Source organism: Carica papaya, chromosome 1 (assembly GCF_054855325.1).
Source record: "Carica papaya isolate Zhongbai chromosome 1, ASM5485532v1, whole genome shotgun sequence".
Taxonomy (NCBI): Eukaryota; Viridiplantae; Streptophyta; class Magnoliopsida; order Brassicales; family Caricaceae; genus Carica; species Carica papaya.
Window position 1 is genome coordinate 5,538,201 of NC_142309.1, and position 110,674 is coordinate 5,648,874.

Genomic DNA, 110,674 nt, shown 5'->3' on the forward strand with positions numbered 1-110,674 from the left:
TATATAAATATTACTTAATGCATATTTATAAAACTAAAACAACTCTGTGGTGGGTTCAAAGGCGTTACATAGCCATCTTGGATTCAATCCAAATGCACTGTGTTTTCCTTTCTGGGCTGCCCAGTATCAATGGGTTATTGAATTTTCACATTAGCCCATTAATTATGAACACCCATTTTTTCATGTAGGATAAATTTTTATCACTTTATAATAAAATTTGTATTGCTTGGTAGTTAAAAGAATTTAGAAATTATAAACGAATTACATGATAGCCTTGATTATCAAGCACAAAAATAAATTGCATATTGAAAAAGAAATTGATATATTCCAAAAAGGAAACTTATATAATACATGCATTTACAAGATATATAATCATTTGAGTATCATGATAATTAACACAGAAACTAGAAACAAAATTACCCAACATGCATACAATATGAGAATACATATCATTACCATCACAATCATCATCTCTAGCATGCATAGTAATGGTTTGGTGTATATATGTTGAAGAGGAGTTAGAAGGAAGGAACAATACCATATCCAGTATCAGCAGCAGTCAAGGGTGTAGAGAAGATTTGGTCAACTTCAAGATCAACATGATCTGTTCTTTTAGCAAACCTACCTTTGATTCTTGGCCTTGTCTCTGCATAAGCTTTTCTTGAAGCATACCTTATTGTCTTCTCAAACTTCCTTGTCTTCTTCTTCTCTCTGTATCTCAACACTCTTGCTTCCCTGTCCAATGGACTCAGTTGAGTTGCTACTGGGATCTGATTTGGGTTCCCACAGAATAGGTCTATTGTCCCTTTTGGAGGCCTCGTGTGTGAAACCGATATCTCGCTTATTCCTGATTCCGGCACTACTCCGACTTCCATTGACGACATTGATACCTAATTTATTCAATATATGAGTATGGAAAAACACATTAGTTCACATTATACACATAACTTACATATCTATATATCTATAATTATCTAAACCTGAGAATATATTTCTTTTTTTTCTAATTCAAAAAAGAACACCACTGCGCCTTTTCTTTTTTTTTTTTTCTCTAATCCCTCTGTTAACTCTTCTTTGTTTTAAGTTGTGAAATCAGTTTATACAGATTTTCACAGAGTATGTGATATTCTATGGCTTACTGAATGGGACATAGTTATATTGGAGCAAGAGTTCCTACATAAGTGCATATATGTGTATATGTATATGTATAAAAAATAGATAACAACCCACACATATTTATAATATACATAGTCTAAAAGTAGTACAAATATGTGAGGAAATTAGGAATCAACTAAATCTAAGCAAATTCCATTAGTGTCAAAACTTGAACTGGAATACTCACAAATCCCAATATATATATATACACACACACACACAGATATACAGGAGCAAAAATCCAAGACCCATTTCAAGAGTTCCATGTCAGTAGTTTTTCTTTCTTTAATTTAAGAGTATTCAAATATTGAACCACTGCACCTGTAGTGATTAGAAAAGCTTACACTGTGATTAATTGAACCACTGTACGTGTAGTGAGCTTTTGAGGGTTCATAGTCCAACCCTAACTGAAAATTATGGTGGTGAAACTGGTGATGACCTTCTGCACATTGAACAGGCACTACACTGTCACCTCCATAGCTACTACTCTTCTCCATTACTGCAACACCAAACTGCTGTTGTGGATGGAACTGATTCTGATCACCTCCGCAATTATACTCCACCAAATCCAAATACTCATCCACCTGATCCCCACCAAACAACAACCCATTACTCTGGTTATTATTACTGTTCTTCCCTGGATTCAGCAGTAGCCAAGAAGCTGCCTCCTCTTCTTCTTCTTCCCCAATTCCCTCCTCGGTTACAAATCCATCATCCGTCGTACCCATCTCATCGCCTGGCTCACTGGCTGGACCTCCGTAGAGGCAGCCGGAGATGGGAAGAATTGGAACCCGCTGGTGGCGCCGAGCAAGTGGGTTGGCGGAGTGGATGTCGGCGTCGCAGCTCGCACAGAGAGATGCTGCGTCCGCTTTGCATAAAAACGCTGCGGGCGCTCGCTCGCAGGACTCGCACACCCAGACGCGCTCATGGCGGGAAGCCACACGGTTGGCGGCGTGAACTCGAGCGTCGCAGTTTGCGCAAAGGTACGCTGAGTCAGCCCTGCAGTAAACCGTGCAAGCAGCTGAACGACACGTGTCGCACATGCGGGCCCAGTTGTTTTCTCCTCCTCCTCCTCGGCCGCCGCTGCCACCGTCGCTAATCTCCTCCTTCAACATTGTGAGTCTGAAAATGGGTAATGAGTGAGTAGGGGAGGAAGTGGGAGTGAAAGGAGGGAGGAAAGAAATACAAGGTGGGGATGAGAGAATCTAGAGGCTGACACGTGGCTATAAATTAGTGGTGGTAAAAGGGTATTGCATTATCTAGTGGTTGGCTGAGTTTTTCTCGTGGGTCCCAGTTTCGGGGGAAAGTGAGTGGGGCCCAGATTTTGCTTCCTTGGCTCTTGAAGAGGTCAAGAGTTTCATAGTTGCAAGTGCACCGTAGTCTGTCAAGTAGACAACCTGTGTACTCGCTCGTCGGTTAAGACGCGTGTCGTTTCATAATCTTTAGTGGCCCATGGAAAATGGCCGGTTACACGTGTCAGTGAAGATAAGGGGCAAGTTGTTTGATCGTTGAAGACGTGGCACTGCGCTGTTATTTTCACACTACCGTCTTCTCGTTGGGAGAAAAAAACTGCCAGTTTCCGAAAGAATTAAAAGAAAAAAGGATCATAAAGCTGTGTGGGATTTGAAATGTTCGTTTAAATTTCAAATAAATTTTTTTAAAAGATAATTATTTTATATTAGAATTTTTATCTTATCCTAATTAAGTAGAGACAAATTTATATCTATGGTTAATTGGTCATTAGCTAACTTATTTTAACCTATTATATTGTTTTACTCTTCAAATAATCTCAATTTTATTTTTCTAACTAACTATTTATATTTTACTCGTAATATTATTTCTACTATTCAAAAAATATTCTTTACTTACATATATCAATTATTAATTTTTTTACTAGTAAATAATTATGACCATATACTAAAAAGGTCCTTAAATATTTATAAAAATACATCATATTCTCTAGTAACCCTATTGATGCTAACTTGTGCATGTCTTATCTGTCAAGGTGGTGTTGACGTGGAACCAAACAGTCATTTTTAAAAAGCTGACTCAGACAACAATGCGTTAATTATTCGATTATCCAATAGGATTCTGCCACGTAAGTAGTTAAAAGATTAGAACGCACCTCCGCCACAAGTTGCCGACTCAAATAAGGCCGAAGCCAACACTGATCTGATCCTCCCCCTCTCCCCCAACGTGACCTTAAGGCCACTTCATCTCCAGTTGTGGGTGTCCTTTAATCTGCCCCAGCCATCAGTACATATACACACGCACCATCGCAAATGCAAGAGAACCCATATTAAGTTGAGGGATTTTTTTGAATGAATTTATAATTTTAATTCGGATTTTGTAGTATAAAATAATTTTCAATAATTCTGTGGTAATTAGTTAATAATTATTAGTGTTTTTTGGTCATTATTAAAATAATTTTTGTATTAAGTTAATACGATCGTACGGTAGAATTACAAAATTTTTATGGCTTCATATCTCTAATTTACTCTTGGATTAATACAACCAAAATATTTTTAAAAAATATAAATTTATCTCTTGGTAGTATAAATGGGCTTGAAATCAAAGACGATGATGGGCTCCATTTTTTGTCTTTAAAATAAATTTGGGCTTTATTAATGAATTTGGTCTGAGTCAAAATGGATTTTTGGATGAATTATTAATGAATTTGATTTTAAGATGTTTGGAAATTTAAATGAATGAATGAATGAATTATAAAAAGAAATTAAAGTTTTTAATTCAATTTTTGTACTTTATGTATTTATGTGTATTTTTATTTTATGAAAAATATGTATGGATTGTATATTTGTGAAATAATTAAAGTATTAAAAAATAAATTTTTATGGGTTTTATTTAATGAAAATATGCGCGTATGTATTTATGTGTTAAGTGAACTATACACTATAAATACTTACTTATAATACATTTTAATGATATAAGGAACGTAACAGCGACAATAATAATATTATTTATTAATCTTACTAATCATGCACAAATCACAATATTTATTTCAAGCATAAAATTCAATTTATTGGCTCATATTTATTCTTCAATGAAAAATTATCATATGGTAAATTTGAAGAACCTAACATCTTTTAAAATTTTGTTCTTCGTTATAATTCGGTATCGATATTTTTTATTTGTTTCACACTTGAGATTGATTTTTATTTTCTAATAAAAGAAAATTTTAAAATAATTAGAATAAGTTTAAACATTATAAAAAGTAGCTCAAACTAATAATTTTAAATAATTAATAAGATGGATAAATTAATAATAATTTTTAGGTCTGTTTTTTATTTATATTAATTTTTTAAATTTAATTAATTAATTAAAGTTATTCTTTGGAACAGTTTTTTAAAATATTTAATCATGATAAGACTATTTTAAACTTTGAATGTTAAAAAAAATAAAAAATTGAATATTTAAAATAAATAAAAATAAATAAATCATAACAAAATAATATTAAAGACTAAGTTGCAGTAAGTGAAAAATTTTACAAACTAATTTAATAATTTACCTAAGAATTTTGAATAACTAATAAATTTTAGTATTTGAGTAAGAGCTCATTTATAATGTTGGCATAAATTATTTTGCATATAAAAGGTTATGTGACAGCCCAAACTCTCGTTCAGAGTCCTGACCGTATGCACACTATATCATGATAAAAGAATTTATAGTAATATTTTACGCAACAATTTTAAAATAATAAAAAGTACATCTCGTATATGTTTAACTCAAAATATGCAGTGTTCATGAGACATATCTAAACTCTAAAATAAAAACTCACTAAAAATAAAATGATTAATATTAAGTACTGTTCGAATCGAAATAAATCTCTTAGCAAATCTTTCACTGTTTATGAGCAGAGTTCTAAGTATTCTGATATGAAAGAAATGAATAATAAATAGAGTGAGTTTAATATACTTAGTAAGCGTGTAGTACCAACAAATAGTAGAGTAATATGTCAAAGTTGGTAGAAAACGTAAAACTACCGACGGAGATGGTTCAAAATACTTTCTCTTTAATTTAGAAAACATGTGATATCTATACCCTACTTCATTAACCAAATCGTATAAATCAGTTTATTTAGTAAACATTCAAAATTCATTATTTCAGTATCATAGCTTATGACATAAACAATTCAATAAATAACATCATTCAGTATTTAATATCACAATTTAGACAGTAAGCAGTTTAATAGATACTAATTTAGCATTTTAGTATCATAAATGTTACACACGACTTCCTATTCATTTTTATCGGCTTGTATCCTATAAAATATTTTCACCACGCGATGCCATTTTCGTTTGTATCAATGAAAGCAGCAAAGATCCCATCTACCACATGAATACGTCAATATTCAATTCACAGTTTGCAGTTTGTAGTACACAGTATACAGTTCACAATTTTTATCGATTCGCCACGTTTGGCTAAAGTCATATCTACAAGTAGGGTTCACCACAGTGACATGCCAAAAAGCTACACACACACATACCCATCGGTGATATCGGTTGAATGAGCTTTTCAAATCTTTTAATGTCTATCTATTTATTTCAACTTACAGATAAATTTCTTAATTTTTATTATTTAATATATTCTATACCTATAACACACATACTGTAACTATTCATCCACTTAAACTCTTCTAAATATCCCTAATATACTCTCAATTACATAGAAACCTGTACATATATGAATTCAATTACCAAAATATAACAAAATGATTTATCAGTAATTTTAATAATAAACATAAATAGGAACACAACATTCAACAGTAAAATCTCGTCGGAATCCTGCGCCTAATTATCAATTATTAAATGCCATAGTTTTAATATCTTAGAAAGATTAAACTACATTTGAAAGCGCTTACACACTTACCTAGTTTTCATTCGTGGATCTACTTCGCAGAAAAGTTCCCGAATGCTAAATACAATCGTGCATAACCACCCAAAAGACATGTCGTTGCACGCTGCCACACAATGTCACTGGAACAAACACGCGTCGCCATCAGAAATTGTCACGCGCTACTGCTGAATCACCACATGTCGCCATGAACTAACTAAAATCGCACCAAAAAATGGTGCGGATGCACAAAATCACGATTTGGCTGTGGTACTCTGATCTCCTTCCCCGACATTACTCTGTTGCGTACAACTTCATTCGTTCCTCCTCATTTTCCTTATTCTCCTTCCTCCTATTCTCTCTCGGCCGCCGACTAATAATAGTCGCGACCTTTCTCTCTCTATTTTTTTTCTCTCTCGATTCCTGCACTGATCACCTTCCCTCCCTTCGTTTTTATAGGAAGGCACGGGAGGAGCCTTGCACGACTCTTCTTCTTCGTCGTGCAAGTCTCCTATCCTCTTTTTCTGGCCGATGGCAGAGGTGTAGACTCTTCTGCCTCTTCACTTTCCCTGACCAGAGGCAAACACACCTCTAGTTTATCTTTTTCCCTCTCCTCTTACCTAAAACGATGTTGTTTTGGGTCTATTATAATCCCTCTTCCTTAGAAAAATTTGGTCCTCAAAATTTATTTTATTAATATAAAATATCCTTATATGAAGTTAATTTAAATTATAAAACATTAAATAGATGGGGATACTTGTCTCGAAATTCTGTTTCTATCTCCCAAGTGGCTTCCTCTTGAGTATGGTTCCATCACAAAACCTTGACTAGGGGAATCACTTTATTCTGAAGCACCTTTTCCTTTTGGTCCAAGACAGTGACATAAACTTCTTTATATGATAGATCCTTCTGAATTAAAAGAGGCCTGTAAGGTATCACATGAGATGGATTAGGATTGAACTTTCATAGCATTGATACATGGAATACGCTGTGAACTCGAGATGCTAGTCGATAGGCGGTTGCTCTAATTCTCGCTAAAACTTCAAATGAGCCAATAAATCAAAGGCTTAACTTTTCTTTCTTTCCGAATCTACTGATGCCTTTGAGAGACGTGATCTTCATAAAAACATGATCACCTACCTCGAATTCAAGGTCCCTTCTTCGGTTATCCGCATAACTTTTCTATCTACACTAGGTGACCTGAATGTTCTTCATGATCTTATCAATCTTTACAGTAATTTCGTCTATTAACTCTAGGCCAGTTAACTTCATTCCACAACTTCTTATCAGCAGATTGGTGATCTACAGGGTCGGTCATACAACACTTCATAGGGGGTCATACCAATGCTTGCTTAGTAGCTGTTGTTATAAGCAAATTTTATTAATGACAATGGTCATCCCAAGATCCGTCAAAATCTAAAACACATGCTCATAACATATCCATCAATGTGCGAATGGTTCTCTCTGATTGCCCATATGACTGAAAATGAAAAGTAATGCTAAAGGATAACTGGGTGCTTATGGCTTGCTGAAAGCTTGTCCAAAATCTAGAGGTAAATCTAGGATCTTTATCAGATATAATTGAAACTAGAACCTCATGTAGTCTTATGATCTCGTGGATATAAGCTCTAACTAACTTATCTAAAGAGTCTGTCATCTTCACTGCCAAAAAAGGGGGAGGACTTGATTAATCTATCCACGATCACCCAGAAAGCATCATGGCCCACTCAGGTCCTAAGCAATTTAATTATGAAGTCTATGATGTTGTGTTTCCATTTTCACTCGGGAATCAGCAAAGGTTGGAGGATCCATTAGGACGCTGTTGTTCTGCTTTTACCTGCTAACAAGTAAGGCATTTAGAAACATACTTAGCAATGTCTCTTTTCATACTCTTTCACCAAAATCAAGGTCTCAAATTTCAATACATTTTAGTACTACCCGGATGCGTGCCGAATTTGGAGCAGTGAGCCTCAGTCAAATACTTTTTTTTAATTCATCGTTATTGGGGACACATACTCTGTCATTAAATCTGAGTAATCCATCATTCAACACTTTGAACCTTGGCTTCAAACCTTGCCCTGTGTCTCTCCTAATGGTCGATAATGTAGAGTCAGTCAACTGAGCATCTCTAACTTATTGTAGTATTGTAGGTTGAACATTTAAGCTAGCCAAACAAACACTTTTAGCCTGATCATGAAATTGAATTTTCTGCACAACCTCTAAAAACTTCCACGAAGAAACCATCATGCAAGCTAGTGTACCTACATTCTTTTTGTTAAGTGCATTTGTTACTATATTATCCTTGTTTGGATGGTACAAGATCTTACAATCGTAATCTTTTAATAGTTTTATCCATCGCCTCTAGTGCACGTTAAGATCCTTCTGAGTGAAAATACATTTTAAACATTTATGGTCAGTATAGATTTTAAATATTTTACCATACAAATAATGACACCAAAGTTTCAGAGCCTAAACAATTGTAGCGAGCTTTAAGTCATGAGTTAGGTAATTCTGTTCATATGTCTTTAGTTGTGTAGACCCATAGACTATGACCCGCCTATGCTGCATCAAAATCAATCTCAATCCCTGAAAAGAAGCATCACTGTATACTGTATACCCACCAGTTTCATTCGGTGAAGCTAGCACAAAAGTTGTAGTCAATTGTCGCTTGAACTCTGTGAAACTTCTCTTACATGTTTTATCCCATTCGAACTTGACATCTTTCTTTGTAAGTTGAGTAACAGGAGCTGCAATCTTAGAGAATCCCTTTATAAACCTGCGGTAATACTCAACTAATCCCAAAAGTCCTCTGATATCCTTGACCGTAGTAGGCCGTTCCCAAGTTTACATAGTCTCAATGTTGTGGAGATCTACTAATACACCATCTTTTGATATTACATGTCCTAGAAACGTAACATGATCGAGCTAAAAACCACGCTTACTTAACTTCGCATACAACTTTTTTTCTCTAAGTACCTGCAAAACTTGAAGCAGATGCGAAACATGTTCCTCCTTACTCTTATAGTATACTAAGATATCATCAATGAAGACTATGACATATTAATCCAAAAATAATCTGAAGAGCCTATTCATCATGTCCATGAAGATTGCAAGTGCATTAGTCAATCGAAATAATATGACTAGAAATTCATAATATTCATACTTAGTCCGGAAAGCTTTCTTCAGAATATCTTCAGCTTTTATCTTTATCTAATAATACATCGAACGTAGGTCAATCTTAAAAAAGACTTGTACACCCTATAACTGGTCAAAGAGATCATCAACTCTGGAGAGAAGGTACTTATTCTTGATTGTAACTTTATTTAGCTCTTTGTAATCTATGCACAATCTCAGTGTCCCGTCATTTTTCTTTACAAATGTGGCTGGAGCACCTCAATAGAACACACTATACCGGATGAAATCCTTATCCAAAAAATTCTTGAGCCTACTTCCCCAACTCCTTCATTGCGATTCGGCTCATCCTATATGGGGCTAATGAAATTGGTTGAGTACCTGATTGAAGATCGATGGCGAATTCCACTTCTCAATTTACAAACAGTCTTGGTAGGTCATCAGGGAAGATATCTAGGAATTCCCTCACTATTAGAATTTTTTGGATATTAGCCCCCTTACTTATCTTACCTATACATATTAAGATTTTTGTATCACATCACATAAATTAAAATCAAGATATTACTTTCCGTATACACAAAGAATTAAGAAGGAAAAAAGAAAAGTTATTAGCATAAAAATGGTACTTGATTAGGAATATTGAATACAAGCTTCTTATGGTAGTAATCAATAGTAACATGATAGACTACGAACTAATCCATCCTTAGTATCACGTCAAAATCCCTGATAATAGTAAATCTACCTCAATTTTGTTATCTGTAACTTCTGTAATACATGACTTATAAACTATACTGGTCGTCATATTACCATTTATAGGGGTGGACACTACTAGAGAAAAATCAATAGACACATGAACAACACTTAAATATGGTGCAAATGCATGTAAAATAAAAGAATGTGTAGCTTTAATATCAATTAAAGTATGTGTTATGTGCTTGTAAAAAAGGTACGTGCCCTGAATCACGTCGGGAGCAATTTTTGCATCTTTAGCTTTAATGGCATAAACTTGGTCTAGGGCTGCTGGTCTAACTTGCAATTAAGGCTGGGTGCAATCACGGATATGATGATCAGTACTTCTACATCTGAAGCAGGCACTGTTGACTCGGTAACACGGGACATTCCCATGATTCTTATCATAATGAACACAACTCTAACTTTATCTAGCCAAAAAAGTTTACAGCGGGGCAGGGTGAACTACCTTAGGTCTCTTATTCTGATGGCCCTGACTTGTGAGTGGCTTTTTATAGGGGATCAGAAGCCTGAAATTACTTGTTATCGGTGCAGAGGTCCCAATAGTACTCTCAATGAATTGCGTCTTGACTAGAACTTGTTGATAAGTACGAAGCTCAAGTACTACATTGGGATTCCTAATAGCTGGACGGAGACCCAACTGAAATCTTTGGGTCATCTTCCCTTCATCATATGTAATCTCGGGAGAGTAGTGACTAAACTCTGTGAACCTTCTAGCATAATAAGTGATTGAGAGGCTTCCCTAGGTAAGTTGGGCAAACTCTATCTCTTTTTAATGACGAATGTGGTCGGGGAAGTACTTAGTATTAAACGCCTCCAAGAAGTGTTTCCATATGATGGGTGTGGGTAGAATAGTTTGCTTAACTTCTCACTAGTGCTCTATTTCTCCCTTAAGTATAAAGGTGGTGGGGATAACCTTCTGTTCATCAGTCACCCCTAGAACTTTGAAAGAATTTTCAATTTTTTTTAGACAATTTTCAGCCTCATAAAAAGTCGATGCTCCTGTAAATAGGCTTGGATTCAGTCGCTTGTACCTCTTAATATAAGCTGGATCCATTGCTAGTAGGGAGCCTATTGAGGTGGAGGAGGAGGTGAAGGATCTGGTAGGTCCCCAATGCAAGAACAGAGGGAGGATCCGAAAGGTCCCTTCTTTCTTCTCTAGCTTGTTGACTAGTAACGAACCTCTCCATCATGTTGTAAAAATGATCAACATCTTATCGTAATGATTCTATATGAGAAGATCTGTTCGTAGGGGTTCTTCTTTGTCTCATTTTTGTTTGCCTATATCACCAAATAAAAGTTTTAAAATTTACCTTTTTGAAATTATATGCTCAACTATAATCATATCCTTAAGTCTCATGAACAATGGACGGTTTCGAGAAACATGGGCTCTGATACTTATTGTGGCAACCCAAACTCCCATCTAGAGTCCTGACTGTATGCACATCATATCATGATAAAAGAATTTATAGTAATATTTTGTATAGTAAGTTTAAAATAATAAAAAGTACATCCCTTACATGCTTTGTTCAGAATATCCTGTATTCGTGAGACATGTCTAAACTATAAAATAAAAATTTCACTAAAAATGAAATGATTAATATTAAGTACTCTTCGAATCGAAATAAAAATTGAATGATCTCCTAATAAGTCTTTTACTGTTCATGAGCGAGGTTCTGAGTATCCTGATATGAAAGAGATGAATAATAAATAGGGTGAGCTTAATATGCTTAGTAAGCGTGTATATACCAACAAATAATAGGGTAATATGTCAAAGTTGGTAGGAAATATAAAACTGCCGACGGGGATGGTTCAAAACACTTTCTCTTTAATTTAGAAACACGTGATATTTATACCCTAATTCATTAACCAAACCATACAAATCAGTTTACTCAATAAACATTCAGAATTTATTATTTCAGTATCATAGCTTATAACATAAACAATTTAATAAATAATATCATTTAGTATTCAGTATCATAATTTAGACAGTAAGCAGTTTAGTAGATATTAATTTAGTATTTCAGTATCATAAACGTTACACACGACTTTCTATTAATTCCTATCAGTTTATATTCTATAGCATAGTTTCACCGCGCGATGTCATTTTCACCGATATCAACGAGAGTAATAAGAATCTCCTCTACCATGTGAATACATCACAATTCAGTTCACGGTTTACAGTTTGAAGAACATAGTATATAATTTACAGTTCTTATCGTTTTACCACGTTTAGCTAAAGCTATATCCACGAATAAGGTTCACTACAATCATACACTAAAAGACTACACAAGTTCACCCCTCAATAATATCGCTTAAATAGGTTTTTTAAATATTTTAATGTCTATATATTTATTTCAACTCACTAATAAATTTTTTAATTTTTATTATTTAATATATTCTATACCTATAACACATATAGTAACCAATACATATACGAATTTAATTATCAAAACATAGCAAAATAATTTATCAACAATTTCAGTAATAAACATAAATAGGAACACAACAATCAACAATAAAATTCCGTTGAAATTCTGCACTTAACTATTAATTATTAAATGTCATTGTTTTAATATTTTAGAAAGACTAAACTACATTTGTAAGCATTTATGTACTTACCTGGTTTTTGTTCGCGGATCTACTTCGCAGAAGAATTCCTGAATGCCAAATACAATTGTGTGTAACCACCGAAAAGACGCGCTGTTGCACGCCTCCACACGATGTCACCGGAACACACACGTGTTGCCATCGAAAACCCTCACGAGCCACCGTTAGACCACTGTGTGCTGCCACGAACCGACCGAAACACGTCGCAAAACGCACTGCATGCTATGATCTGATGTAGATCAAGTGAAATTGCACCGGAAAATGGTGCGGATGCGCAAAATCACGCTTTGGCCACGACACTCCGATCTCCTTCCTCGGCATTACTCCCCCGCACGCAGCTCCGTCCTTTCCTCCTCCTTTTCCCTCTTCTCCTTCCTCATCTCCTCTCTCAGCTGTCGACTGACGGTAGTTGCAGCCTTTCTCTCTATTTCCCTTTCTCTCTCTCTCTCTCTCTCTCTCTCTCTCTCTCTCTCTCTCTCTCTCTCTCTCTCTCTCTCTCTCTCTCTCTCTCTCTCTCTTTTCCTACACCGATCGCCTTCCCTCCCTTTGTTTTTTATAGGGAGGGGCGGAAGGAGCCCTGCACGACTCTTTTCCCTCATCGTGCAGGTCTCATCTCCTCTTTTTTCGGTGGCTCTTCACCTTCCCCAACTAGAAGTAAACATGCATCTGGATTTTTTTCCCCCTTCTCTTCTTACCTAAAACGGCACCGTTTTGGAGGGTTTCCCAAAATGACATTGTTTTGGATCTTTTACAGGTTATGCTAATATAATATTATATTATCTATTCATTAATTGTTTAATAAAAATTTCATTCTCTCCCATCTAACTTAAATTCTTTTAAAGCATTAATTTTATATCCATGTATTACACAAATAATTTCTCCAATATTAGAGTTAATAATAAGTTTCAAGCAATAAGTATTCACCGTCATAACACTTAATTCAGTAATATCTAAACTTAGTTTATTACCATATTAATAGAGTTAAATTGACCAAATAAGATTTTGTCTCAACAATTTATAACATTTCAACATGAAAAAAATAAATTTATGAGAGTCAAATTCTTTTAATTGAAATTATTATAATTGATAAATAACTCACATAATATTTTTTATTCAAACACACACACACACACATATATATATATATATATATAAATCTGTGTATGCCTCTCAATTAAGTAGTTTCCTAATAAAGAAAGATTTGTTGGATAGATATATAATATTCCTTATAAGGAAGTAAACCATTTGAATTTTGACTAATAGCACATTAAGTTATATATTAAAAATATAATAAATTTATTATTTATCTATGCATAAGTTTGGAAATTTATTATAATAAATGAAAATCATTAAAACATTTTTGTAAGGAAAAATATATGAAGAAAAGGAAGAAAATAAAACGGTCAAAGGTTAGAAAATATTGTGAATAACCTGGTGGTTTTTTTTTTTATATATAAAAAGCCTTTCCCCACCACTGTTCCCAAGTTCAGGCATAATTGTGAAAATTTACGGTGATTAAAAGAAAAATATTAAGGTATAGAAGAAAGTAGCTTTCTCTTCCAAACGGGTCCACACTTAGTCTCACCAGGAACTTGCCGCCACCATCCCCCGATCGCCATTGAAGTTGTAATCTTCTGTACTTTCTCTTTTCACTCGTATAGATATAACTAATATGTTGGTTCTCACTCCGGTTTATAGCTTAGTAATCGTTTGGTTGGATGGGTGAAAAGTGTTTGGGTTTGTCTTGAATTGGGTCTTTACAGTCTCTGAGTAGCTTATTGTGAGAAATGGCATATGTTTTATTATTTGTAATTTGTTTAGGTGTATTTTGTTTTCTCTGGATTCTGCTGATAAATGCTCTGTTTGGTTGCTAGGAATGTGTGGGAAAAGAAATGGTTGTTGAGGATTTAATTTTAATTTGAACCTTTTTGGCGTGCAACAATTTGTCGTCAACATAAGAGAGGCGAAAGCCACATGGGTTTTGTACAGAATTCTCAATGACGGTATTTTTTGATTGGATGGGTTCTGTACAGAATTCTCAATGATGGTATATTTTGATTTTAATTGGGGTTGTTTTTTTATATTTTCATTTTCTGTTGATCGTGAAGTTAAAAGTACATTTGTACCAGAAATTTATCTACTGTATATGTTTGGTTGGTTTGGGTTTTTTTTTTTCCCCTCAAACCAGCGTGAGAAAGAATATATGTTACAATTAGTGTTAAAATACTAAGACTTGCTTTGGGAAAAAATATTCACTCCTTTTTCTTAGTGCTTGTTCTCTATTTTTACTTTTGAATGATATAGTTTATCTGCAAGCAACCAGTTATTTTGTTTTTTGTTTGAATTTATGATAACTGTTTGGGAATTGTGTTTAATGCTTTTCTGGCATTCTATTCACTCTGGCTTTTCACTTTTGATGTCTTTGTCAAAAGATCTGATGCTTACTGATTTACGAGTGGATGATGATATGTTTGCATAAAATGTTGCAGGAGGAGTTTGGTAATGGTTCTGCAATGATGTAGTTTATCTATGTTAGAACACATGTTTATAGAGCAAGCCTGCTGAATTATCACCCTTGAACTGCGCTGGACACTATAGGTCAGTTGCAGAATTATATAAAGCACAGTAGTTTTTGTTTAGCTTCTTGTCGGAAGTACAGTAGCTGTCATTGGTTCTAAGGAATGTTGGCTTGGCTGATTGCTCTGGCATTTGATCTGTAAGGTGCAATGTGTGATAAGCGAAGTTGATAAGGGGGATCTAGAATATTGATGAGTCGTATATTTGGATATGGATTCTAGAGTGCAGATGCTCAAAAGTAGCGTCTTTCATAATATGTTAATATTGCATTGATAAAATTCAATAAGATTTACCTTATCATAGTTGTTACTTGCTGCAAATTCATCTGGCATATAGTAGAACTTTCTGGGGTGAATGCTGAGTCATTTTTCTGCACACATATAAGTATCTACTTTGCATAATTTTTTTTCTGTGCATATATAGATATATGCATGTTATGTGATAATTTATTTGAAAAAAGTGGAAATTGACAGGGGCTTGGCAGGAAATACTTTTCACTGAATGAACAGGTGTGGGGGCTTGAATTTGGGTAAGTTGGCAGCAAGTTGTGAGTTATGTGTTCATATCAAGACTGAAATTATTACCTAACTTAGTCTAGAAAGACCCATTGATTGTTTGATATATCCTGAATCATTTCGAAGTGCTTCGATGGTGGGGTCTTGCATTTGGGTGAATAGGCAGAAATTCTGTGAGTTATGTGTTCCGATTAAAACTGAATTGGTTACCTAACGTAGTGTTGAAATACCTATTGGTTCTTTGAGGCATCTTGAATCATTTGGAAGTATTTTGATTTTCTCATGAGGGAAAATTTTGATTGGATCTCATGGAAGTTCCTCTCTAACTGACGCACATATTTACGTGCAAACACAAATAGTCTTGCCCTACCAGAAGAAAGTTCTATTGATGTTTTTAAAAATACTGTTAATCTAACATCTTTATTTTTTATTTCCCTCGACATGTATCCATGGAAGGTTTACTTCCATATAATTGTGTTATAAACAGAATAGGCTGTTGCTATCCTACATTTCCAGGCAATCATTCTTTTTCTGAAAGCTGATGCTTTACCATGTTGAATGAATAACATCTAAAAATTAGGCTGTTGCTATCCTACATTTCCAGGCAATCATTCTTTTTCTGAAAGCTGATGCTTTACCATGTTGAATGAATAACATCTAAAAAATATATCGCAGCAGAAGAATTTATGAACAAGAAGATGAGGAAGCTGGAAAAGTCTAATGGAAATGACATTGAAGACCAAACAAATTTGGACAGGATAAGTAATATGCCCACGGATGTACTGAACACGATTCTCGTGCATCTGCCGCTTAGAGATGCTGCAAGGACTAGTGTCTTATCTAGTAAGTGGAGATATAAGTGGACTAGCATTTCAGAATTTGTTCTTGATGATAAATGCTTCTCGAGTTCTCCTCATTGTGATGACAGATGGGAAGAGATTATGAAAATCATTCGTCATGTTCAGTCAAATCATAATGGCTCTATAAAGAAGTTCAAGCTTGCTGCTTACTGCTACCCAGAACATTCTCAGTTGGGTGAATGGATAGAGTTTGTGGCAGAGAAAGGTATCGAGGAGTTAAGTCTTCAGGACTTCATTTTTATTAAGCGTTTCAAACTGCCATCACAGGTCTTCTCTTGTCCACAACTAAGTTGCTTGGACCTTTATGGCTGCATTTTCAAGCTTCCTTCAAGATTCGAGGGATTTGCTTGTCTCAAAAGCCTTCAGTTGAACCAGGTTTCAATCACAAGTGAAACACTAGAAAGTTTAGTTCATAGTTGTTCTGTTCTTGAGAAACTGACGCTGCTGGACATCGACCATATAGCTTCTCTTAGAATCCACAATCAAACCTTGAAGTACTTGAAAATAGATTCTGAATTTGCAGATATCAGTCTTGAAAATAGCCCGCTTTTAGATAGTGTTGATATTCGCATGGTCCCTTTTCATGAGAGGATCATGGCCCGATACTTGGAGCAGGGTAGAGCTTGTAATTTGCTGAGGATTTTGGGTGGTTTGGATAGTGTTAGGAGGCTAATTCTGTCCAGTTTCTTTATCGAGGTAATTTGTGCTATATTCCAGTTTTAATCTTTGTTATTTCATCTGACAGCTACTTACATGATTTTTTTTATGCACTTATTTCCAGTTTCTAGCTAATGGAAACATAACAGAAAGGCGCACTCTTGCTTTTAACCATCTCTCATATCTTGAACTAAAGGAAGTGAGATTTTGTTGTTTCAAAGAAGTCTTTGTTACCGTCTCTATGCTTAGAAGCTCCCCAAATTTAGAGGAACTTTATCTCTCTGTAAGTCAACTGCTTTTCTTCTTATATATTTTACATATAACAATTTGATAGCTGTGGAGATTGTTTATTCTTTTCATTTTGTTTTGTTGACCACTTTAGGTTTCAGGCTCCTATGATCTTTCCAAACCTGTGTTAGATTATCTAAAATCACAGTATCTGTTTGAGTTCTCCTTCAACCGACTCAAAGAAGTGAGGATCAGAGGCATCTATGGCACGAGGACTGAATGGGAGTTTATAAAGCTTATCCTTGCTCGTTCACCGGTGCTTGAGACCTTGGTCATTGTGAAATTTGAAGGTGATCGGATACCTGAGTCACTGTTGTTCCAAACTGAAAGGGCTTCAGAAGATGTGAAGATTGTTACTTTAGCTCTGTAGACCATGTTTGTATAAGCAAACTCTGGATTTCATTCTTTGGCTCATACAATCCAAACATATAATCAGCTTAGGTTATCTGTGGTTTGGGTTTTTGTTATTATGACTATCTTTTATGCTTTAGCTATGATGTAAATTTAGAATAAGATTTAGGGTACATTAGTGATGACAGTAGTGAAAAGTAAATTTTCTCCTGGATTATACATAGGATCATTCTGGCATTTGATGATCTTCCATTTACGTGGTTCTTTTTTTTTTATATAATGACTCTTCCTATTGAAATTCTTTCAGAGAATCTAGAAATAGGCGACACAAGTCATCACTTGCTGCTGAAAACGATTGGCTAACATATCATTTCATAATAGACAAATCTTATTTTCAGGATCTATGTCATTGATTACACAATTTATCTTCTTCCACCTCTGGCTCTGTTGTTGCCCCAGAGGACAAAATGTCCAAAGGAAGTAATTGGTAGGTTACAAGTTTATTATGATAATAAAATAACTTCACTGACAATAATGCTTGGAATAAATAAGATATTTTTATGAATTATATTTACATACCCTTAATAGTTAGTTGAACTAAAAGTTGATTAACAAATAAATGTCAAGATATTCTCATAAATCAGACAGAAACATCTCAATAAACTGATTAAGAAGGGATTCCAATATAAATTCTTTTCACTCAGCATGAATAACTAATACACCCACTCTTCCTTCTAAAAAATTATCAATTTCCCAAAGCACAATCTGTACAATTGCAAAACAAAAAACAAAAGAAGAAACCATTGAAGCCAGCCCTTTGGAGCCCTGATATAGACCACTATTATACAACATAAAGATTTCAATTCTGGAATAAGCTTCAACTATAAAACTGTGTTCTTTTAAATAATCTAAACTCTCTCTTTGAAAATTAAAAAAAAAAAAATTAAAAATTAAAAAGGGTTTTCACCTTGGACCAGATAATTCCATCGCTTGAGCTAGTAGTGAAGAGTCATCGGTGAGATCAGAATATCTATCTGAAGAAGAGAATTCATGGGGCTTGCCCTTTGTTGTTTCAACCCTCTGAGAGGCTTCCCATCTTTCTGCTAGCCCATCACCTTCGAGCATTCGAACAACTTCCGACATTTTCGGTCTGTGACCTGGAAGATATTGGGTGCATAGCAAAGCTACTTGAACCATCTCCTCTAGTTCAATCCTGTCATAGTTGTTTTTCAAGTCCTTGTCTACAAGCACTTCAAGTTTCTTCTCCTGATGAATCTTCTTTACCTGAAATCAAGAATCAGTATCAGATATGTGAACTTCAACATTTAAATATTGTCCTAACAAAGTGAAATCTGATATAAACTGGTACTCACCCAGTCAAGCATGGCACCTTTCTGATTAGCTGCCTTCCCAAACTCTAGGGCTCTTTGGCCTGTGATTAGTTCAAGGAGGAGGATACCAAATCCGAAGACATCTGTTTTCTCTGATGACTGGCCTGTAGAAAGATATTCCGGGGCTATATGCCCTACGGTTCCCCTGACTGCTGTTGTGACATGTGAGTCCTGGTGATCCAAAAGCTTCGCCAATCCAAAATCTCCAACCACTGCCTCACAATAATCATCAAGCAGTATGTTTGCAGCTTTAACATCTCTGTGAATTATCTTTGGATCACACTGCTCGTGGAGGTATAGTAGTCCTCTTGCAGCTCCCAAGGCAATCTTCTTCCTGGTGCCCCAGTCCAAGACTGGTTTTCCTGTCAAACAAAAATTTCAGGCCTAGTTGAGGAAGCTGTTGTCATTCCAAAATGGCAATTCAGTTGATAGTATGTGTTATGGATTATACCTTTGAGACGCGAAGCAACACTGCCATTTGACATGTAGGGGTAAACTAGAAGCTTTTCTGTGGGTGTGATGCAGAATCCGTACAACCTGAGTAGGTTACGATGTACTGCTAGGCTGATCATCTCAACTTCTGTCTGAAATTGAATCTCTCCTCCAACAGCATTCCCATCTTTGAGCCTCTTCACAGCTACAACACTCCCATCTGTGAGAATTCCTTTGTAGACATTCCCAAAACCACCCTTTCCGAGTATGTTCTTGCTGCTGAAGTTGTTTGTTGCAATTTGAAGTTCCCTGAATTGGAACCTCCTCAAATTGCCAAGGGAAACCTCCTCATGGTGTCGGTCTGAAAAATTTTCAAGAAGACATCACCAATTACTTGTTGCTTGACTACTATTCTAACAAGTGTCACAATTGTCTTACAGTTAAAAGTCTTGTGACAAACCTTTGACATCGAAGAAAATCTGCTCATTTCGTCTTTGCCTCCACCAAAGAAGTAATCCAAATACAAGAATGAGGAGGGAGACAGACCCAACACTTGATCCAAAAGCAACAGCCACTTTATGACTTCTAGGTGTTCCCGGATATAATAAACTGGCTTTAAGAACAAACAGAATATACATCAGAACACTTGATCATTAATGGTTCCAAATTGAAGTTTCAGAAAACAAAAACAGAATTTAGAAATCCATACTTTCTGTGCTATTCAGGTTCATAGACATTGGCATGAGTGTTGTTCCGTTGCAGTCTGGTTCAGACCCAGTTGGACAAATTAAAGGGTTCCCAACAATGCTGCAGAAAAAGAAAGCGGAAGCAAAGTTCAAAACCCTAATACATATTGGTGAGGGAGATATAGCCATAAATCAAGAAAGACTTACGTGAATGTCTTAGCAGCAAATCTGGGTACTGGGCCACTGAGGTTATTGTATGACAAATCGCTGAAATTAACAAAAAAAGGAAAACATATATTATCATAACCAAGACTGGGAATTTTAACAGAGGCAAACAGAAGAACAAGAATAACTTAGAGGCACTTACAGAAAGGCAAGCTGGGTCATGTTAGCTAAGGATAGAGGAAATGTTCCAGACAGACTGTTATTGTTCAGCCGCCTAAATTCGATATCAGAGAAGTAAATGTCAAATTCAGACCTCATAAGATTCATATTAGATAAGATGGAATCATAAAATCTTCTTCTTACAAGTATTGGAGGCTTCTCAATTGTCCTAAAGAAGAAGGAATTTTCCCAGAGAAAAAGTTATCAGAAAGATCAAGTGTGTGAAGCTTGACTAGCTTTCCTAGCTCTTCAGGTATTGGTCCAGATACGTTGTTGTTCTGTAATAATCTGCATAATATTACACAAAATTGAAAAACTCTTGACAGAAAATCAAACATTCTCTGCGCCAAAGCACCATATCTCTTCTGCAGATACTTACACTACTTGAAGATTTGTTAAGTTGCCTATGCTGGGAGATAGAGTACCAGACAAATTCTGGCTAGGAGTGCCCCTGCAACGTATAGCCAGCCATTTTCACAACTATGACAAGAATATGATAAGTGCTGATTTTTTTTATTGGAGAACTTTGTTTAGAACAAAATGCAGAGGTATTATTAAGAGCTTACAGGCCAATGACAAAGCCTTCTGGCGAACAAGTAACCATAGTCCAGCTACATGGATCAACAGCATCTTTATCCCAGTTCTCAAGAACTCCATGAGGGTCATGAAGAGAAGCTTTTATATCCATTAAAGCTTGCACTGAAAACAGAAAATACCCATTAAGAAAAATGTTCACTTGTGTTTCTAAAAGCAGACAGAGAGGAAGAGCAATGAAATTCTGAAACTCAAATTACCTTCATAGTTCACTCCTTTATCAGAAAGCAATCCATCCGCAAAGCCCAGAAACCACAAGAAAGCCAGAAAATAAACAGAAGCTTCATTTCTTCCGCTTCCCATTGAATTGAAAATTGAAACTAACAAGAAGAAATAGTAGCAACCCAGTTGCCAGAACTAAGTTTATTTCATCAGCAGCACAAAAAACCTGGTTTGAAAATTAGGTTTTGTATTGTTTTTCAGGCAATTTTCAGATCAAGTAGCAGTTGTTGCTTTGCACATACTAGAAATCCATTCACTAAAATCTTGTGTCAGGACCATTGGAATAGAAAAAAAAAAAGAAAAAGAAAAAAGATATAAAACAACAGTTTCATTGGTAGTGTAAAGTGGAGTAGCATGCCTGTCACTGCATCAGGAAAAAGAATATATAACACCCATCACCCTAAAAAGAACAAAACAACCAAAATCTAGTTTATATTCAAATTGAAGGGAGAGAATGGGAATTTCCTCTTTACCCCCATTGTTAGTAATGCTTTTTTCCCTTTTCTAAGAAAGGCATATACATAAAAATACATACATATACATATATATATATGTATATTGTCTTTTTCATAGTACTGTAACAGTTTAGAGCTAAAAAGGGGGACAAAAATTGATTTGCTGTTAAGATTAAATCTCTTGTTATTTAGCTATAAAGGTATTTTCTTACGAGATAAAATCTTCTTCCAAATAATCTAATCTGCATACTCTCACATCGACTTTGTGCATTCAAAATTTTACTTTTTTTTTGCAACAGACTAGTAACTTTACAAAAAAAGATTTCCATAATTTGGTCTTAGGAATCAAATTTTTTACGTTACTTATAAATTAATTCTTAGTTGATACGGAGCTAAAACACATTTGGTTTATTATAGAATTAAGTGAACTAAAGAAAAATACACGTAGAGAGAGAAATGTGTCTTATTCCCTATAGATGGATATAGCCAATGTCTTTATACCCAAGTATATACATCCATGAAAATGTAAATCTCAAGAAGCACCTTTATTGGTTTATGCATTACTTAAATTTGCACAAACACAAGATGGGCAGAGAGAGAGAGCATATATGTCTTTTAATTATTAAAAGTGATTATATATATGCTTTAGTTTTTATATAAGTAAAAAAGAAAAAGGCTTTTACCCTTTTTTTTTTTTTTTTTCTTTTGGGTAGAAGGGAAATGCTTTACTTGGATCAATGGGGGAGGGAATCCAACATTCCCTGAGTTTGGCTATTCAGTAAAACACCCAAAAACCCTAATTAAATTTAATGGGTAATTAGGATTAGGGTTAATAAAATTGGGAATGTGAGAATCTCGAGGAGGAAATTGAGGGGGTGGGGGACTCGAGATTGATGATGGATTTGGTCACCCACCAAATTTGTTCATGATCATGACCCACCCCCTTGAGTATCTTTGTTCTTTCCTATTTATATAATATTGAATTTCCTAATTTTATATTTCATATTTCTTGCTGCCAATTTGATTATCTTCTCTTTTGAGCTGTAAAATCCAAGTACATACACCATTTTTCTTGTATTAAGAATAACTTTTCCTAATCAACCATATCTAGTTAAAATAATTAAAGATTTGTACATAATTAAAAAAAAATATGTTCTAAAATTAATTTTATCAAAAATTTATTATTTTTTTAATAAAAATTACATTTATAGTTAAAAAAATAAAAGAGAGAAAAAAAAAATGTAGTTTCTGGAGATTCCATAAACCACTACAATCACCAGCATTGTTTTTCTTTGTCAGCAGGCTGCAGGCAGTCCTTCCCACAAAAAAATAAAAATAAAATTATTAAAAAAAAAAAAAAGCTATAAGCTTTTCAAAAAGCAAAAGCTGCATGTCCTTCATCTTTTCTTTTTCTTTTTCTTGTTCTTTTAAATCATGAAGAGTAAATAATGTGAATTTCACATGCAACAATTATATGTAAATACATATATACATACATATATATATATATATATTCTTACCCAAAGGATATATTGAATTTCAATGAGTTCCTTTTTTTTTTTTTTTCTTTTTAATCCCAGATACAATTTAATTTATGAAAAGAAAATTCAAGTAAAATAAAATTATGCATCTTTTACAAAATATTTGTGTTTCTTGATGTAATATGCATTAAAATTCATATTATGTGAGAAATATTTATTAATTATAATATAATTTTTTAATTAAAAATATACAAGAACAAACAATCTGATTGAAATTCATAATTTATTACACAGAGAAGAAAATTATTATGAAGCATATTTTTAAAATTTTAAATTAGTACGATGAGTTAGTAAGAAATCAAATAATAATTAAGGGATAAGTGTAATTTTTTTTTTTTGGTAATATGATAAGAAGTAAATTAACTTGCATTTTTAAAGCATTCAACTAATTGTTGAAATATATGTAATTAATTAATAATAAAAATAAAATAATTCAACAAAAAATATAAATTTTAGATAAATCATGTTTCAAAATAAAGTTTTATGATATTATCTTCTCAAAATTTATTTTTCTTCATTCTGAAAAATACATTTTCATTATATTAGTTAAAAAAAATGTATAATATATCTTCCTTAAACAATTTAAGAGTTACTGACTATTCAATTCAAATTTGTTGATCCCAGAAGCATTATTTTGTTGGTATAACTTTATCTAAAAGCAATTCAGAAAAGAAAAAAAAAAAAAGGGTAAAAGGGATTTGATGAAATTAGCTTAATCATACATAGATATACATATACATACACATATATATATATATGTATATGAAGGAAATTATGTGGGGGGGGGGGGGGGGGGTCCAATCAGAAAACAAAAGGGTAAAAGTGGTTCGATGAAATTAGCCTAATCATACATAGATATACATATATCTTTATATGTATATGAATTATGTGGGGGGGACGGACCCCCAAGACTCGAAGTAAGCTTATGGACACTCATGCTATGAAAAATTGACCTAACACAGAGAAAAGAACAGACGGTATTTAATGCTACAAAATGACAAAAATATCCATCCATTAATCTCCCTAATTTCCCTTGGAAACAGCTAGCCATAAATAATTAGTCTTCTTATGCCAAAATTACCCAAGGTTTTAACCTTTCGATTGTCTTTTTTCTTCACTCCTGTCTTCGTAAACCAACAATGACAGAGTGACGAGGCTCTTCAGATTTCAACTCTTAACAGGCCTATTACGGGCATGACATTGAAACCCACTCGTCTCGAATTGGAGGCTGATAAATTTACCCACCCACGTCGCTGGAAAAATAGTAGTTCTTACCCATGGTTAATTACTTATTTTAGTTTGTACCGTAAGGGCATTATATGAGGCAGCCGTCGTGTGTCAACAAACTGCAGATTTAATGTTCCTTTGGACGAGTTAATTTCGTGATCATGGTTCGAACTTATGGGTCTATAGGACATACGTATCATTCTTCGGTTTACCAAAAAATCTCTTTTTTCGTTTTTTTTTTTTTAATTTCATACATCTAAAAATATATAACGAGACATTTAGCCATTAGATATTAAAGATTATATGGCTCTCTTCTTTTTTTTTTTTTTAATAATAAGAAGATCTTTAAAATCATAAAATGAATGCTAAATTTTTAATACAAAAAAAATCATTTCGTTATCTATAGTTGCGCAAATCGTATCTCACTATTATTAGCTATCAAAACTCATTTACTACCAATATTTATATGCTCGTACCATACATATCAATTTGGTTATCTCGATTGAAACTTTGTAATAGATTTTTATTGGGTGCGATGTAAATTTAACATTACATCTTATTTAAAAATGGATATTTGCCCGACATCATCTCCATTTTAAATTGGAGAAGAAAAAAAATTTATATCCACTCTTATCATTGAATGTTTGTAGTACACGAAATTATCTCTTTTAATATTAAAAATATTCTGTTATCTCTAAATATTATGTTAGATTTTGTTTGATATTAATATAAATTTTAAAAGTATAAAAGTTATAGTTGAAAAATAATTTATATATATTGTGTGAAAAGTGATTTGTATGTATCGATTTCATAGTTATAGTTGTTGGATGTGAGTGTTAATAAGTTTTAGAGTTAGAGACTAAGGATAGTAGTAGTTCTCTTTATTTAAAAAATATTCCAAATGATGTCTTTACATGTATTTATAGATGTCTTAAGGAGAATCTGTAAATTTTTTCTTTTTCTATAGTTTTACACAACCTTATATTTTCTCTCTTTCTTCCATACAATTTTACAAGTTTCTAGAATCTTTTATCATCTTATAGAATTCTCTTTTAATATCTTCTAAAATTTTCTAGAGAGTTTTTAATTTTTCTACAATCCTCTATAATATTCAAGTAAAATTAAAAAAAAAAAATGTATCATTGATTTAACGTATTAATTTTCTCTTAAGGGTTAGTTATTAAGCTCTTAGTCATTTCGAGATGTTTAAACATCCACTTGACTCTAAAGTATTAGATATTCTGTCATCTCTTGGGTAATAACATCTTTAAGGTACAAAGTACTTTATCATTTTCTTAGAGTGTTAGGCACCATTATGATGAGATCATGATCCTTACCTATAAATTATCGTGGTAATTTTTTTTTAGTACTGGAACACTTAAAATAACTTGAATCAATAATTAATGATGACGTCAAGATTATTTCATGGAAAAGAACGTGGATGCTTTAGTTATTAAGGCTCTTGAGGGAGTGACTTAAGCATAACAGAGCTTTAGAGTGGTATGAAAAATAAAATACTCATGTTTATCTAAATATTCCATGACTTTAAATAAAAGCTAAGATATTCATGGAAATATCTATCATAGCACGAGGATTATGATAATCATGAGCACAATAATGCTGTCAATGGAATAAAATACATAAATTTCATACAAATTAGTATTATGTTTAGATAAATTTGACGATTTATCATATTATTCGAGACAACATATTTATATTAAGAAATAATATTTAGATATAAGAATTATAACATATATGCATACACCTATCATCAATTTGTTATAAAATAAGATGACAAATGTAAATAAAAAGAACCAATATGCCTTTTACTTGGCTAAATATTAAAAAGTACGTATAAATTGAAATGGAACTCCTTTCAAATTTCAAACAAAATTTTGATTAACCATATCTCAAAAGGGTTTTACGTTCTTATAATGTTGTATTCGATGATATTATCGCATGCTGAGATGGATACATCAATTTTGCAAAAAAATATTTCATTTATGAATTACATTGATCAAATTGTAATCAGACTGCAGGGATTTAAGGAAGCAAATCAATGTTAGAGAGCACGAGACACATGATGGGCATATATAATTGTAGTTAATATTGATAATTATATGTATAGAGGTGGGATTTGGAACCCAAAGAAAATTGAAACATTGTAGTTGGGAGTGGACCATGAGAGAAGTAACAAAATGATGATGCATGTGTTATGATGTTGCTTCAATGGAGGGAAATTCAAGTACAAACCCACATGAATTCAGCTTCCATTTTGTCCTATTAACATTCATATGCATGCATCACTCAACTTCTCTCATGCCATATAGCCCATAATCATTTTCCCCCAGTAATTTATTTATATTATAAATATATATTTGGAAGTTTAAATGTAACTTAATGTTGTAGTGAATAAACTTATTTTTTTTTTTGGTGTGTTATACATATATATATTAAGTTAAATAATAAAAAGCTCTTTAATAAAATGAAGTATATTTGTGTCATATCACATTAATAAGTAGCAATGATATTAATGATGTTGCATGATAAGATGCTAAGGCCACCAATCCAAAGGTTATTTCACTTTCTAGGATATAAATTATTTGTTTGAATTGATTAATAGTTGTACATGTGTTTATATATATATATATATATAATGTAATTATAAATATTATTTATACATACTAATTATTTATTAATTGAATAGTTGGCAGTTCTCTTTTTTTATTATTTTTTTAAAAAAATTATGAGCTTTATTCGAATTATGTATTTTTATTTACTTTTATTAAAATGTTTTGTTATAATTAGTATAGATTATTATATAACCTAAATATCTTTTCACTTGAAAGGAAAAGTGTTTGTTGTACATCACCTTCAATTTAATTGTAGATACATATGATGTGGTGTTAACAATGTTTATAATGGAATTAGGGCATGATTGAAAAAGGGTCAGTGGGCATCACTTATCCAGCAGTCATGAGTACTAGAGCGGCTATATATATATATATATATATATATATATATGTATACATATATGCATGTGGCCCTCATCAATTAAAGTTATAAGCTTTATGCAAATGAGGATTATTATAACATACACACCACAACCTCAAAAAAGAAACACTGAATAAAGAGGAAGAGGAAATTAAGGAATATTTGTAAAAGGAATTAAAAGAAAGTTAATTGTGAAAGAGTCTTGAGGTTTTAATGTTGTCTCACCATATTGACTGGCTAATAAATTCCTTAGAATTCTAAACTCTATATGTGTGTGTGTGTGTGTGTGTTTATAATCATGAAAACAATACTAATTTTAGTTTAAGATCATAAATATGAATTTAAAGTATTATGACTATATTTAAGTAGACAAAGAAACTTTAGTGACCCATTAATAAATAAAAGTAATTGCTTTGATTAATGAAAATAAAGATAAGGAAAACAAAAAGGATATGTAGTAGGTGTATGTATGTGTGTGTGTGTGTGTATATATATATATATATATGGATATGGAAAATGAAAGTAAAATGGAGAGACAGAGATTGGGATTATTGGGTATTTTTTTTCAAAGGACATTTTCTTCTCTATTTGGTCCCTCTCCCACCTTTTGATCTCATGCTAACCTAACTCTCAAAAACAATCTTATCTCCTTTATTTTTCTTCTTTCTTTCTTTCTTTCTTTTTCTAAAGCATGTGGAAAATTTGTCCCCCAATATCATAAAGCCTATAATTATTTATTAGTTTATGCATCTACACACACACACACTCATACAAATATATATGTATATATATATATATATATCTAAATCCATGTGTGTGATTGTGTGTGTTAGTTAATTCAGAATAATGGTAATTCTAATTATATGATAGCTATATATAAACTAACCAATATATATAAAATCATGACAAATTTTAAGTAATATATGTGTATATTATAATCAACATTCCTAGCTAATTTTTAATAAATGTAAAAATTTTAATAAATTCCATAATCATAATTCAAACAAAATAATCAATTTTATACATAATAATTTAGCTTCAAATTCTCTAGAAAAAATCATCATCAAATTTTGTCTTCCAATGAAATTTACATAATGGTCATATATAGAACAAATATGTATATATATATATATGTGTAACTAAAGAATAATATAAGGTGAATTCTCCAAATTAGGGGGATGAATGTTTTGGATTTTGTCACATGAAGTAAAAAAGCAATAATAAGGTAATAATTGCTTCATCTGTTTGAAATTATTGAGAAGATGATTCTTCTGATCTTATCTTACACATGGAAATTGACACCCAAATATTCCAAGTCTCAGCTCCCTTGGCTACCTACTACTACAATTTAATCTGACAGCAATGGTTCAAATGAAATTAGATAGATATCAATACATATATATATATATATATATAGGAGATATTAGAGATGTGTATATATATATATATATATATATTACAAAGATATATCTGTATATGCACATAAATGCAAGTTTGGTATTTGGTGAATGGTGGTCCCATATATGTACAGAAAACTTGTGACGAGCTGCGGAAGTAATAGCTACTAATCATAACAAAATGATGGCCTTTCTTGTCGCATTTCTCGTAAGAACCTCTCTTGTCCACCCTTGTTTCCTTCTCTGTAAAAACTGCCAGCAGGAACATACACATACATACATACATACATACATACATATAAACCATATGTACACATTTAGATAAACATGTATTCAACATTCCAAATCAGAAAATTTAAGCCTTTGATTGAGCTGTCACCCTCATCGCGTTTTGCTCATTCACGAGTCCTAATCTTGGAAAACAAACTTATATATATATATATATATATATATATAATTATATCAATTTATTCACAGTGAGAAAAAGCTGGTGCCCAGCAATGGAGGGTTCTGCAGATCAGTTGGTTAACATGGAGGGATGAGTTACTAAGAACAAGGACAAGAGTACAAGAGAAATGATGAATAATTTTTGAAAACAAAGTTAGAATATGTCAGCCTCAACCAACCAAATCGAAGGGGACAACTCTCACACACCCACTTCAACTAGAATCTCACTAATGAGGTTCATGATCATAATCATTCCTTAATCAAAAAGTTTGAGTCGCATGCATAAACGATAATGTTAATGTTACGTATGTTTATGCCTAATGGAACTCTCATAAGCTAAATATATACATTTTTTAATATAAATTCATACAATGAAAGGAAAATTCAATTTCTTTTTTTATTAATTTGCAATTTGTTATTCTAATATATATTTCAAATATATGGGTGGGTATATATAAACATTCATATTCATACAACTCTTAAAATTTCAAATATATGAATTATAATTAAGTATAATTCATTAACCATAATTAAATATAATATATGAACTATTTAAAAATACTCAAAAGACACATATTAATTATTATATTAATAACTTATATTTAACTTAATTCTCTAGTAACACAAAAAGAATAGACACCTTGAAATTTGCAATTATTATTTTCAACACTCCCCTTTTCCTTTTCGTTCCCAGATTAGCACGTAATCTTTAAGAAAATTTCAAACTTGAATAGTTTGGTAAAAAAATTCATAACTTGATTTTGAGTTTTCAGTTATTTGAGCTGAACTTTCTTTTTAATAATGTAATCCCTAATGAAATAATACACTGTATCTACTAGCTTGCTTTAGTCATAAAATACTTAGATTCTTGACTAATGTTTGTATTTCATTCAATAACTTACTAAGTCATATAACATGACAAATAAAAGAAATTGTCGCCACATATTCAAATTTACAAGTTGATAATGTCATAATAACTTACTTCTTAAAACTCTATTTAATTGCACAATTACATATAAAAAAAATATATAATTAATTTTATTTTTTCTATCTCAACACCTCTAGCAAAATTATTATTGCAAAATTCTACAAGGTTGAAATCATTAGATAAAGAGTAAAATAATTCAAAATCAACAGTACCTTTAAGATAAAATAGGGTTCTTTTAGTAATATTCGTGTGAGAAATGATAGGGAATTTTATAAAACAACTTATTAAGATATCAATATCTCTACGTGTGATTCGTTGAAACATAAACTTTTCTTTTCCCTATACCTTTCGTTCTAGAAAAATAAGTTAAATAAATTAAATAAATATCTTCATTATTCATCTTTGGGATTAATAAAGTAAATTAGATAGTTATATGAGTGAAAGAAAATTGCTTATAAATTGGCAGTAAAAATAAAAAATTGAGTCTTATTTTCTGCGTACAAGAGTTAAGCGGAAGTAAACATAAGTTGAAGAGGCACTTTACCCCAAGATTGGTTGATTAGTCATCCTGGCTTGTACTTAACCGCAAAAAAAATATTAAATCTTATAAAAGTTAAGTATCTTAAATTTTCCACAAGACTTTTAAAGAAAGTATATTCTACGTTTTTTTTTCTATTATCAAAATTTGACAACTTGATTTCATATTCCACTAATATAATGGTAAGTTAGGTTTCAAAGTTCACTAAAGCAAATACTATAAGTCATTTACTATCAACTTATAATACACTCATAAAATGACGAATTTTATGTCCACACTAAGGTTTAAAATTATGATTTTTAAATAAAATACAATAATTTTAATCACGAAATTATTGTATTGTTAATTGTAAGAGGTAATTTAGACTTTTAAGTCACCAATAATATCTTTTTAGAATTTATGAATTTTAAGTTAGAAATGATGAGTTTTTTAAATATTGCTAGTATAATTTTTAAGGTGCTTAATTTATAAATGTCAAATTCTCTGCTACTTAGAAAATTATAAAAAACTTTAAAATGCTATTTGAAAATTACAAACTTATATGTGTATATATATATATATATATATATATATATATAAACATACATATATGTACACACACACCAATTTACAAGGTGAACCAAACACTTGCCATGGTAACCAACCAATTATTAATCACATGAAAGATTGATTGATATCATCTTCAAAATACTCAAACCTACTACTAGTCAAAAGAACATTTAATTGAGATTTGAAGGAGGTCCACCTCTGAGAGCCAAAGATCGTTCTGTTTCTTCTTTCCCAAATGTTAGGTTTTGGTGCAAAACTCAGTCGTTTCAGACTGGCCCGCAGTCATAAACAAGAACTGTATCATGTATTTTCAAAGTTGGATGATGACTTGATACTCCACCTTACTAAATAAACGTAACATGTTTAATTTATGAAATTGAATAAGTTTATCAAGCTACACAAAAAGATAAACTACATAATAGTATATATAATTTGAATAATTGTGTCTACTTGAGTATTTTATATTTATTTATTTATTTATACAAAAAGTTTAATTATTTTAGTTTTAAATGCAAAATTACTCACACATATACCTAAAACTCTTATTCGGCCTAATAATAAGGTTTGAATTAAAATATTTAAATTTGTTGATATTTATTTTCATGATACATGACATCTTAATATATACTTATGCATCTTTTCATGTGTGTGATAAATAAGTATTTAGTTATGAATTCTTAAGAGTAATAATTAATAAGAAAGTGCATGTATTGTGGTGGGTCTTAGTACCTCATAGAGGTTGGAACAACTTGTTTTATGGTTGAACATTAATGCTTGCTTTTGATATTGGACATATATATAGGACACACATGTGTATATATATATATATATATATATAATCAGCATTGAAATCAAGCAAGATCCTAATGAGTATGTAATAATTATTGTTCACTAATTTTTTTCAGTTTAGGTTTCAATTTCAAGTACACACGAGTTTTGTCTTCACAAGATAAAAATAAAAATGAAAAATAAAAACAAGATGATACATATCTGAATCTGGACACCCATTAATTATTTGACTGACCCACATCAATGTTTTATCCCATTTACATATTTTTCCCATTTTAACCATGTGGGTCTCTTCATCATTAGCAAGTTAATCATGATGCACCCTGATGGGATCCAACGGCTGATGATCAAATTAAAGTTAACTAACAAATAAATCTCTTTAAAATCCATCATGGGTGTTGTCTTTGTAAGTGTAAAAGCAATAACTATAGTAACGGGTATTGTCAATGCTGTTTCAAGCATCCTGTTGGTAATCTTTTGTGGATTGCATTATTGTTCTTAGTATACTATTTACAATGTTTGTGATGGTTTATGAGGCCTTTAAAGTTTAAATGAAGCTAGCTAGCTATCATTTTTAGAAGTTAAAGATGGGTCGTCAATATCAGAGACATATATACATGTATATGTATATGTGCATTAATCAAGAAAAGAAGCACTGAAAGAGAAAATTAAGGAGTGGACCAGAAGGAAGGAGTTGAAGGATCTTAGTCTATGCACATGGCCTTTGAAGAGATGTCTCTCTTTAAATTCAGTGAAGGTTGTTCGCATGGAATAAATTGCAAGACAACAAATTAAGATAATCAACTCAAGCTTTCAAATTTGACATTCTTGTATGCAACGACCCATTTCAATTTTAAGAAAATTGCCACAACACATCTATCATAATCTTTGGTTAACAAGAATCTTGTTGTCTTAAGGTTCAAAAATCATATTACAACAACAGTAGTTGAGCTCTATTCTATCTAAATTTTCCAAGATCTCAATTGAGGAAAACTAGATATAAATGTTAATGGGTTATCAGTATTAGTTGATTTTATTTGGGAAATAAATTTCTGATCAAGTGGGTAGAATGAAGACATGGAAAGTCATGATCAGGAAAGTGAAAGTAAGATACAAATGTTGAGAAATAGAAGAAGACAAGTCATGAGACAATTTAACATATGGATAGCTGCAAAGCCTGTTTTGGGGGGGAACACTGTGGAGCCGTGTTTCCTCTTTTAATTCTGGAATTGCAATGAATGGTGATATGTAAAAAAGTAAAAGGGGCATTTCCATCAGCTCAAGCCGAACCACTTTAGACCAAATTATTTGGTTCATGACATCCTCTTTCATCTTCTTAATTACTGTAAATAACATCTACTTTTCTTTTTTTTTCCTTTTTCCCTTTATTTTTCATTTCTTTGTTGTGCGCTTGTCCTCCATATGTCTTTTTGTTTCTCTTAATTTAGTATTTTATGTATGAAAAAGTTATTAGATGCTTTAAGAGCACTGAGTTTTAATTTAGTATTTGACATACGAAAGTTTATTAGATGCTTAAAGATAATGAGTTTTTATAAACGTTTACAATGCATAATCTAAACTTGGAACACTTAAGTTCATCCACTACTAGATTAAAGCTTGATTAGTTGTTAATATCATGAATTAAACCTTTTCTTTAATTCTGGTTTTGAACCTGAATGACCAAATGAAGGCCCCAAAAGGATGACATGATAATCCTCTTATCATTTAAAGGAACCAAAACGATGTTCAACATCATTTTTGGGGATTTAGTTTGCGATATCATTTAGCATGAAACCACGCAGACTTTAGACAGTGAGGATAATAACACTAAAATTTCAAAGAAGATGATCAACAACACAACAGGGGGAAAAAAAAAAAAAAAAGTACTTTAAAAAAAAACAAGAAAAAAAAGGGTGGAGCAGAATGTTACCATGATAATACCCTCGTTCAAGACTAACTGCAGAATTGAACTGAATGGTAGAATCAAATTGAACCCAAAAAAAAAAGGCTAAAAGATCACAAATCACAAACAATAGCAATGCTATGTTGGATGCATTTCAAGTTAGTGGACAGGTCCCAAGCTTAACACAAGTCATATGGCCAGTAGATACTGACATACCCTCTCATACATGTGGATTATAACAACATTCACTCTCAGAGTAGGCTCCAACAAAACAACAGAGTGAATGTTTATATTTATAAGGATATGGTTATACATACCATGATTACTGCAACTTTCGCAACATTGGATTCTCGTCTGTATCTGCAAATGCTCCTGCTTAGCACTAAACTTTATGGGATTGACAAAGTTGGGCTCAAATAGACCCTTGGCTCAAAGGGTAAACCATAAATGACATATAACAGACTCAAACCCATTCCCTTTGCTGGTACATCTCCCCACTTCAGGATTCAATTCCTTCTTTTACCAAACGAGATAATAGTGTGGTTTTTTTTGTATTTATTAGGATTCTGATGCTTAAAGCAGTATCGTTCAAACTCTGAAAGAACAAAGCTCTTAAATCTCATCTCATATCAAGTCCCAGCCAAAAATTTTTACCAGCATACACCACCCAGTATTGGGTTTACCAAACATAGCAACTTGGGCAAGTCCCAAAAGATTTAGAGGCAGACAAGGGGAAGGATCACTTTTGGATTTTACAGCCAAGCAGTTCAGCAGACTGCTGAATCGGTGTGAAATTTTATATTATCACAGCCCATACTCATGGAAGAGATATTTATGAACAGTCAAAACTAAATGATCTAATAAATGAAAATGCCGTAGATTTTCAATTTAAATTAGGACATATATCTAATTTCTGTAATTGAATTGAAAAACATAAACTCAAAAACAGAAAAAGTAAAATTAGATATGTGGTTATAAAAATTTGAGCAGTCTGCATATAGAATTCAGACCCAATTTTTTGTCCGAATTAGTTTAATGAAAGACAGAAATTAACGAAGAACTTATTAGACCTTGAAAATCCTATATTTACAAGAGAATGTGCGAAAACATTCACCGGACAATTTACAAGAAGGGATTTCAGAGAAATCCCCAGATCAAGATTCTCAGAGGTAAACTCTTACAATTTATCCAACATTAGGTTTGAGCTACCAATTACAACTAGGAACTCTTTGTACTAGATAGTGACCAAAATTCCTCCAGTGCCCACTCCACTTTGAACCTCAACTTCTAGAGAAGATGGCAACGAGATCAGTAGACTTGCAGCTGAACCGTCACTGACTTTAATAATCAAGGCCAGATGTTCTTTGTTATTTTTTTGAGAGAATGATGGCCAGAAATCTAATACATGTGTTTCATGAAATGCTTAAGCTTTTAGCTATTATAAAGAAGATAATAGACAATTAAATTAATAGATAAAGCAAGCAAATATAAACAAAATGAAGATGAAACAAAACAGTAGAGATCATACCATAATATCAAATAACTAGAAGTCAAAAGTGCACAATTTTGCAAGAAAAAATTTTACCAACCAAGCTTCTTCAATCAACAAGCATGAGACCCAACTACTACAGTTAATATCCTTCAGAGGCATAAGCAAAATCCTTTTCCAGTTCCTCCACCCCACTACTACAGTCAATATCCTACAGACACAAATAAAATCCCATTCCATTCCCTCCACTCTAAAAAAATGAAGACTCCCCAAGATTGTAACTATTGCACTTTGTTGATGCTACTCAAAATGTAGTGATCCACATATGAATGAACCGCTGTAATGCAATAACTGGATGATAAAAATATAAAAACATCAGATGCATATTAAAAGAAAAAGTAAAAGGCAGAGTACCTTCAAATTTTATTTGCAAATGGACAAAGTTCAACTTAATTGGCAATAAATTGAAATGAGAAGCATAAAAAATTCTCAAGCCAAAATGTTTTAACAAAGTACATGAAACTGATCAACTATAATATATATCCACTCTGACCTAGACAGAGACTGCAGTTGCAGGGGTAGCTTCCCCACATTTCATCGAATAAAAGAGATCCAAAACATCTGCATGATTGCGGATATAACCTGGGCATTTAGACAATAAATCATGCGCTTCATTATGCCTTGATTTCTTAAGAAAAGCTTCAATTACACGGAGAACCACAGAAGTGGACGGAAACTTCTTTGACGTCATTCCTTTCAGAAACATGACAGCTTCATCACTATTTCCAGACCTTGATAAATAGTCTATGAATGGATCTATAAATGGCGGAAAGCCATGATCTTTCATCAAATGAAAAAGATTCAGAGCATTATTAAATCCACCTTTCTTGGACAACTTCTTTGACAATAACTTCCTTATCAATATTTTGTATGTACTGTGCCAGGGTTTTAACTGATTATTGGTGACATAATCATGCAGAAGCTTGTATGCATCTATTGCTCTGTTCCTATTGCAATAAGCTATTACCAACTTTTCAAAAGCATGGGCAGCATAAGAGGCGCCTCCTTTCCCAACCATCTTCTGGAAACTATCTGAAGCTTTTTCAAGATCTCCAGCTAAACAATGCCCTTCAACAAAAGACGCCCACACCTTGTCATCTATGTCATTCTCAGTTGCTTCCATATATTGCTCAAATTCTTGTGCTTCATCTTTCTTTCCAGCATAACTGAGCCCAAATGCAACCTTGCTTTGCACATTACTACCAGCTGCAAACCCACCTTCCTCCATTGCCTTCAAAATCTGATTACTTTCACCAACCCTACCAACACTTCTTAAAGACTTTAGAACTGCTTTCAGCATGGACTCAGTCAACAGATTACCATTTCCAGTAAAGGCTTTCACGACCCTTGAAAAGAGACTCATATCTAACTGCTTACTGACCACAATTTTTCTCAGTAAAAATGTACAAGAATGCATTGATGGCCTATCACTACTAGCCATTGCAAACTCATATAATTCCACAGCTTCCTTAATCATTTTCCTGTAACAGAACCTTCCGGTGACCTTAACATAAGTCTCCAATTCTATTTCATAACCACCATTTCTTATTTCATGAACAATTTTCCAAAAGCTGTCAAGACAATCTTCTCTCCCCAAAATCCTTGCCATCACATTATAAGTCTGCTCATTGTGCTTAAAGAAACTACTCTCCTCAATCCATCTAAAAAGTTGAAAAGATTTTTCTGGTTCCATTGCAAGATTTTCCAAAACCATCCTCACCAAATCACTTGAAAACGTAATATTCAAATCCCCTAACTTCCGTTCAACATCTTCGCTCCATTCCTCATTTTTCACAATCTTACACAGCCTAGAACAAACCTTCTCCACCGAACTACCGATGGAACCTGATGCAAACACACCTCTTAACCTCTCTAAATCACTCTTCAAACCATCTTTCTCAAATTTCTCTGAGACTTTGTCACGTACATGCCCTGACACACCGTACCCCTTCTTCTTCATGGCATCAACTAAAGACCAGAACTCCTCAACAAAACCATTGACACCCAAAATACCCAGCATCAAATTGTAAGATTTGGAGCTCAGCCTTTCACCGTCGCTCTCCAAAACCCAATCAAAAAATCTGCAAGCAACATCAGGATTCGATTCAAGCCCTTTCAACACTTTCAATCCCAGTTCGTGGGTAATCACAATGCTGTTGGACTCTATTTCTTTCCTAATTTCATTTTTATCACTCAATCTACTGAAAATGCCAGTTACTCGCACATGATCCGAGTCCTCCTCAATTTCCGGTTCAGACGAGAAATTTCGAATCATGTGTTTGTCATATTTTCCTAGGTTTAGAAGGTTAGTAGGATTTGTTGGACAGGTATTGAAAATGGTGTGTTGTTGCTGTTGTGAAAAGTGCAGAGAGTGCGTGTAGAGAAAAGATGAAAGAGAGCGAAGATAGTTGGAATCTACCTGAGATGACCGAGATGGGTGATAGCGAAGGTAGTTTCTGAAGAGAAGCAATCGCCATTGAGGTCGCATTTTGATTAACCTGTCTCCGTAGCTTAGGGTTTTAGAAAGGGGAGATATAAACCTTGTCTACTGAAACCAGAGTGTTTAGGGTTGGAAGAGACCTTCACCTTCACCAACACACGTGACGATTTAGAATTTTCCCTTCAATTTTAGTTTTATATTTTTCATTATTAAGACGTGATTTACGAATTATTTAATTAATAAAATTTTAATTTTTGAACAAAAAAAAATTAATGACGACATTAATAAAATACAACGTATGTCATTTGTTATTATTTGTATTATTTAGTATGTGCCATTTTTAATTTCAATAAAATTGTTTTAATAATTTTAAGCAAGATTTTGTAGTTAATAAAATTTGCAACATGTGTTTTTCTTATTATAATAAAATTTTAATTAAATAGTTTCAAGTACTTCAAAATTTTAATCAAATAATTTTTAAATCAACAGTTATAATATTAATCTTTAATAGTATATTTAATTTCAATAATTTTTTTAATTAGATAAATATCAATATAATTTTTAATTAAACATCTATTATTTTAATAATATTTTTAACTTGTTATCGCGACAAGAATTAATATTTCTCTATTAAATTTTGACATGAGTAATTCCTCAAGCATATGTAATGCATGCTTTGTTATTAATTTTGTAATTACTTAAAATTAGATGAACTTATCGATTAAAATGTTAAAAAGAAAAAATAATTAATGAAAAAAGAATAAATATATTGTAACGAAGTAATTTATTAAATAATTTAATAAATGTAATTCTGCTATATGCAAATATTTTATTGTTATTATTCTTTTTGCCCTTTTTAAATATTTTTTTTTTGTGTTTCTATATACTTTCTTTATGTAGACTCAACATTATTTAGATTTTAAAATATATATATATATATAGAGAGAGAGAAAAAAAAATTGGATATTAAGTGAATTATTTTTTAGGAGTGACATCCCCACTAGTCCACCAATTAACATGACCCATCTTGGGTCCATTGCAAGATTACACAGTGTATGTATATATATATATATGTATATGTATATGTATATGTATATGTGAAAAGCAAATGAAGAATTGCACGGAGGAAGAGAAGTAATTAAAAAGATAATTTTATTAGTGAAAGAAATTGTTGAAGAGAGAGAGAGAGAGAGAGAGAGAACTACTTCATTATAAGAGAGCCGTCTTCTCTAGTTCAAACCAGAAATTACATTTAAAAAACAAATAAATTATTTAATTGTGAGATGCTCATCAAACTAATTAATAAACTCCAAGAAAAAGGAAATTAATTTAATTTTTGTTCATCCCAGTTGCATCCTTTACAGCATCACAAGCTCCCTGTGCTTTGGCCTTCATCTGCTGACCAGCCTGCACCACAACCACCCAAAATATATATATATATATATATATATATTAACCCTTTAATTAATAATTAAAACCACCAATTACCCATTAATTAATTTATTTTGTTCATTGATTTTAAGTAATTAATTTAGAAAAAAAAAAAATGGGTACCCCTTGAACAGATTCCTTGGCAGACTGAGCAGCATTTCCAGCCCTCTCCATCACGTTGCTTGCCTTTTCCTGTGTAAATAAACACTCATTTAATTGAAATCGTGCTTTTTCCACTAATACTATTTTCAGTATATATATATGTAATGTATAGATATGAATGTAGAGGAGGAGAGACCTGGGTTCTGCCCTTGGCTTCTCCAGCCTGAAAGCTCATCTTCTGGGAGGAGTTATCTGCCATTGTGTTTTGAAATTAGAGAAAAGATTTGAACGAGTAGTTTTTCTTTGGATTGATGATTTTGAGTCTCTACGTCGCAGTAATTTATAGATACTGGTTGCTTCTCAGTTGTTTGCCACCTGGATTATTTTCAGCCTTTTGACCAGCTCAAACCGATCTTCCTGGTTTTCTGCCTTCAAATTCTTAAAATAAGACACTCAATATTTTTATTACACTGATTTTATTTATTTATCTATAATTTCAATTTACGTTCACTAATATTGTAATTAAGCTAAACCTAACCTAAATACTTAAGCAAGCTTTTAACTTTTTTTTTTTTTTCTTTTTTTTTTTTCAAAATACAATCTTGGTTTTAGAGAATTTCCATTTGGTAATATAATTATTACCAAATGGAAACATAAAAAAATTTCTTGAATACAATATAATTATTTAATTATATTTTTTCCCATATTTTTAACTTGTATTCCCAATATGAATGGTTGTTTTTACCAAACAAAATAATTTCTAATGACAACAAATTTTAAAATCATAGCAATTATATAAGCATAAGGATTGAAACTGTAGTTTATACAATGATTTACCAATATTCCATAATATGCAGCAACTTTCTATAATAATCTGGCTAATATCATATTAATTATTTTAAAATTAAGAAACCACTGTGTCTCTCAATCACCATAACATCGGTACCACTCTCCAGACCATCAACTTCATAGTTAATGCTGCACTCCCAATATACTTGTCCTTGTTTTAAAAGAGAAGGAAGAATTGGGTTGACGCATAAATTCCAAACTATTCAAAGAATTCTACCTCTCAGCCCCAAATAAATGAACAACTAATCACAGAAATATGAGAATTCATAGACTTTCTGCTCCAAACTGGAAAAGAATGAAGGACCAAGTTGATTTCACATCAAATATAAAGCTCAGTACTTTTTCTGTCACAATAGACACATTTCAAAACACTTTTTTTGGAAAGAGATACGGAGATACACCACTTAAGGCAAAGCGTGTGAGAAGCTCGGCACTTAAACATATATGTATTTTGCACAGGCTATTATCATATTAATCCAAGTACCAAATACTTGTAGTTTACAGTAATGTCATTAATGAGTCCAGGGAACAAAAAAGAGGGCGGCGCGTTTAGCTGATAATATAAAGAAAAAAGAGCAGTTGCAAAGACAATAAAGATTAACTATGTGGAGATCATGGTTTTATCATCTCAAAATTTCGATCTTTGGGTCACTAGATTAATTGGTAGGAATCATTTGAATCAAAAGAATCATCTTCATGTATACAAAACCCAATCTGATAGAATACAGTTCAAGCTTGAGAAAGAACAGCAATAAAAAGAAAAAAAACATAGCTGAGCTTTGCTCTGAGAATTACAATCAATGATTTTTAAACTAAAAAACCTGCAGAAATTGAGTAACCATGACTATAGACAATCCCTGAAAAACTTGTCTTAGTTAACCTGACTGATAACATAGAAGAAATTGTGCTAATCTAGAGGCCAAAATTGCACATCTGCACAAACTCCATATCATTGTCCAAGTATTTAGTCCAAAGACTCTTATATTGGTTCATAGCAATGTCCAGCCAAGGTTTCATGTTTCCATTGTAATGAATAACTGCCGCATTCCCTATCTCATCCATGCTAACACTTGGATTGTACCCAAGTCCAAGTACATGCCACGATTTGTCCAATGACTTGGTCGTTGAATAAAAGGTGATCAAACCAGGGGGAAGAGTACCCAATTTCCACAGAGTTAGATCTTCATTCTGTTTAGAATATCCAAAGAAAAGCTAATCAGTTTACATCGATGCTCAATTTACTTAACCTCACCCAGCAAAACTACATGTCAGCAAAACTACATGTCATTCTAGTTAGCACTTCGGACGCAAGTTTTGAGGTTTGCCCAAGTAAAAGGTACATTGGCAAATTGGCCGTATTCTCAAAGGTGGATTCCTCACGTCTGTGCATTTAGTTTAGTTACTACCTTTCCATATTCCCTAATTGTGCAACTGAAAATTAGAGACACGATATAAGATAAAAGTAAGTACATGAGAAAAATGCTAACAATCGTTCACATAAATAAATCCCCTTTGTTTGCAGTTAAACAAAAAGTTGTCAAGTTACAGAGAAAAGACTCTGGTTCTGTGATTTTTTTCTAATCAACTCATCCCAACAACCTCAATTTTTAAACCACTGTCTTGGTAAAGCTAACATGTCTCACTTAGTTTGCGTTTTGGAAGTAAATTTATCGAGGGTTCAAGCAAAAACTAAATGACCCAGAGTTCAGAACATTTGTAAATTTACTTTAGCTACCATTTCAAGATGCTATTTGTATAATATTTCCCTAGTTGTGCAACTAAAATCAGAGAACACCAGAACATAAAAACACATAAAAAATACTCAAACAATCATCAGACAAGAACAAACAAGTGCCAAGTCAAGGCAGAGAAACACATACCAGATTCTGCCAGTAGTGATACTGATCTGTGCATTTCTCACGCCTCCAAGCATCAAGATCGAATATATTCATCCCAAATGCCCAAGCACAAGCCTTGGGGTTAAATCTTTCTCTTATAAGAGGATGTGAGAAGTTTAAATACTGTGAGTATCTATGAAAGGAACCAAAGCATGTCTCTACAGCTCCATTCACCTTCCCATCCAAATCAACCTTCCACAATCCAGTCAAGTCCTTTTGCACCACAACATCATCATCCAAGAACAGTATCTTATGCAACTTTGGGTGCATCTCCGGCAAGTAGAACCGGAGGTGATTCAACATGGACACATACTTTGGGTCCTTAAACTTGATGTTACTGTTATGGGCATCTTTAGTGTCATTCTCGGCAAAAAATCTCTGCAAATTTGCAGACTCCAGCTGCCTCAGTACGGGAACGTACGATGAGTTCAAGAATCCGAAATCCTCCACGGCCTTCACCTCCACGTGGGCACCTCCTTCAACGGGACGCATCTTGAACCAGACTTTCATGGCCGCCAGGTTCATCCTATCGGTCACAACGTGAAACACATGCTTCCATTTCTCATCTGCATTATTCACCACCGACCTCACCACCACAGACACCGCGATCACGTTGTCGGAAAATATTGCGTAATGGTACAGACTCGGGTCTTCAAACTCGGGTCGGGGCGGGTCGTCCATATAGTTTTCGGGATGCGAAATCCGCTCCTCGACGAGCCTCATGGCCAAGCAATGCAGGCTCTTGGGGATCGATTTGGCGGAGATCAAGCTGGCCACGGCACCATTCTTCTTGGCCTTTACCAAGAGCTCGTTAACGGAGAAGATAGTGTCCTTGAGCTTCTGTATCTTGAGCTGGTTGTCGTAGCTCTCCTTTGTCTCGGCAATCATGGCCCTGGCAATCTTCACCTTGTCCTTCACTTCCTTCTCGAGATGTCTGAGGACTTCCTCGTCGATGACGCCATCGGTGTCGAACATGAACCCTGGCTTGGATCGCAAATCGGTGAAATTTCGCGCCAAATCGTCGAACAACCTGAGCTGCTTACCCGCCTCGAGCTTCAGCTTCCTGGCGTAGGAGGCATAGGCGTTGACGAGCGCGACATGGTCGTTGGCTTGTTTGTGTATCAAATCCAGACGGGTTTTCAACGGATCGGATTTCAGTGCCATAAAAGTCCGGTGCACGTAAGCATCTCCCGTAATTGGAATTTTCTGTTCCAACAACAAAAACCCACCAAAAGATTACTATTTACATCCAAAATTCCTGCAAAAAGGAAAAAAAGAGGTGTAGGAGACGGGATGAAGGGATCCGTACCGTGTCATGGTGGGAGGAGAGAAGGACGGAGACGGTGGCGAGAAAGAGGAGAGAAAAGACGGCGGAGACGAAGACGCGGTAGGAGAAGAAGCTCCGGAGACCGACGCCAGCTGCCGATCCGGCCCCGCCACCTCGGCTTCCTCGGACGGCCACCGCCATTGGATTTGAAAACCCACTCCGATTCGGCTCTCGATTCTGATAGATTGATTAATAAGTGTTTATTATGATAGATTGATTGACGGAGTCAGTGCGAACCAAGTGAAGAAAAGAAGCAAGAGTGAAGAAGGGGAAAGAGTTGAAAGCAATGAGAGTGGAAGATGAGATCTGAGAATCCTTCAGTGGCCGAAAAAGGAAAAATCAACGAAAATTATATATCGCGTCGGTGTTAATTGAATAAATTTATCATTTAATGTGAATGGGTTTTCTTCCTTTTTATATATAAATAATGTAAATATAGATATACTATATACTGTAAATCTGTATTACTTATTGGTTTTGTTAGGTTGAGATGTGAAATGATGAGGGAAGACGAAGAAGAAGAAGGATGCGAATGAAAGCAATGGATCGGGTCGGACAGGAATGTCGATTTTTTTTTTTTTCATAATCATTTTCTTTTTCTTTTTCTTTTTCTTTTTCTTAAATCGCACTGAGGGGATTTTGCTGGGTCAGCATCTAGAGTTGACTACAAAATTGGGAATTTGTTTTTTCTTTTTTATCCACGTAAATGTATTAATAAATAAATAAATATTAATTAGACATATTTCATATTTTAAAAAACAAAAACAAAAATATTTGCCGATAACAAACATTTGTGTATTGAAATAATTTCTATATTTTGCTAAGTTTATAAATAATTATTTTATCACAAAATATTTATACATACTTAATACAAATTTATGCGACTTACAATCTTACAACTTATATTAGCACTCGAGATAATTTTGTTCCTTATCATATAATTATATAATTGAATGAATATTAATTTTATATCATTATATAAATTAAATAATTTGTTTGTATTTTTAAATAATATAATAAAAACGTTTATTTTAAATTTTAAAATATAATATGAAAATGTTTAATATTTGATGTTGTTTGAGTTATATGTATGTCTTTTAAACTATACATATCAAATTTTATATTATAAGTGTCATTAAAGTTTAATTTTTTATTTTTCACTAAATAATAAATAAAATATTTACTTATAAACTTTTTTAATTATATCATTTACATACGACAAAATAATTTTTTTTATTAAACGTTAAGAATCTTTTATGTAATGCAAAAAAGATAAATATGTATTGCTAATAACAATTTTAGATAGATTACTTATATCTTAAGAGAAGAATTTCAATAATTTTTTCATTGTTTCATCATCATTAGGTTCATTAGCTTGACTATCTACAATATTCAATATTCATTATGATAAATTTTGTAGATATACTAAAATTATACGATAAAATATTGTATGCACTCCTTTATTTTTTTTCATTACTTTTAAAATCTTACATTAATTTTATAATATGATGAGTTAATATTAAAAATATACATATATTTTTTGTAGCACCCGGAAAAGAGGAGGAAAAAAAAAAAAAACAACGTCAGCAGCCACGTCAGCAGTCCCGGCCAACCGGGGCCTGCCACGTGGCAAGACCACGTCACTCCGAAAGGTAGCCACGCTGGCGATCCGCGTGGGTGAAATCCGACGGCCCAGATCAATCGCGCGATCGGACGGCCCAGATTCAATCAAAAACGAACGGCCCAGATTAAAACAAAATCGACGGCTGAGATCAAAAGGCAAGGGGTTATAAATAGAACCCCCACACCAGACCACAAACCCTAGCCGCCTGCCGCTCGCCGGAGAAGACGAACCAGAGGTCGACTGCCGCCACCCGCCGCCGCACCGGGGAAATTTCCGACCGCCGATCGAGGTAAATTTCATACCCCCGACTCGTTTTTCCACGCTGATTCCTCCTATGGCCAAATCGAAGCTAAAATCCCGGCCAAACGGCCGGAATACGAGGCCGAAGACCAGCGGCGCCGCCGCGCCCCCTCTCGGTTTTTGCATCCGACAAGGCCCTTCCCGGCCTCCGTTCGATGCAATTTTTATATCATCGTGATCACCATTCTTTTCTCTACAGGTTGACCGGAGCCGAATCACCAAAACACGAACTTCGCCGGAGAGCCGCCGCACCCGAGAGCGCCGCCGCCGGTCAGCTCCGTTTTTCTGTGATTTTTTGGCCCCCCGAGGGCCCTAGGGTTGTTTTCTCACAAGGACCGATGCGAGTGTGGCCGTCGCCGGAGCACGGCGGAGCCGCCGTGCCGGAGTTGCGATTTGGGCCGAAAGAGGCCCTGGGCCTAATTTGGGTTTTTTTGGAACACGTGCAGGTACTGTTAGTGTGTTTCAGTTCCCCGGGAAAAATTCAGGGAAAATTAGGGACGGCCTGCAGGCGCACTGTGAATCATATTCGGATCCCGAAAACAAGTAAGGACCCCTCACCCTATTTCCTATCACGGTATTAAAGTTCAAAATGATAAAACGGTATTTCTTGAATTAACGAATGTGTGAAATTGCTTAAGGCGGCTAATGGAGCCCGAGTCTAGTGTGATTGGTGATTTACTGTTATTTGGCCTGTTTACAGCTTTAAATGCAAAATGAGGTTTGATGTGTTCATTTTACAGATTTGTGTGCATATACTACGTTTTTATTAATCATGGGTTGAATGACTAAAAAACTGATACTGTATGTTGTCTGTTTGGCATGAATTACTGTTTTGCTTGTTTGTATGTGAATTGATGATGCTGACTGAGGAAAAGGAAAATAAAAGATTGTGTAGACTGATAATTGTATTATGGGGGTCAGCCTGACTAGATATCCTGGGAGATGGTGGACGGACCAGGTCCGTAGGGAACCCTACCGGGATTGTGGTCTCACATGCCGGACGGGGTATGGAGATCTTATGGTTTTGGCGCCCATACCGGACGGGGTATGGGGACGGCCCGTTTCACCCTCATACCGGACGGGGTATTGAGGTTTATGGTTTTGGCACCCATACCGGACGGGGTATGGAGACGGCCCGTTTCACCCTCATACCGGACGGGGTATTGAGGTTTATGGTTTTGGCGCCCATACCGGACGGGGTACGGCCCTGGAAACTGATTGTGAATGTTAAAGGTTAACGGGTAGCGGGACCCCTATGAACCCCCACGGATACTAGTAGGCTGGTAAATGAGAAAAAAATATGTTGTATAATGATTGAATTACAAGAGGCGTGATAAGTGTTATGTTTTACAGCTTATATTATTCCATGATTATGATAATGTTATTATTTTTCTTATATTGTTTTCATAAATTCCACCGAGGTAAGTGGATGGTAAAGGTTTTCATGTTAATAAACGAGTTTGTTGTAAATTATGCTCCATTGGTCTTTTTGTGTTTTCTACTCACCTTTACCTCCGTGACGGTGAGATATCGTGATGTTTTTACTGGGCTAGTGTAGCTCATTCCTTATTTAATCATTTCAGATCAGGAAGACATTGTTCCCGAGCCCGTTCCGCAAGAAGACGACGAAGGGGACGCCTAAAGACTCCAAAGTCATATTCATAGTTTACTTTCGAATTTCTCTTTTAGTTAGTTTGATCTTTTATATTTTGAGCACGTTTTTGGTTTTAGTGTAAGGGATGTTAATCAAATTTTGACTCCGCTTCCGCATTTGATATTTTTAATATACATTCCATTTTAAATTTCCGGAGCTGTTACATTTTTTACCACAATTTTTAGGAACAACAAACAATATTTTTCCAAGTCTTGTCTAAAAACAACTTTACCATAAAAAAAAAAGTTGTTTGAAATCTCTATGTATATGAAAATCTAATAATGTATTTTAAAGTTTTATCTAGTGTTTCAAAATAAGATAAATGCATCATATGAGTTTCACCTCAACTAATAAGTGTTTGTTTTTTTTTATATAATCAAAATAAGAATTCCTTATTTAATGTTCTAAATTAAATCTCCATTTATATTTATAAAAATTGCTCGCTCTAAAGTGTAAAGATCTGTTTTATGTAATAACTTATAATATTTTCATAATATATACTAGTAAATAGTTTTATGCCCATAATTTTTTGTTGTCCCACTATAAATAAAAAATATCATCTCTTTGTCATTGAATATAACAATTATAATAGATCCATAAATAGGCTTTGATTCACTAGTTAAGGACCAAAGAAGATTGTTATGTTCCATGGCCATGTAAGCTTTATCGTATCGAAATTTATCTTAAATAACTTTATTTCACGATTCAATCAAATAAATAATCCTGATAATATTAGTTAATTATTATTATTTAAATTAAATTTTAATTTTCACTACTAAAAAATTTCATACCTTTCTATCAAATTCTAAATATAATTTATATAGCGAAGTTCGCTCTTGATATCTCTTAAATTTTTTTTAAAAAATAATCATTTAGTGAATGTATGTTTTTGGTCAAGACTCACAACTGAAGTCTTGGCTAACACAACACTAGTGAGCTCAAAGCTCTAAAGAGCACATAACTAATTCGTAAGCTATCATACAGATTCATAAGGGAGTAGTCGTTATATAGTAGTAAAAAAAATTAATTATGCAATCTTAGTTTATTTTACCAAATTATGACACTTACTTTAGCTTGTTTAATCAAAAATCAATAATTAATTAGTGGACTTTTACTCAAAGGAATTATGCAATGCTTATCTAAGTGATAAGTGCAAGTGGCATGCCTATCATTTAATTGTATGCTTATCGCACGCATAATGGTTCAAAATTTGCGAATTCTTAGCTATGGTTCTCTATCACCTCATGTTATTGGGATAAACTTGTTGTAAAAGTGTGAGAGATCATTGTTATTTATTTTTAGATCTTTCATATCTATCTTTTCATGTTCATTATTAGATACGAGTATCAATACATATTTTCAATATTTATTTTTAACTCAAACAAAATTAACTATTGAATATTTTTTTTTATTGTATGTAAAAAAATATATATATAATTACACTTTTTCACCTCTCTCAAATCTCATTTTCTTTTAGAATTGTATGTTTATCCTCAATTTGTGCTTTCGAGCACATTGTCCTTCACTAATAGGTCAGAAATTCACCGCAACTCATTTGTTTTGATTTCAAGCTTTCTCTTTCATGTTTTTTGCTTGTCCATCATTTTCTTAGATGCACACTCGAACTGATTTTACTCTCTAATTTTTTATTTCTTCAACAATATATTTTTTGTCTCTTAATCGAGTTTATTTCTTTATTTTTTTTCTTGAAAACTTTAAAAACAGTGTAAACATTTTTTTTTTTAATTTTCTTGAGCTTAATGATTTGGTTTTTGGGCTAATAATCCATGGTTAGTTATGGACTCCATTTAGTAAATGTTTGATTAGGCCCTGCTTGTCTTAAGAGGTTTACATGGAATAACATAAATTGGGCTCCAAAAATCCAATTAGCCTTATATAAATGGACCCACCCTAAATAAGTGTTTTTTTTCTTACTTTAAAAATTTATTCCTCATCCTTCTTTAATAATAATTCTTATAAATTATTTAAAATAAAATAACAAAATTAGAATATAACATTATTCAACCGTACTTTATCCTATTAGAACATATTAGTTATTGAAAAATACAAAATAAAATTTTTATTCATGTACATTGATAAAGTTAATAAAAAAGCAAATTAATTTATAATTTATAATAAAAGAAAATAATTTATAATTTTTTATAATAAAAGAAAATAAGAATCAGACACAAATTAAAAAAGTAGTTAGCGATAAATTGTAAATCTTAATCATTACTATAAAGAGAAATATCGTAAATATTTTATTGAAATTAGATTGAAATAAATTGTTGTAGAATAATAAATAATAAATAATAAATAAGTTGCAACGGTTCAATAAGAATATCGTAAACTCGGCTCTGATACCAACTGTAATGGCTCACAACTTAAAAAAAATAAATACATAAATTGAATGCGGAAGCAGAATAATAGAGTTATAGTTTATATTTCTTACACAATAAATTAGAATGTCCAATAGGGTTACGAGAATGTCCATTCTAAAAGAACAAATGAAAATTAAAGAAATAAATGAAAAGTAAACAACTGAGTATCTTAGGACGATATTCACTAGCTTTTGAAGAAGTACGGGTGGTGAACTATTCACAACCATCTTGTTGATCGAGATTTGGGTTTTAGTCCTATTGATCTGAAATAGTTAATGAATGAGTGAGTTACACTAATTAGTAAGAATATCACACTACTCAACGATACAAAAAATGAAGGTTAGTAAAAATCATAAAAATAACTAACAGAGATTTTAATTTAAGTAAATTCATTTATTATAAGTAAAACTATTTATTACATACTTATTGTTGCGAGATTTTCAAAACCGACTTATAAAGATAATAGCTCAACAACATCATAATCTCATATTCAAGTAAGTAAGAACAATAACTTTCATTTTTTATTTGTCTACTGGTATCCATGAGAGTTAATAGGGATGTCCCACTACGTGTGAACTAACACATCTAACTTTGTCAACTAACCAGTCGTCCCAATACCCCGTCTGATATAAATGTCAAAAATATCATCCCTCAATACCTCATCCGGTATGAGGGTGAAACGGGCCGTCCCCATACCCCGTCGGTATGAGCGCCAAAAATACCAATCTTCGATATCCCATCAGATATGAGGCGACGTTCACGGTAGAGTTTCCTACGTGCCTGGTCCGTCCACCATCTCCTATAATATCCAATAAGGCTACCATTCATTCATTCACTTAACCGATCAATTTTTTGTTTACCTTTAATTTTTAGTTTCACAATTTAACTGTAAATCGATGCAAGATAAACAATGCATGCATCTAACAATACCTGCATCAAGAAAATACAACTGAATTGTTTTACTAATTCTAGTATATTATTATGCATTTAAAACTGTAAAATCAAACAATCGGTTAAATATGACAACAATAATAAATAATCAGTTCTGTCTCTATTAGTAACATGTAATTAATTCTCGAAGATTTCTAAAATACATAAAATACTGTACTATTGATAATTAGACTTCAATTCCATAACAGCGAATAAGGTGAGAGATTTTTATCCAAATCGGTGTCTGAAATAATAAACTTTCTACAGCGCTTACTAGTAGTCCCCGAATTTCCTGAATTTTTATGTGGAGGTAAAAACACGCTTCACGTACTTAAAAATACATCAAAAAATTCAAAATCAGTGTTAAAAATCTTTTTCGGCTAATTTTGAAATTTCGGCACGGTGGCACTGCTATGCTCCGGCGATAGCACCATCGCCTGTGGTGGTAGTTTGCCTTGGACTGACCATTTTCAGTCAGTTTTATACCCATCCCTATAAGAAAACACATTAGGGGGCCTCGGTTGGCCGAAAAAATTCGAAAAACAAAATTTTACCGGCGGCAGAATTTTTCAGTATGGTGGCTTCGCCGGCTCACCTTCACAGCTGGGTGATTTTCTTCGATCAACTTATAAAAAATAGAATGATGAATATAATGGTGGAAAAATCACATGAAATAGGAAATGAAAATAGGCTCATCGGAGGCGATTTTTAGTTTTTTTCGCGACGGTGCTGTCGGACTTTACCCGCGCTTTCCAGCTCATCCGCCATTTTTTTAGCTCCGATTTGGCCATGAGGATGTTCAAACTCAAATTCTGAGTGAATAGGAGAATTTTTACTTTTTTTGGCGATCGGAGGTTACTCCAGCGCTGCAGCGGGCAGCGGTCAACTCCCTTTTCCGGTGACTGGTTCTTCTTCTTTGACGGGGGGCTGACAGCTAGGGTTTAGATTTGGTGTGAAGTGAGATATTTATACCCGTCTCCCTTAAATCTAGACCGTTCATCATGTTTAATCTCGACCATCCGATTGCATTTAAAGAGAAAATTAGTTTAGACCGTTCATTGTAATTTGATTTCGACCGTACGATCGCGTTTAAAGAGGGAACGAATCTGAACCATTCATCACGTTTAATCACGACCGTCTTGTGGAGTTGAAAAATGATAAATAAATATAATATAAAATATATATATAAAAAAATATAATTCTTAAATTTATAAATTTTTATTTAATGTAATTATAGGAAAAAATAGGTGGAGGATGAAGTTGAAAATAATTTGAAAAAAATGGGTGAAAATTTTATTTCGGGATGTATTTTTGAAAGAAAAATCAGAAACTGGAGGTCAAAATGCAATTAAGAAAAAATGTACCATGTAGGACCGACTAGTTAACAGTTCTGACGAACTGGAGCACGCTGCATGGCAAGGCATGCTGACTCGGTGCCACGTGGGAGGCCACGCTGGTAATCCGCATGCCCACAATCGGATGACCCGGATGCGATCCCGTACGCGTGGATGGTGTGGATCCGTTCCTTCCTTAAGCGCGATCGGACGGTCGTGATTAAACACGATGAACGGTCTATATTCGTTTCCTCTTCAAACACGATCGTACGGTTGAGATCAAATCACGATAAATAATCCAGATTTATTTTCTCTTTAAACGTGATTGGACGGTCGAGATCAAACGCGATGAACGACCTAGATTTAGGGGAGACGGGTATAAATATCTCACATCACACCAAACCCAAATCCTAGGCACTAATCCCCCACCGGAGAAGAAGAACCAATCGTTGAACACGATGAACGGTCGTGATTAAACACGATGAACGGTCTATATTCGTTTCCTCTTCAAACACGATCGTATGGTTGAGATCAAATCACGATAAATAATCCAGATTTATTTTCTCTTTAAACGCGATTGGACGGTCGAGATCAAACGCGATGAACGACCTAGATTTAGGGGAGACGGGTATAAATATCTCACATCACACCAAACCCAAACCCTAGGCACTAATCCCCCACCGGAGAAGAAGAACCAATCGTTGAAAAAGGGAGTCAACTGTCACCCACTGCCGCGCCAGAGCCACCTCCGACCGCCAAAAAAGGTAAATATATGATAATATACTAAAATTGGTAAAATGACTCAGTTATGTTTCCTTAATGTATGCATTATTTGTCTTGCGTTGGTTTACAGTTAAATTATGAAACTAAAAATTAAATGTAAACAGAAAATTGATTGGTTAAGTGAATGAATGAATGGTAGCCTTACTCGATATCCTGAGAGATGGTGGAAGGAACGAGTACATAGGGAACCCTACCATGAACGTCACCGTATACCGGACGGGGTATTGAGGGATAATATTTTTAGTGCTCATATCAGATGGGGTATGGGAACGGTCAGTTAGTTGACAAGATTAGATGTTGGTTCACACGTAATAGGACATCTCTATGGACCCCCATAGATACTAGTAGACAAATAAAAGAAAAAATTATTATTCTTACTTACTTGAATATGAGATTATGATGTTGTTGAGCTATTGTCTCTATAGGTCGATTTTCGAAATCTCGCAACTGTAAGTATGTAACAAATAGTTTTACTTATGATAAATGAATTTATTTAAATTAAGAGTTCCATTGGTTATCTTTATGATTTTTATTAACCTTCAGTTTCTGTATCGGTGAGTAGTGCGATATTCTTAATGAGCTATTATAGCTCACCCCTTTATTGACTATTTCAGATCAAGAAGACCATGATTCAGATCCCGATCAACAAGGGAGTTGTAAATAGTTCACCACCCGGACTCCTTCAAAAGATAGTGAAGGTCGTTCTAGGATGCTCAGTTGTTTACTTTTCATTTATTTCTTTGATTTTCGTTTGTTCTTTTAGAATAAACATTTTCATAGCCCTATTGGATATTTTAAACTATTGTGTAAGGAATGTAAATCCTAACTCTATTATTTTTCTTTCACATTCAATTCATAGTTTTATTTCCTTTTAAGTTTTGGGCCATTACAGTTGGTATCAGAGCTGCGTTTCTCGAAACCATTCCTTACACAAAAACTTAAAAACACCAAATACGAACTGTCACCCAACCCTTTCTTTTAAAAAATAAGTACAAAGACACGAGAAGATGAGGTCCCTTACTAAACATGATAGCCCGAGACGAGTTGCTTCGGGAGCATGTCGATCGACTCTTCGAGATTTTAGATAGACTCATCTCTGCATAGTAGGTTAGGGAAGAGAAGAGGGAACTATCTGATCCTTCACCACTTTCACACAATGAGCCACCCCTACAACGAGAGGATCTAATGCCATCTCGATGCAACCCTGCTCCTCCGTCATATCATCCGACACCGTCACAATACAATTCAGAGTCCACACCGTATCATCCAACACCGTTAGAGGGCCACCCGATCCCTTCCCAGCAACATCTGACCCGTCTTCCACGGGACTTGATTTCACCTATGATGGACCTAATAGAGATTGACATGGGGAACCCTGATATATTTCTAAGAATGAACTGGTTAGCAACGTATCACGCCACCGTGGATTGTTTCCACGAGAAAAATTATATTTAAACCTTTTAATGAAGAGTCATTTACAAACTAATAAAAGTTTCAAATATTATTCTCTCCTAGCAAATTCCTTCGTACATAACGCTTTAACTCAGTTATTTTCTCTATAATATACAAACTTAAAAAAAAAATTGTATTCAAAAGATCCTAATAGTTTGAGACTTTCCGGATGTGTTTCCTGATGAACTTTCCGGACCACCAGGAAAGTTGAGTTTACCATAGACTTTCAGCCTGACACGCAACCTATCTTTTTTTTTCCTTACTGCTGAAGTCATGTAGAAATGGAAGATTTGAGAAAATAAATCAAGAAATTGCAGGACAGTGGGTTCATCCGACACTGTATTTCTCCTTGGAGTGCTGAAGTCCCATTTGCAAAAAAGGAGTGATGGGCCGTTAAGGTTATGTATTGACTAAAGTGGATTAAACAGGATCACGATCAAAAACAAATACTCCCTCCAGGATCAATGACCTTTTTGATCAGTTATAGGGTGCCCAAATCTTCTCCAAAATAGACCTGCGTTTAGGTTACCATCAAGTAAAGATCAAGGTAGAAGACATTCCCAAAACAGCTTTCTGAACCAGATACAGACACTATGAGTTCCTAGTCATACCGTTTGTACTAAACAACATACCAACTATCTTCATGGATTTGATGAACAAGGTTTTCAAATAATTCATAGATCAGTTCGTCATTATATTTATCGATGATATCCTGATATATTCAAAAAGCATAGAGGAACACACTCACCATCTAACTCAGGTTTTGCAGGTTCTCAGAGAAAAGAAATTATATGCAAAGTTGAGTAAGTGTGAGTTCTGGCTCGAGCAGACTACCTTCATAGGGCACATTATATCAATGGATAGAGTGTCAGTGAACTCCAAAAAAGTTGAGGCAGTGCTCAGTTGGGAGAAATTGACATCGGTCAAGGAAATTCGTAGCTTTTAGGGGATGACAGGTTATTACCGCAGGTTTATGGAATGATTTTGTAGCCTAACTGCTCCTTTGACTCGGCTCACAAAGAAGAATGTCAAGTTTAAGTTGAACGAGAACTGTGAAAGAAGTTTTTCAGAACTAAAAAAATAGTTAACTACTGCACTTGTGTTGGCCTTGTCGAGCGAGACAAGTGGATATACAATTTATATTGATGCCTCCTACCTAGGGTTGGGTTGTGTTCTGATGCAACATGAGAATGTCATAGCCTATGGGTTCAAGTAGTTGAAGAGTCATAAGAAAAACTACCCAACTCATGACTTAGAACTTACCGCGATTATCCACACCTTGAATACTTGGCGTCATTACTTGTATGGGGAGATTTTTCAGATCTATATTGACCATAAGAGCTTGAAACATATATTCACTCAAAAGGATCTCAACATGCGTAAGAAAAGATGGATAGAACTTCTTAAGGACTACGATTGCAACATCTTGTATCACCTAGGTAAGGGCAACGTAATAACCGATGCACTCAGCAGAAATAGTACAGGTATATTAGCTCACTTAATGGTTTCAGAATGCAGGGTAATAGGGGCTGCACAACAGGTACGACTTCAGGACCTTAAGAGAGTTACATGCTTGGCCCACCTGACTGTTCAACCTGAGTTGATCTAGAAAATAAAAGAAGCTTAATCCGCCGATTCCAGCCTAGCAGTCTCAAGAAAGATGCAGAATAGAGAGTAAATTCAGAATTTCGAGTTTCTGCCGATGAGTTGCTTAAATTTCAGGACAGAGTGTATGTTCCATGTGACAGTAAGCTGAAAGGGGACATCATAATAGATGCTCATATCTCAGAGTTTATCATGCATCCCGGAAGCACTAAGATGTATCAAAGTATGCAACCCTGATTTTGGTGGAACGAGATGAAGAAAGAGGTGGCCGACTTTATTTTCAAGTGTTTGGTATGTCAGCAAGTCAAGGTAGAGCATCAACGCCCAAGCGAGCTACTTTAGCCATTACCAATTCCATAATAGAAGTGGGAACACATCACAATAGATTTCATGACAGGATTGCCTAGGGCACGCTGGGGACATGATGTCATTTGGGTAATTGTTGACCGGCTCATCAAGACTTCCCACTTATTGGCCATCAAGATGACCAACTCCTTGGACAAACTAGCAAAAATTTATATCCGAAAGATAGTCAGGTTACATGGAGTGCCAGTAACAGTAGTATCCGACAGGGACCCAGGTTCACTTCTCGGTTCTGGTCTAGTTTTCAGCAAGCCATGGGAACAAAACTGTCCCTTAGTACTGCATTCCACTCTTAAATCGATGGACAATTAGAAAGGATAATTCGTACACTGGAGGATATACTTCGAGCTTTTGTTCTTGACTTCAAGGGCCATTGGAATGATCATTTACCCTTAATAGAGTTCGCCTACAATAACAACTACCAAGCAAGTATCGACATGGCTCTGTACGAGGCGTTATATGACCGCCCATGCAAATCACCGATCTATTGAGAAGAGGTGGGTGATAGAAAATTGTTCGATTCAGATCTTGTGGAGGAGACTACAACTAAAATAGTTAAGATCAGGAAGAGCATCCAGACAGCTCAGAGTAGCAGAAGAGTTATGCGGATACTTGGAGAAGGGCTTTGGAATTTGAGAAAGGTAATCAAGTATTCTTTAAGGTTATTCATTTCAAGGGAATCAGTAGGTTTGACAAGAGGGAGAAACTAAATTCCCAGTTTATTGGGTCATTTGAAATCTTAGACAGAATCGGTACCGCCGCCTATAGACTGACACTACCTCTAGAACTATTCAGAATTCATAATGTATTTCATGTGTTCATGCTACACAAGTACAACCCGAACTCCTCTCACATCTTGGCCCATGAGCCCATTTCACTCTAGGAGGATCTGTCTTATGAGGAGGTACCGGTGGGTATTGTGGACCGAAATAGTAGAGTACTTCGCAACTGAAAAATCCTCTTCGTTAAGGTCCTATGGAAAAATCACACACAGAGAGATGCCACATGAGAGCTAGAATCAGACTTCAGAGTCTAGTATCCCCAACTGTTTGATTGAGTGAGAGATAAACAAATTTGAGGGACTAAATTTCTTTTAAGGGAGGGAAATTTGTCATATCCAGGCCCGAAATTTAGTCCGAGATTAATTTTTTTAAAACAATAATAAATAAATATAATATAAAAAAATATATATATAATATAATTTTTAAGTTTATAAATTTGTATTTACTGTAAAATTATGAAAAAATTAGTGGAGGATGAAATTAAAAATAATTTTGGGAAAAACAGGTAAAAATTTAGGTTCGGGGGCTATTTTTGAAAAAAAATCAAAAACTGAAGGTCAAAACGTAATTAAAAAAATGTGCCATGTCGAACCACCTAGTCAATAGTCCCGATGAATCGGAGCGCGCCACGTGGCAAAGCACACTGACTCGGTGCCATGCGGGAGGCCACGTTGGTAATCTGCATGCCCCCGATCGGATGGCCCAGATGCGATCCCGCGCGCGTGAATAGTCTGAATCCGTTCCCTCCTCAGGCGCGATCAGATGGTCGCGATTAAATGTGATGAATGGTCCAAATTCGTTCCCTTTTAAAACATGATCATACGGTCGAGATCAAATCGCGATAAAAGATTCATATTCATTTCTTCTTTAAACACGATCGGACGATCGATATCAAATATGATGAACGATCCATATTTAAGGAAGACGAGGATAAATATCTCACATCACACCAAACCCAAACCCCACCAGAGAAGAAAAACCAGTCGCCGGATAAGGGAGCCGACCGCCGTCCGTCGACGCGTCGGAGCCACCTCCGATCGTAAAAAAAGGTAAAAATTCTTCTATCCGCCTGAAATTTGATTTCGAATACCCCCATGGATAAATTAGAGCAAAAGAAATGACGGATGAAACAGAAACTGCGAGTAAAGCCCGGTAGTGCCGCCGCGGGCAAAACCTAAACTCGCCTCCGATGAGCCCCTTCCCGTTTTTTATTTCGTGCTATTTTTTCACAATTGGGTTCACCATTCTGTTTTCTACAGGTTGACCAAAGAAAAACGCTCAGCTGCGAAGGTGAGCTAGCGGAGTTGCTGCACCACAAAATTCAGCCACTGGTAAGTTTTTATTTTTCGACCTTTTTTTTTTGGCCAACCAAGGTCCCCTAATGTATTTTCTAGCAGGGATGAGTATAAAACCGGCTAAAATCGGTTAAAGCTGGCCAAAAATTGCCAGTTCGAGATAAACCGCCGTCGTTGGAGCACGGCGATACCACAGTGCTGAAATTCCTAAATTGATTGAACAAAGTTTTTAACATTGAATTTGAGTTTTTTGGGATATTTTTAGGTACGTGAAACGTATTTTAACCTCAACAAAAAAAATCAGTAAACTTGAGGACCATTAGTAGGCGCAACTAAAAGTTCGATATTTTAGACACCGATTTGGATAAGAATCCCTCACCTTATTCCCTGCTATGAAATTGAAGTTTAATTATCAATAATCTGATATTTTGCGTAATTTAGAAAACTTCGAGAATTAATTATAGGTTACTAATGAAGATAGAACCGATTATTTATTATTGTTTGTCATATTTAACCGATTGTTTGATTTTACAGCTTTAAATGCATAATAATATATTAAGATTGGTAAAATGACTCAATTGTATTTCCTTGATGCATGTATTTTTTTGTCTTGAGTTGATTTACGGTTAAATTGTGAAACTAAAAATTAAATGTAAACAGAAAATTGATTGGTTAAGTGAATGAATGAATGGTAGCCTTACTGGATATTCTGGGAGATGGTGGACAAACAAGGTACATAGGGAACTCTACCGTAAACGTCGCCTCATACTGGACGGGGTATCGAGGATTGGTATTTTTGGCGCTCATACCGGATGAGGTATGGAGACAGCCTGTTTCACCTTCATATCAGACGGGGTATTGAGGGATAGTGTTTTTGGCACTCATACCGGACGGGGTATGGGACGGCCGGTTAGTTGACAAAGTTGGATGTTGGTTCACGCGTAGTGGGACATCCTTATGGACCCCAATGGATACTAGTAGATAAATAAAAAAGAAAAATTGTTATTCTTGTTTACTTAAATATGAGATTCTGATGTTGAGCTATTGTCTCTATAAGTCGGTTTTGAAAATCTTTCAATGATAAGTATGCAATAAATGGTTTTACTCATGATAAATGAATTTACTTAAATTAAGAGTTCAATTGGTTGTTTTTATGATTTTTACTAACATTCAGTTTCTGTATCGGTGATTAGTGTGATATTCTTACTGGGATAGTGTAGCTCAGCATTTCATAACTATTTTAGATCAAAATGACCAAGATTTAGATCCGATCAATAAGGGAATTGTGAATAGTTCACCGCCCGAACTCTTTCAAAAGCTAATGAAAGTCGTCCTATGATGCTTAATTGTTTACTTTTCGTTTATTTATTTGATTTCTGTTTGTTTTTTTATAAAAGACATTCTCGTAATTCTATTGAGTATTTTAAATTATAGTGTAAGAAATATAAACCCTAACTGTATTATTCCGCTTCCGCATTCAATTAATGTCTTTATTTTTTTTAAAGTTATGAACCGTTACAAAATCTTAATAATTACTATAAAGTAAAATATCCTAAATATTTTACTAAAATTAGACTAAATAGATTGAAATAAATTGTTGTATTATGTATAAAATATAGTAAATGCTCATGTAAAAATAAATATACTTGGCTATTCCTTTTTTTGGTCCCTTTTTTTAATAATCTGTTGTATAAAATTATTCCCAAGAGCCAATAGCTTACAGATGATGAAGTTATAAGCTTGGAAATTCCAAAACCTCATAAATTCATGACAGTCCGTCCGATTTCGTAATAAACTACTAAAAACATGGAAAACGGCCATTAAACGGTTTTGGGCTATCCCTACGTCGTCGTTTCAAGATTCGAAAATTACCCATCGACTGCTTTCCCTCCATCTGTCGTTCTGTCTCTTGTTTCCCTCTCAGAATAACGGTTTAGGCTTAGGGTTTGCATCCTTAGCTTTCGCGGGAAAGACGAGGGAAGTGAAAAGAAGATTTTCTTTTCCTTTCCTTTTTATCGAAATTTCTCCAAGACCAAACACAGACCTTTCATCGTGCATTCTCTTCCCGCCTCACGGTCTCAGGTACACATCTATGACTTTACTTGCATTGTTGTACCTACTTCTATATATTTTACTTCCACATAGTAGATTATACTATATCTTGAAGCTCTGTTAGTTGTTTTCCATGACATTCTCAAACTAATTGCAATCAAGCTATTTTAGGGAATTCTGATAATTCAATGCTTGGCTAAATGAAGAGGAGTGGAACGTTAGTAATCCTATATCATTTTTTTGTACACCTTTAATTGGCCGAAAGGTGAACACCAGTGATCATGAAGGTCGACGAAATGGGAGTACAGGCTGTTTCGCTGATTTTTGTCAAGAAATGTTTACGAATTAAAAAAATTAAGAAAGCATCGCGGTTTGAAATTTTGGATTAATACATGTATCTGAGTTAGAGGAGTTTATGCTGTTATTGGTAAATGCAGATTGATAGCAGCTGATTCAAGTTGGTGCTCTTACCATAAGTTTTGCAATTGGCGTCCACATTTCCTGAGTTTTTCCATTTTTTATAGCTTTTGAAAGGGGTTTATATGGTGCTATGATCTAGGGGAAGATGTTGATCCCATTTTGCTGGCTTGTTGCTCATGGAGATTCAATGGTTTCTTTCTTCCACGGGGGATATAAGATTGCAATAGGATCTAGCATAAGAGCTCCTTTTTGGATGATGCTTGAAATGGGGATTTAGTCCTCTGTACCTGATATCCTCTCTCATGGTAAGATCATTAGGAAGACAAGTTGGATGAAAACATGAAAGTGTTCAATTCTCAGGCCGTTAATTATTGTGGCTGATGGATAAATACTGAAACATAGATTCTTCTTAGAAGTGATGATGAGTTTCTTCTCTTGCCTTAACCAGAAACAAGGGATAGATAACCCAAAAAGGGATTTGCTGCTAGTATGCCCCTTCTCCAATTTTTTTTTTTTAAAATAGAAACCATATGCTAGATGACATTAAAAAACTAGCCATTCAATTAAAAATCAATCGAGGAAATGACTTGGAGATGATGAAATTTACTCTCTAGAAAACATCAAAATAAAATCTGATTTCCTTAGCATTGGTGTAAAGTTTTCATTTTGCCTTGTTTGCTTCATCTAGAGTTAGTGAATCTAGAATGCTTTCGTATGATAGATCTGGAAGGAATTGAATAGAAGATTATTGTGGTTATAAGAATTTTGCTCCATAAATTGAACACTCACTTTTCTTGACACAAATCACTCAATTTTTTATATTAGAATTAATCTACCTCATCCAGTTTTATGGATTTTAAGGGTGTAATTTTCAGTTTCTAATCTTGTTTTTATTATTTTCTATTATTCTTTCTTCTCTTTATAAACTATTTGTTTATAAATCCAAGATCAATAAAGTAGGAGAGAGAAAAGAGGGAAGGAGAAGCAAATATATGGACATTAGGATATTGATTACTGGAAAATGGATTTCTACAATAAAATTGAGCTGTGACTCCCAAAGTTTTAAGGCTTGACTTGTAACCCACAAAATGCTTGACAGGTGGGTGTTTGGTAACTTTGTTTGACTCATTGGCATTGTGCTTGAGTTGGATCTAGATTCAAATACACAAGGGTTTCATAGTCTAAATCACAAACTCTGAAGAAGTCCATATGGATGCAATATGTTTCTACACAAGATTAGAAAAATCTTTTTGTGGGTGATGATTTGAAAACACTAGGAAAACAGTGATTGTACATAGTGAAAAAGAAGTGCTGTATCCTTTGATCTTTGCAGGTCTTCTTGCGGAAGTAGCAAATTGCAGGGGAGATGAGATCTGGTTTATGAGCTAAAATGAAAGCATTTCGTTTGTTGTCTTCTAACCAGGCCATCGAAGAAAAATGCATTGCAATTGAATTCAGTAAGGCAGCTAAAAAGCTAGGAATAGTACTTGGGATAGTGGATGGCTGTTCCATATATTTTTCTTTATATAGTAGCCCCTGTATTATGAAAGGTACCCACCCCACCAAAATTTGCTTCTGTCATATATTCAACCTGCGCCACCTAATGCCATTCATTCTCGCTCTGTTCTAATCCACCTGACTGAGTTGGTACTTTCATGTTATACAGTAACACAGAATTTTGTTCCAATTGGATGTATTTATTGTTATTGCTGTTTTCCTCTCTTTCTGGTCCAGCTCTCAGATGATGGCCCATAATCAAGTTTTCTCAAAGTTGATGCCTGGTAATGGATCAAGATGAAGTTTAAGGTGCAACTCCAGCAGGTTATTCCATTAGAATGTTATGATATTTTATTGTAAGAGTGATTAATGTTTTTCACAGGAAGACGTAAGTTTTATATTATTAGCAGTTATTACAATGAGAAATAGTCCAAGAACTTCAGAGAGATCTTTCAAGGGGATGCAGAGGGAGAATAATAAATGTTCGAAACATGTTATTTGCCATCTCTCTTTGATCTCATACAACATAAAGCTTGACAAGGCCTGGTTGTCTTCCACAGTGAAGAAAAAGAACAAAATATGGAAACCAGATAGAAAATAACACACTGCTTTGTCTTAGCCTAGCAAATCCATAGAACCTGTGATGGACTGGTTTGAGGACTCAGCTTTAAGGTAAGCTGTGTTGCAGGGGACGTCGTCCAGGTCTCTGAAGGTAGAGTAAGGGCTACTCAACTGCATATCAGTGAGCATTTGGCGGAGTTCTGAGGCTTCTTCTTTAAGCTGAGCATTCTCTTGAAGAACCCGATCATGGCATTCTGAAACATGGCTCAGCTTGTCTATGAGTTGGTGGTTCTCATTCCGGAGCCAAACCACCTGCGACCAGAGTTCATCCAGGTGTCTTTGCTTGCGCATACGTGATCGACGTGCAGACTCTCTATTAGAAATCATTCTTCTTTGCTTTCTCTCGTTGATGAGACTTAACTGTTTCTCCTCTGCTTCGTCGGAAGTTGAATTACTACTAAAACACGATGACTGTGTATTCAAATCTTGAGTATGAGAAGGAATTTGAAAGCTATATAATGGATTTGAAAATTGGTTTAATTGAAATGCCGGGCTATTCTGGGTCATGCTAAAATGAGCTGAATATGGAGATGGGTTTGAAGAAACTAGATAATGGATTCCTGAAACCTCCCCAGGCTGCATGGCTTGAACCAAGCAAATATTTGCCAGGACTTAAGGCTAGGAGGGGAGGTGCTGTAGGTTAAGTTAATGTTAGAAGGGGGATGAAGGCCTGAGGAGTCAAGGTAATTTATAGACTAGGAAAAGTTTGAGTTGGGCCCACTATTTGGCAAATTGGAGTAGCAGTAGGAAATTTGCTGAATGCTTATGCCATTGGATTATCATGCAGATCATGTTTATGTCTTTTAGTGGCATGATGTTCATGTATTCAGAAAATGTACAATTCATGGTGCTTGTTCACATGTATGTGGCCATTCAATGGCTAATGACATGCATGGTCACATGCAGTTATGCACATACATCCTGAGGATTGCAAAATCTATTGTGGATAATCATTTTGAAATCATATTATGCTTACATCAGAGAGAAAGCTGCAGTTTGTATCATGGGGAGTATAATTATTTTAATGGGGAAATATTTTAGTTAAAGTAAAGCAAAAGAGAGAAATGGGTGTTCAAGAAGTCAATCTTGAAAGTAGAGGTGTTTTATTGCTAAGCTAAGTCTGTCAAATTTTTCTGAAATTTGATCAAGCCAATAGGAATTAGAGGAGGGCAAGGGCAGGCCTTTTCTATATCCATAGTTAAGCAGATCATTCAAAGAGTTGATAACTCAACCACCACTTTGGTGGAGACTCTTTACAAACTATCTATGAACGAGTTTGTAACCCTGAGTAGGTTTTAGGATTTCAGAGATACAAGTTCTTGATCTGGTATGCTTATCTGTTATCCTCTATGCAGTGTCTTCGTATTGAAAGATGTATATAGTTAGGAATATCTTGCAAGAGCAGCTTAATTAGCAGATTTTCCTGTAAGCAGCTTGGTTAGAAATTTTATGTACTTATGAATCACAATTGTACTAACTTTCTGGAGGAATTTTTATTTCCCATATCATTTTATGGATAAAGTGAATCACTCTCGAGCTAACATGAAGTGATCATCCATGAAGAATTGTGAAATTTGTTGTGGCATCGTATGGAAAACGATCCATTATTGATGCAGAGAAAAGAGAAAGATCAACACCAAGTAGAATACTCTTTAATTCTCAATATTATAATAATTGTGAAGATGCATTTTGAATGCTTATCTTCATGGGACACAAAAGAGAGGCATAATTTATGGATTTCTCTCTGTTGAACTAGATTAGATATGAAAACACTACTGAAAAAAGCTAGGCAAATTTAAAATGCTGCATTCTTGTGGTCCAAGATTAAATATACATTTATTAGAAAAGGCCAGTGGTAATTATTGCCACTTTCTTTTAGAAAATTATAATTTATTGAGGTTTAGTACGACAAATGCTGACATCATAAGAAGATTAGGTGCAAACTTAGAGCTTTAGAAGCAGAATCCAAGACATGATTTTTTTTTTTTCAACAAAAAAAATGAAAGAATAGTTCTCAGTTCCATTTTTTTTCCTTTTCTTTTTAGTCAAGTGAGAAATGTTTCTTGACTATATTTAGCAATTCCTGTTTAAATAGGTCCTCAAGGAACCTAGTAAAGCAGCTAAATACTAATGCCTAACTGTTCAAAAGAGAACCAAAGATCTTGCATTCTCATAATTACCCTACTGAAATTCAACACTCAACATGCTAGGTAAACTTTTGTATCATTTGTGAAACCATGAGCGCATCTACTGTCTAGATTTCTAGATCACAATTATCTAAATCTTCCTTCTTGTACTATCGACATGAAATGCGGGGATATTATGTTGATGTATCTTGCCCACTTGATATGAGCATAATAAGAGTAGCCTGTCAAAAATTTTGAGGTTAGAAGTCAAGTTGGATCAAAGTTGTACAGTAAACATAAATAAGAAGCACTCAACTTGATAGAAGTATAAAACCTGGGAATTCATGTTATGGTGGGGGATAGGGAGTAGATGTACTTTGAAATGCAATCTTCCACTAAATAAAAGGCTTTCCTAATGCATCCACAACCAAAATCTTGAGGATGCAAATGCCTCTACCATGCACTTTTTTTCTGGTCAGGTTTGAGTGGACTACATGGTCAACAATATCATTAGACAGATATAGACTCCTCTTTCTTTTCTTGTCTTGATGTTTTCTTTCTTTCTTTCTTTTAGTTTTCTCTCTTTTTCTTTATTTTGGTTATTTGCTTTTACTATTTCTCATATCTGATTCAATATTTTTCTTTTTCTCCTCTGAAATATTTATTTTAAGTGTATAAATCTGGATGAGTACCCGAGAACTTAGTATGCCTTTTGTTGTCCATTGTACTTGTAATGTACACACACTGTACAGGTGGATAGCAATTGGGCTTGTCAATGTTGCATAGCTTGGCAGACTGATTTTTTTTTTTCCTCTTTAGTTCATAGGCAGGAGTTGACTACAGCAACTTCATTTGCATGCTTTCCTTTTCTTTTTCTTCCCCTCTGTTGTTTGGTGGGAAAATGAAAAGAGCAGAGAAGAAAATATAACCAAAATCTATTTCTTCGTATTCCAGATTTTACATTCTAGTGCTTCTTTGCTTTATATGAATATCATACGAGTGGTAACCCCTATATAATACACATTTATCTTCCACCTTGCTGGTTAGTGCTGATAGGAAAAACCACGATAAAAGTGAAACACCTGAATGGTTAATTCAACTGCTTGGTCTGCTCTTATAAACGCTTATTTATTGGTGAATTTCCTAGTTGGCATCCCTGAAACTTGCCGTCAAGCCCATAAAAGTTGCTTTGCATATGCAATTCCAAAAGATCACTGGGTTGTATTGCCTTACCTCAATATGTATTAACCTTTTCTCCTTCCCAAAAAAAAAAAGAATTACACTTTTGTTTTCTTATCATCAACTGTGACACTTTGGCAGTAGCAGCAACAAATGCAAGCACCATTGTCCCCCCCCCTTTACCTTTCCTTTTTCATATTTTTCCCCCTTGCAGAAAAGCTACGGGGACATATTTTCTTTTGGATCCCACTGCACTTTCTTCTATTCTAGGTGCTGTTACTGAATTTAAAGGATTTGAATCAGGATCTGCTTTCTTACAAGTAAATTAATCCTGAATGCTTTGGAAATTATAAACCATATAATAATTGAAAATTAGTTTTTCGATTGATTTTATGTTTAGTGTATGCAATAAAATTGTTTGAAATTAGTTATTTTTCTAGATACTAATAATTAATTTTTTTCTCTCTCAAGAATCATTTGTTTGCCAGGTGATTGTTTCTTTGTCCACTTAAATCTTATCGTACGTGAGACCATCTGAGGAACAAGTGTAATATTACCACGGCTTAAACTTTGGATTTTAGACTTGTGAGATTCTCCAGACTTTTTACCACTTGAAGATACTCTTCCACTTGATGCTGCTTCTTTGGTAAGAGTTCTTTTCTAACTTTTAAAGAGTTAAAAGGGAGAGTTTAACTTTTCATTATTCATTAAATCTAATGTCTCTTGACTCCTATAGATAAAAGTAACTTTGGTTCCTTTTAAAAAAATAAAAAGTAATTTTATCCTTCGTAAACGACAAGATAACCAAAACTCAAATGACCAACTTTTTCGTTGTAGTAGTTTTCTGGTAAATGGTGGGCCAGATTTCTTTGTTCATATGTAGGCAGAGTTCATTGTTTATACAATTAGATCGCAATGTTTCTTTTTCAAGGAAATAATATAGTTAAACCATTAGTATTATACATACACCATCTATATATACAATATTTTCTGGAAAAAAAAAAAATACAAGGTAAATTCACAGTATATCATACAAGTATAATACATGCTCAAGTAATCAAATTACCTATGAAGAGAAAGAAGAAAAAGAATTATCAGGAAATTCTAAACATATCCAGTCCGTTTATGTTCTCATATAAACATGGCATGAGTGATGAGGAGCAATGATTAAACCATCTTCTTCCCTCCCCATCACCAAGCTAAAGCTTACAAATCTTATCTACTTCACAAAAATAATTCTCCAAATCTGTATGGTATTCCCATTATACCTCTTCTTTTGGACTGATGACCACTAAAATCCAAGGGAAGGGCGGTGGCAAAATAGTAAAAAGGAGGGTAAACAAGGAACATTGCCCTAGAATAACGGTTTGAGTCATGCACGGAAGGGTACTTGATTTAACCGCCCCCAACTTTTTATGGTATCAAAGTGACCAAAGACAAACCCTTAAAATACACACCAAAATTATTACAGCAATAATTTTCGTGGAGAAGTAGGCACACACACACAAACATACACACACATGTGGGGTGGGCGCATGATAGTGTCCTCTTGTGGGCCCTGCGCTAACCAGCGCGCGTGGGTGCTTAGTGCACCACCACCTCTTCCTATTGCTCAGCCTGTCAACTCATGCGAAAAGAAAAACCCTAGGCCTCTCTCTCTATTTTAGATTTTTTTTTTTAAATATTTTTTTTATGGTATGGGAATTTTTTTCTTTTATTTTTCAGGTGGCCATACCCCTGAGGGGGTTAATTTGCAGATTTGGGGGTAGTGTCACTTGTACCCAATTGTGCACCCCACTAAGGCAACCTATGACAATTTTTTGTTGAATAATGGTTGATGTGGTGACAAACGAGCCATCAAGTTTATTTTTTTTCTTTTTAATTTTCTTTTGGTCAGTCCTTGCCCAAAATTATGACAGATGCAATTAATAATTACAGAGTTGGATCATTTTAGTGAATAGTTTCATCTACCTGAAACATCTCCTAATATTTAACAATGTCATAATATTGTGTTTGTTTGAATTAAATAATAAATAGAATATGATATGTGGAAGAGCTATTGTTTTTTATATTTAATTTTTTATGTTTGTTATCTGTATCGGAATCTCAAAACTCTTTCTAGTTAAATTTGTAATATGAATAATTCTTTATTCTTTAGAATATAATGTCCCGGACAACATATTATTACTATCCGGAAGTTCAATTTTTGGAAAAAAAATTAGGTTGAATATGAGAAAGCTCCAATCTTTTAAGTTTTTAAATACGGTTATGGGTGGGTAGTAGCCGTTAAAGCAAAACGATTGATGAATCAAGTATCTTTAAACATAAAATGTCTTGTTAAATTCAAATGTCATATAGAGGCAATCCCTTCTTTAGTATCTTATCAATCGAAATATGCTACCCAAAGTAGTGAAAATCACTCATAAGTTATTATGTAAACCGTATAATTAAATTTCTAAGAATACCCTACTAATTGTAAAGAATGTAATTTTTTATTATCTAAAATACTCCAAACTATTATTTATTTTATCGTCTTTGCGATTATTAATTTGATTGATTGAGAATTCACATGGAAGACACTTCCAACTATTGTTAATTCTTTATCTAGCCTTGTAGTTAGAAACTTAGGGATTTTCATACTACACCAACATGAATTATTTTATAACCAATCAGAATTTTATTTGTTTTCAGATTAGAAAATATTGGAGTGGAGAAAATATTTTTTGTTAGAGATCAATGACTTGATAAATCTCTTAAGGGAAAAAATAAAGAATTAGTTTCAGATACCTTTTTCTAGAGATGGTAAAAGATTTTATCTTAACTGGCCTCACTTCTTTAAATTATTTCGATTGTGTTTGGAGATAGGGAGTTTTGATCATGACAGACTTCTGCAAATATGTAGAGAATGAATCCTTATTATTTGTTTATTTAAACAAATTTAAAATTGGCATGGCGATCGGTATATGGTTATGTGACACTTTGGAGCATGATCACAAGCATGTACACAATATAATATATATATATATACACACACACACACACATAGAGTACGTATTTCAAAACATCTTCTCCACTAAGAAACCCATATTTCCTTTATAATAATTTTATTTATAATTAATCAGGTAATGAAGTGCAGAGATTGGTGGGTAGAGGATAAGCCCATCATCAGCTAACACCTTCTTCAACATTTATTCCTTTTCTTTCTGTTGTCCACTTCTGTTTATCCGTAATTTGGTAGGTTATATATACATAATATCATATTCTTAATTAATTACATTGTAATGATTTAATAAGATTTTCATCTTTGATGACAATTACATTTACTAATTAGTGGTGAGGATGGTGGTGCGTTCTTGAATAAGACTTTTAAATTTTTAACTCTTCCACGCATATAGATATATATATATATATACACACATACATATAGACATATAATACAATACTAATTAAATATATACTATTAATCCATGTGCTTACGTACTTGTGTTAAGTTCTTGACCCACTAAGAAATGTGGATAATGAAGGTGTCTTTGCTTATTTTTTTAATAAAATTTGTCATTTGCTTTTCTTCTCTTTTTATTATTTGCGGTCTCTGCAGAGAAACTTCGTCAGCAAATTCTTCTTGTCGTTATCGTTATTTTGTGTTGTTGGGTTGTAATGATCTCATTGGAGGACTTGGATATCCTGCAGGTAACATTTCATTTCTCTACATCTTCTTGCCATGTGTTTGGCCTTCGAACCACTCAGTAACAAGTAACAACACTCGCCTTCGCTCATTGGTAATTGTTTCCATCAATATGATCATCATATGATATGTTACTTAGATACTGTATGTTCCATCTTGTAGGCATCAAATAATTAAAAAATATATTCCTGAGGCTATTGTTCGTAATAAACCAGCATTTTTTTATTGAATTTATTTAGAAATTCATATTAGAAAAAAGAAAAAAAAAACAAATTTTATTAAAACAATAAATATTGATATTCAAAAATCTTAAAATAAAAAATATAATATTTTAAATTTTATTGAATTAATAAACTGAGAAACATTGTCTTAATTCAGCATAAAATTTTCTAAGAGTCCAGTGTTCTATTATTTTAGATAAGATTTACCATTTTCTAGTGTTAAATTTGACAGGAGTATTATTTTTCCAAAAAAAAAAAAATCGATGGGAATATTGCTCTCCACCCCTGAAGAAAGCAGAAAGTCTTGGAAGGTTACTACCATCCATAGCCCCCAGATAGATCGCGGTGCACCCGCTCAACCTCCTTTCTGGCCCAAGCCAACCCATTCACAGACTCCTTACCTTGGACTGCTTTAATCCAAAAACAAGTCACCACCATTGACTCAAGGCGTGATCCTGAGAAGTTGGTCTGAACTTAGGGAATTCTTGTCCTGAAACACCCACTACCTGACATCCCTCTGTACTATCATGGCGAGAAGCTGGTAAACAAAAATGTTTTGTTATATCGAATAAAATCCTTAAAATTATAATATGCCATGATGTCCTAATATTACATCAAGATAAACTCCTTTCAGGAGCCATGACACTCGACAAGAAGCCACATGAATAAGCAAGTATTACTGACTGTGTCCCAACCTCATTGAATGAAGTCAGAGTAACATTCTTTGTGCCTAGCTTTCTTTAGCTGAGGTATCCTTATTTTTCCTCCACTACCAATACCAACTTTTGAGTTATCCTTACTTTCCCTTCACATCCATACCAATTGTTATAATAAAAAACTAGTAATAACAAATATTACGTCATATTAAATGGTATATGACCTTTTATGATGTTTTAATATAAAATTAAAATAAATTTTTTAAAGAGTTCTGACAATAAATAAGAAATTATCTAAATTAATAATAAATTATTAACTTATCAGAACACATCTTGAGAATGAATCTCTGCAAATACTCAATCAAATCAATAAAAAAACATCTTACCTGATTAACTTTTCCTAAAAATTTTTGAATTATTCTTGTTTTTCCTTTATCATCATTATTAACTTGATCACTGGAGGGATCCGTTGGATATAACTATGACATCCTACGAGTCCTTTGTCTATTTTGCACCTTGAAGACCTATAAATTTTCATGCTAAAGCAAAACTAAATATAAATTTTTAAATGAATTCCAGAAAAACTTTTTATTTGTTCTCCAAATTTGGACTAAAAGAGACCAACTTTGTCAAGCTTTTTACACCCAAGAATTCAATGATATTGGAGTCTAAGGTATTTTCCTTTTAAGATTTAATGCCAACAGCTATAGCAACCGGATACTAGGATTTTGTGCTGTTCTTTAGTTGGCTGGTTGAGTTTTAGGCTCAAAATTTAATATTTACACTGTATGATTTGGTTAATTGTACTTTTTAATGAGCTATAATTAAGGTTATTCTCTTATGTGAGTGGTAGTACTACATATTTGCAGGTGATTATCTGTAATTCATTTTGGTGATCTGAATTCTGCAAGTATCTGGTACAATGATGAACAAATATTCCCTACTCTTTAATATTATGGTGTGTATATATATGTTCTGATGTGCACCCTTTAGTGTAGACAGTAGTCAACCACTTGTTGCTTGTCTTTCTTACCATATTGCTGCTTGTTATATTTAATATGGATGCTCCAATACATTAATATTTGATCAAACTCACTAAATTGCTTAAATTCCAATTATCATTCACCAACATTTCCTCTCATGCTGCACTTAAAATTCATTTCTTATTATATATAAAAATATATATTTTCTGATATCAAGTTGGGAACATAATTATATAACAATAATATAGACAGAGGAGTTGCTGTTGATCTGGGATTGACAAAAGAGTTTAACTTCTTGTTCAATCATTTTTATAGTTAATTTGACAGAAGCCAAATTTCATGTCATTTTTGTTCAGACATCTAGTCAAGAAACAGACATCAGAAATATATAAATGGAGCACTGAAGCAGGAGGAGCAGCAGCACAAAAAATACAGTATAGAGACAGGAATAGTTATGTATTGAATAGTCTCAAGTACATGCATGGTGCACAATAGAGATCAATTGGGTAATGGATAGTTTCTTTCAAGACAGAGTTCCCTGAACCGTTGCTAGTTACAGGCCTGCCTGTGACCAGTTTAGTGGACAGCAACATCATGGGAAAAATCGAACAAGAAAACAAAACAATGCTTAGACATGTCCTTGGCAGTGATCATGCGCTAGCTATAGGTACTGTGATTCTGATGAATATGCTAGAAAAGATTGAGAAATATGGTGTCAACAGACAAGTTGCCAAAGGTTTTGGGTAACGGAGACAAGCTTTAACCAAAAATAACGAAGAGTCTAAAGCCTGGAACCAAATTTTGGATGAACAATAAGAGGAGGGCAGGGCAGGTAGAATTTCAGACAGATATCAACAACTTTTTTTCTTTCAATCCCAGAATGATTGAGGTAATAATTCTTTAGCCCCACCACGTCCTATTTGAATGAAATTAAAAATATCTATGCATAATTCCTGAGAGAGAGATACCTAAGGTGCCTAAATAGAGAGAAACCCTAAAACAAAGGGCCACACAAATGAAAAGAAAAGTATTTTCAGAGTGAAAACTCGTGCACTGAAGTTCAAGTCTTTTTTTTTTTAAAATAAAAATATTATTGAATTAACATTCATATATTGAAGTTATATTTTGTTTTAAATAATGTTAATGACGTATTTTTTTTAATATATATATATATATATATATATATTAGTTCAATATATTTTAATTTCTATTTAAGAATATAATATACAAAAATCAAACTTAAAAGTATCAAAATAAAACTGCACATCATTACTAAATAGACTACCTCTTATCAATCAATACAGCCATATTGCTAAGGGTTTCTAGAGGGATTTTGAGTGCTTTGTTTGATTGCATTTTTATTTCTCTGGCCACATGGGCTCTCACCCCATTACTGAAAATGACCACCTTTGTGTTTCCTCTTGACAAATTTTATTTTCTAAATTTTTAAATATTTTTTTTTGTGTTTTTGCAAGTGATGTAATTCCAGTTCATTTCTAACATCGTTACAGCTTAAAACAAATGGAAGAACAGGGAAAAACAGAAGTGGGTGGATTAAATAAGTCATGGAGCAAATTGACCAGCCTGGTAATTGAATGATAACTCGATACACTTGGATATTTTTTGCCACTTGCATTTTCTTTATAATGGTGTGCTTGCGGTGCCTACAAAAATTAAAATATTTCTTACTTCATCTTCTCAACATAGTGGTGGCTCTCCTATTATGCCACAAGTCACATTAGCCTCTCTCTCTCTCTCTATCTCTCTCTCTCTCTATATATATATACACACACACACGCACACACACATATATATATCCTCCTAGATATATAATATGTTCTTATGACTAAACAGAGTCCTTATTCTTGGAGCCAAGATTATTTTCATTGACCTTTCTGTGTCAACAGATAATTTTATTTAATTAAAACCCAAATAATTATGATTTCATTGGCTAATAACAGGCCACCCTTTCAAGAAACCAAAATAGCTCCCATGATAATACTAGCTTCTTGTTTTATCAGATTCAAAGAAAAAAGAGTAATGTTTAGCTACAAATGTTTATTCAATTGTAGGCAGGTGTGTCCCTTAGCTTGATTATTTTGGTTTAAATTTTTATAATCAACACTTTTAAGAATAAAATTTTGAGCACAAGAAATTAATGTAGAAGAATACAGTATTAAATTCATTCTGGTAAAAATTTAAGCTTCGTTTGATACATGGTATATATACATATATATTTGTTTTTATTATGTTCACAGATATGTATAAATTTGTTAACAATGAAGAGAATTTTTCTTTTTCATTCACTCGGATCTGTTTAGGTTTTATCAATTTTGTGAAAAAAGAAGAAGATTTTTCTCATTTACTCTCAATCCTGTTTAGTCTCCTACTTCCTTCAATAATAGAAGTGATAATGAAGTTTGGGAAAATCGAAAAATAATTTTTGCATTTTCTAGAAAACTTTGTGTTTTAATTATTTTACAAATATGCAACTTTTGTATAATTTCATGAATGAAAAATATGAATAAACACATGTAAATTTGAAACATAGGAACCAAAAAATATTTTTATGTACTGTAGTCTCAATGACATGCAAAAATTTGTCTGAATCACTTTTAATTTAAAATATATGTACTTATATATAGATTAATTTAAAATTGAAACGAATTTTGTAACGGCTCCGGAAATTTGAAATAAAATATGTGTATTAAAAAGGTTAAATGCGGAAGCGAAATAAAAATTTTGATTAAACATCCCTTACACTAAAACCAAAAACGTGCTCAATGTATAAAAGAACAAACTAACTAAAAGAGAAACTTGAAAATAAAGGCTATAAATATGACTACGGAGTCTTCAGGCGTCCCCTTCGCCGTCTTCCTGCGGAACGGGCTCGGGAACAATGTCTTCCTGATCTGAAATGATTAAATAAGGAATGAGCTACACCAGCCCAGTAAAGACATCACATTATCTCACCGTCACGGGGGTAAAGGTGGGTAGAAAAAATAAAAAGACCAATGGAGCATAGTTTACAACAAATTCTTTTATCAATAATAAAATCCTTTACTATCCACTTACCTCGATGAAATTCATAAAACAATATACGAAAACAATAACATTATCATCATCGTGAAATCATATGAACTGTATAACATAATACTTATCACGCCTTTTACAATTCAATCATTACACAACATATTTTTTCTCATTTACCAGCCTACTAGTATCCATGGGGATCCATAGGGGTCCCGCTACCCGTGAACCCTTAACACTTGTAATCAGATTCCAGGGCCGTCCCCATACCCCGTACGGTATGGGCGCCAAAACTATAAACCTCAATACCCCGTCCGGTATGAGGGTGAAACGGGCCGTCCCCATACCCCGTCCAGTATGGGCGCCAAAACATATAAGGTCTCCATACCCCGTCCGGTATGAGAGACCACAATCCCGGTAGGGTTCCCTACAGACCCGGTCCGTCCACCATCTCCCAGGATATCTAGCCAGGCTGTCCTCATTATCCACTTATCAATTCACATAACCTTTTGTCATTTTTCTTGGTTTCAACCATTCAAACACACACAACATGTAAACCAGTAATGGACACCAGACAAGATAACACAGTATCGGATTCATCACAATACAAACCATAATAAAAGAAACCATGATTCATGCATACGAGACCATAACGTAATTACATCAAACATCATGCTGCATTTAATACTGGAAATTAAATCAAACAATAACAGACCACCACTGTATCAGACTCGGGCTCCATTGGCAACCTTAATCAATTATACATTTATAAAGTCACACAGTACAGTTTAATTATTTATTTAGCTTTAATACCGTGATAGAAAATAGGGTAAGGGGTCCTTACTTGTTTCAGGGTTCGAATACGGCTCTACAGTGCGCCTACAGACTGTCCCTAATTTTTTCTGAATTCTTTCCGGGGAACTGAAACGCACTACTGGTACCTGCACGTGTCCCAAAAAATTCCAAATTAGACCCAGGGCCCTTTTCGGCCAATATCGCAATTCCGGCACGGCGGAGCCGCCGTGTTCCAGCGATGGCGCCGCCGCAAGCGGCGGCGATTCATCTCGGGTTGGCTGTTTTCGGCCACACTTGCATCGGTCCCTGCGATAAAACAACCCTAGGGCCCTCGGGGAGCCAAAAAATTATGAAAAATCGAAGCTTACTGGCGGCGGTGCTCTCGAGTGCGGTGGCTCTCCGGCGAGGTTCGTGTTTTGGTGATTTGGCTCCGATCAACCTGTAGAGAAAAGAATTGTGATCACGGTGATATAAAAATTGTATCAAACGGAGGTCAGGAAGGGCCTCATCAGAGGCAAAAATCGAGGAGTGACGCGGCGGCGCCGCTGGGTTTCGGCCGTATTTTTCCGGCCGTTTGGCCGGGATTTTGGCTCTGATTTGGCCACAGGGGAACTCAGCGTGGAAAAACGAGCCGGGGGTATGAAATTTACCTCGATCGGTGGTCGGAAAACTCCCCGGTGCGGCGGCGGGTGGCGGCGGCTGACTCCTCCGACATCTAGTTCGTCTTCTCCGGCGAGGGCAGGCGGCTAGGATTTTTGTGGTCAGGTGTGGGGGTTCTATTTATACCCTTTTGCCTTTTGATCACAGCTGTCCATTTTGATTAAATCTGGGCCGTCCGTGCGCTTACATCTGGGCCGTCGGTGCACACGCTTAATCTGGGCCGTCCGTGCGCATGGGGACGCATCTGGGCCGTCCGATCGCGCGCGCGCAGATCGCCCACGTGGCCCGTTCCCAGGTCGACGTGGTCTTGCCACGCGGCAGGTCCTGGTTGGCCAGGGCTACTGACTGGGCCGCTGACGTAGCACTGACGGGGCACAATTTTTCTAAATTGTGTTTTGACCCCCCGGTTTTCGATTTTCTTTTCAAAAATACCCACAGAATCCTAATTTTCACCCCTTTTTCTCAAAATCAATTTCAATTAAATCCAAATAATATTTTTACCCAATTTTATCATTATTATTATTTTTATTCTTATTAAATTAAATTAAATAAATCAATTAAAATTCAAAAATTATAAAATAAACTAAATAAAATAAATTCAAAAACTAATTAAAAATAATAATAATAAATGACAAAATTAATGGGTGTTACAAATTTAATATTGTGCAACTTGCCATAGCTAGGTCTTAAGTTCAGACACCAAAAACATCAAATTTCCTTTTTGGTTCAAATAGATTCCGTTCTCATTTAATTCATTATTAGATTTTAGCTTGAAACTGAACTGCTCATTCTTATTATGGGAAATTTAGAATTTTGAACCAGAATTAATATTATAATAGATAAGTTAGGAACATCAAATTCAAGGTAATGCAATATTGACAAGATGCAGAGGGGGGGGAGGTCAGCACTGTAAAGATGAGAATATTTAATTAGCTGCTAGTTGGTGCTACGCTCAGCAACTATACTAAAACAATTAATTGATTGATTATTTATAAGCAGCTTTTGCATGGTCTATTAACAGAGTATTCTAATAAACCAAATTGATTAAAATAAAATAATTTTTTAATATATATAATAATAATAATAATAAAAAAAAGTAGTTTTGCAGAAAAGAATTTTGACTAAACTCACTGTGTTCATGATTTAATTGTTTAAGGAAGAGATACAGCCCGACTATGGATGGAGTCTTGTAAGAAAGTTTTGAATCCGGACAAAAACTCAACCCACTAACAAAAGTAAATTCCACAATCTATCAACCTAATCCAGTAAGTACAAATATTGAAAATCTTGTGACAGCTTAATAGTGTTTCCCATGTACGGATTTTTGAATATTTTTAATTTACTTCACCTAAACAACCATCTAATTATTCACTTCACAAATTTGTATAGAACCTTTCCTTTTTTTTCTTTTTTTATTATGTTGGGGAAGAAAGGGGTTTTTCATGATAGTCCATCTTCATTGAATATTATTACAGAAATTCTTATGTGCCATTAATTAAATTCCTGGCTTGAATATAATTACTTCTCCAAATGGTATCTCTTTACAGGGACAATGAACTCAGATCTGTAGTTTTTCTATAACAGTAGTGTTTTATTAGTTCCAAGTACAAGTTGATGCTAATCAAATCTATATAATCATTTTACAGGGAGTTGACCCCATCAATTGTAAGTTGGATTTCATCTATAAGAATCTACTTTGATTTTCTTGTTGCAAATATAGATCAAACAGAGAAAAGTTTACCAACCGGAAGTAAACTAATTCCATATTCTTGTGCCATTCCAGAGATATCTTATCTAAAATAGTTGCGATTTAGATTAAGCAAATTCTAAATAATCTGCAAGGCAGAGGCCCAAAAAGGGACCTTATGCACTGCTTTACATAAGAATCTCCAAACAAGTGGTCTGCAGGAAAATCCACTCCCAATTGACCAACACTGCTGCATGCTTAATTTTGCCCACTATATATCTTTTGGGCTTAAAGCTATGTTTGGAATAAACTAAGAAATTCATTTACCACACGAATTTTAAGTAGAATTAGAATATAAATCTTAAGTTGAAAGTTTGAAATGAATTATTCTAATTTCATTTGTAGTTCCAATACAATCTTAATTATTTCTATTTGAATTAAGTGTTGGTTTTTTAATATAATCTTCCCCCAGGTTTCTGACGAAGTACTAAGGATTCGGTGGGAAATAAATCTAGAAGAAAATGTTAGGGATGCAAACCTGCTAGCATGCTTTGCCCTTTAGATGACTTCTGAACCAGTGGAAGTTGAAAGATGGCTTCTCCATCTTCTTTATTTTTCCTTTCTAATGCTAAACACATGGTTATATAAGCTATTGAATATAACAAATGAGCGGTTCTCAACACCATTTAGAACTCTATTTCATTTTTTCCATTATCTGTACTGTCTGCAGGTTGAAGTGCAAGCTACTGGCGCATTGCTCTACAAAAAGAGCACATGAACAATATTCCTTACAAACAACAAGAGGTTGAGAGCTCAACATCAAGTTCCTACATTGTGCTGTACGTACACCAAAAAAAGAGAGTTTTTAATGTTCTTGTATTCACTGTGATATCTGATATCATTCATATATTTATTTGCATGAGATCGCAATTATGCAATCTTTAAATTGACTGCAAAACTTGCAAATAGAACTTGCTGCAATTTCTAAAATTGCAACTTCTCACCATTAATAACAAAACACCCACAATCCTCATCACTGAGCATTTTAAAAAACTTTGGAGGAAACATACTCATTTGTCGATGTATCAGAATGTTTATTTCTTGCAAATTTGTTCATTTTCTTTTGTCATATTTGGTGGTTAGATTTCTCATACATTTTGAAATCAGAGGTCAAAAAAAATGGCATGTCTATAATAAGCTTTCATTATCCTTTGAGTTCTAGTATCAAAATCTTAGTATTAAATCAGAATGCGAGTTCCTTTAGAATCTATGGCATGACATGTGAAAGTTATCAAGTTTATCAAGTAACTGATTCCCACAAAGATAGATTAATGTTGCCATTTTGAATTAAACTAAATCTTCAAATGAACTCCACCAAAATTTTGAATTTCTTCCAAGTATAACAGTCACTCATCAAATTTTGAACTAAGCTAACAATATATGGAAGCTTAACATAAATCCTTTTCGCTCAAAAAGAATAGGTTGACATTTCGTTACACAGCTCCTCAAGAATTAGGATATGTCAGAACTATATTCATAAATGTTTTGGAATTCATTCCTAAATTTACACTTAGTTCAACTACGACAGAATATAAAATATATTAGGATGGGAAAAAAAGACCTCATATCAAATTTTATATAAAATTAGAATATGGAATTTCATGTAAAATTGAAACAATGCACTCTATGTGGAAATCTGTATGGATCACTAATATTATTTCATGGAGAATTTATGCAAATTTCTACTTAAACAACTCATAAATTTTCAAGTGAATTTCCACCAAAAATTTGAATTTGTTCCAAACATAACTTCCCCTCATCAAATTTAGTGCTAACATCAATCTACAAAGTATTATATTAAATCCATACTGCACAACATATATTATATAGAAATAACAAATGGCTACCAATTCTAACTTAAACTTCTATTCTTCTCCTTCCTCATCTAACCAAATGGATATTGGTAAAAAAGCATATTAGTCTTTCATATTCATTTCTCAAATGCAACTGTGTAATGATCAGGGGTTACTAGCTAATCTACCAGAAATAAGACTCCGAGAATTATTAAATAAAAAAACACAACATTCTTTTTTGGATCAATTATCAAACCAAAAGATGTCCCTTTGGGGACATTGGTAAACTTGGAATGACCATCAATCCAACTATGTAAATCCACAATGTTCTTTTGTGGATCAATTATCAAACCAAAAGATATGTCCCTTAGGAGACATTGGTAAAATTGGAATGACCATCAACCCAACCATATAAATCCTCAATATTCTTTTGTGGATCAATTATCAAACCAAAAGATATGTCCCTTCGGGGACATTGTTAAACTTGGAATGACCATCAATCCAACCATATAACTCCACAATATTCTTTTTTGGATCAATTATCAAACCAAAAGATGTTCCTTTGGGGACATTGGTAAACTTGGAATGACCATCAATCCAACCATATAAATGCAAGTTTCTGCCCCATAATCATCATTATATAAATCAAAACTGAAAGGTAGTTGATTTTGTGGAGAAAAATATTTGATTCTATGATCAAAGAGCATATATATATATCCAAAGAAAAACCCATGGAAAAAGAAAAGCAAAGATCCCATTATGATCATAGTCAAAGGAGATAAATCCATTTCAGAACAGCTATCAAATACAGGCATCCCATAAACCAACATTTATCAAGCAAGTTCAAAATCAAAGCTAACCACAGAATCTCTTGCCAAGCTATGACCAAACAGTTGGCTCGTCGTCTCATCCTCTGTATCATCTATAGGCAGCTCATGACGACAAACCGGGCAGGTATTCCTGATAGCCAACCATGGCACAATACACTCCCCATGATAATAATGCGAACAAGGAAGCCTCCTCACCTTCTCCTTCGCCATTATTTCCTCTTTACAAACCGCACAAATCACATCTCCTTTCTTTAACTCCTCGCTTGTAAGCTCCACAACAGGGAGACTCTCCACAACAGTTTTGGCCGCCGGTAGACTTCCCCTCACAGTACCATCATCATCCAGCAACTGCCCAAAAACAGCATCATAATCTCCATAGTTCTCCTCGTAATTATCCGCTAGGTAATGAAAAAAATCATTGTCAGCATCAGCGCTCATACCCATATTAAATCCAACACCTTCGTAATTAACTACGTTGTTAACTGCTAATAAAACTTGCCAGTCAAGATCATTCTCCTGATTATCCAGCGGCTCATGATCATTCTCCGATGAGATTCCTGATGATGAAGCAGATAATTCTGCTTCCAATCTGTCAAATATCGTAAGCGCATTGTCTGCCCCGTTCATTATGTTGTGTACTTCTTCCCATTCCAATTCATCATGGGCGGCGATACTTTCTTCCCCGAAGAAACTATCCCAAATCGCAGGGAGATCTTCATCGACCCGACCCGGATCATTTACACCGTTCCTCTCACCACCAGACTGCAGATCAACAATTCCATCTTCAGAATCCGAATCCGAATCCGAATCAATTCCCACAATCCGGAGCCCATCTTCTCGTGAATCAACGCGCTGCCGCTCGGATCTGAACATAAGTTCCAATCCAATGTTTACCTCCTCCTCACCCTCCTCTTCCTCCTCTTCGCTATCGAAGTCCCACCACTGAAAGTCATTCACAGGGCCGAAACTCGGACTCGGATCCGAAGCTAAGTTATCGAGCATACTGAATTGGTCCAATTGACGGTCGATGAGGGAGGTGAAGGAGGGAGGGGGTTCAAGACCGGATTCAGAATCCGAATCATGGTCGGAACCGGAGAAAAGGCAGGGAGGATTTAGCGTAGTGCGAACATCGGATACCCAACGGGAGAAAGAAGGTAAAGTTTGGGATTGCATTTCTGGGTCAGGTTGTTCAGGGATGATGGGAAGACTAGAAAGCTGCGGCATTGATTGGTTTGATTTGATTCTGAAGGCTTCTAGAAATCAAATTGCGAAACCTCGTCTCTGTTTTTTGGTTTTATATACAGAGAGATGGGATTCTTTGTATTCTCAGAGATTCTCTGCCAAGTGATGAATTTATAAAAAAGATTTTGGTACGTTCGATTACGGGCGGTGGGTCCGTCCAAATTTAATAATTTGTCATTTGACCTTTTCGTTGGGGAGGAAAGTACAAATATTATAAACTATAGGGTAACATATACAAATATTCATTAAACTGTTATTAGTTGGTTTATAATATAATTTTGCTTGGGAAAATTTTAAAAATTATAATTTAACTTAGACGTAATTATAAAACGTACATTTTACTTTACTAACAAATTTTTTTCTTTATTATTAGTAATTGAGTTAACCTTATATAATTATTATCAGATAATAAAATAGTATATAATTATTAAATATAATTGTAAGATTGTTAATTTTTTGATAAATATTAAATTTAATTGAATGAGTATTTTGTGATAAAATAAAAACATATTTTTAAAATTATGTTTAAAGTAAAAAATTATAAATTATCTCTAAAGATTAAAAAAGAAAAAAAAAAGAATCAAACTTTAAAAATAAGCAAGTTGAAAAATACCCTAATGTGTATAGTTGAAGAGGATAGTTAAAGTAGTCAATGAGTTTTAAATTGTGATTATTTGGGTTTTAATTTAAAATAAAAATTTAAATTCTAACTATTATTTAAAATATAATTTACATATTTTACAATATACTAAACAAATGATCATTCAAGTAATTATATAGTGTAATTTTTTTAACTTTTCATTCACTTGGGTGAAAAAAAAAATAAGAGATGAAGTTTACTTTTTTTGGACAAAAATTTTACAATGTATCATATATTTTTATTTTTTAAGTCCCAATATAATTATAAAATTAAAAATACTATAAAAAAATTTAAAATAAATACAAAAGAAGCACTTATTCTCTTTTTATGATGTTACATAAATAATAAAATACTTTTAAGGTAAAATCTTAAATAATAAATTCAATTAAACTCGTAAATCATAAAATACTAATAATTAATTTCAATATAATTTTATTAAAATAGAGAATCTCGTATATATATTTATCAAAAAAGAATGTATTACGAAAAATATATTTATGTAAACATATAAACACAAAAATTATTGAACTAAAATGTAATCTATGACGAAATGTTTTCTAAAATAAATAATTCTCGGTATCCATTAATTTACCCTCTCGTAATACAAAAAAATTCAATTTGGCAAAAATAACTTCTCTCGCCGTTGCCGGGGATCGAACCCGGGTCACCCGCGTGACAGGCGGGAATACTCACCACTATACTACAACGACCAGATGACTGCTTTGAACAATAATATGTTAGATATAGTTATATCGGAAACCGTTCAAAAATCCCGCCAAGGTCAAAGCATGACTCTGCTATCAAACACTCCATGGCGAAACGCGCTCCTCTTTTTGGTCTCACAAGATTCTTCTTCTACTCTTACTCATCCCAGATTTCTCTTCACAAAATGCTCCAAGTTTCTTCGATATATACACACACAGCAAACAATACGGCACCCACGAATAGAATGACCTTCTCGCACATTTTCCAAGAATGCGCCAATCAACGAGCATACAACCCGGGGAAACAAGCCCATGCTCGCATGATCGTTACTGGGTTTGCTCCAACGATTTTTGTTACTAATTGTTTGCTCCAAATGTACGTCAAATGTGTCGATTTAGGATATGCGTATAAGTTGTTTGATCAAATGCTTGAAAGAGATGTGGTTTCATGGAATTCGATGATTTTTGCCCATGCAGCATGTGGAGACATGGGAACTGCGAGGATGTTTTTCGAAGAGATGCCCGAGAGAGATGTTGTGTCTTGGAATTCTTTGGTCTCTGGGTATAATCGGAATGGTGAGTGCTTGAAGTCCATTGAGGTTTTCGTGGAGATGGGCAGACGGTGTTTGGCGTTTGATCATAAGACTTTTGCTGTCGTTTTGAAAGCTTGTTCTGCATTGGAGCAGTATGAAGTGGGAATTCAAGTTCATGGACTTGCAGTTCGAATGGGATTTGATTGTGATGTGGTTACAGGGAGTGCTTTAGTAGATATGTATGCAAAATGCAAGAGATTATGTGAATCAGTTTGGCTATTCCGTGAGATTCCAGAGAAGAACTGGGTGTCTTGGAGTGCTATAATAGCAGGTTGCGTTCAAAATGATCAGTTTGTTGAGGGTCTGGAACTCTTCAAGGAGATGCAACTAGCAGAAACTGGAGTGAGTCAATCTACTTTTGCAAGTGTTTTCAGATCATGTGCTGCTTTATCTGTATTAAGATTAGGCACTCAGTTGCATGCTCATGCCTTGAAGAATGATTTCGGATCAGATGTCATTGTGGGAACCGCCACTTTGGATATGTATGCAAAATGTGATAGTATGTTAGATGCGCGAGAGTTATTTAACTCATTACCAAGTCATAATCTGCAATCTTTTAATGCCATGATTATTGGGTATGCTCGAAATGATCAGGGCCTTGAAGCTTTGCTCTTGTTTCAGCTTTTGGTGAGATCTGTTCTTGGTTTTGATGAAGTAAGTTTGTCTGGAGCATTCAGTGCTTGTGCATTGATAAAAGGACTTTTCGAGGGGCTTCAAGTACATGGGCTGACAGTGAAGAGTAACTTTAGGTCAAGTGTTTGTGTAGCAAATGCCATGATGGACATGTATGGAAAATGTGGAGCTCTAGCTGAAGCTTCTTGTGTGTTTGATGAAATGAATAGACGGGATGTTGTATCTTGGAATGCAATTATTGCAGCTCATGAGCAGAATGGAAATGATGGGGAAACTCTTTCCTTTTTTGTTTCAATGCTCCGATCTAGGATGAATCCTGATGAGTTCACTTATGGCAGTGTCTTAAAAGCTTGTGTTGGTGGGCAAGCCTTAAATTATGGCATGGAGATCCATGGAAGAATTATTAAATCGGGAATGGGATTGGACCCATTTGTTGGAAGTGCACTTGTTGATATGTACTGCAAATGTGGAATGATAGAAGAGGGGGAAAAGATTCATTACAAGACAAAACGACAGAACATGGTTTCTTGGAATGCAATCATTTCAGGATTCGCAATGCAAAAACAAAGCGAGGATGCTCAGAACCTTTTTTCTCACATGTTGGAGATGGGAGTAAAGCCAGACAATTTCACTTATGCAACAATCCTCGATACTTGTGCTAATTTGGCTACCGCTGGACTTGGCAAGCAGATTCATGCTCAAATTATTAAGTTAGATTTGCAATCAGATGTGTATATATCCAGCACACTTGTTGATATGTACTCAAAGTGTGGAAACATGCAAGATTCACGACTAATGTTTGAAAAAACACAAAAAAGGGATTTTGTGACGTGGAACGCAATGATTTGTAGCTATGCTCATCATGGACATGCAGAAGGGGCTCTCAAAATGTTTGAAAATATGATGCTAGAGAAAGTGATGCCAAACCATGCAACATTTGTCTCAGTCCTACGAGTATGTGCACACATGGGACTTGCTGAAAAAGGAATGCAGTATTTCAAATCAATGAGTGACTATGGCTTAGATCCTCAATTGGAGCATTATTCCTGTATGGTGGATATAATAGGGAGATCAGGAAAACTCGACAAGGCTCTGGAACTTATTCTTCAGATGCCTTATGAAGCAGATGCTGTTATATGGAGAACATTGTTAAGTATATGCAAGATACACGGGAATGTGGATGTGGCAGAAATAGCAGCTTCAGCTCTTGTACGATTAGATGCACAGGACTCGGCTGCCTATATTCTTCTATCCAACATCTATGCTAATGCAGGAATGTGGGATAAGGTTTCAGATATGAGGAAGATAATGAGATATAACAAGCTGAAAAAAGAGCCTGGTTGCAGCTGGGTGGAGATAAAAGATGAGGTACATGCATTTCTTGTTGGGGAGAAGGCACATCCAAGATGCAGAGAGATATATGAGAAACTTGGTTTACTGATCAATGAAATGAAGTATGCTGGGTATGTGCCTGACAGTGATTTTCTGCTGGATGAGGAGGTTGAAGAACATGAGCAACAAGTAGAACTTGAGACCTGCATGTATAATATGTAGTCTTGCAGCTACTTCGTCCTGAATGGAATTAGGACAATTCAGCTTTGAGAAAAATTGCTGGGGTGCAATGAAATTCAGCTCAAAGGAGAGAATATTGTTTGTGTTGGTTATCTGCAGGAAAATTTTGCAGATCTTCATACCTTCATTGATAAAGCCCAATATATGTGAGCTTTTCTATTTTGACTTGCTCATCCATCGTAATCAAAATAAGAATAGATAAGAGGTTTGAGGGATTGACATGAGAGGTAGAAATGGCTATATTTCTGGAAGTAAACTCTAGACAAGGAAGAAGCATATGGATACAAGTTGTGCTTTAAAATCAAAGACAATTCTGAATCAGTTTTGTCTACAAATGAGGAAGCTATAAGTAATGTAAATATGAATCTCACAAAGAAGTCGATCCTGGATGGCAGTATATTTTAACACATGCAAATCGAATGAAAAGTGGTGTTTTCACTGACAGACAGGTGAGTAACGCATAACAACCTGCCCTTGGGAGGAGAACAACAGCTGAAAGCGGCTGCTAAAACCTTGTATGCTGAGGAGCAAAAGGAGGAATCTGCCCGAAGTGACGATCGTTGGTGAGATAATAATTTACAAAAGATCAGATCAGTGACTGGTTTTCTCTCAGAGTTCAACAAGAAAAATCTAAAACTTAGGGCCATCACTGCCTTGTGAATGCACCAAGATCTGGCCAGGCAGTAGCATTTGGTTTCTGAAGTTTGAACTCAAAAAATTCATCAGATAAAGCGGCTGTCTTCCATGAATGATTAAGCCAAAATGTAAGAATATAAACACTCACGGGCTTGTCCATTTGCAGAAATTCTTTACATGTAAGCTATGTTAATCAGGATTAAAAAAAACAGAAACTTTAGCTTCTCGACGTTTGAAAAAATAAAAATAATAGGAGCATAGAACCTTCTTATTTTGGCATCTTTTTTATTTCAATCTTATGAGCAATCTTGCAAAAGCCTCTTCTCAATTTTCTTATATCAAGTTTTCCTCTGAATTGAGACCTATTTCATTTTCATTGAAGAACTAGATAAGCTACTCACTCTTGGAAGCTTCAGGGCATTAATTAGGCAAAGTGATTTAATCATTGCCGCGTCTGTCTAAACTGTCATTGGGCTCTGCACCTTCTTATAGTTATTTGAAAAGAATATGAAAACAGTTAAGCTCTGGCAAAAACTACCTATCAATATCATAATCTTGATGAACAACAAAACTACTCTTCTAGAGCAGAAAAAAGATCAATACTGTGAACCAGCGAATCTACAATTATTTTCATCAGTTTAAAACCAGAAAAGTTAAGTCCTTCTAAACTACTAATTTACAACAATTGCCATGAGTTTACAATATCATGGCAACAGCACCGTCATGATATCTCATCACCTTCAATCCCAACCATTTTTGGAGACAGTTCAGTTGCAATTCCTCTTGTAGCCATGGAGGATGAACCTCTTGGATTTGTGAAGTTCGTAGCATCTAAGCTTAGAAGCTCTCCAGAAGAGTTACCATGTGAGATATTGCAGTATATAAAGAACTCATTGCTTCTCAAGAACAAAATTTAAAACTTAATCCCAAACAGGCTAGAAGAAACTCATACATCATGTCATTAAAATGGGCATTCATGTTGTTGAAGGAAATAAACTGCTGTGGAAATCAATAACATAAGCAATGCCATGGAAATATGCTTCAGGTTGAGAACTCCAGCATCTAGTCTCCTCACATTTTCAAGCTCAGATCTCGAATCCACAGGAGGCTCTACAGTCTCAGTAAATGGTTTTTTCCCTCTTTCATCCAGCTGAAAAAAGTCAAGGGCACAGACAAGATTACAAAAAGTTCCATTTCTATAATGCAGGGAGTATTGGAAGTAATGGAAAGGAGAATTTTCAGAGAAAAGCACGTCTCAAGAGTTTTTCTTTAAAAAAAAATTGGCATTGTAAAGATAATAATTAGTCAACTAAGTTAATGATAATTAGCATTGGTAGTTATAGGTTTACCAAGTCAAAATTTACTACCTTAAAACCTTTGACCCTAAAGATTAAGGATAATTCCTCATTTCCTGAACTTTCAGCAAAAAGTAGTCAAGAGAGTTTTCCACTCTCAATTACTTCAAACATCAAAATTAGCTACATCATAAATAAGAGCAAGTAACTACCTCATGACTGGCAGGTGAGACCTCAGTACCTTCCTGACCTTCTCTTGCACAAGAGGCAGTTTTCAGATCATGCTTGGGAAATAAAAATTCTTTAGCATTCATCCCATTGTCATGGCCCGTGGCAATAGAAGGTTCCTTATCTCTCGTTTGCAATTTTATCACCAATATATTTTTCTCTGTAGATAGTGCAGCTACCTGTGTATACCATACCAAAGAGTTTTAGAGTCAGAAGCTGGCAGAAAGAAGCATGGACATTGGAAGCTACTCTTCAGTTAACGTGCATATCTGAACTTTGCACTTCCAACTACTCAATTCCCCGTCCCTTTGGGCCAAAATTGAATTTCTTAGAATAAAATGCTGCTAAGATAGAGGAAACTTGAGCAATGAAATTCGACTAAGGTTTCATCTTGAAATTTTAACATATAAATAAAACAGTAAAAATCATCAATCAAATTCAAACCCACAAAAATAGTAAACTAATCTCAAGGTCTATAAAAACAATAGTGAGAATTTAACATCAGATAAAGGGTAACCTCCAAAAACATCAAACTAAAGATACCATGAAGAAAGATCCAAGCATTAACAAGCACAGCCACATTCAGCATTGTTTTTACAACATGTAAGCAGTAAGCAGGGCTTTGTTATTTTGGCTGAGCTGAGACTTTTGATATGAGTATGTCTTCTATTGACCAGTTTACACTTCTACAATTTTTTCTCACAAGCAATTTATATTTCTTTTTATCACTCAAATAGTATATATGAAAAATAAATCTTAATTTCTAAATTCAGATAACAACCAGAAGTGAAAAAAAGAAAAAAGAAAATGTTATTTAAATTTCAAATTGAAGCCTAAAAACTGCTAGCTGTGAAAGGTTAGTACCTGCTGATGAAGGTGCTCTCTTTCAATAGCCAGCTGCATGACCAAATTTCTCATTACCTTAGTTCTATTACTAATAACTTTTGCAGTTTCTATTTTCGTTTCTTCTGATTGTTGCAAAGATGCCTCCAAGCATTTCAATCTACCCCTTAAAAAGCTCAGCTCATCATTGAGCTCTGCATTAGATTCTGATAATATGATTAATTTCTCTTCTGTGCTATCCACACGGTTTTCAGCCTTCAAAACTTTTGTTTTGAGATCTTCAATTAAGTTTTGCATATCTGAAATGGTAGAATACAACATTTTCTGTTTCTCCTCGCTAGCTTCAGCAGATGCCACTGCATGCTGTAGCTGGATATCAGAATGCCTCAACTGCTTCTCAAGTGACTCTACCTTCTCCAAGTTAATGCCTCTGCCTTTGAGAAGACCCAATTCTTCATTAAGTTCCACATTTGTCTCACTTAACAGTTTGTACTTGGTTTCTGCACTATGAGCCTTATTTTCCGCCCCCGATACATTTTCTTTCAAATTCTCAACAACATTTTCACATTCTTTCAGCTGTTCCTCAAGTAAGCTCACCTTTTCCTTTAATGTGAAGGCCTCAGAATCTGAAAGAATTAGTTTGTCCACAGTTTCCTTCAAGCTTGCTTTTAAGCTTTCTGTTTGTGCTACAAGAAAATCATTAAGCCTTGCACTACTGCTTCCAAGCTTTTGCAGAGCACTACCTTTGGCATCCAATTCTTCCTTCGAGCCTTCAAGTTTTGATCTTAGGTCAGTTTCTCGTTGAGATAAACTCTTCAGATTGAATTGAAGAACGTGGAGTCGGCCCAGTAACTCTTTTGACGTTCCCATCAGGATCTCACGAGCATTCTCTGCCTCAAAGCACCTTTCATAAGCATCTGCTGCTTCTTCTTCCATGCAATACATGTCACGTTCGGAAGAGAATAGCCTCATTTTCAGCTCTTCCTCAAACTGTCTTGAGTCGGTTAACTTCTTCTCAAGATCCATCTCTCTGTCCAAAGATTTCTCCAACAACCTCAAAATATGCCTTTGTTGCTCAACAGTTTGCATTTTGATCTTTGCATTCACGCTCAAAAATTGGCCATCTTTTAAGAAGTCGGTTCCTTGGTTACCATTCCCTGCAAACACATCAGAAAAATATTTAAAGCATTCTTCTCCTTTCAACTTTCTTTGGGAAAAATTTATCAGACTATGCTTCTTTATACTTCCCTCAGTTTCATAAAGTAGCAGCAAAACTTAGCCAGGGGAGTACAAAATGCTCTAAAAATATCTGCTTGAATCAGCAGTCTCAAACCTTTTTAAATTTTTGAATCTGTTCATCTAGGCTACTTCAGCAACATAAGGGGAAAATAAGGCGAACATGATTCTTTTTTTGAAGAAAAAAATTAGCAGCAAACAATTTCATCACTTTTTGCAATCTAACCTCAAATAATTTTTTTTTCAACCTGAGAAGTTTGAAGAGGAAGGCACACAGGAGGAAAAGGGAGAAATTTGTTTTTCAGAGGAAAAAAAGCAATCTTATGAATTCCTAAATCAATCCCTTATATCACAGATATAAGACTGCAGAAAAAGGAGGTAAAATATTCTCTGTTCTACTTAATAAGGTTTGGTACTCACAATTTCCATCTGCATCTAGACAGGACAAGATCCTTTGGAGCTTAGCAGATTGCATCCTCATTTCCGAGATTTGATCTTGTAACTGCTTCAAGGATTCTTCAGAATCATGCAACTTTTGTTCCATTTCCAAGAAAGTTTCTTCCAAGTGCTTGAATGAACATATACCATCATGAGCATTTCCAATGTCTGTTTGAAGAGTACTCATAAAGTTATCCAATTCTCTCAACTCTGAATCTAGAATTCCTGATAAAAGATTAAACTCCAGAGCTTTTTCAACAAAATCAACTGCCACACTTTCTTTCTTTGCAGCAAAGGTTTCAAAATCACTTTCCCTTGTTGCCACATGCATTAGAAGTAAACTCAAGTTTGCCAATTTCTCTGAAGAACATGCTAAATCCAATTCGACTCTGATCAGAACCTCACATGCCTTTCCTAATTCTCCGTTCACCTCTCCATTCGAAGAGATCCTTTCAGGGAGATCAGCTTTACTTGACCCAAGCTCAGGAACAAGACTATCAGCATCATTAACCGAAATACTTACTTCACGGATAAGATCCAAATCCATATCGATGATCCACTTGTTTTACTGAATACCACCTAACCAAAAGGAAGGGACACTCGCATCTGATTTAGGTGAGGATTTGGGTAGGGGGAAGGATGAACCCAAGACGGAGGAGAAGTATGACAATTAGCTGCATAACAATGACAAAAACATAGCATAATTTCCAAGTTAGTAATACAAGACTCCCTTACCAGAAAAACTTAGTCAATATTTGGCTAACATTGCACTAATCTTTCCATCAAAAGCTCTTGTATAGAAATCCAAAATATACATATATGTATTTATACTAAGAAAAGGAGGTGCAAACAAAAAGAATTTCAACAAACTTAGACATTATAAATGGCCAGTACGAGCGCCCAAAACTAAGCTCCCTTGGGTCTCCTACTAAACAACAAAAAGCATCTCAACGTGCAAAATTTACGCATGGAATTGAATAGCATACAAGGGTGTAAAAATAAGCTCCTTCCTAAGCTGCAAAAATGAAATTCTAGTACTTTCACGAATTGCAGAATTGAGTGCGTGAATATGTAATTGCCTCCCGATAATACCAATTTACAAACCCATTCTCAGAACACAGGAACAATAAGCTCCATTCTCATAGCAATCAAATAAGACCCAAAAAAAAAAAAAACAACCATGCAAAATAAACGAAAAAGACTTGCACTAAAATTTAAATCAACCCACTCTAACATTTCCATCTCCTTAAGTTTCTTGCTGAACAATATGCCTACTCTAGATTCCAGAAGCACACGTCACTGTACACAAAAAAGAAAAACAAGAAACAAAAACCCTATTTCGCATTTCACCACCAAAACAGAAAAGCAGGCGAACACCCATATTCATAGTTCCCATAAATCGACGAAAAAAATACGTCCACAATACTAAAACACATTGTCAGAATAAAAAATCCAAGACAACCAATCTCATAGTTTCCAACATTCCTAAACGAACTCAAAAGAAAATCAAACTAACCCACATTACTCTTTGCAATCTCGGATTAAAAAGGAAAGTTACCAAACACATAGGTAGAAGAAGAAGATAATGAAGAAGAAAACGGGGAGAAGTAAAGAAGAAAGAATAGATAAAAATTTTACGTACCCAGTTGAGAAAATTATCCAATAGCGAAGGAGGAAGGGTTTAAAGCAGAGACAAGAAGGCGTAAATTGTGATTAAGAAGACAGAAAAGGTAGGGTTAAGATGGGATTAGTTAGAAAAGAGAGCGTCTGCGTGGATCTTGATTAAGCGCCACTTGTTAGCATATGGAGGAGACGGGTGCGTGATCGGTGTAGAATGGTTCGAGTTTCGGGTAACATGGTGGGCTTGCGCTGGGTCATCCGGTTGGATCTTGTTCTTGGCCGCTTCGCTCTGGAATCTGCTTTTATACCATCTACCAAATTCAAGTAACTGTCCATTTTTATAAAATACATATATATTTTTTATATTTATTTTTTGGTAAGATAATTTTTTTAATGTAAATTATTTTATTTAATAAATATCAAATTTACATCAATATTTTTTTATAAAATTATATATAATGTACATTGGATGCAAAATAATGACGTCATAAAAATATATTAAAAACTTAACTAACCTAATAATTATTATTTTAAATGGTTTTATGGTTTTGATTATTGGAAATGATTAATGAAATAATTATTTTCCGTTAAAATTCATAATGAGTAAGATGAATTTAATGTATATGATGGCTTACAGTTTGTAATTATAAAAATTATATCGATTAAAATTAATAAAAAACTATTTTAATGAAATTTGATTTGACCGAATATTGTTTGACCTTATTTTCTCATTAATTTGTTGACTACACGTGAAAGTATTAATTTCATGACGTAATCTCCATCAACAGAATTTTCAAGCAAATCAAGAATCATAGAGATGGTAATGAAAAATGAAACAGAAAAAACAGAGTAAATAATTACAGCACAACAACAGCTTACAAGTCTAGAAAGCTAATTCTCTCTTTTGCTCTGTTTTATGACAGAACTACATATATACATACATAATGACTAAAGTTTAAAAAGAGAAAATAAAAGAATCATCAAGCGGAGACTACATTTATATATTAGATTTTAGACTAGACTAATTCCAGAGTTTTGCCATTATCTTCAGGGCCATCTGCAAGCATGAATCTCTTCCAGAACCAGTGTTGGCTCCAGACGACGGACATGTTTTCAATGGGGACGTTCTTGGTTTCTAGCAAGAAGAAGAAGATGAAGCAGGTCATGATGGTGATGAAGAAAGCGAACATGAAGAAGAGTCTGAACTTCATTCTGCATAGCAAGCTGAGGAACAGCTGAGCAATCAGGAAAGTAAATAACATGTTGACTGAAACCGTAATGCTCTGAGTTGCCGATCGGATTCCCAGCGGCGACATCTCACTCGGCACCAACCAACCCAGAGGTCCCCACGACCACGCAAATGCTGCCATGAATAGACATATAAATATCACCACAAGGATAGCAAACCACATCGGCAGCTGGCTCGTCTCCCCGCTCACCCCAAATTTCCACCATATAACCACTGCCACCATAATCTGTATACATGCAAAGCTTTTGTTAATTACAACAACTATATATTCATTCAATTATAATTAAAAAGTATTCTTTAGAATTACGTACCTGACATACAAACATCTGTACTCCACCCTGAAGGAACAGAAATCTTTTTCCCCACTTATCAGTTCCATAGATAGATACACTGGTTGCAAACACATTAACCAAGCCGGTAATGACATATGAGAGAAGAGAAGCACTGCCTCCGAATCCTAAAGTTCTGAAAAGCACGGGAGCATAGAACATGACGAAGTTGATACCAGTAATTTATTGAAACAGAGGTATAAAGATAGCCATGATCAACTAAGGACGATGGCGGCTCTCTCTCAATTTCCTCCATGGATGTTCCAAGGCCTTGGCAGCCTCACTCGCAGCCGCCAAGTCTGTGAACTCAGCCTTGTTAAAAACAAGAACAACTGGCAATAGCCGTTCCAAAAAGACAAGTGTGCCAACTTGTCCAGATCAATGGGAAGTTCCAGTTAGCATGTCAACTCATCCCACAGACCACAGACAAATACGCATGGCCAACAACTGAAATGCAATCATCCTCCAGCTTAGAGACGAATCGTCCTTCTCTGAAAACCGTTAAAGCTGCATGTAACTTTTGCTTGTTCCGCGTTGTTTGGCAATCTGTTGTCCCTTGTATTGTTTTTGTTTTCTGTCTGTTAAGAGCCAAAGAGCTCTATAAATGTATCCTCCTTTTAACCAAGATGAATATGAATGAATATTACATTTTGATATGAATTGTCCAACTCCCATACACAACACCAAAACAATCAGTTTTCTTAACTTAGTATCAGAGCAAGGCATAATGGCAGGAGAGAACAACAACTCCTCAACCTTCAACCCAACACCTCAAAGAATTCAAACTCTATCTAGCAGCTCAATGAGCTCTGTGTGTATTCTGAAACTCAATCACGACAACTATCTTATCTGGAAAAACTTGGTACTACCAATCATAAAAGGAAACAACTTGAAGGTTTCCTCACCGGCGCCAAATCAAGCCCACCAGAATACACAGAAAAAACCATAGAAGGAAGTGCTGAAGTCGAAATCATAGTAAATCCAGAATTTGAAGACTGGTTTGCACAAGATCAGATGCTGCTAGGTTGGTTTTACAGCTCGATTGAAACCTACATAGCCTCCAAACTGATAGGGAACTCAACATCAAAACTCCTCTGGGAAGGAATCCGTGATCTTTTCGCAGTTAAAACGCGAGCAAATATAATCTATTACAAAAGGGAATTTGTTAAAATGCAAAAGGGCAACCTGAAGATGAAAGAATACCTCAAATTTATCAAAGAAATTGCTGATAACCTTGCCCTAGCAGGACATCCTGTTAATCTGGAGGATCTCACCTCACAAGTTCTTGCTGGTTTAGATTCTTCTGAATACAACCAACTTGTGTGTCAAATCACGGAGAAAGAAAGCATAAGTTGGGTCGAACTTCAATCTCAACTGCTCAACTATAAAAGACGACTAGAACAACTCAACTTAACAACAGCCACTCTAAACTTCGGACGTCCCTCAATGCATTTCTCTAGTATAAAAAAATAATAGAACTCATCAGAACTTACCTTCTCAATCAATTAATAGAGGAGGAGGACGCAACATCTCTTTTAACAGAAGAGGTCATCACAACACTAGAAGAGGAGCAAGAATCAGTGGTAACTCCAGACCAATCTGCCAGGTGTGTGGCAAAATTAGCCACACTGCCGCTTACTACTATTACCGTTATGATAATAACTACATGGGAACCATCCCAGAAAACTCTCCAATGGCATATCAAAGTTCAACCTTTTCAGCAACTCCTGAAGACACCCTTAAAGATCCACTTTGGTATGTTGACAGTGGTGCTAACAATCATATAACAGAAGATGCAAACATACTGCAGTACAAGTAACAATATGAAGGAAGTGAAAGTCTCATGATTGGAAATGGTGAAAAAATGCCCATCAAACACATTAGTAAGATAAACATTCACACTCCTAAAAATAAAAAATTAACCTTAAACAAAGTCCTGCATGTACCAAAAATCAATAAAAACTTACTGAGTGTTTCTCAACTTACCTCTTCTAACAATGTTGAAGTTATTTTTAACTCATCTTCATGTTTTGTGAAGGATAAAGCCATAGGCAAGGTGCTGCTACTAAGGAAGCTTAAAGACGGCTTATATTGCTTGGGCTCATCAAGATCAACTCCTCTTTATCATCCTTACTGTCAAGCCTTCATTGCTAGCAAACATAATCAAACCCCTGAATCAAGAATCTTGATGTGGCATAGAAGACTAGTATACCCATCTTCAAAAACCTTAGCTGTCATCCTAAAAACATGTAATGAACCATTTAAATTTAATGAAAACATATTTTGTGATGCATGTCAACTAAGCAAGTCTCATCTTCTTCCATACTCTTTGTCTTTATCAAATGCAAAAACACTATTTAAAATTGTTCACATCGATGTCTGGGGACCATCTGCTCTCCCTTCTCTATCTAGACATAGGTACTTTATAATTTTCATTGACGATTACAGTCGGTTTACTTAGTTTTATCCACTAAAACAGAAATTAGAAGTCCTTCAGGCCTTTACTCTCTTCAAACACCAAATAGAAACTCAGTTTGGAAAGAAAATAAAGTGTTTTCAATCAGACATGGGAGGAGAATTCACTAGCCTAGCCCAGACTCTTCAAAATAATGGGATTAAGATTAGATACTCATGCCCCTACTCCTCAGCTCAAAACAGACATGTTGAAAGGAAACATTGGCATATAACCGAAACCAATCCCACTCTTCTTGCCGAGTTGGGTGTGCCATTGAAATAATGGCTTGATGCCTTTGAAACAGTCGTATTCCTTATCAATAGAATGCCTACACCTACCTTGAATCAGTCTTCACTACTAGAAAAACTTTACCACAAAAGGCTTAATTACAAACAGTTGAAGACTTTTGGATGTGCCTGTTTTCCTTGCCTACAACCGTATCAAAACCACAAAATCTCATTTCACTCAAAAAAATATGTTTTTCTTGGTTATAGTTCACTGCACAAGGGATACGAATGTCTCAGTTCCACCGGCAAAATATATGTATCCAGAAACATTGTCTTTAATGAACTAGAATTCCCCTATCACCATGGCTTCGTAAAAACACATCAACCTGAAACTGTTTCTAGAATCACACTGCCTTCTTGGCTGAACATATCTTCTAATCATACATCTCTTATCCCAGAAAGTCCAAGCAAACAAGTCGTTGAAGAAATTTTAGCACCAATTTCCTCTCCTATGGCAGAGTCCTCATCGCAACACTCACCAAGAGATGAAGAACCAGTTTCCTCCCCCAGACAAAGCATAACACCATCAAAACAAGAAGAAGAGAGAATACAAGCTGAAAATACACTTACAGAAACACCAAGACACCAAATGATGACCAGAGCTCAAGCAGGGATCTTTAAACCAAGGAACATGCCACAAAACTTCCAACTATTCAAAGCAATGATGATAAGAGACCTTACAACACCTACTTCCATCGCTGAAGCAATCAGAATTCCTCACTGGAAGTCAGCCATGGAAGAAGAAATGTCTGCTCTCAGGAATAATCAAACATGGAAGCTGGTTCCTCATCAACCTGAAATGAATCTGGTTGGCAACAAATGGGTTTACAAAATCAAGACTAATGTTGATGGAAGTTTCCAACGGTGCAAAGCCAGATTAGTGGCAAAGGGCTTTCATCAAACTCCTAGAATAGACTTCGATCAAACCTTCAGCCTAGTGATTAAGACATCAACACTTCGAGTGATCCTGGTGTTAGCCGTAACAAATGGGTGGAATATCAAACAGCTCGATGTAAACAATGCCTTCTTGAATGGAGAATTAAAAGAGACGGTGTTTATGAAGTAACCTGAAGGCTTTGAAGATCCCAAACACCCTAACCAAGTTTGTCAACTCAATAAAGCGCTCTATGGTCACAAGCAAGCTCCAAGAGCATGGTTTGACAAGCTCAAATCCTCACTGCTCGAATGGGGCTTCAGAAACTCACAAGCAGATAAATCTATCTTTTTCTTCCTCGCAGAGACAACCCAAATCTTCATCTTAATTTATGTTGATGACATAATAGTTACAAGGAACCAACTAGAAATGATGCAGAATGTCATCAACCGACTTCACAACTCATTTGCACTCAAAGATCTTGGAGACTTCTATCTTTTTCTCTACATTAAAGCAACACGAGATGACACTAGTCTCTTTCTCACTCAAACAAAATATATCGAAGAACTCCTCAAAAGAAGCAACATGTTCTCTGCTAAAGCTTGTCCGACACCGGCAGTTCTCAGCAACAACTTATCCACTGGAGAATGGGAAGAACTGAAAGATCCAACTCCCTATTGAAAAATAATAGGGTCCCTTCAATATTTAACTCACATAAGGTCAGATATATCATTTATGGTCAACAAACTTAGCCAGTTCATGCAAAAATTAACTGATCTTCACATGAAAGCCTTGAAAAGAGTTCTCCGATACCAAAAAAGAATGACTGATATCGGTCTCCATATCAAACCCAGTGACAGACTAAATATTGTTGGGTATTCGGATGCCGACTGGGTCTGCTCAAGGGATGATTGACGCTCGACTTCAGGCTACTGCATCTATCTTGGAGAAACTTTGATCTCTTAGAGTTCTAAGAAGCAGAATGTTGCGTCAAGGTCAAGTGCAGAATTTGAATACAAGGCCTTGGCTCTTCTTGCCTGTGAAATCATCTGGCTGGAGTCCCTACTCAAAGATATAAATGTAACTACTCCACAAACTCTGATAGCTTAGTTTGATAATATGAGTGCTATGGCTCTTACAAGCAATCCTGTTTTCCATTCACGAACTAAACATATTGAAGTGGACGTTCATTTTGTTCGCGACAAAGTGACAAAATGTAACGCCTCGAATTTAGCCTCAGTGGTGTTACGACGACCCTGTTAGTATACGTAGTATAACATATATCATTCCGTAACTAATCGGCCATACCACATAAAAAATGTTCAAATCAAATCTGTCAAATGTCTAAACTTACTTCATTGTATAATCATCGACTGTAGATTACAATTCCACAATTTCTCATTTCAACAGGAGCTACTTTCTACTAACTATATGAGTATTCTGTTTCATTATCCATACTCCATGTTCCGTTTTCTCTATACGTTAAGATCGAAAGAACGCAGCTCCTGTCCAGTTGCTGGTGCTATATCATCTGTAAGTGAAAGTAATGAGTATACACAAGTTGAGTAAGGTAAATTCAAATCATAAGCATAGCATGGAAATTCAGTTAAATGTCTACTCTCCTAGGTCCCTACTTCCATTAATCACACCATCCCTCCTACCAACACTCATCTCTTCTTACTTACCTATCCCTTGCTATAATTATAGCATTCCCTCGAAGAAAGATTGTCAACCATTCCCACGTCTTACCACGTGAAGTCACCACAACATGCCACCCCAATATTTCCCCACATACCTGACGTACCTATCCACACGACCCTAACCCGGCCACACACTCACATTATTACTCCTAGATTAAACCCCCAGCCATCACCAATATCAATGATTCTTTTTTTTTATTGTTACTACTCGACCCCAACTGGCCACTCACTCACACCATTACCCATTCCTTCCATCATCAATATCGACGACTCAACTCATCCCCACCTCCACCAGGTCTCGGCCATAAACTGGCCACACACGCACACCGTCACCCTTCCGGTAACCCTTTAACCGTCACTAACATCACGACCCCACTCCTCCCCCGGACCAACCACTATTAATAACCAACATTGGCATATTCAGCCATGACAATACTACAAGTACGGTTATACAATTTTCATAATCAAAGTCAATCATCATACATGCATGCAAAATGAGAAAATACACGAAATTGTTCATACAGGCACACATACTCAATAAATACATAAACTAGTTCATTTCACTGTCCACACACATGTTCCACCAACCAAATAAATACATAAACTAGTTCATTTCACTGTCCACACACATGTTCCACCAACCAAATTCCTACACATACTCACTACACTTTTCTCACAACGCACACACACACTGTTAATGCACGTTTTCATCACGCCCTCACTCACTGTTTCTATCTTTTTCTCATTTTTATCTCTCCCTCTCATCTCACCCGATAATACCTCAGCAGACCACTCCCCCTCACTGGTATCTCTTTCTCTCCTCTTCCTCAAGTGTCCTTCTCAGGCCACTCCCTCGCACTGCTGACTCTCTCTCTCATTTCTTCATCCCTCTCAGACTGCTTCCACTGTCACAATCTTGTTCACAAGTCCCTTCACAGCCTAACCTCAGCGGCCTCTAAGCTTCCCCTCTTTTTGGCGATTGTCCCGTATGCCCTACACATTTATATATTTTCTTGCATAGTTCCTACATCCCTTTGACTCCCTCTTCCGCTGATAATATTCTGCTCTATATATATATAAATATAAATATATATTTATATATATATAACTATACAGAGTTATTTATTCGCAATTCCCGTTCGGACCTTCTACGCAAAACTCTCCTGCTTTTGCCTACCAAACTTCCCACTCCCTTTTCATTTTTTGATCTACTCTCCTAGGAGAATCATTTCTCTTTTACAGCTCTCAATCCTCTCTATGACCCAATCCCTCTCACCTAACACACGAGTATACATTTCCAGGATTGAAATTTAATTATAATTTCCATTTCATTGATTAAAATTTGAAGCTACCATACCTCCTGTTTCCTTTGTCCTCAACACAGCCCCAACTCACTCAATCCTTAATCGTCGGTCAACTGCCTCCTCCTCCCTCTTCTCGTCTCCTCCTCCTTCGGCTTTTTCTTAAATCCTCGACCAACTGCGATTGCCTCCTCTTCTCTCTTCTCCCCCTTTTTTCCTTTTTCTTTTCTTTTATTTTTCCTTTCCTTTTTCTTTCTTTTTTTTCATCCTATTTATACTACTCTGCTAAATCATCCCAATCGTCCAATTCTCATCCCTTAATCTGAACCATCCCTTCTCACTTTTCCCCTCTTCTATATATATATATATAGATCATTACTCTTATTATTTATTTATTTATTTATTATTATATTTTTTTTTATAATAATCCAATTATTACACAAAAGGAGCTCTGTACATTAGATACGTCCCCTCCTGCGATCAGACCGCCGATTGCTTCACCAAGGCCCTATCACAAACACATATTAAGTATTTCAGGAAAAAACTTAGACTGGTTCACCGACCACTTCCCTTGACAAGTTTGAGGGGGAATGTTAAGAACAAGAACAATTGGTAACAGCTGTTCCAAGAAGACAAGTGTGCCAACTTGTCCAAATCAGTGGAAAGTTCCAGTCAACATACCAACTCATCCCACAGACCCTAGAAAAATACGCATGGCCGACAACTGGAATGCAATTGTCCTCCAGTTTAGAGCCGAATTATCCCTCTCTGAAAACCGTTAAAGTTGCATGTACCTTCTACTTTTTTCGCGTTGTTTGGCAATTTGTTGTCCCTTATATTGTTTTTGTTTTCTGTCTATTAAGAGCCAAATAGCTCTATAAATGTATCCTCCCTTTAACTAAAATGAATATGAATGAATATTACATTTTGCTGTGAATTGTCCAGCTCCCATACACAACACCAAAACAATCTGTTTTCTTAACTAGCCTCAACTTGGTCCTTGCTAACTCCGCGAATGCATCTAAGCATTCCACGAGCCTCCTCTTTTTGGCCTTTTTCAAGCATGGAGTTCAGGGTGTTAGGGAGAAAGATAGCAAAGAGGAAAACAAAGAGTGCAGGGACTACTGCACACCCCAAGCTCACACGTCATCCCAAGTCATCGGGGATCTTGGCAGTGAAGTAGTTGATGATGTTGGAGATGAGAATACCAATGGTGATTGACAATTGGAAGACAATATTGAGATGACCCCAGTGCTGGTATGGAGCCATCTCGGAGGCATAAACTGGAACTGACTGAATGGAGAAACCAAAACCATAGCCTAAGAGAAGACGGTCGATGATGAGCATGGCGAGATTTTAGGAAGTGAAGTTAATGGCAGCTCCAGTGAGAAAAACTAAACCACCAAGGAGCATGAAATTTTTTCTTCCCCACTTCCTGGAAATCCAAGAAGCGAAAAAGGAAGTAATAAACGCAACCAAATAGAGAGAAGAAGTGAAGAGGGTGAGATTGGTGTTGTCGAACTTATAGTAATGGTTGGTGGAAGTATCAAATTCCTCTTGCCTATAAACTGATGGGAAAAAAATTTGTAGAAACTGAGGCATCGACGTCACCCCACCTGAAATTAATTCATTGTTAACTATTTAGTGATTACAATAAAATTACAGAAAAAATTAATTGAAGAAGATGATCAGAATGTAGGCTTACCAGATATACCAATGTCGTGTCCAAAAGTCAAGCCGCCCATGGCGGCAACAATGCAGGTAATGACGACATAAGCAGTGAGTTTTCCTGGATATTGTTTTGAATCTCTGCCACCAGAAATAACAAAACCACCAGCCATGGCAATCGACTATATTATATATTCAAGCAAAATCTTTAACTCGAGAGATATATTTATTACGCACAGAGAACAATTATTTAACCCAGAAAGATATAGCAGTAAATTGAGAGACAAGAAAAAATCAAATTGCAGTGAGTGAGAATTGAAAGTGAGAGTCTGCTTCATTATAAAGAGATAATTAATGAACTCTGATTCGAACTAAAACTGGACCAGTCCTCTTCCTCTTCGAGCAAGAAGATACATATGTTAATGCATATATAATTTTATGTGCCAAAACTATGTCGTTTTGGCTAATATACAAATTGGGTTGGGCTAGATCTCAGACGAGCTTACTTGGGTCTTTTTAGACTTGGGTTTCATGTGTTTGGATTTATTTTCTTTTAATTCTAACAACCAATTACATGTAGACATCTATCCTTATTATATCCAACAAAATTATGCTTATAACCCGAATTAATTATATAATTTGTCTAATTCTAATTGTTTATGTTATATAATTTAAATAATTATTTCTCATATTAATGTAAATTAACATATCAGATTTTTAAGCAAATAAATATTTGTGCAGATGGTAATGAAAACCACTTACTGCTAACTACCAAAAAAAATAATATATGAAAAATAATATTACACAGAAGTCAAATAAAATATATATAAATGAAAAATTAATACATGTGGAGGTCCATAGAATAGGCAAAGTCTTATTACACTCGATAATCACAAAAGAAACTAGTGTAGATAAATATTATCCATGTGAATGCCTCTAGAAACGAAAAAGAACAATTACACCTAAAAATATCAATAAAACGACAATGATATTAAATACTTTCCTATTAAATAGTATGGACCACTTTTGAAGGTAACCGATGTAAACTTCTATTTAAATTATCTTCATTAATAAAATTCTACAAACCTTTCACGAGTTAGAACGAAATAGGGTAGGAAGATGCAAGACACCTACCTCTTTATGTACACTAGTTACTAAATAATTTGTAAGCAACATTATTGGAATACTATCTATTGTAGAAGTATGTGAAAGTGTTGTTTATTAATGATATTAGCTAATTAAAAAATTTACACACTATGGACTATAAAAATTATTAAAAAAAAAAAGATGAACTTCATATAGACTCATTTTCTCATAAATTTTTTTAACATTTTTATATTACAAAAATGATCACGATGATGGTGTACGACATTTAATCATTTTATGGTCTTCTTTTGTTAATATTATTATCATTTTAGAAGTTTTACTTTTTTTTTTACCTTTTCCTTAATACTTAAAGAAATAAATTAATTATTCTCAAAGTTGTTGAATTTATTCACTAATTATCAAATGCCTAAGTAACAAAGAAAAAACAATTTTAAAACCTTTAAAAAAGACGGTGCTTAATTTTCGTTTAACAAATCGTGCTAATATAAATAATTTAAAAAAATAATTATTCTCTATTTATTAATTATTAAATACCCAATAGAAAAATAATGTTATAACTTTTAGAAAAGACAATGCTTAAGTTTCGTTTGATAAATCGTGCTAATATAGATAATTCAAAAAAATGCTGCAAACATAATTTAGAATTTAAATTTTTTGAAAATTGTGACTAGTAGAGAGCTATGAGCCACCCACCTCATTATATGCACTAATTATTAAATAATTTGTATGCGTATTTATTAAAATATTATATATGGTAAAAGTTTGTAAAAATTCTATTTGTTAATAATATTTACTTTATAAAATATGAGGTAAAAAATAAAAAATGAAAGACAAAAATACATCCCATGTTTCACAAAGACTTATTTTCTCATGATGTTTGTAATGTTTCCTAACTAGCCAAAATATATGCCCATCTTAATCACACATTATCCTTATCCTCAAATTTTCCAAAAACCTCACCATCTCTCACATTTTGGCAAAAATTTAAATATCATCTTTTTTCCAATCTCATTTGACTCTCCCTTTTATTAACAGATAAAATGGTTGTGCAACTAAACAATTGATTTCGAGTCTTCTATAGGTGGAATACATTACGTGTTAAAGATGCTGAGAAACCAATTTTCTTCTTCAAGTTTTTTTTTTTTTCCTTTTCTCTAATAGCCTTTCTTTAGTCTTTCACAAATCTCTTTCAAGTATTGACAAAATTTTGATTGGACTAGATTTTAGATGGACTTGATTGGGTTCTTTTGAATTTGGAATTCATGCGTACAAATTGATTAGTTTTTCTTCATGCTAAAATACTAAATGTCTTTTGACCTATTTAAAAATATTCAAAATTTATCATGAAATATTTATTTTTTAAAGTTTTCCTTGAATTTCTAAAATGTGCAAATTTTTTTCTATCTATTAACTTTCTCTAGCAACGTCTATTATCACTGACGAATTATTTGACTAATAAGAAATCAAGTTACTTTTATTTCAAATATATTTGTAACGATCCGAGAAATCCAAAAGGAAATAGATAATAACTTAAGTGCGGAAGCGAAATAAAAGATTTAAAGTTTACATACCTCACACAATAACTTAAAAGTACTAAACAACATTACGAAATTCATTCTTTGAAAGAAATACAAGAAATAAAGAAACAAACAGAAAATAAAAAATGTAACGGCCCCAGAAATTTAAATGAAATATGTATATTAAAAATGTTAAATGCGGAAGCGTGATAAAAATTTTGATTAACATCCCTTACACAATAACCAAAACGTACTCAAAATATGAAATTTCAAACTAACTAAGAGAGAAACTCGAAAATAAAAACTATAAATATAATTACGGAGTCTTTAGGCGTCCCCTTTGCCGTTTTCCTGCGGAATGGGCTCGGGAACAATGTCTTCCTGATCTGAAATGGTTAAATAAGGAATGAGCTACACCAGCCCAGTAAAGACATCACACTATCTCACCGCCACGGAGGTAAAGGTGGGTAGAAAACACAAAAAGACCAATGGAGCATAATTTATAACAAATTCGTTTATTAACATAAAAAAAAACATTTACTGTCCACTTACCTCGGTGAAGTTCACAAACAACATACGAAAGCAATAACATTATCATCATCATGAAATCATATGAACTGTATAACATAATACTTACCACACCTTTGCTTTTCAATCATTACACAGCATATTTTCTTCATTTACCAGCCTACTAGTATCCATAGGGATCCATAGGGGTCCCGCTACCCGTGAACCCTTAACATTTGTAATCAGATTCCAGGGCTGTCCCCATACCCCGTCCGGTATGGGCGCCAAAACCATAAACCTCAATACCCCGTCCGGTATGAGGGTGAAACGGGCTGTCCCCATACCCCGTCCGGTATGGGCGCCAAAACACATAAGGTCTCCATACCCCGTCCGGTATGAGAGACCACAATCCCGGTAGGGTTCCCTACGAACCCGGTCCGTCCACCATCTCCCAGGATATCTAGTCAGGCTGACCACATTATACAATTATCAATTTATATTACCTTTTATTCCCTTTTTCCTCAGTCAGCATCATCAAATCACACACAAACCAGCAAACCAGTAATTTATGCCAAACAAGACAACACACAACATCGGGTTCTCAGTCATTCAACCCATAATCAATAAAACAGTGATATTTGCATACGAAACTATGAAATGAAAACATCAGACATCATACTGCATTTAAAACTGTAAAATAGAACAAACAACAATTGACCGACAAATACACCAGACTCGGGCTCCATTAGCAACCTTAAACAATTTCACACATCTATTGATTCATGAAATACCGTTTTATCATTTATTGAACTTTAATACCGTGATAGGAAATAGGGTGAGGGGTCCTTACTTGTTTCGGGGTCTGAATACGGCTCTACAGTGCGCCTACAAGCTGTCCCTAATTTTTCCTGAATTTTTTTTCGAGGAACTAAAACGCACTACTGGTACCTGCACGTGTCCCAAAAAATCCCAAATTAGACCCAGGGCCCCTTTCGGCCAATATCGCAATTCCGGCACGGCGGCTCCGCTGTGCTCCGGCGACGGCGATTCGCCTCGGGTTGGCCGTTTTCGGCCGTTTCCGGCCGAATTCGGCCACACTTGCATCAGTCCCTGCGATAAAACAACCCTAGGGCCCTCGGTGGGCCAAAAAATTACGAAAAACCGAAGCTTACCGGCAGCGGTGCTCTCGGGTGCGGTGGCTCTCCGGCGTGAATCGTGTTTTGGTGATTCAGCTCCGATCAACCTGTAGAGAAAAGAACGGTGATCACAGTGGTATAAAATTTGCATCGAACGGAGGCCGGGAAGGGCCTCATCGGAGGCAAAAATCGAGGAGGGGTGCGGCGGCGCCGCTGGGTTTCGGCTGAGTTTTCTGGTCGTTTGGCAGGTGGTTTGGCTCCAGTTTGGCCATAGGCGGACTCAGCGTCGAAAAATGAGCAAGGGGGAGAAAAATTACCTCGATCAGCGGTCGGAAACTTCCCCGGTGCGGCGGCTGGTGGCGGCGGCCGACTCCTCCGGCGACTGGTTCTTCTTCTCCGGCGAGCACTGGCGGTTAGGGTTTCTTTGGTCCGGTGTGGGTGGGGGTATTTATACCCTTCGCCTTTTAATCTTGACCGTCCATCAAGATTGAATCTGGGCCGTTCGATCGCGATTTAATTGGGATTAAATCTGGGTCGTTCATCGCGATGCAATCTGGACTGTCCGTGCCTAATTGAATCTGGACCGTCCGTGCGCGTGAATCTGGGCTGTCCGTGCGCGTGAATCTGGGCCGTCCGTGCGCGCGGGAACAGATCTGGGCCGTCCGATCACGCGCACGCGGATCACCCACGTGGCCCGTCCCCTGGCCAGCGTGTCCTTGCCACGCGATGCGTCCTGGTTAGCCGGGGCTGCTGACTGGGCCGCTGACGTGGCTGCTGACTTAGTGCTGACGTGACACAACTTTTCTAAATTACGTTTTGACCCCCCAGTTTTCGATTTTCTTTTCAAAAATACCCCCAGAATCCAAATTTTCACATCTTTTTCCAAAATCAATTTCAATTAAATTCAAATAATATTTTTACCCAATTTTATCATTATTATTATTTTTATTTTTATTAAATTAAATTAAATTAAATTAAATTAATCAATTAAAATTTTAATAATTACAAAATAAACTAGATAAAATAAATTAAAAATTAATAATAATAATAATAATAATAATAATAATAATAATAATAAAATTATTAGGTGTTACAAAAAATATCTAGCATCTACTCACAATTTTCTTGCGAATGGGGCTCTGGAACCTGGTTCTCTTGATATAAAATGGTTAAATAAAGGATGAGTTACACTAATCCAGTAAGAATATTACACTATATCACCGACACAGAAGTAAAAGTTGGTATAAAATCAAAAATCACTAATGCAGCATTAAATTTAGCAAATTTATTTATTAATCGTAAAATCATTTCTCGTTCACTTACCATTGTGAAATTTATGAAAATAACCTGTAAGAACAATAATATCATACAGACCAATATTTTATGCATAATCAGCCATCATAGTACATATTATAAATTCATATTCATTATCAATAAATCAAACAATAACTACCACTCTTTTCACCAGCCTGCTGGTATCCATTGGGGTTTATAGGGATGCCCACACTACACGTGAACCCTTTAATTTATCATTTTTAATTATGGACCGTCATCATACCCCCTCCGGTATGAGTGTCAATTTACCAAATCTCAATACCTCGTCCGGTATGAGAGTGAAGCGGACCGTCCTCATACCCCGTCCGACATGAGACAACGTTCACGGTAGAGTTCTCTATGTACCCAGTCCATCCACCATCTCTTAAGATATCCAGTAAGACTGTCGTTTTATCTAATCATTTAATCATACAATTTCTGTACTGTTTAAACTTTATTTTTCTCAATTCAACAGTAAACACGTAAAATAAGCCACACATGCGTTCAAAGCCATAAAATAAATAAATAAGATATCATCATGCAGGTAAACTGTAAAAATAATCAACAATAGTAGTGGATAATTTTCGGTTCCGACTCCATTAGCAATCCATAATTAATTCTGTTTATTTGCTAAAATCGCACAAAATACCGTATTATTATTTATTTAAACTTCAGTTCTATGATAGAGAATATGGTGAAGGATCCTTACTCGATTTGACGTCTGAAAAACTAAATTGTTTACTGTGCATACGGGCGATCCCTAGGTTCCCTGAATTTTTTTTTCAGGAACTGAATCGCACTAATAGTACCTACAAATATTCCAAATAAACCCAAAATCAGTTCCAGGGCCCACTCGGCCAATTTCAAAATTCCGGCACAGCGGCTTCGTCGTGATCCAGCGATGGCGCCACCGCCCGCGGAGGTGGTTCGCCTCGGGTCGACCGATTTTGCATCGATTCCTGTAAAAAACACATTAAAGGGCCTCGGTTGGCCCAAAAAATATAAAAAACCAAAATTCACTAGCAGCAGGGCTCTCCGGTATGGCGGCTTCTCCGGCTCACATTGCGGTTGGGTGTTTTACTTCAATCAACATGTGGAGAAGAAAACGGTGATCACAACGGTAGAAAAATTACGCGAAACGGAAATCGGGAAGGGTCTCATCGGAGGCATTTTGTAAAATTTCTCACGGCGGCGCCACTGGACTTCACAGGTGTTTTTGGGCCAATTGGCTGGTCTTTTTACTTCGATTTGGCCATGGGTGAGACTAAAATTGAATTTCATGCAAAAAGAAAAGTTTTAACCTTTTTTGGTAGTCGGAAAGGGTTCCGGTGCAGCGGCGGGTGGCGATAGTCGGCTCCCCGGTGGCTGGGTCATCTTCTCCAGCGAGGGGTTCGGGCGGCTAAGGTTAGGGTTTGGTGCAGATGGAGGTTATTTATATCCATCCGTTTTTGATCTGGGTCATCCATCATATTTGATCTTGACCGTTCGGTCGCGATTAAATAGGGAGTGAATTTGGGACGTTCATCGCGATCCAATATGAGTTGTCCATCACGATTCACTCTAGATCATCCGATAGGGTTTGAATCTGGCCGTTCGATCGCGTATGGAAAGGAGCACATCCAAGCCGTCCGTGCACGCGGAAATGGACCTTAACCGTTTGATTGCGGGCACGTGAATCACCCACGTGGCCTCCCGCGTCATCGTCTCTGTCACTTGGCGCGTCCTGGTTGGTCAGGACTGCTGACCGGGTGTCTGACGTGGCGAAACTTTCTAAAATTACGTTTTGACTTCTGTTTTCCAATTTTTCACCCAATTTCTCCAAAATTATTTTCAATTAAATCATCCGTCAATTTTATTTTTTTTTACTCTAAATTAAAATAAAAATAAAAAAAAAATTTGAAAAGTTATTTTATTACATTTAGAATAAAATCCTAAATTACAAAAAAAAAAAAATTATGGTGTTACAATATTGATACGACGTACATGTCAACACCTACGTGGATGTTATGTCAGCAAATATTTTAATCTCCTTTCACCCCATCTAAACTAGCTTTTTTATTTATACCACACTTTCTTCTTCTTCATAGATGCCATCATTTGTGCCTTAAACCAAAAGAACTCCTTCATCTCTATACCATCAAATTCTTTAAAGTATTGTTCCTTTGATATGTTCCTTTACAATGTTGTCTGCTTCACACCATACACGCCTGGCTTGCTCTTGTCAAAACATGCTTCCATCTTCAAATTATTTGTAGCCCCCTTGCTCTTTGTATCAAAATTGAAATAAAGCAAGCTTCGATCTTTAAATAATGCAAAGGTTCGTTTATGCTAACTCTTGAATCATTTGTGCTAACTCACAAGAGAAAGGTGATCATCTTATGACAAAACTTGAGAGAACACATTTATGTTAATTGCTTTATTTTTATGCTTGTCACCAAGAAAAAGTAATATATGGGATGTGGTCTGTATTGTAACTTAGGCAAATATGTTTATCCGTTTTAGTAAAAAGAATTAATAGAATATGTTATTGTTAGAGAAAATTAGTACTTTATTAATTTAGTATCAGTCAACACGTTTTTAATTCTTTTTAAAATTTTAACATAATCTTTTAATACCAGTATCATTAACTGAGTCCAAAAAAAGACTTTAATTTCCTTTATGTAAATATACAAAGTAACTTATGATTAGGGAAAAAATACAATGATTTGGTTTAGGTTCTTCATGTCATGTGCTTCATTAGCTCCAAGTATACAAAGTAACTTATGATTGGAAAAAATTGTAATGATTTGGTTTAGTATTCTTTATGTCATGTGCTTTATTAGTTGTAAGTATACAAAGTAATTTATGAGAAGGAAAAAAATGTAAAAATTTAGTGTAAGGTTTTTCACGTCAGGTGCTTCATTAGTGACAACAAACGCATTTCAAAAATCCTT

The 110,674-nt window shown here is 34.8% G+C and overlaps 10 protein-coding genes, 1 long non-coding RNA gene, 1 other non-coding gene and 1 pseudogene across 33 annotated transcripts; 3 read left to right on the forward strand and 10 right to left on the reverse strand.

Annotated features, from left to right (window-relative positions):
- Positions 1 to 305: 305 nt before the first annotated feature.
- Positions 306 to 2,315, reverse strand: COL2 (CONSTANS-like 2). Its single transcript, XM_022040031.2, has 2 exons — positions 1,500 to 2,315; positions 306 to 890 (listed from the first exon to the last, which is right to left on the reverse strand). The coding sequence occupies exons 1-2, from the start codon at positions 2,268 to 2,270 to the stop codon at positions 519 to 521; spliced, it is 1,143 nt and encodes a 380-aa protein (XP_021895723.1). The 5' UTR covers positions 2,271 to 2,315; the 3' UTR covers positions 306 to 518.
- An 11,654-nt stretch (positions 2,316 to 13,969) lies between these two features.
- Positions 13,970 to 17,983, forward strand: LOC110813072 (F-box/FBD/LRR-repeat protein At1g13570-like). 14 transcript variants are annotated; one of them, XM_088216532.1, is made up of 7 exons: positions 13,972 to 14,124; positions 14,373 to 14,545; positions 14,988 to 15,096; positions 15,536 to 15,604; positions 16,266 to 17,146; positions 17,232 to 17,390; positions 17,490 to 17,983. In XM_088216532.1, exons 4-7 carry the CDS (start codon positions 15,577 to 15,579, stop codon positions 17,763 to 17,765), a joined length of 1,344 nt encoding a protein of 447 aa, XP_088072658.1. In that variant the 5' UTR covers positions 13,972 to 14,124; positions 14,373 to 14,545; positions 14,988 to 15,096; positions 15,536 to 15,576; the 3' UTR covers positions 17,766 to 17,983. The 14 variants fall into 14 exon arrangements, with proteins under 14 accessions (XP_088072655.1, XP_088072668.1, XP_088072632.1 ...); XM_088216510.1 differs by having other exon boundaries at positions 15,549 to 15,604; XM_088216527.1 differs by having other exon boundaries at positions 14,373 to 14,501; positions 15,549 to 15,604.
- Positions 17,984 to 18,410: 427 nt separating this feature from the next.
- On the reverse strand, positions 18,411 to 21,867 carry LOC110813076 (protein CLAVATA3 INSENSITIVE RECEPTOR KINASE 5-like). Its single transcript, XM_088216504.1, has 11 exons — positions 21,434 to 21,867; positions 21,206 to 21,338; positions 21,019 to 21,090; positions 20,784 to 20,927; positions 20,623 to 20,694; positions 20,463 to 20,522; positions 20,279 to 20,376; positions 20,030 to 20,182; positions 19,589 to 19,930; positions 19,120 to 19,499; positions 18,411 to 19,030 (listed from the first exon to the last, which is right to left on the reverse strand). Exons 1-11 carry the CDS (start codon positions 21,534 to 21,536, stop codon positions 18,710 to 18,712), a joined length of 1,878 nt encoding a protein of 625 aa, XP_088072630.1. The 5' UTR covers positions 21,537 to 21,867; the 3' UTR covers positions 18,411 to 18,709.
- A 13,352-nt stretch (positions 21,868 to 35,219) lies between these two features.
- Positions 35,220 to 38,382, reverse strand: LOC110813052 (pentatricopeptide repeat-containing protein At3g02490, mitochondrial-like). 3 transcript variants are annotated; one of them, XM_088216573.1, is made up of 2 exons: positions 36,266 to 38,382; positions 35,220 to 35,561 (listed from the first exon to the last, which is right to left on the reverse strand). In XM_088216573.1, the coding sequence occupies exon 1, from the start codon at positions 38,258 to 38,260 to the stop codon at positions 36,266 to 36,268; it is 1,995 nt and encodes a 664-aa protein (XP_088072699.1). In that variant the 5' UTR covers positions 38,261 to 38,382; the 3' UTR covers positions 35,220 to 35,561. The 3 variants fall into 3 exon arrangements, with proteins under 3 accessions (XP_088072699.1, XP_088072703.1, XP_021895736.2); XM_088216577.1 differs by having other exon boundaries at positions 35,220 to 35,621; XM_022040044.2 differs by lacking the exon at positions 35,220 to 35,561 and adding an exon at positions 35,727 to 36,063.
- A 960-nt stretch (positions 38,383 to 39,342) lies between these two features.
- LOC110813063 (uncharacterized) lies at positions 39,343 to 40,091 on the reverse strand. Its single transcript, XM_022040058.2, has 3 exons — positions 39,942 to 40,091; positions 39,767 to 39,835; positions 39,343 to 39,619 (listed from the first exon to the last, which is right to left on the reverse strand). The coding sequence occupies exons 1-3, from the start codon at positions 40,002 to 40,004 to the stop codon at positions 39,542 to 39,544; spliced, it is 210 nt and encodes a 69-aa protein (XP_021895750.1). The 5' UTR covers positions 40,005 to 40,091; the 3' UTR covers positions 39,343 to 39,541.
- Positions 40,092 to 41,254: 1,163 nt separating this feature from the next.
- Positions 41,255 to 44,382, reverse strand: GAUT9 (galacturonosyltransferase 9). Its single transcript, XM_088216582.1, has 3 exons — positions 43,802 to 44,382; positions 42,475 to 43,698; positions 41,255 to 41,782 (listed from the first exon to the last, which is right to left on the reverse strand). The coding sequence occupies exons 1-3, from the start codon at positions 43,958 to 43,960 to the stop codon at positions 41,507 to 41,509; spliced, it is 1,659 nt and encodes a 552-aa protein (XP_088072708.1). The 5' UTR covers positions 43,961 to 44,382; the 3' UTR covers positions 41,255 to 41,506.
- Positions 44,383 to 60,070: 15,688 nt separating this feature from the next.
- On the forward strand, positions 60,071 to 73,549 carry LOC148269113 (uncharacterized). Of its 4 annotated transcripts, XR_015818027.1 has the most exons (6): positions 60,071 to 60,404; positions 66,689 to 66,863; positions 69,340 to 69,451; positions 69,908 to 69,996; positions 72,119 to 72,651; positions 73,274 to 73,549. It is a non-coding gene; the product is annotated as an uncharacterized LOC148269113 (long non-coding RNA). The 4 variants fall into 4 exon arrangements; XR_015818028.1 differs by lacking the exon at positions 69,340 to 69,451; XR_015818029.1 differs by lacking the exons at positions 72,119 to 72,651; positions 73,274 to 73,549 and adding an exon at positions 70,356 to 70,859.
- Positions 62,763 to 63,732, reverse strand: LOC110813039 (basic leucine zipper 43-like). The gene has a single exon (XM_022040029.2). It carries the CDS (start codon positions 63,492 to 63,494, stop codon positions 62,907 to 62,909), a length of 588 nt encoding a protein of 195 aa, XP_021895721.1. The 5' UTR covers positions 63,495 to 63,732; the 3' UTR covers positions 62,763 to 62,906.
- A 6,972-nt stretch (positions 73,550 to 80,521) lies between the features above and the next one.
- Positions 80,522 to 81,944, reverse strand: LOC110825155 (RING/U-box superfamily protein). The gene has a single exon (XM_022055617.2). It carries the CDS (start codon positions 81,839 to 81,841, stop codon positions 80,621 to 80,623), a length of 1,221 nt encoding a protein of 406 aa, XP_021911309.2. The 5' UTR covers positions 81,842 to 81,944; the 3' UTR covers positions 80,522 to 80,620.
- Positions 81,945 to 83,049: 1,105 nt separating this feature from the next.
- Positions 83,050 to 86,916, forward strand: LOC110825154 (Pentatricopeptide repeat (PPR) superfamily protein). Of its 2 annotated transcripts, XM_088216610.1 has the most exons (2): positions 83,446 to 83,579; positions 83,681 to 86,916. In XM_088216610.1, exon 2 carries the CDS (start codon positions 83,692 to 83,694, stop codon positions 85,981 to 85,983), a length of 2,292 nt encoding a protein of 763 aa, XP_088072736.1. In that variant the 5' UTR covers positions 83,446 to 83,579; positions 83,681 to 83,691; the 3' UTR covers positions 85,984 to 86,916. The 2 variants fall into 2 exon arrangements, with proteins under 2 accessions (XP_021911308.2, XP_088072736.1); XM_022055616.2 differs by having other exon boundaries at positions 83,050 to 86,916.
- On the reverse strand, positions 83,138 to 83,209 carry TRNAD-GUC (transfer RNA aspartic acid (anticodon GUC)). Its single transcript has one exon. It is a non-coding gene; the product is annotated as a tRNA-Asp (tRNA).
- A 280-nt stretch (positions 86,917 to 87,196) lies between the features above and the next one.
- Positions 87,197 to 92,582, reverse strand: WIT1 (WPP domain-interacting protein 1). 2 transcript variants are annotated; one of them, XM_088216617.1, is made up of 5 exons: positions 92,320 to 92,582; positions 90,660 to 91,351; positions 89,025 to 90,160; positions 88,145 to 88,339; positions 87,197 to 87,787 (listed from the first exon to the last, which is right to left on the reverse strand). In XM_088216617.1, the coding sequence occupies exons 2-5, from the start codon at positions 91,222 to 91,224 to the stop codon at positions 87,599 to 87,601; spliced, it is 2,085 nt and encodes a 694-aa protein (XP_088072743.1). In that variant the 5' UTR covers positions 91,225 to 91,351; positions 92,320 to 92,582; the 3' UTR covers positions 87,197 to 87,598. The 2 variants fall into 2 exon arrangements, with proteins under 2 accessions (XP_088072743.1, XP_088072746.1); XM_088216620.1 differs by lacking the exon at positions 92,320 to 92,582 and adding an exon at positions 92,194 to 92,310.
- Positions 92,583 to 93,115: 533 nt separating this feature from the next.
- LOC110820249 (sugar transport protein 1-like) lies at positions 93,116 to 102,333 on the reverse strand (annotated as a pseudogene). The gene is made up of 4 exons (XR_015818041.1): positions 102,198 to 102,333; positions 101,486 to 102,108; positions 93,858 to 94,187; positions 93,116 to 93,772 (listed from the first exon to the last, which is right to left on the reverse strand). The product of XR_015818041.1 is annotated as a sugar transport protein 1-like (transcript).
- Positions 102,334 to 110,674: the final 8,341 nt, after the last annotated feature.

Coding starts and splice junctions, on each gene's coding strand:
- COL2 (XM_022040031.2), bottom strand. CDS start 2,270: ATGTTGAAGGAGGAGATTAGCGACGGTGGCAGCGGCGGCCGAGGAGGA. Junction 891..1,499: donor GTGGTTCAATTAATCACAGT/GTAAGCTTTTCT, acceptor TGAATAAATTAG/GTATCAATGTCGTCAATGGA.
- LOC110813072 (XM_088216529.1), top strand. CDS start 15,577: ATGAACAGGTGTGGGGGCTTGAATTTGG. Junction 15,605..16,265: donor GTGTGGGGGCTTGAATTTGG/GTAAGTTGGCAG, acceptor AATATATCGCAG/CAGAAGAATTTATGAACAAG. Junction 17,391..17,489: donor TAGAGGAACTTTATCTCTCT/GTAAGTCAACTG, acceptor TGACCACTTTAG/GTTTCAGGCTCCTATGATCT.
- LOC110813076 (XM_088216504.1), bottom strand. CDS start 21,536: ATGGGAAGCGGAAGAAATGAAGCTTCTGTTTATTTTCTGGCTTTCTTG. Junction 20,695..20,783: donor TTGAGAAGCCTCCAATACTT/GTAAGAAGAAGA, acceptor TATCGAATTTAG/GCGGCTGAACAATAACAGTC. Junction 20,183..20,278: donor GAACCTGAATAGCACAGAAA/GTATGGATTTCT, acceptor TTGTTCTTAAAG/CCAGTTTATTATATCCGGGA.
- LOC110813052 (XM_088216573.1), bottom strand. CDS start 38,260: ATGCGACCTCAATGGCGATTGCTTCTCTTCAGAAACTACCTTCGCTAT.
- LOC110813063 (XM_022040058.2), bottom strand. CDS start 40,004: ATGGCAGATAACTCCTCCCAGAAGATGAGCTTTCAGGCTGGAGAAGCC. Junction 39,836..39,941: donor AAGCCAAGGGCAGAACCCAG/GTCTCTCCTCCT, acceptor TTATTTACACAG/GAAAAGGCAAGCAACGTGAT. Junction 39,620..39,766: donor CCAAGGAATCTGTTCAAGGG/GTACCCATTTTT, acceptor GTTGTGGTGCAG/GCTGGTCAGCAGATGAAGGC.
- GAUT9 (XM_088216582.1), bottom strand. CDS start 43,960: ATGGCGGTGGCCGTCCGAGGAAGCCGAGGTGGCGGGGCCGGATCGGCA. Junction 43,699..43,801: donor TCTCCTCCCACCATGACACG/GTACGGATCCCT, acceptor TTGTTGGAACAG/AAAATTCCAATTACGGGAGA. Junction 41,783..42,474: donor ATCACTACTGGCAGAATCTG/GTATGTGTTTCT, acceptor TATTCTAAACAG/AATGAAGATCTAACTCTGTG.
- LOC110813039 (XM_022040029.2), bottom strand. CDS start 63,494: ATGCAGCCTGGGGAGGTTTCAGGAATCCATTATCTAGTTTCTTCAAAC.
- LOC110825155 (XM_022055617.2), bottom strand. CDS start 81,841: ATGCCGCAGCTTTCTAGTCTTCCCATCATCCCTGAACAACCTGACCCA.
- LOC110825154 (XM_022055616.2), top strand. CDS start 83,311: ATGGCGAAACGCGCTCCTCTTTTTGGTCTCACAAGATTCTTCTTCTAC.
- WIT1 (XM_088216617.1), bottom strand. CDS start 91,224: ATGGATTTGGATCTTATCCGTGAAGTAAGTATTTCGGTTAATGATGCT. Junction 88,340..89,024: donor GAGAGCACCTTCATCAGCAG/GTACTAACCTTT, acceptor TGGTATACACAG/GTAGCTGCACTATCTACAGA. Junction 87,788..88,144: donor TCTCACCTGCCAGTCATGAG/GTAGTTACTTGC, acceptor GACTTTTTTCAG/CTGGATGAAAGAGGGAAAAA.